The sequence below is a fragment of the Salvia splendens genome, chromosome 1 (assembly GCF_004379255.2).
Source record: "Salvia splendens isolate huo1 chromosome 1, SspV2, whole genome shotgun sequence".
NCBI lineage: Eukaryota > Viridiplantae > Streptophyta > Magnoliopsida > Lamiales > Lamiaceae > Salvia > Salvia splendens.
Window position 1 is genome coordinate 39,333,922 of NC_056032.1, and position 135,088 is coordinate 39,469,009.

General features: G+C 35.8%; 13 protein-coding genes, 1 long non-coding RNA gene and 1 pseudogene across 20 annotated transcripts; 9 read left to right on the forward strand and 6 right to left on the reverse strand.

The window, feature by feature from the left end:
- Positions 1–9,557: 9,557 nt before the first annotated feature.
- Positions 9,558–15,420, forward strand: LOC121750416 (transcription factor MYB3R-5-like). 2 transcript variants are annotated; one of them, XM_042144954.1, is made up of 9 exons: positions 9,558–9,699; positions 10,052–10,203; positions 10,923–10,974; positions 11,165–11,222; positions 11,464–11,558; positions 11,663–11,766; positions 12,497–12,625; positions 13,442–14,404; positions 15,085–15,420. In XM_042144954.1, the coding sequence occupies exons 2-9, from the start codon at positions 10,058–10,060 to the stop codon at positions 15,107–15,109; spliced, it is 1,572 nt and encodes a 523-aa protein (XP_042000888.1). In that variant the 5' UTR covers positions 9,558–9,699; positions 10,052–10,057; the 3' UTR covers positions 15,110–15,420. The 2 variants fall into 2 exon arrangements, with proteins under 2 accessions (XP_042000888.1, XP_042000896.1); XM_042144962.1 differs by having other exon boundaries at positions 9,558–9,694.
- A 1,178-nt stretch (positions 15,421–16,598) lies between these two features.
- Positions 16,599–30,426, reverse strand: LOC121750145 (E3 ubiquitin-protein ligase PRT6-like). Of its 2 annotated transcripts, none has more exons than XM_042144628.1 (20): positions 30,084–30,426; positions 28,519–29,568; positions 26,544–27,198; positions 26,002–26,461; positions 25,769–25,905; positions 24,721–24,908; positions 23,936–24,646; positions 23,286–23,486; positions 22,459–23,138; positions 20,963–21,014; positions 20,257–20,887; positions 19,445–19,653; positions 18,832–19,367; positions 18,639–18,743; positions 18,423–18,489; positions 18,231–18,308; positions 17,772–17,840; positions 17,285–17,396; positions 17,094–17,214; positions 16,599–16,835 (listed from the first exon to the last, which is right to left on the reverse strand). In XM_042144628.1, exons 1-18 carry the CDS (start codon positions 30,141–30,143, stop codon positions 17,322–17,324), a joined length of 5,964 nt encoding a protein of 1,987 aa, XP_042000562.1. In that variant the 5' UTR covers positions 30,144–30,426; the 3' UTR covers positions 16,599–16,835; positions 17,094–17,214; positions 17,285–17,321. The 2 variants fall into 2 exon arrangements, with proteins under 2 accessions (XP_042000562.1, XP_042000555.1); XM_042144621.1 differs by having other exon boundaries at positions 24,721–24,964; positions 25,765–25,905.
- Positions 30,427–32,082: 1,656 nt separating this feature from the next.
- On the forward strand, positions 32,083–34,005 carry LOC121787415 (protein FAR1-RELATED SEQUENCE 5-like). Its single transcript, XM_042186162.1, has 3 exons — positions 32,083–32,456; positions 32,720–33,194; positions 33,244–34,005. Exons 1-3 carry the CDS (start codon positions 32,083–32,085, stop codon positions 34,003–34,005), a joined length of 1,611 nt encoding a protein of 536 aa, XP_042042096.1.
- Positions 34,006–38,341: 4,336 nt separating this feature from the next.
- LOC121750739 (transcription factor AS1-like) lies at positions 38,342–42,424 on the reverse strand. The gene is made up of 2 exons (XM_042145343.1): positions 41,633–42,424; positions 38,342–39,690 (listed from the first exon to the last, which is right to left on the reverse strand). Exon 2 carries the CDS (start codon positions 39,642–39,644, stop codon positions 38,595–38,597), a length of 1,050 nt encoding a protein of 349 aa, XP_042001277.1. The 5' UTR covers positions 39,645–39,690; positions 41,633–42,424; the 3' UTR covers positions 38,342–38,594.
- A 17,840-nt stretch (positions 42,425–60,264) lies between these two features.
- LOC121750544 (receptor-like cytoplasmic kinase 176) lies at positions 60,265–63,061 on the forward strand. Its single transcript, XM_042145102.1, has 6 exons — positions 60,265–60,705; positions 61,164–61,498; positions 61,705–61,840; positions 61,955–62,097; positions 62,185–62,308; positions 62,394–63,061. Exons 1-6 carry the CDS (start codon positions 60,648–60,650, stop codon positions 62,837–62,839), a joined length of 1,242 nt encoding a protein of 413 aa, XP_042001036.1. The 5' UTR covers positions 60,265–60,647; the 3' UTR covers positions 62,840–63,061.
- A 2,371-nt stretch (positions 63,062–65,432) lies between these two features.
- On the reverse strand, positions 65,433–67,543 carry LOC121750819 (expansin-A6-like). Of its 2 annotated transcripts, XM_042145445.1 has the most exons (3): positions 67,316–67,540; positions 66,919–67,243; positions 65,433–65,981 (listed from the first exon to the last, which is right to left on the reverse strand). In XM_042145445.1, the coding sequence occupies exons 1-3, from the start codon at positions 67,470–67,472 to the stop codon at positions 65,672–65,674; spliced, it is 792 nt and encodes a 263-aa protein (XP_042001379.1). In that variant the 5' UTR covers positions 67,473–67,540; the 3' UTR covers positions 65,433–65,671. The 2 variants fall into 2 exon arrangements, with proteins under 2 accessions (XP_042001379.1, XP_042001372.1); XM_042145438.1 differs by having other exon boundaries at positions 66,919–67,543.
- Positions 67,544–72,394: 4,851 nt separating this feature from the next.
- Positions 72,395–72,976, forward strand: LOC121787501. The gene has a single exon (XM_042186279.1). The coding sequence runs from the start codon at positions 72,395–72,397 to the stop codon at positions 72,974–72,976; it is 582 nt and encodes a 193-aa protein (XP_042042213.1).
- Positions 72,977–73,030: 54 nt separating this feature from the next.
- On the forward strand, positions 73,031–75,220 carry LOC121787582. The gene is made up of 5 exons (XM_042186394.1): positions 73,031–73,517; positions 73,581–73,600; positions 73,840–74,031; positions 74,148–74,395; positions 74,611–75,220. The coding sequence occupies exons 1-5, from the start codon at positions 73,031–73,033 to the stop codon at positions 75,218–75,220; spliced, it is 1,557 nt and encodes a 518-aa protein (XP_042042328.1).
- Positions 75,221–75,654: 434 nt separating this feature from the next.
- Positions 75,655–76,722, forward strand: LOC121787666 (uncharacterized mitochondrial protein AtMg00810-like). Its single transcript, XM_042186508.1, has one exon. The coding sequence runs from the start codon at positions 75,655–75,657 to the stop codon at positions 76,720–76,722; it is 1,068 nt and encodes a 355-aa protein (XP_042042442.1).
- An 8,774-nt stretch (positions 76,723–85,496) lies between these two features.
- LOC121750638 (RHOMBOID-like protein 1) lies at positions 85,497–88,437 on the reverse strand. Its single transcript, XM_042145214.1, has 6 exons — positions 87,910–88,437; positions 87,524–87,687; positions 86,472–86,635; positions 86,121–86,380; positions 85,916–86,042; positions 85,497–85,824 (listed from the first exon to the last, which is right to left on the reverse strand). The coding sequence occupies exons 1-6, from the start codon at positions 88,221–88,223 to the stop codon at positions 85,702–85,704; spliced, it is 1,152 nt and encodes a 383-aa protein (XP_042001148.1). The 5' UTR covers positions 88,224–88,437; the 3' UTR covers positions 85,497–85,701.
- Positions 88,438–91,913: 3,476 nt separating this feature from the next.
- On the forward strand, positions 91,914–96,519 carry LOC121750508 (oxysterol-binding protein-related protein 3A-like). Its single transcript, XM_042145058.1, has 10 exons — positions 91,914–92,263; positions 92,609–92,702; positions 92,905–93,021; positions 93,116–93,188; positions 93,273–93,391; positions 93,506–93,627; positions 93,883–94,059; positions 94,178–94,322; positions 94,433–94,611; positions 96,091–96,519. Exons 1-10 carry the CDS (start codon positions 92,163–92,165, stop codon positions 96,317–96,319), a joined length of 1,356 nt encoding a protein of 451 aa, XP_042000992.1. The 5' UTR covers positions 91,914–92,162; the 3' UTR covers positions 96,320–96,519.
- A 2,842-nt stretch (positions 96,520–99,361) lies between these two features.
- Positions 99,362–102,745, forward strand: LOC121750234 (scarecrow-like protein 9). 3 transcript variants are annotated; one of them, XR_006039836.1, is made up of 3 exons: positions 99,362–99,581; positions 99,928–102,285; positions 102,386–102,745. XR_006039836.1 is itself a non-coding variant. In XM_042144734.1 (2 exons), exon 1 carries the CDS (start codon positions 99,945–99,947, stop codon positions 102,222–102,224), a length of 2,280 nt encoding a protein of 759 aa, XP_042000668.1. In that variant the 5' UTR covers positions 99,362–99,944; the 3' UTR covers positions 102,225–102,230; positions 102,386–102,745. The 3 variants fall into 3 exon arrangements, 1 of the variants encoding a protein (XP_042000668.1); XR_006039837.1 differs by having other exon boundaries at positions 99,362–102,291; XM_042144734.1 differs by having other exon boundaries at positions 99,362–102,230.
- Positions 102,746–103,486: 741 nt separating this feature from the next.
- On the reverse strand, positions 103,487–105,493 carry LOC121751173 (annotated as a pseudogene).
- Positions 105,494–106,525: 1,032 nt separating this feature from the next.
- Positions 106,526–107,047, forward strand: LOC121751235. The gene is made up of 3 exons (XR_006040033.1): positions 106,526–106,577; positions 106,795–106,860; positions 106,950–107,047. It is a non-coding gene; the product is annotated as an uncharacterized LOC121751235 (long non-coding RNA).
- A 2,866-nt stretch (positions 107,048–109,913) lies between these two features.
- Positions 109,914–112,089, reverse strand: LOC121750773. Of its 2 annotated transcripts, none has more exons than XM_042145389.1 (9): positions 111,948–112,089; positions 111,582–111,648; positions 111,433–111,498; positions 111,237–111,334; positions 111,116–111,153; positions 110,901–110,988; positions 110,491–110,808; positions 110,327–110,392; positions 109,914–110,222 (listed from the first exon to the last, which is right to left on the reverse strand). In XM_042145389.1, the coding sequence occupies exons 2-9, from the start codon at positions 111,640–111,642 to the stop codon at positions 110,073–110,075; spliced, it is 885 nt and encodes a 294-aa protein (XP_042001323.1). In that variant the 5' UTR covers positions 111,643–111,648; positions 111,948–112,089; the 3' UTR covers positions 109,914–110,072. The 2 variants fall into 2 exon arrangements, with proteins under 2 accessions (XP_042001323.1, XP_042001315.1); XM_042145381.1 differs by lacking the exon at positions 111,948–112,089 and adding an exon at positions 111,736–111,815.
- Between the last annotated feature and the right edge of the window lie 22,999 nt (positions 112,090–135,088).

Consider the following 135,088-nt stretch of genomic DNA (forward strand, 5'->3'; position numbering starts at 1 on the left):
TTAAGATTTTTAACTATCCCAAGGATGTAGTATACATTTAAATTATAAAAGTACTACAGGATCAGCACGCAAATTACTCCATTAAAATTGATATGCGTGTGAAGAGTGTGTTGTGCCGACCTTTGGTATTGACAAAATTTTGCACATGCATACGCGTGAGATATTGATTATAGGTTTTGACTTTCACCTATTGAATCAGAAATTAAATTTTATTAGTATATATTCAGTTTAAGATAGTTTGACTGTTATAATTTGACTCTAACCTATTTCTCTAATTACCGTAAATTCATCATAGTCATTGCATTAAATTTCAATTCAAACTTCTAATTTATGGGGTGTATGTATCATTGAATCTCTCTATGTAAATCGTTACGAAATACGAATAATATAATCCAGTATTCCAGTTGATCTTTTTCAAATAGATTTTTAGAATAAATGTGGAAAAGCCATTTCACAAAAATACTCGGATTTTCGATTTTCAATGAGTTATTTCAAATTGTTCAAATATTATACATTTGACTTATTTTTTTAATGAATATGGAAATTAAGACAAATACTTCAAGGCCAATGGGATACATCATGCTCCATATGTTTCATTAAAAATGAAATGTTTTCCTTTTTGGATTGTTCCATTATTCCATTAAAAATGAAACGTTTTCCTTTTTGGATTGTTCTATTAAAAATAAAACATTTCATAAAATGAAAATAACATTATCACTAATTTTTATCCCTCTTACTTTATTCTCTCATCATTAACTTACAAAATAATAGTAATATTACATAAAATCTCATGTCGAAAAGCAAATGTTTCATTTATAATAGGACGAATGGAGTAATATATAGTTGGAAATCGAACAATGAGTTACTTTTGTTATTTTTGTTTATTTCTGTGATGTTCGTGCATTGTGTGGTGATAATTATCCTTGATTTGAGAATTTTGTTGAATGGCCATTAATTTTAGAATATAAACTATAATCAATCATGTATTTAGTAGTAAATGATCGTCATCAATTAAAAAAGAAATATAACTATTGGAACTTCTAGATGGGCAGATCAATTTCAACGCCTCGTATTTTCTTTATGCAAGCCAAATTAGAGTAAACTCCACGAAATAATATTTGATTAGTAACTAGAATAATCATTTTAATTTGGGTGAAATATGGGTCATACTAATTCAAAATAATACTATAAAATGTTTGTAATTCCTCCGTCCCAAGTGAGATGTTTTTGGGCATAAGAATTAGAAAATAGTGTTTAGTAAATTATATAGAAAAAAAATGTAATGAAGAGCAAATAAAATAAAAGACAAAATAAATTGTGAGTGATTAAAAAAATTATTTTTAACCGGATCGGAGATAACATAATCTTTTACCTTAATTATAACACCTCCAAAGATAATATAGCTCAATTATTATAAATAAAAAATAATTCCTTATATGCTACATCGAATAAGTTCTTTAGAAAGCTACACCCAACGAGTTAATTCCATCATACATTGTGCTTTTTATGTCGATTTTTAGGACTATAACTCTTTTCACGTTTAATATCTATGCTTAAACTAATAAAGATCGACCCGTTGGAAAATAAAATAGTTAGTCATTGGTTGATTAGACCAAATATTGGCACATTGTACTATTAATTACTCCCTCCGTCCAGCAATAGGAGTCCCGTTTTTCCGTTTTGGGGCGTCCAGGAATAGGAGTCCCGGTTCACTTACCATATTTAGAAAAATTAATTATCCTCCCCCAATTCTCAATTACACTCTCCAACTCTCTCAATTACACTGCCGTTTACTCCATCCTCTTCCTATGTGGAAACCTTAATCCACGCCGCTTTGACGAAGATTCACCGCCGCCACCGTCGCGATCTACCCCGGCGTCACGAAGATCGTCGTGAGGGGAGACGGCGTCGTCGATGTCTCCGGGACGGAATTCGAGCTCGGTCTGTGGCGGTTCCGCCTGCCGCCATCCACGCGCCCCGAGCTCGTGCCCGCCGCCTACGAGGACAGCGAGCTGGTGGTGACCGTGCCGAAGGGGGGGGACGAGGAAGACGGCGGCGGGGATTTGGGGAATCGGAGTAGCTTGTTCTTGTACACTAACCTAATTTTCCCCCTGTTTCTCTTAGCTCTAATTTCAATTTCAAAGAAAACGTGATTCACTTATTTGGTGTTCGTGATTCAGACTCACTTATTTGGTGTTCGTGATTCGGATTTGGTGTTCGTGATTCACTTATGTAATGGAAGGCATTTTTTTATGTTGAGTGTTCTTATTAAATCCAGTTTCCCATTAAATGTGTCCATTTTTTTGGCAGCCTAAAATTAAATTCATGATGCATAAAATTAAATTCATGTTGCACCCCTTGATATGAAAACGTGCTACATTGTTGTAGGCAAAAAAGAAGGCAGCTGGTTGTATGCAAGCTAAAAAAAGGGTTTAAAACAATTAAGGTGGGTCTCAAATTCCACTATCACACACCATTTATTACACACTCCAAAACTTTCTTAAAACCCGTGCCCTGGAGAAATGGGACTCCTATTGCTGGACGAAGGGAGTATAATTTAACATTGACTTTGGATATATCAGTTTGCCCAATTGCACCAGAAAATAGTTATAGCCTGCCAAACTATTTCAACAGCTGTAGTTACCAAATTTTCTTTTCGATTATTTTAAAATAAATTAGATAGGATGTTGAAAGATCATATATTCCTGGAGCACGACTAGTTCAGATATCAAATCTCGCCAATATGAATAATCAACAAATTTGGGTTGATTTTTTATTGACATGGTGCAACGGATCTAATTAGGGTTTGAAAATAAAAATTCAGTGGTTCACATGTGTTTAACTATTTCTAATTGCAAACCTTTTGTAATTGTGATTAACCGGATATACCCGGACCACTAAATTTTTAACCTTAATTTAGCTAGAATCTGAAAATAACCCTACCTCAAATCCGTTTTAGAAAATAATTTAGCCCCATTCAATTTCAATATACTCCCTCGTCCCATAAAAATATGTGCATTTTCCATTTTCGTGCGTCCCACAAAAATATGTGCTTTCCATTTTTGGAAAGTTATATCAATTTAATAATTTAGATTCCATTATCATTCTCTACTTTATCATACCATTCTCATCTTCTCTCTTATTTTACCAATTTTATTTTAATTCCCGTGTCATACTCATTGCCCTTATTTTTATGGGACGGAGGTAGTATGACGATAGAGCATCCGCAACAGGCTTGGGGGAGCACAATTGAACACCAGTAACTTGGGCTTTTTTTGTACGCCCCATTGGGCCTTGAAATAATTATTGTTCTGCACAGAAAAGCGTTTTCTGGTAATTAGCAAACTGTACTAATCTCACAATAATTATAACAATCCTCAATTATGGGAAATTGTACTAAAAATGTATGTCAGATTTTTATTTCTAATAATTTTTGTTAGGCAAAATAGACAGAAATTAAAATGAAGCAAAATTAAAGTAGAGTGCAAGTGTATAGTGTATTTGATGTGGTATAAAAAATGATTAAATTTTTTAAAACATGCGTCAATCCATCCCACTCTCTCTAGCCACAGAGAATAACACGGATATCCCACCATCACCATCACCATCTCCTCATCGCACCAACGATGTTTCAACTACGAACCTCTTGATGCGCATTTCATGAATTTCTTCCTTCTTGGTAATACAAACAAGAATCTGAAGATTGTTCAAATAATAATGGGAATATTTGATGATGAAAAGAGTAGAATGTTCAAAATAGGGAGGAATTTGGAGAAAAAAGAATCACACATTGCCTTGAAACATCATGGCCCTGGATGCATGTGGGGTATTCTTCACACTTTGCAACAAAATCGATGGGACAAAGTCGTCAAAAGAATCCCTCATGCTCGTCTCGTTTATGGAAAGCTCTCCAATGGCCATGGTACTACTAAATGATAGAAATCCATACGTAGAATCATACAGTGGTTTCAGTTCTCTAGTTATAATTTATTTATTTTTAGTTTCAATTGCTAACAATACATACATTCTCATCCATCCATCCATTCATATTTGCAGGCAAAGCTTCTTCAAGTGTTGAAGAAGAAGCCGAGCAAGACATCGTCGAGCCCTCTGTCCAAAAATCTAGAGTGAGTACGTTAAGACAAAACATGATAAGAACGCACATTTTAGGTCTGACACGTTTGAATTGTCTCAGGCTAAGCGCGAGGCCGACCACAAAACCCCCTCCATGAAGGCAAGAATAAAAAAAGCCTTGACAGAGGAGGTCTGCAAGAGGAAAGGCCGCCACCGAAGGAGCACGTCCTATCCCGTCCGAAAACCGCCCGACGAGAACCTCCTCTTCCACCATAAGGGGAAGTCTCTCGACTGCGTGGAGGCGCCTTCTGCTTCAACCTCGCACCACATGAGGCTGAACTACTTGAAACAGAATGAGGTTGATCAGTTTGGAGATCACCCTGTTAGAGATCATACCCTTGTTCATGGCAACTTGATTTATGCAATCGAGCCAACCAGAGGCGATGTTCTTCAAGAATCCAAGCTGTTTATGGATGCGTTGAATCTTCTCAATCTGAGAGAGGAGATGTTCTTGAATATCATGAAAGATCCAAGTATATCTATGGCTAATCAGCTGCATTGTCGTCGTTCACCTAATTTGAGATATGGATTGAATAAGTCCATCTCGTTTGCTCATTCGGGTGCGAGAGATTTCGATGATTTGGAAGGCTGTGCTGCTAGGAGGAGTCATGGTTCTGCTGTTGCGTCTGTGGAAAAAAGTAGAGAGGATATTAAGCAAGAGAACGAGGCGTGTGAGGTTTTGGACAATGCTGCTTCGCCTGCAGCAGCAGCAGCCACCATTTTGAGGAAGAAGAGCGACGAGAACAGAGCTGGGCTGATGCGTTTCAAGAATATCCGGGAGAAGATCAGGTATTTCATCCGGGATAGGAAGAAGGAGAAGAATCGGATCATGATGGACGCGTTGCACCATAAGGTGCCTTATGGGACTAGTCCCTCGAAGAAGCTGGCTGAGGATGGTGTCCAGGTCGGGAGGTCGGATTTTGGCAAAGGCTCTTCAAAGGACTACAAGAGGGAAACGTCGTTTGACAATTCGTTGGATAGGTATAATCAGTTGCTGGAGATTAGCTCCGGAAAAGAGGGTAAAAGAAATGAATCGAAGTTGAGTGGTGTTGGGAGGAAGCCTCCCACTCTGGGGAGGATTCTCTCGCTTCCTGATATCAGGTTTAACGAGGAGAGGGCGTTGGAGCGTGTGGATGGTGAAGATGAAGGTGTCACTGGACATAGGGATCAAGAAGAAGAGAATGATGCAGGTGATGAGAAGGCGAGGGAGAGGAGGTCATCTCACGATTTTAGAGACGAGTCTGAGACGATGGCATCAGAAGTTGAGCAACAAGAGCATGAAGCATCACCCTTAGATGGTTAGTAGCTTTCATTTCATTAATATTTGAATAACACTCCAAAGATGATAGTGCATGATTTGGTGATGTGACTTTGTTGAATGTTTTGTAGATGCAAGATCCTCCAAAAGGCAAAGTAGTGTTGAGCTATCACATGATGATGAACTAATCGAGGTTGATGTGGAAGAAGGGGAAGTAGACGTATACGATAGGTGTATGTCAGCACAAGACGCGGTTGGCATAGTTCACGTGCAGGGGGATGAGAAGAACAATGCGGAGTTCAACTACGTGAGGGGGGTGCTTGAGCTATCCGGGTTCACGAGGAACGAGAGCACGCTGGGGAAGTGGCGGTCAGGGGAGGACCCTCTCACCCCCTCAGTGTTTGAGGAAGTGAGCGATCCATGTTGTGCACCGGATCAAGAAGACGGGATATCCAACCAGATCCTCTTGTTTGATCTCATCAACCAGGTCTTGCTAGGGATTCATGAAAGATCTTTCTGCTATTGGCCCACGCGTCTTACTACCCGCTCGAGTATGCATCACTTGCCTAAGGGATCGCGCGTTTTGGAGCAAGTTTGGGCTGAGATAAGATGGCTGCTTAGCTCCGTGCCTCAGTCTGATACGGATATGGATGATGCTGTGAGCCGGGACTTGGCTCGGAACGACGCTTGGATGAATCTACAATTGGATGCAGAGTGTGTAGGACTTGAGCTTGAGGAAATCATATTTGATGATCTTGTTGATGAGATTTTTGAACCTTTATTTTTTTGTAGCTATTTGTTTGAGTAGTTTGATTATTATATATAGTGTAAAGATGAATGATATATAAGTGGTGGGACCGCGGAAGATGAATTGCGTGGATAAAGTTATATGGAAGATAACTGAACCGGATGAACCAGTTAGTAAATGTCGTTGCCACTTGATTAAAGCATTCATGCTCTCGCTAGCCAACCAAAGTAATTTATAACTCTCAATTTTGCACTACTTTAACAGTAAAGCGGCAAGTTCGGGGTCGATCCCACAGAGAAACCAGTGTATCAAGTGTGTGAGTAGTGAACAGGGATCGGCTGCTGCCACGCTTTTAATTTTGGGAGTTTTTAACTACTGGTTTTACCTTAGGCAGAAAGTAAACTATCTACTGGATCAAGGTACTGCTAACTACTGGATCAAGTAAGTGACATACTGGAATAAAACTGACTACCTAGGCATGCGGCGAAAACACAAACACTTTGCTATTCAATATGATTAAACACTTGATCAAAGTCTAAAGCGGAATTAAACTAGAACAGTGAGCAAGCGAACGGAAACAAAACAACTTCAAATTTATATCCAGAACTCAGAACAGTGTTGCAAGCATGCAGAATACATAAAGATTGATTCTTTAACTACAGAACAACTCAAAATCAAACTATACTAACAACTTCGGGAAATAAGAAAACAAGTAAAGCCGAGAAACTCTCGGATGGAAATTCGAGACAACGCCGAACAGATATCGAGTACTCTGTTGCGCTCCCTCTCTCTAGCTAACCATTTCTCTAACTTATCTGGAGAACTAAACTAAAATGTAAACTAAACTAAAAAGGAAAATTGCTGAAGACGGAAGAAGATGGTAAAAAGAAAAGAAGCAAATCCCCTGATTGTGGTGGCACATCCTCCATTTATAGGCACTTCACACAACCTCCAGCTAGATAACGATCTTGGCAGAGGATATTCGCTCACGTGAGCGAGCGACTCATCGATTGCTACGTTCCTTCCTTCTAGAATAATGTCGCTTTACAATAACAGATTGATGACTCAGCTCCATCCTTGCGTCTCATGTACCAGCACGTGTTCCTCTTCTAGAACGTCGTCCTTGCTAACAGAATGATGACCACCGTCTAGCTCATTAGCCTCACGTGTCCTCCTTCTAGAAACCAGTGGTCCCCGCCTAGCTGCTTGATCACTCTCATTTGATCAGTTCACCCGATTTTTGGTCTTTTTCCGCCTTTTGTGCTAACTTGATCAACTTGGCCTTGTTGCCTTGGTCAAGCAACATTCTTGTACATTTAACACTTCTTTCGCGCGATAACTGACCAAGTATAGTACGTTTTACTCTCTAAACCGATGCATGAAATATGTCTTATCAATAAGCACTTGATCAGGTGATCAATGATGCATAATTTTTTTTATTTTTCGTCATGGTTTTATGTTTATTCTTGAACTAGGTGATACTCATACTCATACTCATACTCATACTCATACTCATACTCATACTCATACTCATACTCATATTCATACTGTAGGTGAAACATAGAGCGAATTATATAAATAAGTTTCCGAATAGGTTACACGTTTACAATCTCTAGAAAAAAAATATCAATAAAGTCTTTCGACTTTGCATTTTTTTTCATTTTTTCACTTCAAAACTTTTGCCGTCAATATTTTGATGCACATTTTATGTTCCTTTATTTTCTCTTTCCTTATTACTTCTTGTATTACTTTAGACTTGTAATATGTTATACTCCTACTTTATTCTTATTCAATTTAACTCACTAAATACTTGATCTTTAATCTCTATTCTAAAGGAACACCTCAACTATAGTGAGGCAGAAGGAGTATCTTGTTTACATGCGTATTAATGCAAAGTACATATCAATGTAGGTTTTCTGAAATAGGTAAAACATTTTCTTCTAGCAATTTTAATTCTCTAGAATGTAACTGATTTCTCTCATGTTCTTTCATCATAAATAAATATAGATAAATAAAATTTTACAGACAAAATGATATATATTTTAAAACAGTGATTATAGATCCTATGATGCAACAATTTTTTCATAATAACTACTCCATTTGTTTGAGAATAAATGTTTCATATTGGATATGCGTGAGTTTTTGAAATTGTTTAATTTTGTAAAGGATAAAAAAATTAATAGAATATAAGTTCTATTTTTTATATTAAACTTATAATAAAATGAAATGATAATATTTAATGGCAAAATGGTGAAAAATGAAGAGGGAACATCATTTTTGGTCCTCGAACTTTGCCAAAGTATCATTTTAGGTCCGTGAACTTTGAAAATATCATTTTAGGTCTGTGAACTTTGAATTAGTATCATTTGAGGTACTTTTTACTATTTTCAAGTTTTTTGGACGAAAATACCCTCAATACCTTAAAGTGTATATATTTTTAATAAATTTATCATATACTCATAATTTTTTATAAATATCTTTACAATATATTTTTGATAAATTTTCTAAATATAATTTGACCTTAAATATTATCACTTAATTTTGTGACATGCAAGTAAAATTGCTTCTTCAATTTTTTATATTAATTTTTTTAAAAAAATTGAATAAAGAACTTTCTTTAATAATAAAAAATTGAATAAAGATCTTTTTATAAATATCTTTATAATATATTTTTGACAAATTTTCTAAATATAATTTGACCTTAAATATTATTACTTAATTTTGTGACATACAAGTAAAATTGCTTCTCAAATTTTTTATATTATATTTTTAAAAAAATTGAATAAAGAACTTTCTTTAATAATAAAAAATTGAATAAAGATCTTTTTATAAATATCTTTACAATATATTTTTGACAAATTTTCTAAATATAATTTGACCTTCAATATTATCATTTAATTTTGTGACATGCAAGAAAAGATTTTTATTCAATTTTTTATTATTAAAGAAAATTTATTTATTCAATTTTAAAAAAAAATTAATATAAAAATTGAAGAAGTAAGTTTACATGCATGTCACAAAATTAAGTGATAATATTTAAGGTCAAATTATATTTAGAAAATTTGTCAAAAATATATTGTAAAGATATTTATAAAAAATTATGAGTATATGATAAATTTATTAAAAATATATACACTTTAAGGTATTGAGGGTATTTTCGTCCAAAAAAACTTGGAAATAGTAAAAAGTACCTCAAATAATATTAACTCAAAGTTCACGGACCTAAAATGATATTTTCAAAGTTCACAGACCTAAAATAATACTTTGACAAAGTTCGTGGACCAAAAATGATGTTCCCTAAAAAATGAAATATGAGATATTCCATTAAAGTTTATAAAATTAAATTACAAATAGTGGAGTAATATATGGATGGATAAATTGGACACGGCATCTCGCAGGTATTCGTTATATACAAATCATTATATATTTATTTGTTTTCTCTCTCCAATTTCAACGGGCAAGGTTTTCGAAGCTGGGGGATTTTCTCTCTTTCAATTCAGAGATTTTTTAGTTTTCTTAGGGCTTGGGAATCCGAGGAGCTACTTTCCCAATTGGTAAGGTTAGGCGATGCAATTTTTATTTCGAGGTGATAGAATTCTGAGTTTTTGTGAATTTGTGGTGTTCTTTTTGTGTTGCTTGCTGTTTGATCAATATTACTGCGTTTTACGTATTCAACTGCTGTGATCAATCGAATATTTGTGTGAGGTTTGGAATTTCTTCGAGCGGCGTTCATGGCTCGGAGTCTTGTGGTGTCAATTACCATTCGTTTCAGAGATCTGGACTTAGTTTAGTATTCGAGCTAAAGATTTTATTTTTCTTTAATTTGACTGGAGTTGTACAATTTGTTTGGAAGTTTATTCGATTGGTTGAATTAAGGAAGCTTAGGAATGTGGACTTGTGATAATGTATAGGGACTAATGTCAGAGGTAAAATTTGGTGATATTTGCCTTGAGAACAAGGAATCTACTGTTGCTTCAAGCTCCTCTGTTTCGGAGAACAGTAGCAGCGCCGCACTAAAGTCTCCTGGGGCAACTAGTCCGAGAAGTGTTTCTCCAGCTCATAGGTATTGCATTCTTTCATTTTTGGATGAGTGCATGTGATATTTATGGTTCAAGTATATTTAATTTTCATGTCTGGCTTAGTGTTATCTGAATCATATTTTGGATTGATTTTCTTGCATTGTTATGCTCCTTCTTTTGTGAATTAAAATACTGACGTTTTTCTGTTTCCCAATATAAATACATGAATAAAAGATGTTTCTATTGATGATGCATGTTTTTGATTGATTTTGTATGGTTGTTAGATACTGAATTATAATGAATTTGTTTCTTTTTCAGCGCATTTGTGTGAATATTCTTCTGTTGTCTTATAAGAAACTAGAAAGATGTGAACTTCATTAATTATTTTCTGGTTCTACCCATGCACATCACGTATTCTAGTATGGTGGTGCCTTTTAAATTAAATCTAGCATTATCATGCCAATTTGGTTGCTTGTCCCGTTAAAAGGAGCAGCAGCAATTCATAATTTCGAACATTCTTTTTTCTTTGAGAGAATAACATAAGATGCTATTCTTAACTGGTATGACATCTTGTCGGTGTATATAATATGTACCTATTTCACTAGCTCTCACCAATCTGTTTTAAAATATAATTTTTGGACCTCACCTCTACTCTGGAACAAAGAACTGGACAAACTTCTGCATTTATTGCCAATGGAATAAAGAGTACTTTTTTCTTTAAATATGATAATCTTACATTTGATACCATTTTTGGGTTTTACAGAAGAACTACCGGTCCAATTAGAAGAGCGAAAGGAGGTTGGACTCCAGAGGAGGTAAGAACTATTCCAAATGAATGTATGTATCTTGTGCTGGAATAAATAACTTCATTTCTGGTTTTTGACCTTAATGTTGCATGACGACAACTGGAATTCAAGTGGTTGATAAGAAATGCAACTGCCCAAGTAATTCTGTTATTCTTCAGGCAATATTTACTGCACATTAAATTAAATAATTTTGCTTCAGGATGATACACTACGAAAAGCTGTGTCAGCTTTCAGAGGGAAGTCTTGGAAGAAAATAGGTATCTATTAAGATTCTCTCTTTTATTAACTTCTCTTTTCGACGGACCTATTAAATTTGCTACTCGATTGGATTATTAATGCTTTGGTGTTTTAATGCCATTAAAATAAGGCCTTTCGTAGTATGATTTGAGAACTCCATTATTTACATATACAATGTTACTTTACCATGTCTCTTTTCCTGCATTCTATCAAATCTTTCTCAACTTATGTGGTCTCACTAAACCATTGATATGGACACAGCTGAGTTTTTTCCACATAGATCAGAAGTGCAGTGCCTTCATCGATGGCAAAAGGTTCTGAATCCAGAACTTGTGAAAGGTCCCTGGACACAAGAGGTTGGCTGCTATAATCCTCCATCTCATCTGAATTTCCCAATTGCTAGATTCATTATAGCATCATGGTGTTCCTGATTTCAACTTCTAATGACCTGACTTTGTAGGAGGATGAGAAAATCACAAAGCTAGTGGCCAAATATGGACCTACAAAATGGTCAGTCATAGCAAAGTCATTGCCAGGTCGAATTGGAAAGCAGTGCCGTGAGAGGTAATATCAATAATGGACCTAACAATTCATAATCCCTCCGTCCCATAAAAATAGTCTTCTTTTTCCATTTTGGGCCATCCCACAAAAATAGTCATCTTCCATTTTTGGCAAGTTTTTCTCTCTTATGAGGTGGGTCCCATTCTCCACTAACAACACTCCAATCTCTTTTTCTTTCTACCTCTCTCTTATTTTACCAATTTTGTATTAAAACCCGTGCCATACCCAAAGTCCCTATTTTTATGGGCCGGAGGGAGTATCTTCCTATTGACTGTCGGTAGATATGTCATATGTGGCAGAAAGACTGACTCTTGATGTTTAACTTGACAGGTAGCATGCATGTCTTAGAAAATATCGTGGTAGAAAGTAACACATGTTAATTTTCCCTAGATCGACCGATGATTCTTCATAAAATCTTCAATAGAATGATTCACTGTTTCACCATACTTCTATTTTTTCTGTAATAATGCATGTCTTGATTAAGAATCCCAACTAAATATGAAGGTTTCATTTTGCTTTCTTGAAGGTTGTCTTCCTGGCTTTACGTCAGGAACACCATATCAACAGAGAAGTGTATAGTTTGTGTGATGCTACCAGTTTTGTGTTCATAACTTAATATAATATGTGCTGATTAAATTCCTCTTAAGAGTAGTGTATTTGTAGTCACATTTTCACATTATATGTTATCTGAGCTTTGAAAATTATCTTCCTTGTCTATTTGGAAAATGTTCAGGTGGCACAACCATTTGAATCCAGATATTAAGAAGGATGCTTGGACTTTGGACGAGGAGCTTACTCTGCTTAATGCTCATCGCATCAATGGGAATAAATGGGCTGAATTAGCTAAGCTTCTGCCTGGAAGGTACCGTTCTTTTGCTAACTTATTTTACTCTGAAGAGTGAAGATGAGAAAATAAGGAATATTATTGTAAAGGAAAATTGATGTTTGCTCTTCATCTGGCAACTTACACATCAAAATGAAATTCTGGTTGCCTTTTCATCCGATATCTGTAGTCTATCCAGTAAAAACTAATGAAATAAAAGTGACACTTCTGTCTTCTGTATATTTTAAAAGGACAAATAAGACTGACACTTTTGTGGACTAAAGTCAGGAAGTTGAAAAAAAATTGGGATACTGGTGCAGGTGTGAAGTGTACATGTTATATTGCAACTGCTAAGAGTTTCAACTTTGTTTTATGTGAGACTTCTTATGCGACTTTCTTAGCTGCACAGATATGGAGATTATTCTCATGAAAGATGCTGATAAGTCACAGATGAAAGTAATTTTTAATGCTTGCAATTGCAAATGAGGCTAGAGAATTAAATACTGAATTACTATATAGTAAGCCTGCAAATTGCTGAAATGGCTCTGTTTGAGCTGGGCTATGATTTGTTTATTGTGCCATCAAACTTATGAGTCCTTTGGACAATACCAAATTACCAACAGAACTTTTTCTCCCCCTCTCTCCTGAACTGCACAATCTTGTGGCAGTGTTCCATATTAGGTATATTATTGTGTAAAATTGTGTATAATTTGGAAGGCAAAGTGCCAGCCAAAAAAAGGAAATAAAACAAAGAAGAAAAGGGCGGTAGTACCAACAATGGGGAGCGATGATCCTTAATGATTGCTGCGCAGCACATACTTTGCTGATATTTTAATTGAGTTATTATCTGTGCAGAACCGACAATGCAATCAAGAATCACTGGAATAGCTCACTGAAGAAAAAGCTGGAGTTCTATTTGGCTACAGGGAGCCTCCCTCCAGTATCTAAAAATGTTCTTCTAAATGGTGCTAGGGATATCAGTAGGACAACTTTAGTGAGGTCGCCTGTTTTGGCTTCGGGTGATACTATTGAATCATGTAAAGTTAAAGATGGGAAGGATAAGCTAGATGCTATTCTCGCTGATCATGATGTTGCTGCCTATCGGCAGCGTGAGTCTACGAATCCTGAGGGCACAAAGTGTCTGGCAGTGACTACCCATTCAAATGCAGAATCTGAGTTTGAGAGACATAGATTCTGTGGGGAAGTTGATCAATACCGAATTATCGGAGCAGCAGTGCATTGTGATACTCCAATTTATGAGACATTATATTATGAGCCACCAGTAATAGAAAGCCATGGTCAGCTAGATTCAAATCTTTGTAATACTTTCTTGATGCAACCGGAAGCAGATGTCACGGCATTGTCGCCCACACCTTCCATTACTCCACCAAGTGTAAATAGTAGAAGCTTGTATACTCAAACCCCCGAGTCTATACTGAGAATTGCTGCAAAAAGCTTTCCAATCACTCCATCAATACTAAGAAAGAGAAAGTCTGAGCTGCAACAGCCTAAGGAAACAGTTATATCTAATACTGATCATGACCAGACAAATAGTTCTGAGAATACGGGGCTGCAGAACAACAGCTTATGTGAAAATCCTACTTGCGATAATGAAGATGGGTTAAGCAGCAATCAGTCATTTAATTCATCTCCTCCATATCGATTACGATTTAAAAGAACTTCAGTTCTTAAATCTGTCGAGAAGCAGCTCGACTTCACTACTGTCATGGAGCAAGATTGCCGTGACAATAACTTGAAAGATGGAGAGGTTAAGAAAGTTCCACCTGTAACAAAGTTTGTCTACACGCGTCAAAAGAGGTAATGATTTGTAAGAATTTAACTTTAGTGCTTCGAAATATAATGTTCCTATTCCCTTATCTGTAGTATTCTTATTTTTCAAGTTTCTTCATTTATGTTTCTTATGTCCTCAAGCTCTTAGGCATTAGGTTGCATCACCTATATGAGGTTTTCATTTTATTATATGGCCTAATATATTATCAGAAGTACCATGGTTCTTGTCAAGTTTCTTCATCAACTGCTGGAAATAAATAACACTCAACTTTGAGATGTTGCAATTACAACACACTTCATTCTATTTTGCAAACCATCCATAACTTTTCAGAAAACTGTGTTTGGTGTGTCGTGTACTGCTAAACATTGTCTTTTCATTTGTGAAATGGTGGGGATGTTGTAATTGCTATGTTTTAAATGTGTTAAAAATGTAAGTTCAGGTAAAGTTTTTGTTGTGTCTGGTAAGTAACCCTAAATATTGACTTGGTGCACCTACTAGGAGGTTTTTACATACATCGTTAATGTAAAAATTAAGCTTTCAAGCGAAACAAGTGAAAAAGTTTCTACATGATGACCTGCGCTTTTCTTCCTCTTGCATCAGGCCTTGTAAAGATTTCTTATTGTTGTTTCTTGACTTACATTTTCTGCATCTGTGCTGTTTTGCCTGATCTGATTAGCCACTCTCGTCTTTTTTTTTTGTTGGTCAGACATGCCGATAGAACTGGATCATAGTCGCTGTTAACGGAAGGAACCAGAGACTTCTAGATGCACAATTGCAAGCTAAAGCGCAGTTGTTCTCAGGTTTGGATGTGGGCCTATCATGGATACAAGTTCTGCAAAGATGGATATCCTTTTTCTCCATTTAATGATTATATTTAAGATAAAATATTTCTTCTCAATCATCCAGATTCAAACTCTAATTGACTTTGTATAGGAACTCTCCTCTTAGATAGATTCTGTATTATAGTTTTTCTTGATATAGAATAAGTCTTTGGTTTACGGAAATTTTGAGAATATAATGCATTTACTTGATATAGACTAAAGTGTTCTTACTTAGGGAAATTTGTGATATTTTATTAGCAGAGTTATAGTAGTGCTTGAGGATAACCCTGAAATTAAGGATTTTGCATGCTACTATCTTATGCAATTCATCGCTTCTATCTATTAAAGAACTAAGAGTCAGAAGGAGAAAACTTCTTTCAAAAAATTGTAAAACAATAATTTTAGTTAATTGATTTGAATTTTGATTCGTCTCAATACTTCTGTTTGAATTGGATCATTCATCAAAATAATGAGTTATCCTGATTTCCAATAAGTGCATTTAAAATTTTTAAGAGGTAAATATATGAAACCTTAAATGCTGTTTTCCAATTTGGAATTCAATTGTATGCATGCATTTATCATAGAAATAAATACAAATGTAATGATATTTTTTATTGGGTTCATTGTCTATAAAATCATGAATTTTGATCAAATACTGGTTTATTTCATACTGTACTACTTATTGATAACTCTAAAATTATACACATGTGCATAAATTTAACTTCTAATTTGCCTCTGAAAAGGTTATAATGAGATAAATGCAAAATTTTTAAAACTTTTTGATTTATTATTCGAATTTTGAAAAATGTGGGACAAACCAAAACTTGACCAAACTTTATAACTTTTTTAAGCAATTAATCCTTTTTTTATCTCAACCTGTGTAATTTGATTATTGAGGACACTTGTATAAAAAATCAGAAGGAACATTTTAAATGTTAGTATAGTACTATTAATTATAATTAATTAAGTACCTAAATCGAAGATGAATTTGGTAACAAGAAGATTGATTAGAGTAATATGCAATTAATTAAAAATCATCCAATTTTTGTGCTTGAAATGAAAGATGCCCGTTACATCGATTAATCCACCAACAGTTACTGGATTGCCAACGAAAATTAATTAAAGCAAAAGCATGAATTTAAGAAGGGCACCATCGACGACGAAAGTAGACAATAATCCGACCATGGACATCGAGGAAGATGACCATAGACGACAGTGGAAGCTGACACCCTCTGGCCAACGACATCAAGAATCTAGTTCCAAAGATAAAAATCAAAATCAACCCAAAATATATCATTTTCAAATTATTGTAAATTAGCCCATAATAAGAGTAGGAGTAGTAGTAGTAGTAGTAGTAGTAATAAGATTTTTTTTTGGTTTAAAGACTCAAACAAGTGGATGGCAGAAGATTCGTACATTCAAATAAAGACATCCATATACAATTTACATAAAAAAAAAACCATCTTCGTCCCAAAATCCACAGAGAAAGTAGAGAAATTCCTGTACATGAGACATTATATATTCGTATATATCTCTCTACTGATCAGGAGGAAATCGACGTTCACCAGAACACCACAGCCAGTAACGCATTCCAGTTGGAAGATAACCACATGTAAATAGTATCACGATATATAACCTGTGGGAAAACAGGACGCATCAGACAACTAGTAACCACATAATGCCAACACCACCACCTCAACGAAGAGCACGACAAACAGCATGCATTTGTTGTGTTATTTATTTTCTTAAACGAGCAAAGAGTCTGCGTTGCACAATTACATGGATAATCACAAGAAACTGCTCAACAAAGGTTAATCTTTCCGTTGAACAGATGCAAGGATTTCCATCATTTTAAAGGATGTTTTCATAATCCGACAATTTCAAACAAGCTTACCTCTATATCAAGTCTGTACAGTTGAGTATCAAAGGCTGCCACTGATTTCCTGATCTTGTATTGAAACTTGAATCATGAAATTTAGATAATTTCCGATTCAAGAATCTGAATGCTATACTACCTGCAATATTCAGTAATATTTAGGATCAACACTACATTTCCAGCTAAGAGGGAATATAACAAAAGCTGACCTCATCAGAAGAATATCAGGTTATTCACATCCACGGCCTAAAACATGAAAAAGGAACCGATTGTTGTTTGTCGAAGCACCTTTGAGCTTCGATCAAGCCCATGAGAAGCCACCTTAAATAGCAGAATCATGTTACACGATTAATAACAAAAGCAATAAAGACTTCATTTAAAGAAAACACAACACTATCACTGACGGAAGAGGGTGACTCTAAGCACATCAATGGTTCTTGGCTATCTTCTGGACAAAGACTAGAAAATTTCAGTCTACAAGTTTTGCCTTTACAAAATAATTTACTAGATGAACAGCATATTGAATTTGTAGGTTAAATCCTTCTGAGCTAAATCTGGAGGTTACATAAAATTACAATTCGTAGAGAAACATCAACCCACCACCCAAAATAACAAAGCTCAACATCACCATATTTCTCAATAATTATAATACTGACATGAGATACGAACGAGTCAAAGAACAAATTGCCAGTATACCATATGTGTTAAAGCTGCATATCGTTCTTGGCTTAGAAACAGTGGTTTCCCCCGATGCATTTCAACATCCTGCAAGACGGATGAAATTAACAAATCCATATTGGCTATACGAAGCATAACCACCCTCGCACAGTAAAAAATACGTTGCCAGGTGAAAGTGGTTCTTGCTCTTAGCTGGCGTGATAATTTACATAAAACAAATAAATTTAAACCGAGTGTTTATTCAAATCATTAACTAAATCATGAATAAGAACCATAACTTCCCTTCAGCTTAGTTCAGTAGTATCAAATTAAAGTAACGCAGTATCACTCAAATAAATATTCAATGATATAGTCCATCATTCGGTACAGGAACCATTAAAGCACAAGCACATAGGACAAATGGAGTCAGAATGTTGAACTTATGGGCTTAGCGAGTCCATCAACCCAAATCAGAGTCCCACACTTCAATATATTTACCTCTTCACCAAATGCATCCAAGTAAGGAGAAGGCCAAGGCGCCTGGCGTGCAGATCTCTGAAGCAATATTGTGGTCCTCTGAAATAAATATTTCAAACATTAGTACCCTGAGGATACTAAAGTACAACCAAATAAGAGATGAAAAGGCATATTAGCAGCATGGGATAACAAGTTTAAAAAAATAGTACATACTCTAATTAGAAGGAAGACTCCGATGCCTGCACCGCAATCCAATGCATGTGTCTTACAAGTGCTTGCTCTTTAAAAAATAAATGCAAACATGAGTAAAAGGGTAAAAAACAAATAAAGATGCACATCAATGAACAAAACCTCTCCCCATACACATGCACCCTAAAGACCAAAATAAGGTATAACGTACACAATGCAATTGCAAACTTGAATAAGTACCTGCAGCAAGTTTTCCAGTTTGGAGAGCATAATGTACCACAAAGTAAGCACAGTGCAGGCTCCTCCATCAAAACTCCACATGCAGGGCAACACTTCCTAAAATACCTGTTATAACCAGTCAGCCCAGGTGATTTTACCAAAAAAACTGGGGAAACAAATGCAACAAAGAAAGAATAATAAGTAATAGCTCAACCTTTGCAACAGATCATGGTACACATGAGGCAAAAGCATCAGCTTAAATGGGACTGCTGGAGTACATCTCAAAGCCTGAGAAGATTTATGAGCTTCAAACACTTCGCAGAAATGGCCCACCCATCTGGAAGCTGTTGATCTTGATACTTCATCATTGATGATGATGTCCAAGGTGGGAATATCGAACATCTTCTCCAGTTCCCCAACCTCCAGAAGCTCTTCCATCACATTGGTTACATACTCCATGTCATCAAGTGTACATGGAGATCTATCCCAGGCATGGGCCTCATCACCAAATGGCATCATGCTAGAGGAGTTTATTAATTTCCAAAGCAGGGCACATCTTCGCAAGTAAGGAAATGTCAAAATGCGAATCGAATCATAGATATTATGTGAAGAATCAGCAAGGTTGGACTTGAAAAACTTCATAGCTTCTTGATGCTTCCCAATCAATCGGTGTATGTCGGACATTAAATTATCAGAGACCTCCACTTCAGTTTGAATGCTTTTCTGTGTGCTATAGCATGCAAGTATAGCCTATCACACGAGGTGGTTAAAAAGTCATGCACTGCAGCAAGTATATGCCTATTAAATCCAAAGAATAATCTTGATACCTGGGTTATGGAAACAACATAGAAAACATGTACAAGGGACAAATAAGATTCCTTGCAAGATAACATCGGCCATGGAAGACAGAATAGTGTCCACATAAATGATGAAAAGGCATCATGAGCAATAATAGGTTCATGTGCTTGTCTCCATAGTTGAATATCGGGATACTCAGCTTCCAATTCAGCATTTTCCAAGATATAAAGCATAGTATCTGCATGTCATATGGGATAATAAGATACTACAGAAGCCCAAATTAACACCAAATTACTTACAAGTGCACGGACACAAAAAACCAGCTATCCAATCATGCATACCACACACATATTGGGTTTGGGTCCAGAAAATCTTCATCTGGTTATGATAATCTATATATTATAATATGGAGATCATACACATACAATCACTAAAGAAAGACGAAAGCACCCTTTAGCTTTGGAATATATGTCCATCAACCGCAAGTAATTAGAAGCATTTGATAAGGGAGAAGAAGTAGATGCACCCAGACCATCCTACCAAATCATATTCATATTGGTAACTATTCAAGCAACAGAAATATTATTTGCTTCTACATATCACAATTACATCTTATACAACAGAATTTCAAAACACCCGAAAGTGCTACTCCCCAAAATTTATTATTTGCTTTGCAACATCAAGTAAATGTATCTAATATGTAGCGTATATAAGAATCCCCAAAATTACACAATAATCCAGTGAGTAGATACTGGTCAAAACTGCACTTAGAACATCAATAAAAATGTCTTCCCATCTTGGTATCTGAAGAATAAAAGCAATCAACAGACAGACTCATTACCTCCATGCTGGGTAGGAAAACTGGACAATCCATTTGGATTAGTACCAGGCATTAGGGACTTAGCAAACAGCTGGATGCCTTGAAATCTTAGTAAGACAGCCTGAGGAGTTGTCTTTGTGCTTTGAGTAACATCTAACAGCAAGGATAAAATAAAACCACTGGAAGACTGGAGCTCCTTGTATAAAGAACCAATGCTGTAATTTGGACTCAATGAATTCTTTCTAGATCGAGCTGCAATTTCAGCTGAGATAAGGGAGTACTTCAGCGTGTCCCATATAATCAATGGATGACTTACCCTACCAGTCTCTAAAATCTTAGCTTGTTTAGGATAATACATCGCACATAACAAACGAATGATAGGTTCAAGATTTGGCTTTATCGTTAACTTTCGTGTTGGTACAATTTTTAGACTCTCCTGATCTCCAGCAATATTTGCAGCTGTTTGTAAGAGTGATAAAGCATCTTGGAGGCGAAGAGAATGGCCGGTGGCGGAGAAATTTAAATGGCTACTCACACCTGTAAAATTAATGGTTGAACCAGCAGACGGCTGAGGTATCCTTGTTTTATCTCCTGGCAAAACTGGCAGTACAGAATTAGCAAGTCCCCGACACACCGGACAAAGGAACTCTCCCTGCCAAAACATGAGAACATTACCAAAACCATCTTATTGTCAACAGCCAAAGTTCAGAAAATAGAAAAACTCTACCTGTTCTGGATCCACAATGTGGCCCCCTTCAAATACAATTCTTCTATTGAATCTGTAAAACATGGACAGGAAATTACACTCCTATTAAAGGCAAGTATATATGCCAATAGAGGTACCAAATGAAAGATCAATCACTAAGACTTATGAGTAATACTTATAAGCTTAAACACACTGGGCAGAAGAGTGACTGCTTTTCTAAAACAACATTTCTGGTAAGCACTGAAATCCAAGATGCCCATCCAAAGCATATAAATAGATTTCACAGGAATCTGAGACCAGCAGAGGTGCACCTTAATTATGATTACTATTACATCATACTTTCATTCTTCTCATTTGATAAAGAAGTGTTATAAGAAAAACATCAATCAAGAAGGAAATAAATGAACTATCCCTTCGATGAGTCACGAGAGGAGCGAATCAGAAAAGGTTAATGATTGTTAGGATAATATCCCAAGGAATGTATCTGGGGGGGGGGGGATCTTAAGGGACTAGTTGATCTAGAAAGTAAAAAATTGGAATACCAAGCAACCAGATAGAATAAATAAGAATGCAACCATCATACAATGAATTACAGAAATGGAGAAGGGGACCTGATTGAACAGCTGGAAAAAACTTTTCAGAGAAAAACAAATTCGAAGGGCCAAGAAAAATGGTAGCAGGTTTTTGCTGTTACCAAACATTTACAAAGTGGCACTTTCTAAGAAGATATTCAAGACCCAGGACGAAGTTGAAGAGCCGGGCTATTGGTGTTCAAGCAGCAATTCACTATCAGAATGAGAGCATGAAACAAGATTAGAGACCTATTACATTGCAATATAATGTTAACCTTTAACTACAACCAAGAGGCATTATGAAAATGTAATAAACCAACTCTGGTAAACAGGCAAATATTTTTGTCACCCCAGTGATGGAGATTAGAACATTTGCATGAGAGAGATGCTCATCGACCTCAAGTTATGTACAAGAATTAAAGAAGTTTCTACATCTCCATGGACTGTACGTTTAAGGTTCCCATGATGTGAAAAGTAGCAAATCACATCCAAAATTATTGTCAGAGAAAGACATGACAACCAGGTGTAGTTCAATAGCAAATCAAGATTCTAATCATAACAAGTCAAGCTTATGCAATTGAGACAAGCTATAATTGTTCATAATGCAGGTTTTTTTCCTTATGTGTTATTGAAAATCATTTGTATTGTTGTATCAGGTACTTCCTGTCACATACAAATAATCCAGAATATGATAAGAGGTGATTTACTAGTACTACCGTGAAATTTGCGCTTCCATATACATAAAACACTAAGAGCTATGATTCAGTCTTCATCCCAATGGTTTGGATGAAAAAATTTGAGCAAATAACAGGCTTTTAACATGCCTAATTCATCAATTTCTTCAAGTTAATACTCTCAGCGATCTGTCAATGACTCAATAATAAAGGCAAAAAGTGTGTTTCAACGCTGAAAAGAGGGGAAGAAGTGGGGATCATATAGGTCTACCTCTCCCTTAGTGATGATAAATAGCGATCCAGACATACTTTATGCACAGCATGTCCACATGAAGAAACATAAATTCCATCAGCATCAGTCGGCCTAAAGTTATCATATCCGGGATGCAGTACACCAGATTTCAATTTCATCCAATCGCTGCAAGAGCCGTTCTGTGAAGCCAAAGGGTTATCCTGTGGCTCTTTCGACAAACCAGCCATGTATTTACCAAACAGAAGAGATTCGGAACAGCCGCTTCTTTTGCTACTGCTTCCAGTGGTTGAACAATTTTCAGCATCTTTGCGAGAATCGGAACCATTTGTACTGGATTGGAACCTTCTTATTGACAGATACATATCCTGTTCCAATGTCCCAAAAGATGATGTTTTGCTCTCCCTTGTGTCCTTCAAAACAGAAGGTAGTTGAATATTCTTAATGGTAGGGAATTGTGCTTTGACATACTCCGTAAAAGCATTCACTTCCTGCGGTTGTCCAGTAGAAGCAAAATCATTTAGAGCACTCTGAACCATATTTTTGAACTGAGACAACGAGACCTCTGAGCTATCAGGGACACTGCTTTGTGATAAAATATTGATCGGGGTCTTATCATCCAAGACAAGCTCTTTACCAGACCGGCTAACTCGATCCCATAAAGGAGGGCCATGTTCAACCAAACTCAATAGCCTGGATTTCTTCATTCCAAAGTAATATAGAGTCAGAATGACATCAAGCTAGATTTATTTAATGCTTATTAGCTTAAGGTTAGATGGTGTGCACTGAAACCATAAGAATCAATTAGAATCTCCATGACAAAAATAAAACCAGATACATTCACTTACTTGGAGAAGAACCAAGTATGATACTGGATTCTTAGACTTAGGATCATGGCACAGGGAGCAGGTTACTTGAGCGGACTCCTGGGTGTCATTACTAACTTCAGAATCACATACTTCTTGCTCGGGGTTGGCATCTTCCATCTCATCATCTTTGCTGGAATTAAAGCTCTCCAGAAACTTGGATTGCTGGGCTCTCATCTTTTCCTGTACCGGTTTTAGATATGATGAGCATCAGAAAGTGCATATTCTCCTACTTTACATAAAAGCATTAAAAGCAAACACAAAGAATTGTAATAAAAAATCATTGTAGGACTTTCGTAACTAGAAACAATGTCATTCAGAAAAACTCCATCTCAACATTATTCAAGTTACAACCAACCAAACAATAAGCACCAACAAAGCAGCCATCAGATATTAGAGACAGTTACTGCAAAGATGAAAGAGACACACAAGTTGGAGCAAATAATCTTTAAACATAAATATCCCAAGTGCACTTATGCATCAACTGAGATAACAACGAATGGCTGGGTGTTTTCATATACCAAAAGACTCCATAAAAGTGCACAGCAGTCCATATTACCCAATAAGTATAGTACTAGTATTAAATTAGCTGACTCAAGTAATACATCAAAAACATAAATAAAATGTCTTACCAATATAGCAGTTTGTCTCTCACGAGACTTTGCTTTGCGTTTTTCACAATCTGATAAATCCATGTCGCTAGCATTATCATTCGAAATAGATTTTGAAAATTTATTAGCTAATTGTGGTGCAAGTTTCTGCAATTTGGTCATGCATGCTGGTTCAAGTGCCACAAAGGCCTTGATTAAACCCATAACTACAGATGACAGATTAAAATCCCCAGCTTCCATGAAGTTTTGTGCATTTTCTTTCTCATGCGTCCGCATCAAAATGACAAGGATTGACAACAAGCTCTGATCACCATACTTGCTGGTAGGTATTTCTTCACTGGCAAATGCCAAAACTGGAATGATGTCACCCACATAACAAAATGGGTCACCCAATTCTTTCTGCAATCGACAGACATCCAGTGCAAGGGCCAACAAATGCAATGCAGTTAATAGGACACCATCCAGAGCACGCGGGGTAGCAAGCTTGTCAGAGAAAACACCATAAAACAGAACTGCACGGACAATTTGGAGAAGTGTCTTACAGGTAGCTATTTTAGCTATGCCCCTGAGAGGAGGATAAATTTTTGTCCATCTAGGAAGTTGGGCGGACATCGCCGAAACATTACAAAACAACAAGTATCTCTCTTCTGCTGCTTGTTGATCTCTCAAGTTCCAGCGAGGATGATATAAATCAAGGTCCTTCCAGTATGACGATCTTAGTTTATACATGCCCTGAAATTACTAAAAGTCAGCACAACTGCATTACACTTTACACCAATGACAGACATGATACTTCAATCTCGTACCTGTGTCATGCCAGATGGGTGAGAATATTCGGCAACTCTATCCAACACTTCTTGAAATTCGTCAGCTTCTGAAAGATCTCGAGGAAGAGACTTCACAAGCTGACTTCGAGTAGCATCTCCAATAGCAAGCTTGTATACCAACTCTCTTTGTAAGCACTCGGCAGTTGTCAGCCCACAAAATCTTCGCTCTTTCACAATTTGTATCAGAAGAGTGAGCATTTCAGTAACTAGGGTCGGTTCATGCCTGAAAATTAAATTGCAAATCTATTTCCATGATTGAAACCCATGATGAGGGCCACAGATAGAAAATAATGGAATATACAAGCATGAATTATCTAGAATTGTGCGAGCCTACAAGGGGGCAAGGATAGCAAATAGTGGAATGTACAAGTATGAAATTATCAGAAACTGGGTAAACCACTGAGCAAACGTTAATCAATATCATCTGGAAACACCACTGCTTAAATACATTTTTCATTCTCCAAATAATGTTAAGGCAGATGCAACTACTTGTTAATATATGCTTTTATAATGTCATAACCTGATCACTATGAAGAAGGTAATACAGGAATGTTGTGTGAAATAGGGTGTCTCCCAATAGTTTTGGACATCAACGCCTAGTATCTTGTGTATGGAAACACGAGCTCTTCGCTAATTGACTAGTTCAAGCTGTATACTCGCACATAAAATATATCTTCAGAGTTCAGACCATTCTAAAACAGACATTTCATGCAACAGTGTCCACTTATTAAGTAGGAAAAAAAATCATAGGTTCATAATAGCTTTGCTTTGTAGCATAAATTGTTGTTTGCAGTGCTCTACCACATCTTAAGCAGGCATAATCCCCAAATATGTGCCTAGGAATATTAGTAAAACGAAGATAAGGTGAGAAGCATGTTTCTTTGTTTTGTACAAAACAATAGTAGATGAAACATTAGATGCAGCACATACACAAACTTGTTGCAGGGTTAATAGAAGATGATAGGAGATCGTTTCTCAATCAAAAATTGTACAAAAGAACAAGTTCAAGAAGAAACTACATACTCACTAGACTGATCAGTATTAAGAGTGATATAGTTTGATAGCCCAAAACGTTCAAGGATTCTTTGGACAAAAAGATCTGGTGGAGCTAAAGCAGCACAACACTGTAGCAAGAAGAGATCAGGTTCTTGGCCTTGCTCCGACCTGCATCAGGAAACCAAAGGGATTAAGCAATTCCCAGATTATGAAAAAGCAAAGAGAATTATTATCAGTAATACCACCAGTCGTGGCAATACATACCAGCGGACTGCACGGTACCACTCACTAAATAATAAGGGAGCATCCCCATTACTGCGCCACATTCCAGCATGAACCTGTGCACAGAACACCCTTATTCGCAGGGGATGCTCCATGACAAAGGAAGAAAACCCATAAGGGTGGGATCCATCCAGAATCTGGCAAAGGAAATCACCATGTCTGACAAATGAGTGATCTGCAGAAACAGAATCAGTACTCAGGACGCGCAACGATCCTTCACCGAAACTTTCTTTAAGTGCCCTCCGCAAAAGCATTGACAGGAGTCGGTGCAGCGGAATGTGTACAGATATTTCCTGTGATCCAACATCATATGTGATGTCAGGCCAATCTGATAAACTCAGAACTCGCAATCCTTCTGGTTCGGAAGAACTCTCTCCTTCGATGATGTTATCATCAGTACCACAATTCCTTAGTTGTCCCACAGGCTGGCTACTGTCAAACCCTACACCAAGATTCAAGCCACCATGAGATGGTGAAAACATATTATTTTCTAAGAGCCTCATTTAAATTGGTAGGATAACTACCTGATGAAGTGGATGATTTAAATATGTGTCTGCCTCTTCTAAACCTCGAGAGAGTTCTTTTTAAAGCCAAAAAGTTATTGCCAGAGCCATCACTTGTCTTCAGAGACAATGCATTGAGAGGACCCAATGTGTTGTCGAGTCCCAGCCAACTCTCAAGAGATCTCAAGCACTCATATACTAACCACAAAGCAGATGATGGGACAGGAAAACTATCAATAGCCTTGACCTCATGGCCAACTGCACCCTTTACTGTAGTACTACTGACGGAGCTTTCTTGAGATAGCCTTCCTACTTTGGCATGTCTCAGGCTGTCTTGGTCTTCATGATGTTGTTTATACATGCTGATAAATGTTTTATTATCATCGTTAACACTGACTGAGAAGGCCCCAGCCACTTGAAGAGAAAGAATGCTAGATATGGAATGACATAAAGCAAAAGGCAAATGAACATTCTCGTTTTCATCTTCTACGTGACTGCCCGTCTCTCTCTTTTGAGTGTTCATGCCTTGTACGGAAGCCAAGAGTCTCATCCAAACTCTAACCAGATCTCGTCTGCGTTGGCATAGATAATTGGGTACAACAGAATGGCTCATGACAAATCTAATATCTTCAACCACGCGAATAGTAGTTTCATATAGGTGTGCCCACTTATTAACCTGCAAAACAGCTACATTTAAACTTTTCCCAGTCTTAATGAACTCAAGAGTATCAGGACAAAGATTCAATAATACTACCATCTGCATACTTTAATAGCAACAGAAACTAGACCACAGATTGAGCCATGCCATTAATTTAGTCATTTCATTCAGCTAGTGTGAAAACATAGGCTGGGTAACCATTAGTATTTCTCCATAATCAAAATAGTTTATACCTGTCTAGGACTTATAATTTTTAAGTTTCGCTCAACATCTGTTCACCAAACATTTCAACTTGGTTAAAGATATGCGGTTAGATTATAGAAGACTTGACCTAACAAATTCAGCCAGGAGCAATTGTGAATTAATAGAAACTTACTAATCCATGTGTTTCCATCACCTAATGGTGATGCAAACAGAGGACTAACAAAATATTCATCTTTTCATTGTGACAAGATAATTTTCCAAATTAAAAGGAAACAGGATTTTCAATTCCCATACTATATAATTTAAACATAGTCATAAAAGGTCAGATGCTTCATCTGAACCTGAGGTAAAAAGAATATAAGTGAAGGCTCTACCAACACAAGTATGCGGATGGTAGAATCCTTGATGTGCCATTTAAATATACAACCCTCTGCATACTCTGAAACCTAACAAGCTTATTGATGTGCAATTTATAACAAAACCGTAACTATTTAAGCTCATGCACAAACAGGCTCAACTTCATCTGAAACGAAAGCACAATAAGAAACTATAATAAAAAGAACAAGAAAATAACTATTAATTTGCCACTGTACTTTTTCCACGGGAATAACCAACCATGGTCGCTATGAGATATAGTATGGGAAAATAAAATGAGTGATAAGAGAACAGCATATTTCCCAAGTTAAAATGTCGTAAATCACTTCACATACTAAAATAATGAAGCAGATGGAGCAAAGACCATTGCAACAATTTAGAACACAATAACTATCTGCGACATGACACATGAGGGTATTCAATCAAAAATCCAAGGTGAAGACCATCAACATCTCCAGAAATGCTTCAAATAGCATGTAACCCCCGAAAGCCATACTTATTGCAATCTATTAGGTCATACTTCATTGTACGTTAGATTTCTTGATTATCACCAGAGATGTGAAGCATCAATCATTTGATACGTATGTTTAGATTATCATCATTCTACATCTCCCAGGTATTTTGTCATATTTCACATATTTTCAATATGATAAGCAATCAATGTAGCAGACATCGGAAAACGTGCTGAGAAAAAAACTTGCTTAGTTCTTATAACTTTATCCATACAGTTCAGAAAAATATAAGCACAAGACAGCATACCAGCAGTTTTCCATCTTCATCAGAGCAATGAGTGAATATACTTCCCAAACATTGCAACAGCATACCTAGCAGATTCATTTCCTCTACAAGACGTGGGGTAAGAGTTGGTACAGTCAAAATTTGGACGGAGAATGTCGACAAAAGTGGATACTTTTTCAAAGCAGTGTCAGTGCCCTCATTTATGGCTGCAGTTACGATACATGGGTAATATAGTACAAAAACTTTAGAAAATTCATATTTAAATATTGGTTCCCCTAACATTTTGAGAAGTAGCTCTTGGAGCTTCGCAACCACATTAGCGTTCATGAACCTCTCAGACCTCAGCAGAACATCCAATAAACCTGCTGAATAATATACTCTCTGAGAAATAAAACTTAGCAAACTTTCACTGTGTTTACAGAAATCCAAAAGCATCCCCACCACACTGGAGGTCAGCTCCTCCGCACACTTTTCAGCAGCATGACCAACCACTCTAGGACCCTGTTCGGAGACATTTCTTGCAGAAAGTAATTTTTCTTTCCAGTAAATAAGTAAAGAATCCAGGACAGGCCCCAACGATTCTGCAACATGCTTGGGGAGTGGTTGAATCTGCTCAGCACCTTTGTGTTTTGAACAAAATCCTTCACGTTTCCATGCAGTAATGTCCCCACAATCACAGCACCCCCCACCAGTATATATGACAGAGTAGTCGTGGTCCTTGTGATTTCCATTCTCAAAACAAGGAACACAAATCGCACAAGTAGGGTCATGCTCACATGTCCGGCAGCGATATGCAATATCATTATTCCCCCAAACAGCCCCACAAACACCTCGCTCATTATCACTCATTTTCTCCAGCTGCTCCAGTGCCACTTGCGGCTCATCCTCAAACATCAACCACTGCAACCAAACCTCACTCTCGTGAAATGTATCAGTATCCACCTCCTCTTCAGCTGGTAATATAGCGGAAACCAACTGTCCAACAAGGGATCTGTTACTCCTTGCAAACTCAACAATGCCTCGAGGTCCTAGGTTCAGTTTATCCCTAGGAATATCCAGCCGCGAAAGCCTCTGGAATAAAGAATGAAGAATTCATATATACAATGAGGGATTCACGTGGAGCTCTACAGATTTCAGAGCAACAAGGAGCATCCCTAAAAATAACTAAACAGTAATTTTTCAAAATAAATACTAGTAACAATTTAGACTGTAACTAGATCATGCAAAAAACCATTCATCCTAAATAACAATTTATTCCAAATTCGAGCCTCACTTCAGCACAAACAGAAAACACCAAAGTGTATAAATTTTCACAAGTAACACAATCCCTCAGATGGAAAATTCAATATTAGAATTCATCACCAAGAGCTAGGGTTCTCCCTAAAAAACTTCACGTTCCGGAATAATTCTCGTATTCTAATCATATTCAAGTACTACAAGATAACTAAAAATTCTCTCTAATATAAAACACCAAACCCTTAATGACACCAATTACAGTTCAGCTGGCGCAAAGACTCCAATCACTAAAACGATCTTCACAATACACCAAGCGCGATGAATTTGTCAACAGCAGGCGAAGTACCAACCTGAATAAGGAGATCAGAGTGCGTCACAACGGCGGATTCCGGCGGCGAATCAGTCGCCATTTGAAACAGCTTCCTAACCCGATCGATGCAAGAACAGTTGTTAAATCTGCAGGTATCACTCTCCAGGACTGAAGCTCAGCCTCACTCCAGACGCCCAAACACATATAAAGAGGTGCCAGAAAGTGCATCAATTTTGCGATTCGCAACGAATAATCTAAAAACCCTATGCGAGAATTCGATGATCTTCCAGATTTTGGAGTGTGTGTTTGTAGATGGCTGGGTTTGCACGTGTCGCTGCTTGAGTTGTAAAGGGAAATGACGGTGTAGCGTATACCTCACTGGAATCGTGTGCGTATTTTACATTTGTAGATAGGGTTATTAGTAGTTTTTATTATGGTAAGTAGAGTATTATTTCATATTACAAATAATCTTTTACTGATTTTGTAGTCCTTTATGCGATTCAAATGCAAACAGAAAATATTCAATTTTATTTATTTCTATACATTTGTTTGGATTGGAATTGTGGTTGATTTTCAAAAAAAATATTATGTCAAATATGAGGGATTTTGGTAATTATATATATATATATATATATATAGAAGTGATCAATGTCGAACCAATTTTAAACACCGAACTAGAGATTAAATTAGGGCCCTTCATTTTTTTGATCTTGTGGTTAGGATTAAATTGCAATTAACTTAATATTTTATTCAATAAACACTTGCTGAGGGGTATTTTAGGAAATCAATTCTTAACCTACATAACGTGATTCTCTTTATCTTAATCTCTTTGAATTTTCACGCAATTTTCTTCAATTCTCTCGCAATTCATGATCTGCTCTGCGTCGATCTTCTTCAATCTGCCATCCACGATCTGCGTGGATCTTCTTCATTCCACGTTCAATTCAATTTCCCAATATTCACGTTCAATTCACGCTGCAGTGTTTCATTCGTTTCGGGCTCATCAAAAGCTGTTGGACCTTAATTCACAAATTTTGCTTCAATTTCTCAATATTCCGACTCTCATGGAGAATATCGATAGATTGGGATCTACTTTAACAAATTCTGCGGTTGAAGACGGATTAGGATCTACATCAACAGGATCTACATCGATCAATGATGGATCGATTATGAATGATCTTAGAAATCCAGGAGGCTCTCTTTTTGATACGGATTCAGAGCCAGAATCAAATAATACCGCAGTTGAAGGTTGATGACTTTTTCTAATTGAGCAATGTGTTATATTCGATTTTTTTCATGTTTGTAGTGTAAAAAGATCAATAATGAAGTAAATGTCGAAAAAATGAGCTTAAAACTACGTTGGAAAGTTGATCGATGTGCTTAAAAATAATGAAGTAAAACAGATTTTTTTCATGTTTGTAGTGTATATGCGATCTGTACTCATAGTGAACTAAATTTTATTTATCCTGAAGTAATAACAAGTTAAAATGAACTTCTGTTCTTGGTGAATATTAAATGCTGATATTATTGCAGTGTATATGCGATCTGTACTTATAATGAACTAAATTGTTGTTACTATGAAGTAATAAATAGTAAAACTGAACTTCTGTTCTTGTTTGAATGAATATGTTTTGTTTTGTTTAAATTTTCCACTAACAGTAGTTTGTATGTTTTATAACAGTGTCATACTTACCTGATTGTCCATCCCAGCTAAAGCCTTATATTGGACAGATTTTTCTTAGACTTGATGATGCTACTGAGTTCTATAATAAGTATGCACGACATGTTGGGTTTGACACTCGTAAACATGGATCAAAAAAGAAGGGGGATCATGTCACATGGTTGTATGTTGTGTGCAGTAGAGAAGGTCAGAGGAAAATGAAAATGCAAGGGCATAAGTCAAAACGTAGACGTTCTTCTAGGAAGTGTTTTTGCAAGGCTAAAATTGCTTTTAAGTTTTGTAAAGGAATTGGTTATGTTGTCAATCAATTTGATGAAATAATAATCATGATATGGTGGAGTTACGCCATAAGCGATTCATGAGGCTGAATCGCAACATTGACCTATTACATCAGAAATTTATACTAGATTGTGCAAGTGCAAACATAGGCCCTACACTGACTTTTAAGTTACTGAATGAGGTTCTTGGTGGGCTGGATTATGTTGGTTGCACGGTTGTAGAAATTAGAAACTATAGGCGCGACTTGAGAGCATATACTAGTGGGGCAGGTGCACAAATGGTACTTAATGAGATGAGCCGGAAGAAAGAGAATTGTCCAGCATTCACCTATGATTTGGAGGTGAACTCTAAGGATATGCTCACTCGTCTTTTCTGGTGTGACCCCATTGCTAAGAAGAATTTCCATCTCTACGGTGATATAGTATCGTTTGACACAACCTATTCAACTAATAGGTACGAATAATATGTTGTTTATAATGATATGATTATTGATGTGATCAACTTGCATGTGCATGAAACATTTACTGAATTAATGTAATAACTCGACAGAATGTACTAGTCATAGTTAATAATGAATTAATAGTCCCCTGGAATGATGTGAGTGCAGAAGTATTTAGAAGTCTTACTAGGAGAGTAAAACTCTTTATGTCTGAAGTATTATACCTTACATAATGAACTATTTATAACATCCTTTTTGATAAATTGATGTAATACAGGTACTGCATGATATCTGCACCGTTCACAGGAAAAGACAACCATGGGAGACCTATAGCATTTGGTGCAGGCTTATTATCTAAAGAAAATGCTAATTCCTTCACATGGTTGTTTGAACGTTTTGTCAAATGTATGGGTTCTGCACCAAAATTGATCATTACTGGTCAGGATTTGGGAATGAAGGTTGCTGTGGAAAGAGTCCTTGTTGATACAAGACATCGATGGTGCATGTGGCACATCATGTTCAAGGTTGTGGAAAAGTTACCAAAGAATCTACTTGGCAATGAAGACTTGAAAAAGGAGTTAAACAATTGTGTGTGGTCTGAGTTGATAGAGCCTGAAGAATTTGATGAAGAATGGAATAAAGTAATGGAAAAATATGGGCTTAAGGACAATGAGTGGTTTTCCTCGATGTTAAACCTCACGGAAATTTTGGGTATGTATCCTTCTTTGGAAACATATTTTCTATACGCTGAAGTATTTCTGTCATTATTCTAAAGTATATTTGTTAACTAATGAACTGCAGGTGCCTGCATTCTTTAGGGATTTTCCAATGAATTCACTAATAAAGACCACATCAATATCTAAATCTCAAAACATATTCTTCAAGAGGTACTCCAAGTCTCGTTCTAATCTTGTTGAATTTCTTATGAATTACAACAATGCATTGGATGGCCAAAGGAGCAACAACAATAGGCTAGAATACTTGGATTTTAACACAATTCCAACTTTGAAAACAAATTCAGCCCTCGAGAAGCATACTTCGACAATATATAGTGATAGTGGTTTCAAACTAATTCAAAGTGAGATTGAGGAAGCAGTTGACAATGTCACTATGGTGACAGTGTCAAACATTGGTGAGAATGAGATTTATGTAGTCAACGAAAAGTTCTCGAAGAACTGGACTGTGTCATACTCCACATCTTTTGATTCATATGCATGTAGTTGTAAGATGATTGGGAGGATTGGGCTTGTATGCAGTCACATTTTTTGGGTCTTGAGAAACAAAAAAGTGAAATTAATCCCTAATGAGTTACATGGAGAACGCTGGTTGAAGTCTAAATTTGTCAAGGATGTGGATTGTAGGTTTGATGATGATATTGAAACATTTATTGTTGTGGATGAGACGAAGCAGGAGATAGGGATATGCATGGAGATTTTTATGATATTGCACGGCTTATTGAATGAGATGGTGATAAAATTCGAGCATATAGACAAATTATGGCTGAAGGGAGAAAAGAAGTACTTGGTGAGGGAAATGTGTTGTCAATTAGTGAAAAGAGATTAATGATTGAGAATTTTTATGGATCACATGTCCCTAGTCAAATAGATGTCCATCCGCCAGATGTCGTCAAAACCAAAGGTTGTGGTCGACGTCTTTCTCGGCTTGAGAAGGAAATGAGAGAGATGTCCAAGCCTGGTCGGAAATGTGGAAAATGCGGCGAGGTTGGTCGGCATGATTCAAGAAATTGTGATAAGATACAGGAGGAGAATAACAAGAAAAAGAGAAGAAACCAATGTTGAAGCTGGTTGTTTTATTACTTCATTCGGATATTTCTGTCCTTCATTTTATTACTTCTGTACTTCAGTCTTGTAGTTTCTTACTTCATTTACATTTTGAATTTGAATTTGTTAAAACTTTTTGCGAGCATAAAGAGAATAGACTGATGTGTTGTTATAATGGCTTATTTTTGCGAGCGAAATGAGAATGAAGAAAACGCGTGAATTGAATGAAGGCAAAAGAGAAACACAGTGAATTGAATGAAGGCGAAAGAGAAACGCGGTGTGTGAAATTTTGAAGGCGAAAGAGGTGCGCGAAATTTTGAAGGCGAAAGAGGTGTGCGAAATTTTTACCCTAAATGGATTTTTACCCTAAATGGATTTTGACCAAAATACCCCTTGATTGAAGTAAATTGTCTACCTAATGAAGGAGTGAAATTAATAAAGCATGATCTAATCTCAGCCATTAGAAATTAGATCTAAGGGATTAAATTTGGTCTCTAGTTCGGTCTTTAAGAGTGGATTTGTGAATAATGAGACTCTCTCTCTCTCTCTCTCTCTCTCTCTCTCTCTCTCTATATATATATATATATATATATATATATATATATATATATATATATATATATTGGAAATTGGTTGCCAAGATTAAATCTCACTTGATGTTAACTCGATGTGTAAAAATATGTCAATCGGGTGTACTGATGACAACTTGATGTGTAAAAATGTCAATCGAGAGTATTAACGGTAACTGGATTTTATTATTTATAACCACTATTTTCCCTATTTTAAAAAAAAATCTCAAACTTTGAACTCATATAGTAGTAATTATCTTAAATTAAATTATTTTTTCACAGACATATAGTATCAAATTAAAAATAATTATATAAGGATTCTAACGAGATTCTAATTATGTATATTTGGATGACAATATCTATTTGAACTTTCTTATATTTCGATAATTAGTATCAACATGGTTATAATAAAATGTCAATCTACATTGAATTCGATTAGATTGACATTTTATTATAACTAAGTTGATAGACACAAATTTTGAATGTCGATTAGACTGACATTTTACTATAGATAGGTTGATAAACACAAATTTTGCGAATCTTATGTAGGAGTATTTTTTAGGTCTAGATTTGACTTGTTAGGAAAGAAACTTAAAAAAAAGATCAAAATGGTTGAAGCTAAAATCTGAACTCAACGGAGGATCTTAGCGGTCAGTTGACCCCAAGTTAGCGGTTACATAAGGTCCAACAACCCACTGTCAAAAGCGGGCCAGCCACGAGAATTCCCGAGAGTAGTCAGCTACCCGCGGAAATGAAGTCAACATCCCGTTGAGTTCATGAGGCATAGGCCTGTCAAATCGGATACGCGTGGATACCCGATCTGAAAATTTCGGGTACTCGATCCCGAATTTCTTAAAATCTAATACTCGATACTCGATCCCCGATCCGAATTTGATTTCGGGTATCCAGTCCCGATTTTAATTTTGATTTTGATTTTGATTTTTATTTTAAATTAACTACAATCATTGAACATGTTTAGTGATTAAATAATTATTTCAGCCAATAATTTCCCCGACTCAATTGAATATGTAACAGTTGATTTATTCCTCCCCAATAATGATCTGGCTGGATTGGTAAGATTTTACGTATTTAATATATGCAAATGGAGTACTATTATTAAACTATAGTAAGTACCAAATACACCATATTTTGTTTTAAAAAAATAGTAGAACTTAAATTCACCGTAAATTACAATTAATTGAAATACTAAAAACATATAAATGGCCTACACATTAATCTAATTATCATATTTAGCAAATGCAAGCACTAGCAAACTGGTTAAGGGTATATAATCTCATAATAAATAGTACATAATTTATTAATTTAAAAAAAGATCGGATAATTCGGGAATACTCGATCGGGTATTGGGCAACCCGATATCCAAAAATCCAATATTCTCAATACCCGATCCCGATCTGAAACCCAATTTTTTCGGGTTTGAATATCGGGTATCCGATACCTGATATTGATTTTGACAAGCCTAAATTGAGGCGGATGTGTGCAGCCCTAATTCGAGCCAATATTTTCCTTCAAGGGCTTCAATTTCTACCAAATCAGTGAATAAGCCCCCAAAGATATAATGCATCAATGAATAGGTCCAGAATTCAAATTCAATTCCTCATCATTTTTCATCCATCATTCACTTGGAGATGAGATCAAGGCAATAGAGCACGGGAAGCTTCAGAATCGATTTTTGGGTTTTATTTGGTTGTTATTTCAAGTGTAAATCATTTAACATGATTGTTGCTACTTTATCTATGAGTAGCTAAATTGTACTCCCTCCGTCCCATCATCAACGAGATGCTTCTTTTAAGCTCTCGTTTAGAAAAATGATACTCCATTCGTCCCAAGGTAGGTGGGGTATTTCTTTTGAGCACAAGATTTAGGAAATTGATTGGTTAAAGGTTCAAGTGGAAAGAAAAAAGTAATAGATGGAATAAAGTAAAAGAAATGAAGATAGAGTAAAGTAAGAGAGAGAATAAAGTTTTTACCAAAAAAGAAAATGACTCAATTACCTTTGGCCAAACAAAAAAAGAAATACGACTCAACTACCTTGAGACGGATGAAATATTTAATAGTTAAGGTAAAGAGAGATAATAATGCAGAGAAAAGTTTAGTACACAGTTTGTAATTTTATTCCCCGTAATTCAATATCCCAGTACTGATCATTGGCGATACTATCTCTACAGCGTATACTTGCAGTTATTTATAGTGTTAAATAGACCATCAATCACCACTACCCAAAACATCATGATATTAGGTGATGAAAAACTCGCACCTATTGACAAGTCAAAATAGTGCAAGACTATTAATTCCTCAAATATCAATAAAGCATCAATAAATACTCTTTGATGTTAGGCCAAAAGAAGAATGTTCATGCCCCCCTCGAAAACTATGTAAAGATCAAGAGTAAGTGCAACATAAACGCAAAAAAATGTGACAGATGGAGACAGATGACCAAGCTACAAAAGATTATGGGGCTAAGAACAATAAAAGTTACAACAGCTAGAGGTGAGCGTTTGGGTTTCGGTTCGATTTTTGCCCAAACCGAACCGAAACCGAAAAACCGAATTTAGTAGAAAATCCAACTCGAACCAAAACAAAAAAAAAACTTAAACCTAAACACCGAAAACGAACTAAACCAAAAAACCGAAAAAGTATAAAATTTTTTTTTGGAGTTAATATAGGGCGTTTATATACTAAAGAAACATATTCCCTCCGTCCCATTCAAGATGACCACCTTTCCTTTTTTGTTCGTCCCAATCAAGATGACCACTTTCCAATTTTGGAAATAACCTCCTCTCTCCCCTCTCCTCATTTAAATATTCAACTGCCTTTTTCCTGTTTACTTTATTCCACCTAACAATACTTCCTAAAATCTCATGCCACTCAAGAATATGTCCATCTTGAGTGGGACGAAGGGAGTACTTGTTTATTAAATATATCTATGTGTGTACAAATTCATATGCATGTATATCATATCATTTTGAATGAAAATTATTGAAGCACCTATAGAAATGTATAAAATCTAGTTATAAATTAAAGATTCACTTATTTCGATTTAATCGGTCGTTTCTCAGTTATTTATAAATAAAAGATTCAGTTATTTAGGTTTAACCGGTCGGTTCTTGGTTATCTATAAATTAAAGATTCAATTATTTCGGTTTAACCAATCAGTTCTCGGTTATAACCGAGAACCAACCACATTAGATTCTTAAGAATCCGACCGAATCGAAACCGGTAAATATAAGTTATCGGTTAACCGATAACCAGCGGGTTCCAGGTCGGTTGCTTTATGTGGTGATATCAGCAAAATTAAATCATTGCCACCACATTTCTAAACCTATAATTACTAATAATGTCTTATGTTTAAATTAGAAGATCAATTTCACCCTATGACCCTTTATCAGTGCATGCACAAATTTGGCATATGCTTGTCGTATTAAATTAGCACAATTTATGCATGAAGCACTAAGATACGAGCTATCATCTCTAAGGGGACTAATTAGCATAATGTACAATATTTTGGTTTGCAACGAAATTCCAACATACTGTAAAAACAATACTCTACATTAGTGATGGATGCTCGAGATACATCATAACATGACTCTAAACATCACACAATTCCCAACATTAGAGATAGAGAAACATAACAATACCTCAACCAAGTTAACCAAAGCCAATACAAAGGCAGTTCAAATATCCTATGCAGTTCTTCAGTTTTTTTAAAACTTAATAAACAAAGTTATTGAATTCTTCCCAGAAATGGTATCTCTAGTATATGTAGTATCCGAGTACACTTTCATCTGGCGTTCGGGGCATCGGACGAGGCGACTGAGCGGCACCCAATCTGCTCTACGAACTTGGTGAGGCGGAGGTGCTTCGCAGCCCACTGCTCTGCCAGCTTCTGCTCCTTCATCTCCGCCTCTCGTCTCAAACCGGCAATCTGCTCTCTGTACTCGGCCTCAATGCGCTCAATCGTCGCCTTCTGCTCTTCCCGTAGAGCATTCACCTTGGCTTCGATGTCTTCATTCTTCTCCCTTTTCCGGCTGGCCTTCTCTGCCTCGAGCTGCAACTCAACCCTCTTCAGCCTCCAAGCAGCCTCTTTCCTATGCGCAGACCATGCCCTGTGGCCTTCCTCGAGCTCCCGGCAGCATTCAATGAGGTCCGGGACAGGCCCGTTGGTGTCCCCGGCAAGGGAACCAATCCCCCCAAAGGGTAGCAGCCCGTGAGAGGTGTTACTATCATTTGTCTGCAGCCATGGGATTGTTGATGGTGGCGGGGGCGTTGGTGGCACGGTCAAGGGCGAGAGTGTGAGAGTGACCGATGGAGATGAGGCGCTGGAGCTAGCCAGCCATGGGGGCAAGGACGAGGGCTGTTCCGTGTGTTGGAGGAATCCACCACCGCCATTGGGAGTAGGCGGCATTGTGACTGGATTCACAAGCTTCTCCGCAAAGGTCTCCAAGAGGTGGTCGTATTTCGAATCTTGGATGGGATCGGGCACCTTGTTGTTCTCCTTGTGCTCACGCTGCTGCTTGTCCTTAAAAACCTCCCACCACTTACCGAGCCGCTTGGCAGTGCGGCCAGGGACCTCAGCAGCGATCTTCTTCCATTTGTTACCGTGCTTCGCCTGCAGGTGAATGACGAGAGCCTGCTCCTCTTGCGTAAGGGAGCCCTTCTTGATGCCAGGCTTGAGATAGTTCTTCCACCTCTCGAGACAAGATTTGGCGTCCCGGTTGAGGGGCTGGTTCATGCGCTCAGAAACAAGGTGCCACTCTCTCGGCCCGTATTGCTTCACGTATGCGCGCAGCAAAGCATCCTCTTCACCTCGCCACCGCTGTCTTTCCTTCATCTCCCAGCACAAACTCTGCCCATGACCTCCAACTCTTCATAATTATCTGTTCAATCCAATCCACACAAAAACAACTTCAAACAAGCATTTAGACATTCATACCAATTCAGGTAAACTACTACTGCATTTGCATCATAAGAAATGGATTCAATAAACCATTTAACACACAATCATGATGTATCTTGGGCTCAAACGAGAATTTAAAACATCACGGTCTCTCGAAAGTACTAGGTCAATCTTGAAGCTGCTGTCCTCAAAGTCGTTCAATCAATCAATTATAATGCAGAACACAATTTCTTGAAACCATCAGGTGAATCTTGAATAAGGTTGTTCCCCAATGTAATTCAATCAAACAGAAGGAATTACTAAACCATTAACACACAAATAACGCTCTATCTTGGCCACAGATAAGGATTCAAACTCTGATGTATGACAGAGCCTCTAAACAACTAAGCATGCTAATTATTGATTCTACCAACTGGTCCAATCTTGATGCAAAGTGTTCCTTAATGTAATTCAATCAAACAGATGGAGTCACTAAACCATTTGACACACAAATCATGCTCTATCTCAGCCTCAGCCAGGATTTGAACAAAATTTAATGTGGCCTCAATTAAATAACTAAACATACTATATCTTGAAACTAGTAGTCCAATCTTGAAGCTAAGTGTTCCTACGTGTCATTCACTCAAATCTATGGAATCCCGAAACCATTCAACATTCTCTATCTTAGCCTCAGATTCAAACTAAATGTAACACGTGGCTTTAATCAAATAAACCAGCCACACAATTTCTTCAACTCTATTTGGCCCAATCTCGAAGCAGATGTTCCTCGTACAATCAAATGAATGGAATCACTGAACCATTTATGACATGAACATGAATTTGCTACAAAGATGCTCCATCTTGGTGTCACAACACATTTTTAAACTAAGATGTAAAACGTGATAGATCACTGTGATGAATCTTGAAAACTATATGGCAAGCTTAAAGCGGATAAAACACAACATAAGTGAAAAATAAGAAAAAGACACTCAAATTGCATTATCACATAAATATCAAAAGACTCTTTCGACTACAGCACTTTCTTCAAACAGATTTTGTCCGATTCAGATATATGAATGTTGCAATTGAGATTTTCTTTCCAGCTAGACTGGAATAAGAAATCTAGGTGAACCATCAAGATTAAACTTTCCGAACCATAGGATAGTTTAGGAATGATCAAGAAAAATTATGAATATCAAGGAAGAGTAGTGATATAGAGCGATCACTACTTAAATGCATAACTAAAGAACACGAATTTAGTTCACTATAAGAGCGATTTAGTTCAACGATTTAGTTCACAACACGATTTTGAAAACACGGAATGAACCAAAACACCATTATAGTGAACTAAATACTTCACTATAAATTATAGGGCAGTGAACTAAATTCGTGTTCTCTAGTTATTCATTTAAGATTAGTTATACTTTAATCATCTCCCTGTCAAGGTATATCTACAGTTATAATGCTATAAAATATTTATACATTTTCAGATTTTCTTCATCTAATTAAACTCTAGCAGAAATAAGACAACTTAGAAATGAAGAAAATTAGTCTAAAAACAAGGAAAACATTATTAATAGCTCAAAAAGGAAATGTAGAAATCTTGTGATATTATACATTAATATAAATAAGACATGACTTCCACATGCTAAATATTCAATTAATATTCTCTTAATCTTCAATCTTCTGCCTATAAAATTCAACATTATCACTCCTGCTTATATAAGTTGCCATCTATATGAGTTAAAGAAAAGAAAAACAAAACAAATGGGGGTATGATGAGTTACAGGTTCAGACCATCAAAATTTACTCAAAAAATTCAATTCTTTACCCAGCATCCCAAGAAATTACTTTGCATGAGCACACATCATGCAAAAAAACACACATTCACAAAAAGAAAAAGAAAAAAGAAACAAACCCTTGAAGCAAAATTCAGAGCTTACACTGGTGTTCAAGAAAACCTGGTTTCTCCACAGCCCATTTCTTGATTTTAACCACACAGAAAAATCCAATCTTCAGTACAAGAAAGAAAGATCAAGAGAGACAGCGAGAGATAAAGAGACCCTTTTCCCCTCACGAACAATGGAGAGATCTGGGAAAGCAAAATCAGTAGCAAGAAAAAACAAACGAGATTCACGCGAGAGTGAGAGATATATATAAATTGAAACCAAGTTGGCTCTTTTCCTTTACAAAAGATGTGATCCTGACGTAGTTATGTCTTGAGCTAAAATGGCTACAGATATAACAAAGAGACACACAATTATAAGCTTAGCACACTACACTACTCCCTATTCTTTTTTTGTTCTCATACAATAAAATTCAATCACTAAATTATAAAATTAAAAAAAAGGTTACACCTTTCTCAGAGTAAAAGAGAAGAGGAGAGAGAAGAAGGGGTCAACGAGAAAGAGAGAGATTGAGAGAGTGCAATAATGGGAAATTCTCCCCAGCGTACAATAGCCTAGGTCTTTGCAACTATCATCATCAAGGTAGGGGGTGGGGTGGGGTAGAAGGGGGGTGAAATTTCACTGCTCTCACATTAAAAATTTTCTCACTCTTCCACTTTTTCCCATTTTCTGCAAAACCTGCCCCCTTCAACGTGACTAGACTTGTAGACGTTGAGTGTCACCGTATTCATACAATTTTGTTTAATAGATGGGTGCATTGAATTTTGTTAATCATGATCAAATTGGAGATTTTGAAGAAATTGGAAAGCAATTAAGAATGGAATTTATGATTAGTAGTACAAGAGAAGAATAAAAATGAAGAAGAAGTGTCATCGGCGGTGGGGGGTGTTGTGTCCGGGTTCACGACGAAACTGATAAAGACAGGACCTTGCTGTCCCAACCCCTCCTCTCTTTCTCAGTATTGTCAGTGATACGTTACGTCTGTTTTTCCCCTCTCCCCTTTTTTCTTTCTTTTTCTTTTTCTTTTTCTTTTTCTTTTTTAAGGGCATCGCCTATAGACCTGCCCTATAATTTTAATTGTTATTTTATATATTTTTTTTATTATCTATGTTTGTAAATATATCAATTAGCAAGAATAAATATAAAAATCACCACAAATAAAGGCAAATCCTATTGTTAGTATTTATTTTTGATATTTTATGCTTGTAAATATGGAAAATCGTCTGAATTCATTATTGAATTTAGAGAGAAATTGAGATAGGGAAGAAAGCGGAGTGAAAGGTATGAAATGAAGTAAAAAAAATTGATGAAATATATAGAAGAAAAAAAAATTAAAAGTGAAAATGTGTGCATTGTTCGCACTATCCTCTTTACCCCCGCAATGGGCCGAAGGATGCAAAAAGTGGTTCATCGTCTGCGGACTATGCATTGGGTGCGGAGGAAAGAAATAGCATAGGGCATAGAGCTAATTCCTCTAAATTCTCAATTTCACATACGTGTATCCATACCTTGCCACGTCACCACTATCATTTTTTACTAAGAGGGGAAGTTATTGTTTTTGATTAAAAAGAGACACTAACTATTTGGAGCCTGAATATGACATAAAATCAAGTTTATCGAAACTTGATCTCAATACAAAATCCAGACCAAATCCTGACCATGAGATTTAACAATCCAATGGTCAATAATTAAACAAAAACAAGAAGGGTCATTGTAAAGCAGTTTTAGGTCATATTATAAACTTTGGGTTTGAGGTCATGTTAAGATCATTTCATGTCATCCTTACTATAATGACGTAAAAATAAGCTTACAATGACCTAAAAATGACTTTTGTATGCTTGGTTCTGCATTTTTGTATTAAGAATGGTTTTGCATGGATCAAAATCCTATATATATATATATATATATATATATATATATATCAATATATCGGGTCTCTTTCTTTGACATAGGTCGGCTGATTGAGTTGAACCGACCAAACGGTCTCTACTCCTATTTATTAGCACTAAAAATACCTGCAAGTTTATAGGGTAGATCTAGTATAGCTAAAGGTCAGTACCGGGATATCGAACACTGGGAATAAGATTCAACTGGCTATCATATATTAAGCGTCATATACTATTTAAAGACATGGATGCTTTTTTGGTTTGATTTTATTAAACTAGTCTGAAAAATAAATAAACAATTAAAAAGAAAGCATATAAACAATATGATAGTGGAAGACGAAAGAAGCACGTATTCGAACTATTGTGATCCAGCGGAATTTATTCAAGATCGACTTGGACAAAGTAGTCGTGAAAATGAAGATGGAGATGCGAATAATGATTTCATATATTCTACGAATATGATTGCGAGTCTAGCTTCTTACATGAAAAATAAAGCCCAACTTCAAAACAGAAGCTCGCAAAGCTCTGCTAAACGATTTGATTGAGCATATATGGGCAAAATTAAGCAATTCCAATTGAATGTCTAGTTTTCAACTTATGTATGAGCACCAATTATGTATTTTCAATTTCGTATTTCAATGATTGTAATTTATGTTTTTTATTTGTTTGTTTTTATAATTTTTAGTTTGTCATTTATTACATTTTTCTATAAATTTACAATAATAAGTATTTCATGTAATAATAATAGTATTAAAAACAATATAAAAATAAATATATAATAGTGTGGTTGGGTGGTCATTGATAAACCATGAAAATATGTGTGGTTGGGTTGGATGAATATTAATGATGTGGAAGATGATGTGGAAGAGATAGAAATGAATTAAATATTGAAAAAGTGGATAGTTGGGTTGGGTTGGGTGGTTGCTGATAAACATGGTCTAAGAGCATCCACAATTGGGCGTTCTATGCTCCGCCACATCAGCATTTTATCCTCCTACCCATTCACCTGCAGTGGGATGCCCTATAGGCCGCCCTATAGTCTGCCCTAAGCGTTTTATTCATTGAGGTCTGTCTAGATAGAACCTCATTGTAGCCCATCGGTAATCCTCGAACGTGAGGCGGGGTCACCGTGCTGGAGCTAGATCCAGCTTCATCATCGCCTCAATCAGTGACTCTTCCACCTTCGTATTCGACTATCATGTTATGCAAGATGATGCACGCATACATGTCATCGGCGATGACTTCCTTGTACTAGAAACGCGCCGGACCTTTCACTATTGCCCACCGCGCTTGGAGCACACCAAAGGCCCTCTCCACATCCTTCAGCGCAGCCTCCTGCTTTTGCGCAAATAAAACTCTCTTGTCACCCATTGGACATCTGATCGTCTTCACAAAAATAGGCGATCTTGGGTATATGCCATCGGCCAGGTAGTACCCCTTATGATATTGGCGTCCGTTGGCACTAAACTCGATGGCCGGACCGTTGCCATTGCATTGCTCGGTGAAGAGGTTGGATGAGTTGAGAACGTTGATGTCGTTGTTCGACCCCGCTACACTGAAGTAAGCATGCCAGATCCAGAGCCGATGGTCAGCGATGGCTTCGAGGATCATCGTCGGGTGGCTGCCCTTGTATCCACTAGTAAATTGGCCTCTCCACGCCGTCGGGCAATTCTTCCACTCCTAGTGCATACAATCGATGCTCCCTAACATTCCAGGAAAGTCGTGCGTCGTCTCGTGCTTCTTCATCAGGGTCAGGCAATCCACAGCAGTCGGCTTTCGCAAATATGTGTTGCTATAAGCTTCCACAAATCTCCTACAAAAATTCTTCAGGCACTAGCAGCCAATTGTCTCCCCGATGTGAAGGTGCTTGTCGAACATGTCCGCCGTGGTGCCGTAGGCCAACTGCCGGAGTGTAACCGCGCACTTCTGCAACGGCGTAAGTCCGGGTCTGCCGATGCCATCTTCCTGATACTGGAAGTATTCATCACGTTCCTCCAACGTTTGGACAATGTTGAGAAAAAGATCTCGCCGCATTCTGAAACAGCGGTGAAAAACCATTGGGCCCCACCGTGGTTGCTCGGCAAAATAGTCTGCGAACAGACGTTGGTGAGCTACGTCGTGCTCGCGGCGGACAAACGTCCGACGTCGAGTCGGCCTCGGGATCTGCTCCGCCTGGACCTGCTCCGCCGCTTCACGCCCGCGCTCCATTTCGGCCAAGCATTCCACCGCAGCCGCATGAACGCAATCGAATAAGGCCCGATTCAAGGTTCGAGTAATGCCCTCTGGGGTACTCCAGTCATCGCTGTGTCTCATTTTTTAGTGAGAAAGATTGGGAGAGAAATATTGGTGTGTGGGGAAAGTGAGGGATGAAAGAGAAAATTTGGTGTGGAAAATGGAATGAGAAATGAGGTTTAAATAAATAAGAAATTCGAAAAACAAATAAAAATAAATAAATAAAGGAAAATGCGTTGCATCATCCGCAGTATCGTCCGCGTGACCCGTAGTGGGGCGGACGATACCGCGGACGATGTGTGTTCCGACGCCATCGTCCGCAGACGATGTATAGGGCGCGGACGATGCATCAGGCATCGTTCGCATGGCTATAGTGGCGGATGATAGCCCGCCCGATGTATCGGGCGGACTATCGTCCGCCCCACTGTGGATGCTCTAATAGCAATCAAGGTTGAGATTATAAAAGGATTAAGGTTTAGACGTCTACCTTTTTCTTTTTTATTTATATAATTACTAGACGTCCATTTTCCACATTTGAAAATAAATTTCTCTCTCTTTTCTCCTCAAATAAATATTCAATCACATTTTCCACTCCATTTTATTATAATCCACTACTTTATTTAAAATCGCGTGTCACTAAAAAATATAGGCATTTTAAATGGGAAGGAGGGAGTACTACCTCCGTCCATAAAAAAATACTCCGTACTTCCTTCGTCCCACTACAAATGATGGATTTCTTTTAGATACGAGATTTAAGAAAATGATATACTCTCTTCGTCCCAACTAAGTGAGTCAAAACTTTTGTGTTGAAAAGTATGAGAGATGAATAATGTAGAAAAGATAAAGAGAGAGTAAAATATGTGATGAAATAAAGTAAGAGTGATTTGGTGTTTTATTTTTTGTCAACAAAGGAAATGACTTAACATAGTTGAGACATTTTAAAAAAAAATACGACTCAACTTAATTGAAAGAGAGAGTGTATATTAAATTAAAGTAGAGAGAGTAAAGTATGAGAGGTGAAAAAATAATACTAAGAGAGATAAAGAGATACATCATAAATTAAGAAATATAGAGTTGAAGTTTTGTTTTTAGCTAAAAAGAAAATTGATCACTTGTGGAGGGATAATTCAAAATTGAAAGTTGATTACTTATGGTGGAACAGAAGAAGTATAAAATTGTAAATTAAACGTATTAAATACGTAAGTGATAAAGTAAGAATGAGATAAAATATGAAAAAAATTAGTTTTAATAAATTGTGAGTTCATATTATAAGTAGTGTTTAGATTTTTTTTTAAAATTGATCTAATTTTTATGGACGATGTAAAATGAAAAAATTAGTACAGGTAGGTAGTACTTTGAAGTAAAACCGTTGAATTAAAGATAGCAAAATGAAATAGTGAGTGATTGTATTCATTAATGCTTCAATCAAAACAGATAAACATAAATAGAATGCCATTGAAATAAAGATAGAAAAATGAAATAATGAGAGATTGTATTCATAAATGCATTACAAAACAAATAGAAATAACTACAATGTCAATTTGACTAATAGTCATATTTAATCTTATTATTGTTGAATCTTCTTTAATAGATAAGCATTATTTTGACTTATTTTATATCGTATCTCACTTATTTTTACTCTTTTAACAATTTATTCTCATCAAGAATTTTATTATTGCATGGCTTTTCAATCACCATATCATCACTTCCCCTATATCGCCAACAAAGAAGATATACTTAGTGTGTTTTGCATGCAAGAGAAGTATTGATATCTCAAAGTCTTCGCCAACATTAAACACTATCTCTCACAAAGAGCACACCAATCTCTGGACGGGCATAGCAAGGATTCAACTTGAGAAGGGGTAAAAATATGTTATTGTAATTTATAGGAAAAAGATATTGTACTATTTGAAATGGAACATTTAGTGTTATTGAGTATCAGGGACGGAACTAGAAAAATAAATTAGCCGGTGCTGAAAATATATATATAATAATATTATTAAAATAAAAATATTATTAAAAAAATTAATTTATATAAATATAATTTGATTTATTTTTTTATTTAATTTTAAAAATCAAATCGAACTAAAAAATAAAAATTTATGTGTCTTTTAAAATAAAACCTAAATTCTATATATTCCTTAAATTTAGGCACTTTTGATTTTAGGAAAAAAAATCATTTTTAATGAGGTAAGAGTATTATTATTAAATAAAATTTAAATTACTTTTTCTTTCTCGCTCTTATTTTATCAATATATTTGCGCATTAGAATTCATGCGCTTTTAAAAATTCTTATTTTTAAGGGATAGAGAGAGAAAAAAATAACTTAAATGATACATTAGAATCAAAATAAATCAATAAACAGAAGTATTAGAATCAAAACTAATTTAGTTGTTGTAATTTAGTTATTTATCTTTAAATTTGATTTTATTTCTTTAATAAAATTAAAAGTAACTTAAATCATAAAATCTATATAATTGATGATTAGATCGATGGAGATTGTGTGCAAACTAATTAGAGTGTTGTATTTGAATTTTATATATGAAATATTAAGGTGAGGAGATTGAAATTATAGTGTGTGCAAAATTTATACTCCTTTAAGAATTAGTAAAATTTTGATAATATGGTGACAACTTTCCACCCTTGCTTAAAAATTAAAAATAAAATGGGAAGTAAAAAAGTAAATTAAAAGAAGAGAGCAAAATTGATGAAAAAGAAATTCTCATTGGCTGCTTGGCATGCCGCATGTGGGTTTAATTATTTAAACTTGAACTTATTTTATTATAGTACTATTACAATTCAATGAAAATTTGTTAAATAAATACAATAAAGGTTAAGACCCAGTAGAATAATAGTTGAAGCCCATTTACTATCATCTTCTCCCACAAATTTTCTGGGCGGCGCAAAACTCAACCGTGAATAGTTTGGATTCGGTGCCGGAGTGCACGGGCGCCGACGCAGAGGGTGACCAGTGGTAGGAGGCTTCTGGGACCGGCCAAGCCCCCGCTTGAGCGGTGGCTTGGCCACTGGTGTCTCCGTCCATGTATGTAATTGAAAATCTATACATAGATGCATCTTAGTCAGTATTCCACTTGAGGAGGGGCAAAAATATACTCAATTATAGAAAAATTATATATTTGAGATGGGGCGTTTAATGTAGTTGATATATATTGAAAATCTAAATATAGATATATAATGGGTGAAGAAGGGTGGTGGGAGGTATTATGCTCATGTTATTATGCACATGTCACCTCTCTTATTTTTAATTATTTTTTTGTTGTGTATATTTATATATTATAATTAAATTCATGTGTATGACTGAAAAATATGAATTTTATTATAATTCATATAGCGGATTGATGCAAATTAGCATGGAATAAACTATGTAGTAAGCATTTGTTTTTTACAACTTAGGTTTGCACATTTGCCGAAAACTACAGGTATATTCATTACTCCGTTTTGCACTAAAAATATTACTAGCTAGTACTTTTAAGTTTTAACACGAAAAAAAAATACATGAGTCACGTTAGTTGCACGAATAAATATCACTTTTATTTATTTTATTTGTTGTTTTTAGAATTGGATTATCTGTTGGATTGAATCCGGGACCATTTTCATTTTCCACAAATTAAATACTCCCATCTTGAAAAGACTACTCATAGAAACATATTTATTTTTATATAAGGTTAGTTATAGCATCATCTTTATACTTTCCTTTTATTTCTTTTTCATTTCCCTATAGTCTTTTATTGGCACTCAATCTCTCTCCAGACAAAAAAATGCATCAAAGATTTAATATGAGTTTAAGGCCATCCACAACGCTGTCTCTATACCGTCTCTTAAACCGTCTCTTAACTACTATTTGAGCACTATTTGAGGGCCCCACTGTCCTTTTTTCCTCCATCTCTTAACTAAGAGACGGAGGCTGCAACGCTCCGTCTCTTAACCGTCTCTATACCGTCTCTTAATTACTATTCATTCAATTTAATTTATAATTTTTTTTAAAACCCAATTCAATTTAAACAAACACACTTTATTAAAATTAAAACAAAATTAAAAAACACACAAAATAAAAAAACACACAAAATAAAAAAACACACAAAATAAAAAAACACACAAAATAAAAAAAATTAATCGGAAGGGCTAATCATCCTCCGGAGGCGGTCGAGGTTGAGGGGGAGTCGGAAGGCCAAGTTGTGCTGCCATATGCACAATTCCGTTCCACCAGGCCGCGTATTGGGAGTGCGAGAAGCGGGAAGTGTCCGCCATTGTGGCGGTCATGTACGCCACCATAAGTGTGTCCGAGCCTCCTCGCGAGCCCGATCCTGAGGCCGGCTGGCTTGATTCGCCTCGGCCCTTCCTTGCTCTAGCCGCTTTCGCCGCCTTCGTCCCTTGCGGCCGACGGCGCGTACTCGCGGATCCTCCTGCATCGCCGACCGTACCCGCAAACTCCTGGGATTCAGCATCATGTTGGCTGATGCCTTCAGCAGTGTCACCACCAGACGCACCAGCACTAGACGAGTATTGGCCACTCGCCGTATGCTTCGTGCGCTTCGAGTTTGAGCCCGAGCTGGAGCGGAAACCGCCGGCCCATCGTTCCTCGTCCTTGACGGCGCGCCAAACATCAACAAATCTGAATTGATGTCCCTCGTCCTGGTAGTAGGCGCGCAAAGCGGACGTCAAAATGTCGGTGGCCGTGGCGCCGCTTTGGTAGCGCGCCTCTTCCGCCGAGTAGATGCCGCAGAATTTTTTGACCTGTCGGTCGACTCGGTCAAAGTGACAGCGGATCATTTTAACTGTGCGCTTGCGGGAGTGGTTCGGCTTTATTTGGTGGTAGACCTTGACAACCTTTTCCCAGAAACACTTCCGGGTTTGTTGATTCCCGACGATGGGATCGTACGAGACCGTGATCCAGGCGTTGTACACCGCCATCGTTTCGAGGTTGTTGTACGGATGTCGGCCAAGATCCTCTTCCTCTTCTTCCTCCTCGTCCTCGCCCGTCTGGGGTTGTACACTGCCTCGGCCACCTCCACCGCCTCGGCCACCTCCACCGCCTCGGCCTACTCCCGGCGTGGGATCAACTGGAAAATCCTCCCGGATCTGGGATAATCCCTGCGAAAACCGCGGGACGTTGGGACGAACATATGCATCAAGGTCAAAATTGGGTGGTTGGTACCCCCCCGGCGTCGCCGAACCCTGGGTCCCCGGCGTTGACGAACCTCCACCGCCCAATGTGTTGATCATGTTCTCCCAATCGCCGAATGAGTTGAGATCCCACCCGCCGGAGCCGGAGCCGCCATAGTTGCCCTCGCCGTCGCCGGACATCTTGAGTTGGGTTATGAAAATTTCAGCGAAAATTTGAGAGAAAATTTAGATGATATGAAGAATAGATGTGTAGTTGTGTGTAAATGAGGATGGGTTTAGGAGTATTTATAGAGTAAAAAATTTAATAAAAAACAAAAAAAATATAAAAAAAAACAAAAAAACGGTAATAATACCGTTACAAAATTTTTTTTTTATTATTTAAATTCGATTTTTTTTTAAAAAAAAATATTTATTGCGTCAGCACGTGACGACGCCCACTCGCGGGCCGGCGAGTGGGCGTCACGCACGACGCCGGGCTGCGCCACGTCGCCGAGGCGCGTGGCGAGCCAGCTCGTCTCCTGGCTCGGCGAGACGAGTCGCGCGACGAGACGCGCGACGAGACGGGACGAGATGGAGGCTGCAACGCGTCTCGCCGGGGTCTCGTCTCGCTGAGACGAGACGCGAGACGCCGGCGAGTCCCGTTGTGGATGGTCTAAAACTCGTAAACAAAGATGGTGACCTTGCCAAACCTGAAAAAAATAATGTGGTTGTCGACTTGTCGTTTGATTTTCACCCTAGTGCGGTTTATAATTTTGATACTACTCGTAGTCTCGTTTTTCTATTTTGGTCCATCCATGAATAAAAGTCTCTGTTCATTCTTACCATAAATGGCAGTATCAGGATCCTACTTTTCACTAACTTATTCCACTCACATTTAATTTAAAACTAATATATATAAATGAGTCTCTTATTATACTAATTTTTCTCCATCCACTTTTCTTAATATTTCTTAAAATCTGTGCCACCCATAAATAAGACTCAATGTCTAAAATTTTAAATTTTAATTTTAAAAAAAATAATAAAATGAAATGATTAATTTGTTTTTTATTGACTGTGTATGGATGGAAAAGGGTATTGTTGATGTAGACATGTCAAATGTATTGTAAAATTTAGGGAGATCCTAATCTGATACTCCTCCCTAACTCTGGCCCACCACCCACCTCTCTCTGTCTCACTTTCTCTCTCCTCACTACAAATCAACTGTGCATTTCCCAGAAAGCTCCTACTACTATTCTACCTATACTATTCAACCTTATTTACAATAGATTAATAGGAAATCATTCTTAGGCTGTGCTATATTCAGAATAATTTGATTGAGTCCTATAACTTTATTTTTACATAATTCACATATGGACAGCTTTCACTTCTAATAAATTTTTATGTTTGTATTCCCTTTTTCCCGTTACATAATTATGAATTGACAAAACAAGAATGTAAGGGTCGTACCAATTACAAAACAACACAACGTAGATTTAAACTTATATACTACTCCTACTATAAAAGAAAAAAAAAGCGATTAGAATTAATTTTACACTCTAGAATGAGATATGTGGTGTGATATTGGAAGATCAAAGAAGATTTTATTCTCCAAACTTTGAAAAATTAAAAAACAAAAGTGTACTTCAAAAGTGGACAAATCAAACACAGCTTCATAAAGTAGTGGACAATGTAAATCGCTCAGACTGCAGATTTTATAGGGATCTGTGACAGGGAATTCTGAGGTTTTAACCAAACCAACCCTATCACCAACCAAAGAAAAAGAAAAAAAAAGAAGAAGAAACAGCATTGGCTTAGAGCATAACAATAGCGCCTAGCGCACCGATTAGTCGAGCGCCGGCGCTAGGAGGTGCGCTAGGCAATCTATTGCAACCGCCTAGCGGTTTCCGAATTAAAAAACGCCTAGCGCTCGGCGGGTCTCAAGCTCAAACTCCCCCGGTCCCCGTGGGAAGTGGATGGAGTCAGATGCCACCATACTACAACATGTACCAGTGGCAGCAGATGATGTCCGGGATGCCAACCGGGGGGAGTCCAGCGGGGGGTTTCAGGCGATGCCGGGGTGGGCACCCAGTGCCCAGATGATGCCGGGGTAGGCACCCGGGATGCAGATGATGCCCGGGGGGTACAGGCGACGCAGGGGACGCCGGGGGACGTCTATCGCCCTAGTTTCGATTTTTCGACTGGTTCGTCGCACACATCGACCCCAACGGAGGCGCAGCCGTTGCCCCAATTTGACACTTTCTCCTTCGATGAATTTGGGTTAGATCTTCTCGGTGTTCCGGATGCTCCCGTTCAAACGGGGGGCGCAGGGCGGGGTCGTGGCGCCCCAAAGAAGAAAAACAAGGGGAAGAGGGTCGGCGAGTCCTCGCAGCCGGGTGAGGACGACAACTCGGTACGGAGGAGGTGGACGGACGCGGAGAACGTCGCGCTGGACAAGGCGTGGGTGAGTGTTTGCGTCGATCCTCTCGTTTCGAACAACCAGAGGATCGTCAACTTGTGGGGCAAGATAGCAGCAGCTAGGGATGTCAATGTAACCCGAACCCGCGGGCCGGCCCGAATAACCCGATAAAAATACAGGGTTAGGGTTGTAATTTCGCAGCCCGAATTTAAAATCGGGCCATTCGGGCTGACCCATTCGGGTTGTCGGGTTAGGCGGGCTGACCCGTTCGGGTTACGGGTTGGCCCGTCGGGTTGAAGGCTTCTGCACAGCGAACAGTTTTTGTAACGGTCATAACTTTCTCTACAAAGCTCCGATTGAGGCGTGCAATATATCCACGCGAAGCTCTTTCGAAGACGAAGAGAATGATATGTATTAGAGGTTTATCAGACTTCAAAATCGCGAGAAACATTGACTCAAACAAGGATGCTGCACATCCACATATTTTGTGTACATTTTCTAATCAATTTTCTATCATTTATCAACAAACATATAAACATACCAAAATATAGAAATATAATCAAAATCATCCAAAACAACCCTCTAAAACCATGCAAAATCCAAATACGTCAACCGACTATATAAGATCACGAAAAAAATCATCATGTGGTTCATGGATTCATAAATACTCGTATATAAAAGCTTTCTTTTAGTATATTTCCAATATAATAGTGCAAAGTGTTTTGACGCCGCTTCGTCATTGAATTATGCGTACTTTGATGATTCTTAAAACAAAGAGAAATTATTATTTGACTTATTTACAGCTGAAATAAATTAAATTTGACCAATCATAATTCAAGAAAACTTAGAGTTACTCCAATTAGCTAACATCTTGATAATTCACTCTTTAACAATTCAAAATATTTTTGTTACATCTACGATGCACCTCTCACGTTATGAAAAATTTATTTAATTTTCTACGAATTGATTTATGTTTTAAATACATAAACATACTATTTATAGATATTTTGTAAATAATTATGTAATGAATAAGTTATTTAAATTTAAATAACTTAATCTTTTTTAAAAATATTAAAGAAAATTAAAAATATGTATTTCATTGTTGAATGACTAATTAAAAATATGTATATAATTAAAGAAAATTTAAAATACGTATTATTTTTTGAAAATATTAAAAGAATTAAAAATACGCATTGGCCCGAATAACCCGGTGGGTTAGCCCGAAACCCGAAGGGTTAGGGTTAGGGTCGAACTTTTATAACTCGAAAAAATCATAACCCGAATAGCCCGTACCCGAATGGCTCGATAACCCGAACGGGTTGGCCCGAACCCGAACGGGTTGGCCCGATTGACATCCCTAGCAGCAGCCTACAAGAGGTTTTGCCCGGAGGGGAGGCGATGCACCGGGGAGGATTGCTGGAAGGGGTGGGACCGAATCAGGGCTGCGGTCTCCCGATTTTCGGGCTTGTACACCAACGCCCTCCGCATGATGAGCAGTGGCAAACGGAGGAAGACTGCAGGAGGACAGCGGAGAAAGCTTTCCCCCTGAAGGGGGTGTATAACGACTTCACCTATTGGAACTGCTATCTTGTGCTGAACGACTCCGAGAAGTTCCTAGTAGGTGTCGACGCTGGCTGGCTGAAGAAGCAACGACTGAACTATACCGGTGATTTCAGCGGCAACAGCGGTGATTCCCACGACCTCCCCGAGACGGCCCAGGAGGTCCCGACCCCTCGTTCGTTCGCTCGTCGAACTCGCCCGGTTGGGCACAGGCGGGCTCAACGGGAGGCGATGGGGGGTCGCCGGGGGTTCCCAGGAGGTCCAGTCGGCATCCCTCTTGGCCAATCCACAACGGATCTCAAATTCTTCGCGCGTCAACAAACGCGCGCTCAGATGGTCAAGACAATGGCCGAATGGCGGGCGGCGGTTGACCCCGTGGAGAAGAGTTTGCTTCAAACATTGCTCCTGAGCATGCAGGAGGATTTGGAGGTGACACGGAGGGAAGCCGCCGGGAGTAGAGCCGGCGGCGGCGACAGAGGCGGAGGCGATGGTGGTGACGGAGGAGGAGGCGATGGTGCCGACAACGACGGAGGAGACGACGACGGAGCAGAGGAGTGAATTATTGTACTTTTTTGTTACTTATTGTAATTTTTTAAATTATTATACTTTTTAAAATTTTAATAGTATTATTAATGTTTCCCGTATATGTCTCGTAAATTAAATTCCGTATATTGTGTGATTGTTAATTATTTCATTTTTATATAATTGTTATTAGTGATGTTGCTATTGATGTGGATGGACTATTTATGATGTGGCTAGGCTATTGCTGAGCTATTTATGATGTGACAGGTGGATTTTTAATATTGATGATGTGACAGGAGGAGTTTGTGGCTAGGCTATGACTGGGCTATTTCTATTGTGGATGCTCTTATAATTGCACATAAATTATATGGAGTACTATGTCAAAATATCTTTTTACCTGTGATTTGTTTATTTTTGTGTGGTTTAGTAGTACTAGTAGATTATTAGATTGTTTCATGGTTATTGGACATTGACAAAGTTTTTGAAGCATGTGTTTTTTAATGGACTATTATAAATAATTAAGTGAAATCTATTCATATGTTGGACATGATTTGTTTAACAAGCTACTACTATTATAGTATATGCATACATTGGTTGGTTGCATCTTTGTAAAATCAAACGTAAGTTATAAGATGAATAAAAGAAAAGACCAAACTGCATTTCAGAAAAGGTAATCTGTCAAACTTTGGCCAAATTTCTGATTTTGCGCTCCAACTTCAAAATTTGCATGTAAATTATCAAATTATTGATTTATTCTAATTTCGCAACGAAACTATTTATTTGTTTGCAACTAATCAAAATTTAGTGATAATATAATTTGAGGACTTACCTACATGATAATATTAGACATCAATCAAAACAAAAATATCATTTATACTAGTAATAGATCAAATAATTTCATTTGTTGAATTAAAGTATATATTAAGCTAAGTTAGTGCTAAAACTTTATTAGTTACAAAATTAGAAAAGTCAATAGTTAAATAGGAATAATGTATAGATAGATTTTAAAGCTGATCTATAAAGCCAGAATTTAAGAAAATTTAAGAATTTACAACAAATATCGTTTAGAAATTCCAACTACATTCATTTGAACTGAGCCTTGAAGATCAACTTTGAAGGTGTCTAAAGGCCCATTTATGACACAAAAATAAGGCCCAGCTCAATTACGAAGCCCAACATTGGCGCGGACTTTTTTGGTTATTCCATGGTTAAGATATTTGTTTTATTCAAGTTTGGCTCACTGCTTGTACAATTATTTTATTAGGCAGAAGCTCAACATTTTTTATGATATAAGTATGAGTTATTTGGATATAATCAGAAATTCATAAGTAATTAAGTATATTCCCTCTAGAGAGAGTTAGAGAGATTCGTATTTTACAACAAAATTAGGAACGGACCTAATTTTGCTATTCAAGGGTCATTGGTTGGTTGCCATTTGACATCCAAATACTGATCTTCGTATTAAAGATGACATCCAAATACTCTTCTAAGATTACCATTTGTCTTTGTCTCCTAAAGAGTTTCGCGTAAGTACTTTGCACACCTTAATCAGAGACCGTACGACAGAGTTATGATCGTTTTATAGAAACTGTGCAAAGTAGTGTTAAACCAGCAAGTCAATCACACCCAACGACTTGCTGACTTAGACATGACTCCGGAACAGTCCCATCATATCGTTGGGTTTGAACCCAGCGGGTCGCTGGCAAGTCCAGACGCGTTTTTGAAGATATTTTCATCTTTTTTGTACTATTTTGAGCATTTAGTATAAATATCCCCTAGGGTTTCTCACAATGCAGCTTTTGACTCATTTTGAATATCAACATTGAGCACCCTTTTTCATCTTTGAGTTTTATCAAAACCGTTGAGGTTGCATTGTTCTTTTGCCGTGACTAAGTTCGATGTTAGGTATGCTTGCTAGTTTTTGGGCTGCTGGTTTTGTGGATTCATTCGATTTTTGTTTTAGTGATAGTAGTTTTTTGATTATCTTCATTATTTTGGAAAAGATTCGAGGCTTGTCATTTGATTTTTATTTTAGTGAAAGTAGTTTTTGGATTGTCTTCATTATTTTGGAAAAGATTCGAGGTTCGAATCATTAATTTAACTCATAACACATTTATTAAATTTATTAAAGATTTGCAACAACAAGTCGTAGACATTGTATTTTGGAGAAGATTCGAGATCCCAATCATTAATATAACTCATAACACATTCATTCGAGGTCTCAATCATTAATCTAACACATTTATCTTTTCCTTCGTTATTTCTACCATTTTAATTATTTAATTCTTGTCGGATTAATTGAATAATTGCAAGAAGAAGTCTCGCACATTATATTTTTCTTGAATCAACAAAAATCATATTTATATAGCAATTTACATTGCATAAATTGGGCCATACAAACATAAATAATCCGTAGGGTCTATAAAGGTATAGAATAATTTGTCGATCATGAAAGTCCAATAACTCGTATTAATGTTAGTATTATAAAGTTGGTTTTGTTCTAGATGTTTGTTTGAGGTGGAATGACGTGGCAAATTGTCTTTTCTTTGATAGTTTTATTAAACAAAGTTGAGGGGAATATATTACTCCTATATATATATATGCTCTTACCCATTTTAAATAAATTTCGTTGATTTAAATTCTCATCTAGTACGAATCTTTTCGTATTAATATATGCTATTTCTGTGCAGTCACATGCCAAGTACTATTATGAAAGTTGCTCATCAAATGCTAAAAATTTATTTGGACATCACGTTCCTAGGTTATATAGACTTGGAGGTTGTGAATCAATAAATTAAGTAGCTCATTAACTATTTGAAATTTTAACAATAATTATTGTTCTTGCTCATTAGTGACACTAACTTATTAGCTAAAGCGACTAAATCTGAGCTTCATAGCATTTAGCTTATTAACTCATTAAGTAAATTAGCTCAATAATACAAAAAGTTAAATAACTAGATGAGTAACAATAATAGTAGTAATAATTAATAGTTGAACTTTATTAAGTATTTAATTGATTTTATTTATTATAGAAAATAATAAATATATTTCGTTATTGAGAATAAAATAGTTACATTGTCAAAAGAAACAAACTGATAGTATTATTTTAAACATAAATCAAAATTTAGAGATCTGTTTTGAGTTTAATGAAGCTGGTAATTAACCTTAGAAGTATTTTGTAAATAATGTAACCTTTGTAGATGAATTTATCAATAAAACACGATAAATATTCTCAATCAAATTCAAAATAATCGGACAAAACCAATTTTCTTTTAACACGATAAATGCAGATATATAATATAAGAAAAATTTAATAATCGAACGAATTGGATTCTAACAAGTTATAATTAAAAACTAATATGATAATCAGAAAATAGATGGACAATTTTGAGTTAGCATTGAAGAACTGATGTTCCAAGAATTGTGTAAATATAGATTTTTCAACCATCATCCGAAATGGAGTAAATAAATTAATCACGTCCAATATCTATAATTTATGTGGACACATTTATATGTGTGCAACGTATACACATAAAATAAAATAATAAAAACATGTGAAAATGAATTGGGTGGATGTTATGATTTTTTATTTTTTGTTTTTTTAAAAAAATTATTCAAATCCCTGTCTGAAAGCGAGCCATCTTTTTTCTTATAATATGAAAGCCTTATTTTTTATTGCATTAAATCCTTTACGCATAAGCAAAATCATTTACTTCAGTACATAAATTACCCAATTTATACACACGTTTAACTCAAGGAGTATAAATTATATACCATGTAAAGGGGAAAAAATTCAATCATTTTATCTTAGAAGACATTTCATTATATACCATGTAAAGGGAAAAAAATTCAATCATTTTATCTTAGAAGACATTTCAAATTGACTAGAAACTTAGACAGCACAAGAAAAGTAAAAACCAGCACTTACACAACTTGAAAGGAGAAATTATTTCTTAATTAAAGTGGCCAAGATTAATTTTTATTTATTCATTATAAAATATGTACTTTAAACCCCGCTTCTAATTTATTTTGTCATATAAAAATGGCCCCCAAATCACGATCATTGTGTTCCAATTGATTTGAAATCATGAAAATACAAGTTTTTCAAGAACAGATGCTTAATCAAATGAAATATGTCATAAACATCACGTGCTATATAATTTGCCTATCAATGGTTGTTAAAGGTCAATTTGCATCCACAAATGTCATGCGAAATCAAGCAAGTTTAAGGTATATCTGTTGGGGTTTACAAATATAATCACACCATATGCAATTATGAGTATCTTTTTTCCCTTGGCAAGGACAAAATCATACTAGTAATTATTACTACTAATTTTGTACTCGATAAAAAGATATTCATAAAATTTGAATTGTTGCCATTTTAATCCAAACCTTGTTCACTTTACCTTCTAAAATCATCTCAATAGCCACGTGTTACTTTTGTCTCCTTGTAGCTTAATTTAATGCGAATCTGAACTGATTATTAAATTTAATACAAATTATTTTATCATATAGTATTAGTAATATACTACTATAATATACTCCCAAATTGCAACACTATCATACAACGGTACAAACCTAAGACTATATTGAAGAATTCCATATAATAAGTCAGGTCTCACAAAAATCGAACATTATTCAATACATATATAACTTTGAAGACTTGACTTATGACGCATTTTGGCAAAATATCCCGACATTGGATTTCTGACTAGGTATATTCATAGCCATCGAAATTATTCCAAAAAAATGAATTATATAACGATAATTTGTTTTGATATATTCAACGGCCAAAATAGTTTAACAGAACACACTAATTAATTGAAGCATAATAAAGTTAAATTGTTATGGAATGCGTGAGAAGATTACATTGAATCGAGATTAAAAGAGTCAAGACAAGATTCCAGTCAATTTTGCAAGCCATAAAAAATGTCCAAAAATGGCGTCTTCTTTATATGAAGCCACGAGCTTCGAAACTACACAGGAAAAGTCTAAGTCACCCCTTTCTTTACAAAGATTGCATCTTTTTGCTACCCATCCTTCATTTATACATCCCCTTCACCTAGAGAGAGAGAGAGAGAGAGGTGGGGGACTAAATAAGCTACAATCTTGAGAGATTATTATTGGTATTAGATCTGCTGCTGGTGAATGAGCTTTGCTTCCTCTCTCACTGGAAACAGAGCTGAGCTGCTTTGTGGGTTTCTCCTTTTTGTGCTTATTGTGAATAAGAAAGTTAAAAATCGAATCTTGAATTAGGGTTTTGAGCTTGTTGGGCTATCTCAGTCAAGCTCGTATTTATCGAGGGATTTCGATGGGGATTTGCATGAGCAGCCAGATTAAGGCTGAAACTTCATTTCAGAGTGGTACAGGTACATTCAGGCACATCCTTTTTACCTTCCCTCTTTTAATAATCAAATCGAAATGATGCAATCATAATTCTTTACTAGTAAATGATGATTAGTAGATTATTCAATTTTGAAGCTCCCTTGTTCTAAAGCTGAAAGCCATATTCACCTTCACTGCATTTGGGATTTCATCAGAAGCTCAGTTTGTAGGCAAATTTATATTCGAGAAAGAAATAGAAGATTATACTCCATATATGGCTATTTCGGAGAAATCGAGAACACAGGGGCAGTCACTTTTTTTGCTATTGTATAGATGGAAATGAGTAAATTCAGCTTGTTTTACATATATATGGCTTATTTCGTTCTAAAAGATCTGATTGTGGAGTTCCTCGAAAGGATATGGGAAGAATTAGGTTGATGTTTTGAGTTTTTGCGATAATATCCTTGAATACTCTTAACATTTTGGCTGTGCTTGGCTGCAGATGGAGGTCTCACTTCCTCTAAAATGGTTAGTGGGGATGGGACCGACTTAAGTAATTTAAGCGCCAAAACTTCTTCAACCTCCGTGCCTCCAACTCCTCGGAGTGAGGATGAAATATTGCAATCCGCGAACATGAAAAGCTTCACACTCGCTGACCTTAAGGCAGCCACAAGAAATTTCCGCCCTGACAGTGTGATTGGGGAAGGTGGATTCGGTTCTGTTTTCAAGGGGTGGATCGACGAGCATACGTTTGCAGCAGCTAAGGCTGGCTCTGGTATAGTAATAGCTGTTAAGCGACTAAACCAAGAGGGGTGGCAAGGACACACAGAATGGTTGGTATGTACACATTTAAGCCTTATTTTCGTATAAGGAAGCAATATTGTTGTTTGAACTTTATTGTGCTTGTGTTTAGAGATTCTTGAAATTCAGGGAATTCTGCAAATGTCATTTGCGTTTCTTGTAAATGTACTTACGAGGATTGTTCGTGTCGTTTTGAGCATTAACTTTTATCTTTTCATTTATGTGTGCTCTGACGTTTGCAGGCTGAGATAAACTATTTAGGACAGTTGCGCCATCCTAATCTCGTGAAATTGATCGGTTACTGCTTGGAGGACGACCACAGACTTTTGGTCTATGAGTTCATGCCAAAGGGTAGTATGGAGAATCACCTATTCAGGAGTGAGTGCACCATTACCGAGCAGTGATAGCCCTACATCAGTTTTCTACTTTTATTTATCTCTTATGTTCACGTAAATCTACTGATCTATCAGTTTCGTGTTGATGTTGATCTAGGAGGTTCTTATTTCCAGCCACTATCGTGGAGCCTGAGAATGAAGATTGCTCTTGATGCTGCAAGGGGGCTTGCCTTTCTTCATAGCGACGAAGTGAAAGTGATATATCGGGACTTCAAGACTTCAAATATCCTGCTTGATTCAGTACGTGGTCTCACGACAGTTTTTATACTCGTTTCTTGGTGAATTTGAGTCGATTAATTGGTTATTGATACTATTTTCTTATCACAGAACTACAACGCTAAACTTTCTGATTTCGGGCTGGCCCGGGACGGGCCAACCGATGATAAGAGTCATGTCTCCACCCGAGTTATGGGAACTTATGGATATGCTGCTCCAGAGTATCTATCCACAGGTAGGGGGATGTCGAAATTGTTTCTCTTTTCATCAATGTATTACTCTAACATAAGCTAAAGAACCGATTCCTGTTTGTGGAAAAGGTCATTTAACGGCCAAGAGCGACATATACAGCTTCGGAGTTGTTCTCCTCGAGATTCTATCGGGGAAGAAAGCAATAGACAAGACTCGTCCATCGGGGGAACACAACCTGGTCGAGTGGGCAAAGCCTTACCTCACAAACAAACGTCGAGTCCTTCATGTCCTGGATGCTCGTCTCGAAGGCCAGTACTCGTTGGGCCAGGCTACAAAAGCGGCCCAACTCGCTCTTCAGTGCCTAGCCATTGAAGCCAGGGCGAGGCCGAATATGGATGAGGTTGTGACGGCTCTGGAGCAGCTCCAGGACTCGAAGGACGCCTCGAAACACGACCGGAAACACCACCAATTGAAGATACGTTCGCAGACAAACAGTGAACCTAAAACGTGCAAGAGCAGTGCTCAAGAAACACGTAAGGCGACCGCCTATCCGAGGCCATCGGCCTTTGTATGAGGCATCAGCCCTGGGCTGTTTCTACTCGATGGAGTTTGTTTTAGACTGTACAGTGGTGTGTTATAGATTTTGTGGTGCATGTGTTTGTATTGTATTTGAGTTCTATGATCAGTTTTCATGGAATCTTGAAATTGTTGTTGTAATCTTTGGCGATGTAAGAACTGAATTTTTGATTGGATGGAAAAAGAAAAAGGAGTGAAATGTGTTGCTCATTTTTTAAAAGAATGTTGTTTTGTAGAATGGGAGTACACATTAGTATTAGCCTAGAAAATTGATGAGGTATAAATTCTTAATCTAGAGTTAAGATTCACAATTCTAAGATTACGGACTTACGGTGGTCATAGGGTTTAAGGATTGATTAATAATTTAATTCGGAATATAATACATTCATTATTTAGTACTCCATTAGTAGTATTTTTAAATAAAGGGGGCTATACAGAGTAAAATGAGTGTTATGACTAGCAATCTATCACAACCCCTTTTAAAATGTTAGAGATCCTGTGTTAGTTTATTCAAAAATCTCCCACAACTTTTTATTACTACAATAGTAGCCAGGGGAAGAGATATATACTCCTTATACAAAGTACCTTTATCTTAATGAAAATAATAATTTTCTTTGATTAAGTAAATGCACAACAGTTAATATTTTAAAGAGAAAACATGAAAATTGATTGATCCATCCAACATTATGTATTCAAACAAAATTGCTCAGTACTTTATGAAGTAATAACATATTCTCAGAGATATTGAAGGCGTACGTCAACAAATACAGCAGCTTTGAATTGTGTGGGCAGTGTGATATGGTTGAGCCTGCATTTTTGTGCTATTATATAGTAATAATATTAATGATTTATTAGAATATTAAAATGAAAACTTGAATTAATGATTTATATCAAATTTAGGGTCGCACGTAATGTAACAAACATGTCATCCGCAACGTTGTCTCTTATCCGTCTTTTAGGTCATCCGCAACGATGTCTCTTATTCGTCTCTTAAACGTCTCATTTCTTAACTATTCATGGGTCCCACTATACTTTTCATCCCATCCCTTAACTAAGAGACAACACCTACAACCCTCCATCTCTTAACCGTCTATTAACCATCTCATCCCTTAACTATTCATTCAAATTTTTTTTTTATTTCTATTTCCAACAAATTCAATTAATAAAAACACACTTCATTAAATAAAATTACAACTTAAAATTCTAAAATTTTTTAAAAAAACATAATTAAAAATCCTAAAAGTCCGGGATCGTCTTTGGGGCGGCGCGGCTTCCTCCGCCTCCCTACGTCGATCTTCTCCAAGCGATTCTTCCATTATTTGATGCATTTGCTCAAATAGATCCATGAATGGATTAAATTTGGGAGAAGAATAAAAGAGATGATTTGAGATGAAAATTGGAGAGGAAAGAGAAATGATTTGAGAAGAATAGATGCGTGTTTGTGTGTGTGAAAGAGGATTATTTATTAGAATAAAAAAGAAAAAAATAAATTTTTTAAAATGACCGTTGAACGGTCATATTACCGTTTTTATTTATTTTTATTAAATTCGAATTAAAAATAATAATTTATTGCTTCAGCGTGACGAAGCCCACTCGCCGACCGGCGAGTGGGCTTCGTCACGCGTGGCGCCAGCGCGCGCCACGTCGCGCGGCTCGCCATCCGTCTCGGTGGGACGGGCGTCTCGGCGGGATGGTGACGAGACGGGACGCTGCAACATGTCCCGCGTCCGTCTCGTCTCGGAGGGACGAGATAAGAGACACCCGCGAGACGCATTGCGGGTGCTCTTAACCGTCTCATCTCTTAACTATTCATGGGCCCCACTGTACTTTTCACTCCATCACTTAACTAAGAGACAACACATGCAACCCTCCATCTCTTAACTGTCTCTTAACCATCTCATCCCTTAACTATTTATTCAATTTCATTTTTTTTATTTCTAACAAATTCAATTAATAAAAACACACTTCATTAAATAAAATAAAATTACAACTTAAAATCCTAAAAAAATACATAATTAAATTCCTAAAAAATAAATAAAAAGACATAATTTAAAAAATACATAATTTAAAACTCAAAGAAGCAGAAGAAAGAGTTGTAAGTCCGGGATCGCCTTTCTGGCGGCGCGGCTTCCTCCGCCTCCCTATGTCGATCTTTTTCTAGCGATTCTTCAATTATTCGACGCATTTGCTCAAATGGATCCATGAATGGATTAAATTTGGGAAAAGAATAAAAGAGATATTTGAGATGAAAATTGGAGAGGAAAGAGAGATGATTTGAGAAGAATAGATGTGTGTTTATGTGTGTAATGATAATGAAAGAGTAGTATTTATAGAATAAAAAAAGAAAAAAAATAAAAAAATAACCGTTGGAAGGTCATATTACCGTTTTTTAATTTTTTTTATTAAAATCAATTTTTTTTGTAAATAATTTATTGCGTCAACGTGACGACGCCCACTCGCGGGCCGGAGAGTGGGCATCACGCCTAGATAGGATGCTGAAACGCGTCTCTTAACCGTCTCGTCTCGAAGAGACGGTTAAGAGATGCGTTGCGGATGCTCTTATTAATTTTCCAAACACCTTACAACAATAAAGAAAAATAAAAAAATTATAAAAAAAGAAACATTTTTTCTTCTTAACAATATTGTACTACTACATTATAAATTTATAATCAGAAGCTGCGGGCTACATCTATTTTTCCCTGCAGCCGCTTCAGCCTCCACACACTTTACTTCATTTATAATTTCTTCTAGGGGAAAAGCGAAAAATAGATAAAGACGGAGGACCCCGTTGCAAATTCCAGGAATACCCAACCATTATTTTTGGTGGTTTTCAGACTCTGTAATTCTTTCCAGAGAAGGTCTGGCCGAACTGCCAATTGGCGGGCGCCACGTCGAGAGAGGTGGAGGAGCGTCGGTCGCTGCCGAAAACTCTGAAGGAGAGGGCCTGGCCCACAAGGTTGGCGCTGGATTGCCAGTTTTGCCCCCAGTTACGGCTCATGGCTAGCCACTGCGTGTTCTTTCCCTTGATGCTCACGCGCACGATATCCCCTGCACCCGCGACGTTGGTGACCAGAACCAGGTTGAAGTAACGGAAGCCGTTGATTGTGAATCTGATCCCTCCTTGCTTCCTGCATGGTATACTGCAAAACAATAAACAAATTATTAAATAGTGGAGTAATTGAGAAATTATTAAAATTGATGGGAGACATAACGGAAATTGAATGAACAATAACCTCCCCTAAAAAAGGTAGGTACAACCGTACAATGATGCAATGACGAATTTGTACGAGTTAGTTGGAAAGTTGTTGTTGCGGGTGTATAACTTAAAAGGGTATTTTAGTAATTTAGTTATAGAGATGCCGTCCGACACAGCAAATTTCATACACTAGCAAAACTGAGAATCGTCACGGACATGGTGGCATTGTTGCATGTATGCTTACTAGAGGGGCAAAATGGTCCATTCGCGTCACCGGAAAGCAGAATAATGAAGCAGTAAAAAGTGGGTGGCAGGTATTCTGTTTGTTGAAACTTAGAAGTAATTACGTACCACCGACTAGTTTAAAGCCCAAAACATTTTTTACTACCAAATTAATTATAATTCGAAGCTCATGGAAAAATAAAATATAGTAGTATAACAAAATCTAATTCTACATTTTTGGGTCAATACTAGAAATCATTAGATTTAGCTGTGTGAATATCACACGACCAAACTATGAAAAAACTTGTTACAATGACAATTATTCACAAAAGCAATACGAAATCACATATGTAACTAAACTAAATCATTTAAAGAAACCACTATCAAGGTGTAAAGTTTCTGAGTCCAACCAATTATAATTAAAAGAAATAATGTTTTTGAAATGGTAATTAACTATGCCTACCACATGTCAATATGTCCACACAACTAAATTTTTATGTAGGATTATATAGTTTGCAACTAGAAAACGACATTTCTAATTTAGTAAATAACACTATAATAGCGACCGTTACCAATGTAATTCTAAATTTCGTAACATATTAACGTGCAACAACATGTATCTATAGTAAATAGTAGAAAAGTAGGCAATTAGATTATACCGGCGGAAGTTGACGGGTACGATGCCGGCGCGGTACTGAGCAATCTTGAGGAACATAGGCATGGCGAGATCGAAGTGGGTGCGGGGCGGGTTACACCACCCACCGTTATCATTGGGCAGGGCAAAGTTTGGCGGGCAGAAATTGGTTGCCGTTATGAGGATGGACGGGCTGCCCGGGTTACACCACTTGGCGTCCTGCGCCGCGTCGCACTTGATCTCGAAGCACGCCCCGCAGCTCAACCCGTTGTTGAAAAGCGCCGTGCTCAGCGCCGCCGTGTTCACGTCGTACCCCTGGCTGTACAGGTTCCCGTACCCGCACGCGCCGCCTGCAACATAACAAAATTTGATGGAAACAAAAATTAAAATAGAAATGAAATGAATGGAATGTGCGTAGGTACCCATGGTGCCGGAGGCGTCGCTGCCGCCGTAGAAGGTGGCGTGGGCGGGTTGCCAGGGGGTGCCGGTGTAGACGCCGGGGATCCTAGCTTGGGCAGAGGTGAGGAAGCAGAGGATGGTGGCAATGCAGAGGAGAAGATTCGTTGTTGTTGCTGCCATTTTTGAGTTCGAGAGGTGCTCAAATGCAGACTATTGAGAGAGAGAGAGAGAGAGGGTTTGGAGGGTTTTGGGGAAGGAGAGGGGCTACTTATGGTGGAAGGAAGAAGGGTAGGGGCTGTAATTTTTTCACCTTCATAAATGCCGCCTCCTTTTTTTAAATCTTTTTATTAAATCATCGAAATTGCAAAATTACAGATTCTACGGCGTTTCGGTGATTTAAATTTTTTTGTTTAAATTCAAGTACTAATATTTTTGTTGGATATTCGTTTATTAATTGGAATCGGGTCAATTTTGTTTATCACTGAATTCGGTCATGTGAGGGCAAATAATATCCCACATTGGAGAATTAACAAAAGTTGCAAACATATAAATGGACTACCCCAACTCCATTAATATGAGGCATTTTGGGGTACCCTAAGAGTAAAACCGTGAGAGCTTTGCCCAAAGGGGACAATATCATACTAATATGGAGTTCGGGTATACGCCACCGATACCCAATAGGTCAATTTTGATTAATGGAGGTGGGATTTTATTCGAATTCCGGTATGTCCTCGTTAAATAGAGTGTAGTTATTGTTAAAAGGTTTGATTAGACTCATAAGTTTCTGAAATGAATGATAAAATGGCAACTCCTAATATTTGACTGACATTGAATTCGCGCAAACATATGGATTTGCTACATCAATGTGCCTATAAACTTATCATTGATATATGGACTAGTGTACAAAATGCGCACAAAATCTACCACTAATCCATCTCTACATTATATATGATTTACTCTCTCCCCGTCCTATTGAAGATGACTCACTTTCTTTTTTGGTTTGTCTCAATCAAGATGACTCATTACTAAAAATGGAAACACCTTTTTATTCTTTCTCTATTACTTTACTCTCTTCACTTAAAATACAAAATAAAGTTGTATAAATTCTCGTGCCGCCTAAAAAAAGAGTCAATCTTCCTTGGGACGGAGGGAGTACTTTTTTTAGACACAATTTAGAAAAAAGTACTCCATAATGGGTTAACCGGAGCAAAATATTGTAGGAAAGAGATAAATAGAGAGTGAAATGAGAATAAAGTAAGTATTAGAGATAAAAGTAAAAATGAATAAATATTTTTATTTTTGTTAAAAATGAATAGGACCGACTTATAATAAGACATTCAGAAAATAAATATGACTCACGCATCCCCTTGTCGTATTCGATCCTAACTACGTAAGAAAATGTGATATGAAGTTGTTATTTATGTGACAAATAACGAATGTATAGCACGAGATTAATGACTTAAATATAATTAGAAGCGATAACACAATATTTACCATCCCCAAATGGTCCTGGTCTATCAAATATTCTACATATTCTATGATAAGATCATAATTTTAACTTGAAAAATTACATACTTCCGCTACTTTAAACTCGATGTGGCGTAGAAGAACAATTTTAACCAATAAACCCACCATGATTCAATTAAAAAACTTTTATTTTGGTAGTCGATTTTTTGTGTGTAGACAACTAAGAGCATTAATAACAATGATTTCTAAATTTATTAAATCTAACTAACCCAAATTAAATTCCAAAAACAAAGAACGCGCAAGGTAATAAATATTGCAAAACATTAAATTTCGATAAAAAAAATGGGCCCATCTCATTAATAATAAATTCACAATTTTTTTACAAATAAAATTGGTTCACCTGAGTATTAGATTAATCGGATTAGGCACCACTACATTTACTCTCCACCAAATCACAACTGTTTGCTGCCTTTGCGAAAAAAGGAAAGCCATTAATACACCGGCTTACTTCACATTTCCTCTGCCCTTTCTTAGGGGAAACAATATTGAAATTGTAGTAGTATAATAATAATAATAATAATAATAGTAATATGTTCCTCACGATAATACTTACAGTTATAGGTTTTTATAATGTCATTGAAAAAATATTAATTCATCTAATATATGTTCCACCCCGACCCTTCAAACTAATATTCCTTTTAATATTTATTATTATCCATGCACACTGCAAGCCTGCACGTATGTGATAATGCCGTTAAATAATAGAATTTGGTATGACGAAATATTGTACGTAAAACAAAACGCAATAATGAAATCCAACTGATTTCATAAACCGTGAATACTATATATAATCGTGTGTCGCAAATAAAACGAAAATAGCGTCACATCAACTGCATTGCAGAAAATCATGTGCACTCAAATGCCTAGGGATTATTTTATTTTTTATAATGTATGGTATATAAATAAAAAAAATGGAGTTCAATTTGGTAATTTAATTGGAAGCTCCAACTATATTATAAGCCCACTCCACATGCGAACTTCACCGACGATATAATCAATTGATATTTACTATTTTGCCCTTCCCCCTCCGCGTTTTTGCTCGTCGTTTCTCATTCTCAAATTGCCCATGTGCTGCTTTTATTTACTACTACTACTACTGGTCAATTTGGTAATTAAATATTGTTAATCGTTTTAGTGTCATTATATCATTTAACCTCGAAATACGAAAGAAAGGCCAACTTATTGAATAGTAATTGCTATAAAAAAATTTAGCAATTTTAATTTTGGACAAATCGTATAGATCATTACAATCACAGTGGCTATATCGATTTGTAGCAAAATATGCCTGTTTGAAACTAATTATAGGATTGAAAGTTAATGTGACGATGTTTCTTCCACGCAAGCGTTCAAATACATGTGAAGATTTCAGTCGCCCATATTTATGGTTTTTCTATATTACTACAAATGAACATATTAATATGTTATTACTGCAATAATACTTAAAGTAAGTCGCAAATCAAAAAATTGGGCGCTAGTTGATTACTTGATTATATGTATTTATTACTAAATTATAAGCATTAGGAAAATTTATCGAGTTGTTCGATTTAATGACCATTAATTTGTGGAAATCAAATTTTTATATAATTTATTTATATATACATTATGCCTCTCAATTTTAAAACGGAAAAGATCGATTTTTATTTAAAGCGGTCTATTATTAATAACGTAATTTCTTAGCTAATTTGTCCCTCCTATATATTGTGTGAGGAACTATATTATTGAATTGGTCATGGCTCATTAATATATTTGCATCGAAATATTGGATGAAAGCTAATTTCGAAACTAAAGCGATGTAGTATTAACAAATTTTTTACACTTTTATATAATTTTATCAATTTATGTAGTGTTAGATATACACTGGAAGGCCAATCGCCATAAACTTCCTTTGCCGAGTGATCCGTTTTATAGCGATGTATTATATGATTTGATTTTAACATAAATTATTATAGTTATCACTACATGGAGTATAGTTTTGGACCTACAATGTTATCTCTAATTAAGTATAGACAAAAAGAGAGAATATGGTTTATTTGGAGGCATAATTTCCACTATAATCAATTTGCCCATGGTTGTACTCAACCATCAAAATCCAATTACACCCAGTTATATTAGGAGTAATGAAGAGACATTAATGTGGTACACTCTAATGGCCACACATTTTTTCTACAATTCAAATTTAAAGTTGACAAATAGTCAAATAATTATTTTAATTCTTTTTTTAAGGAGAACTTATTTTAATTATAATACCTCAAGATTATTATTGACTACATTAATTATCACTTAAAAATAGAATTCGATTAATTAATTCAATTTCTCTATAACTTCAAAGATGTGAATAATATAACAAACCATGCTTTGATTTTTACATAATTTGAAATATCAATAGAAAATTTTAAGATGATAGAATGATACTAAACGTAAAAAATATGCTTAGTATGGACTAAACAAAAACGATGGTTAGATATAGTATTCACATAAAGTTTATAATGCAACATTTTATACTATAGATAGACATAAAATGAAGTTAGATTGGTGAAATAAAAATGGTGGTGATACCGTTGGGGATGGTGGAAGAGCATTTAAAATAAGCAAAAAAAAAGATGATATTGGCAAGATTTGATGACTCATTCTATTTAAATTTACATAATTCATTGGCCATGCTAACACATGTGAACTGCCCACCAAATTTGCTCCAACCCCTATCCTTCCCTCCACGTTTACACATGTGGATGTGGATGTGAATGTGTATGTCATCCCCTATTCTAAATTGTTCTCTTTCAATTCAATCTCATTTTGTAATAATCCATTTATAATCTCATACATTAAATACATGATGACACGTTATACTATATTTTAGTATGAAAACTATCTTTTGCTATTTTTGGTTAAAATTATCTTTTGATACACGAAGGCTTCATTTCATATCAATGCTATTTTTGGTTAAAAGTATCGATTTACATTTTTATTAATTTACTCATTTACATTTTTGGTCAAATTCATGGAGATCGAGAGCATTATTATAGTTTTGCTTGTAGTTTAAACATGCTATTTTTTGTGTGACAAAATACAAAAATTACTTATTAAATCCCAAACTAATCGATTTTATGGTCAATGAATGCAAGTGTGCGACTTGAGTTACTATCAACTAATGATTATTACATGCAGGAGTCAGAATTTTCAAATTATTGAGAATGTGAAAGTTGGAGAATGAAAAATACATTAAGAAGCTTTCCATGCACAAAAACAGAAGTGAAGAGCTGAAGAAGCATGCCCTTGCATAAGATAAAGTGGACGTGGAATCTGACCGTTGTGATCATTTGAATGCTGACTCAACGTCTAGTCAGCATCTAGTCAGCTTAGAAGCGGTTAGGAAGTTTATTAGAAGTTAGTTATCCCATAAAATATATCTTCTTTGTAGTATAAATAGCTAGCTTGAGCTCTTTTGTAATTTGATTGAGTTTTATGAATAAAGTTCTTTTTCTCTCAATTCTTATTATCAAAATGGATAGTGTGATTCATGTTTTGTAAATTTGCAAATTCGCTTCCGCTTATCATCATCTTCTTAGTTTTCTATAATGGCTCGGAATCCTCGTGGTGCTAATGCGGCTCCAATTCCTCCAATGGAGGATAGCTCGAGCCCGTATTACCTCTATCCAAGTGATAACCCGAGCTTTCAACTAGTTCCTCACGTTCTAACCGGCTCCAATTACATCAATTGGAGTAGATCTATCACCACGACACTTTTGGCGAAGAATAAGCTCGCCTTCATCAATGGCACTCTTCTTCGGCCGACTGAAGATGATCTATTGTTTCCAGCATGGCTTAGATGCAACAGTATGGTTGTGTCATGGCTCAGGAATTCAATTTCAGCTCAGATCTGCTCGAGCATCATGTATATTGATAATGCGCACGAGATCTGGTCCGATCTACGTGATCGCTTCTCTCAACTGGACACAGCCAGAGCTTATCAACTGCGGCAGAAGATCATGTCACTCACGCAGGGGAATGATGATGTTAACACCTACTTCACTAATCTGAGGATACTATGGGATGAATATAGGCATTCTCAGCCTATTGCTTGGTGCGTTTGTGGCACTTGTCGATGCAATAGGGCATCTAAATGGAACAACTATCAAGAAGAAGAATGCAGCATGTAATTTTTGATCGGCCTCAACTCCAGTTTTTCACAGATCCGGTCGAGTATATTGTCTATGATTCCAATACCTTCTTTATCCAAGGTGTTCTCTCTTGTTTTGCAGGAGGAAAAACAACGCACAATTGATGGCAATACATCTTACGCATCAGTTGTCACTCCTTCAATGAGTGAGCAATTATACTCTGCGAATGCCACTCAGTCTTATAACAGGAGCAGGATATGCTCTCATTGTGGTAAAACCAACCATACGGTGGATAAATGTTTTGTTCTACATGGATTTCCACCGAGTTTTGGCAAGGGAAAAGGAAAGTTTAATGCTAAGGATGGCAATTTCTCCAAATCTGTCAACTATGTGGAGAACAACTTCGATGAATGTGATAAAAGTACTGTCTCCACCGGTGTTGCAGTGCCATCTCCTGAGCAATGCCAGCAACTCATTCATCTCTTGCAAACTCAACTTGCTACTGTCGCTGCCACTCCCTCTCCATTATCTTCAGCTTCACCAAATAATCCTCCATCCACAAACTGTGCCTCATTCACAGGTACTATCTCATTCACTCATTTTGTTGCTTCTGTAACTACATCAAATCCTCATTGGTTGCTAGATACTGGTGCAACTCACCATGTTTGTTGTGATTTATCCATGTTTAACACCTATTCATCCACTAAAAAAGTTCTGTGCACCTGCCTAATGGTGCAACTGCTCCAGTCACACATATTGGTTCCATCATCTTAAACTCATCTATAACTCTCTCATCAGTTCTTTGTGTTCCCAGCTTTACTTTTAATCTCATCTCCATCAGTTCTCTAACTTTCTCACTTCAATGCACTGTTGTCTTCACCCGTAATTCTTTTAAAATTCAGGGAGCTTCTCAGGCAACTGTGATTGGGAGGGGTAGCCGAATAGGAAACCTATACACTCTAGAGACTTCTGATCATGAAAAGCATCAAGGTTCTTCTGTTTCTTCATCTGTTGTTCCTTCATCTGTTCCTTCAATATCTTCAGCTTCTACTTCTCCTGTAATGCCTTGTGCAAATGTTGTCACTGGAATTGATGTATGTCATAAAAGTTGGGACATTTGTCCTTTGATAAACTGAAATTCTTGTCTGATGTCCTACGTTTCACACATAAATCTATTTCATTGTGTGAAATTTGTCCCCTTGCAAAGCAGAAACACGTATCTTTTGAAAGATCAGATAGCATAGCTGCTGATTGCTTTGATCTTGTGCACTGTGATACTTGGGGACCTTTCAACACTTCCACCAATCAAGGTTTCAAGTATTTCCTTACCTTAGTTGATGATTGCTCTAGATTTGTTTGGACTTTTTTGATGCAGAACAAATCTGATGCTAAGGCAATATTACCTCAATTCTTCAATACAGTTCTTACTCAATTTGGGAAGAAAATTAAAGCCATTCGGTGTGATAATGCACCTGAATTCCATATCCCTTCTCTTTATTCTTCCTTTGGCACCATCATACAACACTCATGTGTTGAAACTCCTCAACAAAATGCCAGAGTTGAAAGAAAACACCAACACTTATTAAATGTTGCTAGAAGTCTGCTTTTCCAGTCTTTCTTGCCTATCCAATTCTGGGGGATTGTATACTCAGTGCCTCATATCTCATAAATAGGATCCCTTCTTCTGTTTTACCAAACAATTCAACTCCCTTTGAGATCCTATTCCAGAAAACACCATCTTACTCGCACTTAAGGGTGATAGGGTGTTTGTGCTATGCCTCAACTCTTCAGAGAGGCAGAGATGAGTTCTCCCCTAGAGCAACAAAGTGCATATTGCTCGGTTATCCTTCTGACTTCAAGGGATATAAGCTTTTGAACTTGATGAATATGGAAGAGTTCATTACAAGAGATGTAGTTTTTCATGAGGATGTTTTTCCTCTATCTCACTTGGCTCCATCTCATTTTCCCGAATTCTCAGAAGCTTCAGAAGCAGCTCCAGAAATAATTCCACAAATTCCCCATCTATCTGATAATATTCCATCAGCTAATAATAACCCATCATCATCCTTTCCTGTTCCAGAGAATAACACTTCTAGTTCTACAACTTCTAGAACTGGAAGATCAATAAAACCTCCATCACACTTGACTGATTTCATCTGTAATTCTGTCAGCTCCACTTCTCCATATCTAATTTCTGCTTACTTCACTCTATCTAAGCTTTCTCCTGAGTATCTCAAATACATTATCATCATGTCTTCCATCTATGAGCCCACAATACCCTGAGTGGCAGCAGCTGCATTTGCTAGAACTGAGACCTGGATTGTCACTTTCCTACCACTTGGGAAGATACCAATTGATTGCAAATGGGTATATAAAGTTAAGTATAATCCTGATGCAACAGTTGAACGATATAAAGCAAGGCTTGTAGCCAAAGGTTTCACTCAGTTAGAAGATGTAGATTTTCTACACCTTTTCTCCTGTGGCTAAACTCACCACAGTTAAGTTCTTGCTAGCCCTTGCTGCAATCAATGGGTGGTCACTTTCTCATCTAGATATTAATAATGCTTTCCTCTATGGAGATCTAGAAGAGGATATATACATGACACTTCCACCAGGTTATTAAGTTGATTGGCAGACTGTTGAAGGGGCAACATCACAATCAACGCTTGTTTCAAGTTAAAGTAGTCTCTTTATGGCTTAAAACAAGCATCTAGGCAATGATATTTGAAGCTTTCAGAAGTCTTGAAAGAATTCGGTCTGCAACAGTCTACATCAGACCATTCATTTTTTTCAAGAATGATCAAGCTGGTTTCTTTGGAATTGTTGTGTACGTTGATGATATCTTAGTGGCCACTTCTAATCCTGAGATGACAGAAGACTTCAAGAGCTTTCTATCACAACATTTTAAATTCAAAGATCTAGGAGTCCCTAAGTACTTTCTTAGAGTTGAAATAGCAAGAAACAAGAAAGGAATTTTGATCTCTCAGAGAAAGTATGTGATGGATTTGCTGAGAGACACTGGGATGCTAGGATGCAAGCCTTCAGCAGTGCCCATGGATCCATTAAAGAAGTTAAGAATGGACTCAGGAAAGCCCATGGAAGATGCTTCAAAATATAGGAGACTCATTGGCAGGCTGCTATACTTGTGCATTACTAGGCCAAATGTGACCTTTGTTGTCCATAAATTGAGTCAATATGTATCCAATCCCACTGATGAACATTGGGAGGTTGCAGAGAAGGTTCTGAGATACTTAAAGGGAACTTCGGGCCATGGATTATTCTACTCAAGTAACTGCAAAATCAGCCTTAGTATCTTCTCTGATGCAGATTGGGCTTCATGCCAAGATACAAGGAAATCGATGACATGGTATTGTCTATATCTTGGAAGCTCTTTGATATCTTGGAAGGCCAAGAAACAGAACACCATTTCTAGATCATCAGCTGAAGCTGAGTATAGAGCAATGGCACAAGCTACATGTGAGGTGGTATGGTCCATAGCTCTACTTGCTGATTTTGGAATCAAAGTTGAGAAGGTTGTACCTCTATACTGTGACAATCAATCAGCCATATACATATGCTCCAATCCGGTATTCCATGAAAGAACAAAGCATATTGAAATCGATTGTCATACTGTGAGGGAAGGGTTCTTGGAAGGAGTTGTCAAGCCCCTACACATCAGAAATAATTTGCAAGTTACTGATATCTTCACTAAGGCTTTAGGACCAATGGCTTTTCATTCTATACTTAACAAGATGAATTTTGAGAGCCTCTACAATCCATCTTGAAGGGGCATGTGAAAGTTGGAGAATGAAAAATACATGAAGAAGCTTTCCATGCACAAAGACAGAAGTGAAGAGCTGAAGAAGCATGCCTTTGCATGAGATAAAGTGGACGTGGAATCTGACCGTTGTGATCATCTGAATGCTGACTCATCGTCTAGTCAGCTTTTAGTCGGCTTAGAAGCGGTTAGGAAGTTTGTTAGAAGTTAGTTATCCCATCAAAAATATCTTCTTTGTAGTATAAATAGCTAGCTTGAGCTCTTTTGTAATTTGATTGAAATTTATGAATAAAGTTCTTTTTCTCTCGATTCTTATTATCAAAATGAATCGTGTGATTCATGTTTTGTAAATTTCACATATAATAATTATAAAGATAAAGTGATAAGTAAGCAAGAAATTAATAAAACAAAATGATGTATACACAATATTTTATTGTTTACGGCTTTGAACATTCGAGAGTACGTTATCTAGTGATCAAATCACAAGCTAATATGCAATTATATTGCTAATGTTAGTTACTTCATACACAATGCATGTATGTATATTGTACGTATTACTACTAATTTATAGGACAAATGAGTATATTTTCACTTGCTTAATAAAAAGTAACGAGGACCAAAGATTTTCTAGTAAACATATTGAATAAAAAAAGTGTAGCCCTAGCTCCATCAAATGATAAAAATAATACTACAACTTTGGGATATCCTAAAATAACAATCTATCTTACTATCTTAGTATATAATGGATTAGTGATTATCCTATATTGTTTTTAAAAATAAAAAAAATTATTATTGAAAATTGAATAATGGAGTACTAATTTTCTTCATTCCTTTGGAACAAATTTGATTAGATGGAGGCTGTACTTTGATTCCCAATGTCTCCGTACCACTTCATTAGCAAAAAAACTGTATTTTAACAACTATTTTAAATTAGTGGCCGGTGATATAGTATTATTTTTGTAATTAATACACTATTTTACAATTACTTGAAGTTGACTTTAGTCAGTATTCACCTTAATTATTATGTGCTCGTTATCATTCACTACAAAATACAGAATGCGGATCATGGGCCATCGATTCGAAGTATCCCCAATCAAAAATAATGTCAAGTACAAGCCTCTCCATTTTTTTTTGTTTTTAGTTCAATATTCATGGTGCTGGTACGATACCTGTTTACAGAGTGTACTACAAACATAATTCATAGACAATTAAGTTTTTATATTCTAATCATTGACGAATTTTAATATCGTAGATAGTCCCTAAGACATATCATATTACATTATCTCATTATCTATTTCTCTCTGAATATCAATATTCATTGTTTTTATTTCATTCTCTCTTCACCGTTGATCTTACTCTTTCTCTCCCTGCGTCTCATCTACAATATCCATTTTTTGAACATAGGGGCTCAATGTTATTTTTCAATAATCACTATAAGTTGTCACAAGGGGCATATTAAATAGTCATATTTCAAACAAGTAGAGTGTCACTATTGTAATTCTTAACTTTGTGATTTATTTGATCGGTCAAAATTGAATGAAATCTGTTTGTATATATATTTTCTCTTCATGTTAAATCTTGTATAGGTACCAGGTGGCTTCGACCAGTCCATGTCGTCGCCCCGTTTGATTAATTCTTACGAATAGCTGTATAGTACTCCCTCCGTCCCACTGAAGACGATAAACTTTTTTTTGTCTCGATCAAGATGACTCATTACTAAAAATGGAAACACATTTATCTCTACTTTATTCATTCTTTCTTACTTTACTCTCTTCACTTCACACACGAAATAAAGTTGCATAAATTCGGGTGACGCCCAAGGAAGGGGTCATCTTCCTTGGGACGGAGGGAGTAATATCATTTAGTTCAATGCTTTAAAGAATAGTTAATTAATATACGTTTTTTTATTGAATAAATGGCTCAAACCACCAACGACGGAGAGAAAAAAATGTTTCAACACACCTAACCAAAAACAGACAATAAGATCACCAAACAAGAACGAACAGCAAGCCAAAAAACAAAGACACAAAAGAAACGAACAATAAAATCATGACCAACACACCTCCCGCCAACAAAGAATGCAACAAAGAGGAAAAAGCAACACCACTGCCAAAAGCCTAGAACTATCCCAACCGTAATTAGCAAAAGAGAGCAAAAGAGGCGAGATGAAGTTCACCTTTGTAACATTGTTTCAAGATTAATACGTTGATTGAATCTCATTTATTCAAGATGAAAATCAAAAGAACACTACAAACCCAAAATGTTAGGATTAATTTCTTATGGAAGAATTCAGGGAAGAAAATAAAAACTCAAACTTTATTAATTAATTTGTTGCTAATGAATCCTGAATTTAGTACGACAAATGTTAATAGTGCGAAATTCAAGCACTTATTTTATAGAGACCGCGAATTTGCAAATAATCATTCGGAAATTATTTACGTAATTTCACTACTCTTTTATAAATAAATATATGTAGTTGGCTAGCATGCACTAAAAGCCAACATTCTAAATAAATAGTACTCCTAGTATATAAATAGGAGTATATAAAAGGTGTATGTATTTTCGAACAAATATAATTCGTGTGCGATTTTGCAATTAGTTTATACAAATACGACTCAATAATATTCAGCCTTAATAATTAACCGACATATATACACTTGATTTGAATTCATCATTTCCAAATTCTTTCATGAAATCGCAAATCTTCAAGTAATTTTATTCAGCACATTGTGTGTCTGGGGAAAATACGACAGGTTAGTGTGGGCACAATAGTGAGACCTCGCGTCACCTATTTTAGTACTATCACTAAATTTGCAAAAATAATTGCAGAAACATTTATCCATAGCTAACATTCATCTATATACTTTGAGCTTGGCCAGGACTAAATTTGCAACACGTGATCTTGCATCTTTATAACTACTAATATGCATTTAATACCTGCGTAAATAATGTTTTGATCTCGTATTTTGTTAGAGAGCGCCCGCCCTTCGTACGTGTAATTATGAGACATGGCATGCGATTTTCTTATGCTAAAGGCCATTCACAATGGAGCCGTCCTAGACACTGCTCCATTGCAACGCGAAGCACGAAGATGTGGCCAGCCGTTCTACCCGGCCCCCATGTGGTGTGAAGTCGCGCAACAGCCACTACTATTTTGATTTTATTTGTTTATATATTAATATTAAATTATTTTTAATATTCTAATTTTATATCTAAATACACTCATTTCTTATTCATTTTTACACCCGTTTTATTATAAGGGTGATGCTAAACAGTCATAATGTGGGCAACCACACAGGGATAAATTAGTAAATTTTGTATGTCAATTAATAGATAAAATATTAATTATAGTTAGTGGATAAGTTGAAATTACTTATATAGCCTTTTCTTTATTTTCTATTTTAGAACTCCCTCCATTTTAGTTTGTCAAAGAGAGAGAACGGGTATATAACTTTTGAACTCAAACCAACATTAATTACTACCCAATTTAATTGCAAAACATTGAAAATTGAATCAAAATAGACAACGCCTTTATCTTGATTCGCATAAAGGAAATTGAGTCTTACAATTTAATTTAGGTACTAAATTTAGGATCTTAATTATTATCAAGAATTTTAAAAAAATGATTAAATTTAACAGTTTGATTGATACTTATATTCAATTGAATCATCCGAGATTTCAATTGTTCTTATATTAAACTGAATCATAATTGAACAGTTTAATTGAATTTTAATTAGATCCAAACGAGTATTTATGCTTTCAGTTAATCTTATATTCATTTGAACAATTTAATTTGATTTAACAATCCAGTCAAACTTGTATTCATTTTAAATTCAATTGATTTTAGATCCAATCGAATGATTGGGAATATTTTGATAGTTGATTCAGTTTAACTACTCAAATGAATATTGGTTTCAACAGTAATAATTAAATTTAATTAAATAAATAAGTTGATTAGTTACTAGATTCGGTTTGACAATTAAGTTGAATTTTATATCTATTAAATAATTCAGTTATATCTATATTCATTTTATATTCAAATTATCATAGATCCAACCGAAGGATTCTGATATTTAATTTGAATTGAACTATTTATTGAATATTGGACTCAATTAAACAACGAGTGTAATTAAATTCAATATAACTAAAATTTAATTGAACAATTAAGTTGAATTTATATTCAATTTAACAATTCAATTTAGTTTAGATTATTCTTAGTTCAATTAATCTGAAATCCACTTAATATATTGAGATATAATGGTTATGATTTAACTCATATACATTCAAATGGATATAATCATATGATATTCATTTGAGCCTTGAGTTTACTTTTAAATTTAGTACTATAAATAAAATTCAAAATCTAAGTTGGAAATTATGATTAATTAAACAATTCAATTTAACACTGTTCAAATGTTATCTAAGAAATACAATGACATGTCAATTAAACAATTCAACTTAACCACGCGCAAGTTACCAGTAATAACAATTACATCTTAATAATCTATCTAATTTATGATATTAGACTTAAGCACATTAAAAAGTTATTCAAACAAACATCATTAGGATTTGTTATTACTTATTAGGAACGAACCCCTCTTAATTTGCATACCAATAAGAATTTAAGATATTATTCGATTAACTATCTCTAATCTTATTTTCAGTTTTGACTCAACAAATTTAATACTGTAAAGTAAAATATAACATTTCAGTTTATAATTTAATACTTCATCCGTCTAAAGATAATTGAGTCGTTTTTTTTTCATTTGTTTAAAATGATGTTAAAGTGAAGATACAATAAAGTAGGTGAGAGAATAATACGTAGATGAATATTATCTACGTTATTTTCTTTCTTACTTTACCATTTCTTCACTTTAACTATTTATTTAGTAGTAGTATTTTTTCAAATCGAGAGCAAAAAAGAAACGACTGAACTATATTGGAACGAAATGAGTAATATATTTTAATTTAGAAGCTTTAACTGCTCTAAAAGTTAAATTAATACTATAATATTATATAAATTTTAAAAAAACTTAGATTCATTTATATTTTATCATAATATAGTTCAGAATATATACATTTAATAGCTTAGAATTTAAAATTACTAGGTATTATGTCATACACGAATTTTTCAAACAAATATGAAATCATTACATGAACTCTTCGAATATAATATATACGTCATTTCTATCCCAATAAAGTTTAAAAATATTAAAATGTATCCTGCTCAACATTTAATTGCTATATTTGATGTGCAACTCAATTCTTACAAGAGGCGCGAACTCTATAACAAGAAAATGAATGAGAGGGAAAAGATGAAAGTATATTAAAATTAGAGGGAAGAAAAGTTAGAGGCGGCAATTTGCTCAAAATAATAGCTAAGGGTATAAAAGTAAACTGAAATTGGCAGTGAACCGGATAGTGGAAATAAACCGGTTTTTCTCTATTAACCTAATTTATGGCCAGCCATAATGTGGCCACATAGCTTTTCCCTTATTATAAGTCCAAAAAAATAAGATTGTCGAGATTTTTAATGGAATAACTGAGTTCCTACTTATTTTAGGGTTAATGAGAGAGGGAAGGGATCACCACATAGAGTGATTGCGGCGCCCTATAGAATGACTCAAAAATTAGGGGACGGATGCTACCAACTCTGTTATAAATTGTCAGAAAATTATGTCTGCGTAATTGGCTCCCTATTATTTTAATTCATGGTGTATGATTGAATAGCAAATTGAATGGCTCCATATGCGAATCTACTTTGCTTTAATAAATATTTAGGGCTTTTTATTGAATTATTGTCCCGATTTGTATATATATAGTAGTGACTTCATGTCCCAAAATTATAAAATTTATAAATATAATTTGTAGTACTACTACTATTTATTTGTTTTATACATTTAATTATCCGCATTAAATTTAGCGGCCAACTGAATCATAGTTCTTGATGTTTTTTTTTTTACTTTAAAACTTTAAATTTAATACATTTATCAGTAGAAAAAAAGGAAGATTATAATTTTGAAAGAGACAAAAGAAGAATCTATGAGAACAAATCCCTTTTGTGAGACTGGCGGAATAATTGCAGCTGTTTTGTAATCTTTCAACAAAGGAAACAAGTTACAAAATTTAAAAGAAGATATACACAAAAATATCCATTTGATAAAAGTTGAAGCTCAACAAGGTAAAAACTTGATACGAATAGAACAAGTTCATGGACAATAATTGATTGAAAATTCGATATAATGCTACAAGTATAATCTAATAACTAAAAGAAATTATTAATGAGACCTAATTTAAGAGACAGATATATTTTGAGACAGCATAAAAATATCTTAGAAAGATGTATTGAGTTCAAACTCTCCTTAGCAGGGATGGATCTATATTAGCTTCACAAGGAGCAAATGCCTCACCTCAAAAAAAATCATTTATATTATTTTGATAATTAATTTTTAATTTTTTTTGAAATCTCCCCTATATGCCCCTTCTCTAATCCTTAAAAGTTAAAATATCTTTCTATATATTTTTGCCCCGTCTGTATAGAATTCCTGGCTCGTCCCTGCTCCTTAGTGAGAGATCTTGGGTTCAAATCTTGTATTCGTGTGATATTGCATGTATACATTTCGGTGTAAAGACGCATAAAATGAAAGAAATAGTATAATGTAATTTCAATCTAGGCTATATTATATAGCCGTTCCGTCGTAGGTATAAATGTATAATAGCAGTTGTTTTTATTAACTACACAAGTGTGTGTTTTTGTTGCATTCTCTATAATTGGTAGAGCAAATTAATTGCAACTGGGATTTCTGAATTCAACGTCTACTTGCATATTTCAAATTAAATTTGTTGCGACCACAACATGTCTCATTGTCGAAATTCAATACTCTCCACTACTTAATGCCATTAGGTTTAACTAGTATCACTAGTATTTTAAAACTAATTTTTATGCTCTAGAAATTGCTAACCTTAATTATGATATAGAAGTTCTGATGGAAATCATTTTTTTGCATTGGGTTTAACATATATAGATCGAAAGTAAAAGGATATTCTATATATCTTATATGAGCACTATTCTCTTTAATTTGCATTGTCCGTAGTTTTTTATTCATTTGATAAATTCTACTAATACCTTATAAATTACTCTTGACATCATTAATTTATAAGAAGAAATATAAAAATCCAAGCTATATTTATTATGTTATTCATTTTTGGAAGTCATAGATAAAATGAATTTATGTAACTCGTACAATTTGTGACATCAATAATTTAATTGTAATACATTAAAAATTTGTGACAACACTACTTTTTTATTAGTGGCAAAAGAAGGTATATTCAAAATTTTCCAGTAATACAAAAATGATGTGGTATGAAAAAAAAATTTCCATTTACTTTACAAAAATATAGCCTAAGACCAAATAACATTGTATAGCACTAGCGGATACATCTATTGGTGTATGGGCTGAAATCCCCTAGCACATATATTTTGTACAAAATCATATGTTGTCCTTAGACCATCCACAATGCCGCCCAGCCGACCGCCCAGCCGAGCGCCGGCGCTGGGCGGTTCGCTGGGCGGTGTATTGCAGTCGCGCAGCGGGCGATTGGAGAGAGAAACCGCGCAGCGCTGGGCGGTGCGCTGGGCGATCCGCTCGGCGCTATTGCAGCGCCCTGATCGCCCAGCGCACAGCCTAGCGCGAAAATTAATTTTTTTTTTCCGAAACACTATATATACGCGCTTTGCTCGTCATTTTCATTCGCACCACTTGTTTTAACGAGTACTCTCTCTATCTTTATTTCTGTACAAGAGCAACAACGCGAAATGAGTAACGCTGGTGGTGGTAGTTCGACTCCAAAAGGATTTAATTGAAGAGTTATGGGCGCGGAGGATTGACCGCCGTTAGTTTTTTTTAATTATGTAATTTTTTTAATTAATGTACTTTTTAAATTTTATTAATATTAGTGAATTTTCTTGTTTTTGTGTCGTAAATTTAATTCCGTATATTGTGTGATTGTTAATTATTTCATTTTGTATATATTTGTTAATAGTGATGTGGATAGTATGTGGCTAGGCTATGGCTGGGCTATTTGCTTGTTTTGATGATGTGGCAGGAGGATTTTTAGTGCTGATGATATGGCAGTGGCTAGGCTATGGCTGGACTATTCCTATTGTGGATGGTCTTATTAAATCAATGTAGATGAAGACCATTTTGTCAGATACGGAAGCTGACACAAGAGAAGTAGAAGAAAATTTGTTGCAAGAGATTAATTTGAGAAAATAAGAAAATATCAAAGGTGAAGAATAAAAAGGAAAAGAAAAAAAATCAAAAAATTATCTTACATATTTATAGTTTTAAATTTAATTACTGATTTTAAAATATACTACTATTGACATAATTATTGTGAACAGGCTGTTGTACCGATGTTGTCACATTGATATAGATATTGATATCAAAATGTTACACGTCAGGTTTTCTTGAAGTGTGGAAGATAATCGTGCAAGCCAAAAATATGCTAGAAATCATGAAGTCTTGTTATATAATAACAAAAAATAATAAAACTTGTCAAATATCAAAATCATGTAAAAAAAGTTTAAAAATTATTTGCACATTATAGAATTCCAAACCCATCACTATCTACTACTTTGAATATTATGTTTCAAAATCTTAGTCAGCAAAACCGTAAATGGAAAATCAAAAACATAAAACAAAAATGTTATACAGAACATAAATCTCATTCATATACTGAAACTCTGGCTTTGTAGAACCAAAATCTACTCCGACAACATTCACACACAAAAGAAAAGTCACATTTCATAAAAATAAGTAAACAAATATAGAAGTTAATTTACAAAGAATTGCACGCAATGAGCCTAACGAGTAACGGCCGCTCGTTTTCGATATATTTATGCACAAAACAACAGATCCATCAAACTGTATAAACACCAGTGAACCTGAGAGATGAGACGACGGCCAATGGAGGGGCCATCCGATCACCGACAGAGCTCTGCACACAATCCTTGAATTTGACTCTGTGACGGATTGAATAGTGAATACGTACTGTTTCTTCCGTTGTTTGAGCATGTTAAGGTGTACTCGTTCCCAATCGATACCGCCTGCGGTTCAACAAAAGATTTATCAGTTACAAATGGAATAAATTTACAAGACAAGTGAGCGCCTGGAGAGCGGTGTCGGGTGGCTCCTCACCTGACACGAGATGGGTTCCGTGTTGCAGCTCCATCTTGAAGTGGGAACGCAGCTTAGGTAATGGCACCAGGAGCAGTGATCGTTTAGATCGACACCACGGAGAAGCAGCACCATCCCCACAGTGAACCTACATGGCACATGGGATAAGACTAAATAATGGGAGGTATTTATCGGAAAAATTTGGATAGAAAAGACTGATGCTTACCCAACAATGAGAAGGATCAGTGAGAGCACCCATAGCACGTACTGGTAAGTCTTAAATTTAGCACCTGATGATTGTGAAGGGTGCCCAGCAGGGCCGTATCTCCGGTTAACCCATCCAAAATGTGGGCGGATCAGAAATACGAAACCAAGAAGGAAACCCGAGAGAAACCCTCCGATATGGGCGAAGTTGTCCACGTGCGGGAGGATTCCCACGGCTAAGTTGATAGCAATGATTATCACGAGGGTGGATAAAGCGGCAAGCTGCATGATCATTTTAAGTTGTGAACGACCATGTGTCAGCGAAATATTGAGACTTGGATAAAGTTTAGTTACCGTTGGACAGAATCAGTACCTTGTTAGCGTATATGGTCCAGTTAACAATTAGCTCTGCCAACATTCCTCCCAATAAACCGAACAGAGCACCAGACGCCCCAACAGATATATTGCTTTGGATAAAGAGAGCGGATAGCACACTTCCACCCAATCCAGAGATGAGATAGAGGAGACCGACGCGCACTGTAAATATCGTTCATAACATCATGCCTTATCAAATATTAACAAATAACTAATTTTTAGAGGAAATAGGGTGCCTTGTTGCTGAAACTCGATATATATCTAAGTATCCAAGTACAGAAAACTGGCATGTGTTTCTAGAGAAGGTATGGCATGATTATGATGAAGAGAAGTCAATGGAACGAACTAGATCGCATAGGTTTAATATGGAAAGCACAAGACATCCGTAGCACATGGCTATCTTAAATAGAAGGACGGGGACATAAACTAACATGTGTAGTGAATAGGCAGAGCTCAATATGTGAAGCACAAGACATCCGTAGCACATGGTTATCTAAGATAAAAGGACGGGGTACATAAACCAACGTGTATAGTGAATAGGCCGATTTCAATATGGAAAGCACACATCCGTAGCACAAAGCTATCTAAAATTAAAGGATAGGGACATAAACCAACATGTGTAGTGAATAGGCCGAGTTCAATGGGCGAAAGCTATGTACAGCTAAAATTATACAGCATTTAATACAAGTAGATGATGATAACCAACTACAAGTAAATATTGTTGCAAGTGTTGATGATATAATTATCAATCTGTCAACCTCATCCTACAGCGACAAGTCTGCCGATCTTGATAGAGATGTGAGCAAATGCTATGGCACCCTAGAGTTGCAAAATAATCACAAGTCCTTTACTTCCTATAAGGCGATCTGGAGGAAGATCCGAAGATGCAATTCAATGATGCAATTTCTTAGACACCGTTGATGCAAATAATACATCCTCACACAAAGATGACAATAAACCCTGTCTTTTATCAAGTACACCAATGCTGCTACATTTCCTGTTTAGACAACTAAACATGAGCATTGTTATCAATTAGTGTCGTTGACTCACCAAATCCAAATTCTTGCTCGAGGCGGATGCCAATAACTATGAGGCTCAACATGTTTGCTAGTAAGTGAAAGAGCCCACCATGTAACCACATACAAGTGATGAGGCGCCACCCTTGGTGTCTATCCACAACTCTACTCACATCTAAAGCTCCCATCTTCAATAACCTAAACCACAAGATAGCCCATCAAATGTCAACCATCAATTATCAATGCGTACTTATGCAAGTCAGCCAAGTCTTATCACAGATTAGCTCCAATCCAAGTATGTAAACAATTTTCCATCATTCAATTACATAAATAAACTACTTTTCTCACCAAAAACCCTAGTAATCCAAAATTTAGCAGAAGCTAAAATTGAAGCAACAGAGTTCAGATTAAAGTGCTTACGCCGAAGACGACGGTCCAAGGAGGGGGTTTTCCTTAAATGGCTGAAAAGAAAACCTTCCGAGAAATCGAGCGACGCAGGAAAGGGAATTTTTGGGGCAATTGTTGACATACATGGAGATGACGAACATCACTATGTTTGCGACTACGAAGGTGGGGATCAGCCATGAAAACCATTTCTTGAAATGTTTCACCTCCCTGTAGGGTGAGGCGGCGGCGGCGGGAGATGGAGATTCCAGTGAGGCGGGATGGATTGTTTTGCTGCCGCTCCGCCGCGACTGGCCGAGCATTGGGGCGGTATCTGATACGGTGGCCATCGGCGAGGGCTTGCTTTTTCTTGGGTGTGGAGTTTTAGAGAGAGATGATTAGGTGAGAATGGTGGTTGAGAGAGAGGGGATTAGGTTAATTGATGAAATCGTCCATGATGAGAGAGAAAGGGGAGTGTTTGAATTTGTTCTTTTTCTATTGGAGTAACTTTTTTGCGCGGCGGCCTTCGCATGAAAAGCTGTAGCTGTTGCTTCTCATCTTCTTTCTTCTTCAACTTTAATTTTTCTTGACTTCTTCTAATTAATTGGTTGTTTTAGTTTATTAATATTAATATTAATATTTAGTTTGAATTTGATGGTTAAGCGCACACCGACATGGGTTTTGGGACACGTTTTATTTTCTTCTTATTAATCTTCTTCCGCTAAAAGAAGTTTAGGAAATTGTTAGTTTTTGCAGATTTTGTTGATGATGGTAAAGTAGCGCGTTATATGCCTCGAATACAGGAGAAAAAAAGTCCCTAATCAAAGAATAAATGACCATGAAGATTTCATTTCCAGATTACTTTCAAGTTTCAACGTTTTCTCACGAACTGCTGTTGTATGTATGAATAGATGTACCACATTTTCTCATAATTAATTTATTTACACAACTATTAAAAATGAAATACGACATTAAGTATATATATGCTAAAATAACATTTATATACAGAAAGAGGAAATAGTCCACTTTGACTCATAGTTAAACTATTTACCCAAATATTAAATTAGTATAAGATATTTAATGGTAGATATTCTTAAAGAATTAGCTCCAATAATTGTACTCATGTGTACTTATTCTCTCTTTCACATATGATATCACTTTCTTTCCTTTTCTTTTGTTAAGCATTGAAGATCCATGAGAAGCTCGTATTTCTTCTACTTCGACCATTTGATATGTTTTTATTAGCCCTAAAACTAAACTGCAAATGAATAATGTAATTATAATATTCGGTTCGTCCGCAAAATGTTATTCACTTTGTTTTTTCTATTTTCAGTAAATGGACATCACTTTCCACGAACTAATTACACTCACATACTATTAGTATAAAACTAATATATGAATATAGGATTCACATTTCACTAACCTTTTCCACTCACTTTTCTTTACATTTCTTAAAACCCACGCCGAATCAAATGTGGACAACATTTCGTCGACAAAAGGAGTATGCTAATGTTTAAAACGAGTATAGTATCTACATATACTAAAATGTTAGTTCTATTTAGATAACAAATACAGTAATTGATTAGTTTTCATATGTAAAATAAAGTAATTAAAAAAATAAAGAAATGATTAAGTTTCCCAATTTAAAGATAAAATTCTAAGGTATTGATTTTATTGACTTAATGTAATTTAACTTTATAAATTCAACATTTCAATTATTACGATTTAGACTTTACTATAACGATCACAAATACTCCCCCGTCCCCTATTAATTGGCCACTCTTGTTCCGGCGCGGGTTTTAAGAAATGTAAAGGAAAGTGAGTTGAAAATATTAGTGAAATATGCGTCTCACTTTTATATATTAGTTTTATAATAAAATATGAGTAAAATGAGTTAATGGAATGTATCACCTACTTACCATTTATGATAAAAAGTGAAAGTGAATAATTAATAAAGGACGGACGAATGACAAAATTTGACAATTAATATGGGAAGTAGGGAGTACCACTTAACCCTTGATAAAATCATCATATGCTATCGTTTTTTTTATGATTTGTGTCTAAATGTATTAATACTATTTCCATTTCAAATGTCCTACCTTATAATTTTTGTTTAAATATTCAATTTTCCTTTTAAGCGGAATTCTTTTTGGGCCTTTGTGAGATACTCCACTACATATTAAAATCAATTAGCCTTCATACGTAAAATATACTCCTACAAGAAATTAAAATATAACGATACATATATACTGTAGTTGTATAGTTATGGGTCTAAACATACTGTATGTATTGGGCCACAGGAATACAAAGAGGTTTAATGATTGTGTCCCAAACTTTATTGCACTGACACCTTTTATTATTGCACTTATAGATAAGTCCGGTATCAGCTTTGAGGCCCATAATCTAAATATATTTTATATTAATTTCTTTTCAATAGAAAAAAATTATAACCCTCATCCATAAAAAATAGATAAAAAATTATAAATAACACAAGTTTTAAAGCATAATTGATAAAATAAGAGGGAAAGAAGAAAAATATGGTGGAAGTAAACTAAAAGATTATAGGGTCCACAATTTAAAATAATGGATGATTAATATGTTATTTAAAACTTTTCTTATTTAGAATAGTCCTAAATAATAAAATTAGCTTTTTCTAGGGATGGAGTTAATACTAGAAAATACTTTCGCTTTTAAATATTATTACTAGTACAACCTTGTTACCTAGTATTTACAACTCGTTTCTAAATTTGAAGTCTATGTCAGTATCAATTTTTTCTACTTTGTAGGTCATTCCTCAACAAAATCAGTAAGTAGAATGAAATATTCACAAATATGTTTGAACAACTACTATGAGTGTTTTTTTGTTATCAAATGAAATATCCATAAATATATTTGGCTATAGCTACTTTAATTAACTAATAGTATTGACTTTCTCAAAAAATGGTACAAGTAAAAAAATTTGATCTCCGTTGCTATGTAAAATTGAAACTGGTCTATTAATCATTGCATAATCTTCAATTATTGTAAGCATGCATTATTGCTTTATGAGAAATTGGATCCTTTTTACCTTATGTGAACATTTTAGCACCGGTCTTATAATTTGCATTAGTAATACTTATTTGGTTTATTTTATATATTCTTTTATTTTAATCCTTAAAATTAGTTTAATACGTCATTAATTGATTTATTTTATAAATTACTTAAAAATCAAACTTTAATTTCTCATTTTTCTATATCTTCAAATAGATGAATAAAATATAAAAAGGAGATTTGATTTTTTTGTAATGTGTGAAGTTATAATATCAATATTAATTATAAAAATACAAAACAAAATAAATAATGATAAATATGGATTAAAAGAAATTGATACTCACATATTATGCTCATATAAAATACTATGTAACATAACATTTCTTATTACAATGTTTAACATCTTTATTACATACTAATACATTGCTGTGTAAAATAAAAATGCATTTTACGATTCTTCATTAATAATAGTACATTTATATGTATTATACACGCTATAAGAAAGCCTCTAATGATAAGTATAGACTGAATTTTACACATTATAATTTGGATATAAAAAAATTCAATTTGGTCATGAGTTTAATTAACACTCTCTTTCACCACTCAATAATGTATTTATGAAATACTACATCCGTCCCGCATTAACTGTCACATTTATTTATCTGCACTCGTTTTGTAAAAATGACAATAAATAGTTAAAGTGAAGAAATACTAAAGTAAGAGAGAGAATAATGTAAAGAAGACTTTTGTCTATCTTATTTTTCCTCTTATTTTACTATTTTTCGACTTTAACTATTTATTATCATTTTTACAAATTGAGTGCAGAAAAGTAAATGTGACAATTAATATGGGACCGAAGGTAGTAATATACTACTAGTATATATATTCACAAAGGTTTAACTTAATAAATTCACACAAAATATACTTACTAATAAAAAATAAAACTATCATCAGCCGCCTCTCCTAAAATTCTATAGATCCAAGAAATTAAAAACAGATCGGAGACTTCAAGGACTAATGCAAGTTGCCCAATTATTTTGACTGTTCTTCAACCGCCCCATTGTTCATTTTAAGCAAGCATCCCAAATTATCACATTATTTTCCCACTTTTAAACAATCCCACAATCCGCCAGCCCATCTTGAATAAAGCTGATCTGCAAGATTCCGATACCCACACCATAAAAACCCATTCTTTTTTTCTTCCTTTGGGAATAATTTCCAGCAATTCCAGACTAGTCACAGTTTGATCTGACTCCACGATGGCTTCCAACAACGATCCGAAGCAGGGATCTGGGTTTTTTGCTTCCTTTGCTTCTACAATTTCAAGCTTCGGCACAGCCATGACCAAATCCGTTAATGGGTATATCTCTAAAAGATGCAAATTTTAATCAATTTTGCTTGCTTTTATTGAGCTTGTTCTTTGATTAAGTTGCTGGGTCCTTGTTTTTTGCTTAGTTTAAGTTGGTAATTTATTGATTAGTTGATAATTATTGTCTGGGTCTGAAGTTATTGAGTCTGATTTGATGTTGTTGATTAAATGAGGTTTTTTGGAGGGTAGATCTTGAATATGCGGTGGGGCCGGGCCTATTTTATCTTGAAAAAACGATTATTTGATCACACAACTGCAGAATTTTCATTCATTGTTGATTTATAGTAGCAGTAGTATATTTTAATTAACTTCAGTTTTTTGCCCTTTGTGTCTTAGTTTGATTGGCTATGAAGGATTGCAAGTTATAAATCCTGATGGAGGAACTGAGGATGCTGAGGATGAAGCTCAAAAAGGGAGATGGAGGCAAGAGGTATTGCAAATTCCCGACGATTCTGCTTCACCTTTGTTTTCTGTATCATATTCTTTGCCTAGTAGTTCTTTGGAGTAACTATGGTTAGTTATTTGGTGTTTTTGTGAATATTTTGATTGATTGTAGTAAGGACAAATTCGATCTTAAATTGCTTCCGATTTATTGTCTTGTCTATCATCATGATTGAGGCTTCCTCGTGTAGGATCGGGATAGTTACTGGAAAATGATGCAAAACTACATCGGTTCTGATGTCACATCTATGGTTACACTCCCAGTTCTCATCTTTGAGCCCATGACAATGCTCCAGAAAGTGGCTGAGGTTTGTACCACTTAATTCTCTTTCTCGGCCTATACCTAAGTGTGGAACTTGTGAGGTGTGATAAATGTGCTGATGGGAGTGCATTTGATTGCAGTTGATGGAGTATTCATATCTGTTGGAGTTGGCTGATGAATGCGACGATCCCCACATGAGATTAGTATATGCTGGTAATTCTTATGTTCAGAAGCGAACTCATTTCTAACAATATTAGTAGCACAATAGCTGAAACCAGTAATCATACTTCCTTGCAGCTTCTTGGTTCATATCTGTGTATCCCGCCATTCAGAGGACTTGGAAGCCATTTAATCCGATTCTCGGAGAAACTTATGAATTTGTGAACCATGGTGGCATTACTTTCATCGCAGAGCAGGTAATCTTTGAACAAGTATTCAGCAATTTATCGGTGTCTTTGTCACTTGTTTGAGTCTTTGAGGTGATATTCCTTTTCATTTTTGTAGATACTGATCATTGATCTTGATAACAGGTTAGTCATCATCCTCCAATGAGTGCAGCGCATGCAGAAAACGAGCATTTTGTGTATGATATTACCTCAAAGTTGAAGACCAAATTTTTAGGGAACTCAGTTGATATCTATCCCGTTGGGAGGTAAAATTCCTCATGATGAACAAAGATACTCGTTATAGTTTGTGGATTTGCAATTGGGTGGTTCAATACTACCAATTATTCTATCATCAACTAGAGCTTTGCTCCATCTTAGCCTAAGGCAATCTTCTGAATGAATAGAAGGATCAACTTTAAAGTTCATAGCTTTCAACTGTAATCTAGCATAATATATATATAGGTCATGTTCATCAGGCTGCTAAATTTTACCAAGATTCAACTCTTCTGTATGGTTTGCAGGACAAGGCTTACCCTCAAGAAATCCGGTGTGGTGTTAGATTTGGTTCCACCACTTTCAAAGGCTAACAACATCATATTCGGACGAACATGGGTTGATTCCCCCGGCGACATGATCTTGACAAATCTCACAACAGGCGAGAAGGTGGTTCTCTATTTCCAACCTTGTGGGTGGTTTGGGTAAGATGCAATAGCCTATTTCAGTTGTGCATTCGCGTTGAAAATGTTGTCACTTGCACTAGACTATGTCTCACTTTGCTAATAATACCCATTGTATCCCACTATCCCTCGTTTCCAGTGCTGGCCGCTATGAAGTGGATGGATATGTGTATGATGCTGAGGAAGAACCTAAGTTCTTGATGACGGGAAAGTGCAATGAGTTCATGAGCTATCAGCCTTGCGACTCTGAGGGCGAGCCTACTCCTGGCACTGAGCTCAAAGAGGTAGGATCATTATTCATTAGCCCTTCACCACTTATCTTGATTGGATATTATGCAAAGCTTATACATTTTTCTGGAGAACATAAATGTTGCATTTTGTTTCGTTGGTTTAGGCATGGAGGGCTGCTGACCTTCCTAAAAACGATAAATTTCAATACACTCATTTCGCACACAAGTTGAACAGCTTTGACACTGCACCTAAGCCACTGCTCCCATCCGATTCTCGCCTGCGCCCGGATCGGTTGGCGCTTGAGCATAACGACCTTTCTAAAGCTGGTGCTGAAAAGGCTAGGTATGTTCTCCTCTCTCTCTCTCTCTCTGTCTAGTATGCCTGGACGATTACATATCTTAGATACTATCATGGGTAACTGTGCCTAAATACACACTTTACGCCCGTTCTGGTTTTAAAAGTGTTACTACAAATTATCATTCCAAATATACAAATTTCCAGTTCTGATTTTTAAAACGCTTGTTGATTTAGGGAGATTAATGGTACCGTGGCTAGCTGAAATGACAAATTAATGCCAATGTGACTAGTTGAAGTAGCGCATACATTAAGCTACATAATTTAGTACACCGGGCGTTCATTTTTGAAAGGCAATTGGCTACTGCGTGAAAATTAGAACAATTGAAGCTCATGTATTTGTAGGCACACACAATTTCTCTCTATGTTGCTGATAGACACGGGCAGACGCACGTGGACATAGGGTGGGGCTTAAGCCCTTACCCAATTTTTTTTTTTAATTTTCTACTTTCAAATTTTTCTAAATTTTGAAAAATCATGTTAAGCCCTTACCAAACAATGCTAATGAAGAACAAATTATCTTGTAACAATGGCGTTTGGCAGTGTAAGAAAGAAGATGAGTAATTTTAAAAGTGAATTAATTAATTATAAAAGTAAAAGTCAAACTTACCCCACTTTATATGTTGAACTCGTTTTTAACTTTTAAAAATAGAGAATGCATTATTTAATTTTATAAAAGTGCTATCACTTTTAAAAATGGGCACATATTTTTATTAAAATTTGAGAAGAAGGGAGTTTAAAATTTTAAGTGGGTACACGGTTTTGGGACTTTAAAAAATCAAAGGAATACATGCAGAAGTGTTTAGAGGTTTAGAGCAGAGCGGCTGCGGCAAGAGGGTTTGAGTCTTTTAGACTTTACAGAAATTAATATTCAAATTCTACATAAATTGTGAGGTAAGAAGTTTATTAAAGTTGTTAATTTTATATATCTCTTGTCTTTTTAAGATTTTGATAGAATAGTTGCAAGGTAAAAAAGTTATAACAATGGTTAGTTGCAAGCTAATATTTGTGAATTGTGATTGTCTGGTATACAGAATACAATTATGTTTAGGGTTTAGTATGTGGATGTGGGTGTTGATAGTATCTTACTGATATAAACTAATGAGAGATGAATGGATGAATGCCAGTTTAATTGTGTATATTGAGAAGGACCTGTTTTGAACTATTGATAACGGACGAATCTTATAACGTTTTCAATCAATGAGAACACTTAGGATTCAGTTGCCACAGCTTTAGATGTAAAACCACAGCTCTGACATGTTCTTTTTAGTAGATATATTTTGGACTAGTTCGTATTAAATATATATGCATTTTTACAGTTGTAATTGCGGTTTTTATATTGTATAATATATATATATATATATATATATTATATTTGATTGTGAAAAAATATATAATGAAGCTCAGCCCCTACACCCAATTTTTTCTGCGTCCGCCCCTGTTGATAGATTTGGTTGTGTTTGACAGGCTGGAGGATAGGCAACGGGCTGAGAAGCGAACAAGGGAGTCGAAGAAGGATGAGTTCAAGCCCAAGTGGTTCGAGTTGACTGACGAGAAGGCTACGACACCTTGGGGTGAGTTGGAAGTTTATCGGTACAACGGAAAGTACGAACAATATCGTGCTGGTGTGGAAAGTTCAGACAAGAGTTCACAGGAGTTTGATCCATGGCAATATCATGAAGACTCCCAAACATAAACATCCTATCATTATTTTTCCAGATTTTCATATATGCTAAATTGTTGGAATTCTTAGTCCATTTGCTTTTTTCATGCAACGTTTACTGATTTTACTTAGACGAGACGATGTATATGGACATGTCAAAAATGTTCTTTTTTCTGCTTTTGATTTCTTTCTTTGATTGAATGTATTAAGAAATGAGTTTTATGCACTGGTTAGATAGTTTGTTTGGCTGTAATTCTTTCTTACCTGCATATTTAGAGAATTTAGTTATTTGAAATTAAATTTTGGTCCGACACTAAATTATTTTTTTGGGGTTAGCATATACCTTCAAATGTTTATACCAAATCATACACAATTAGAAACACTTTTTAAATACCAGTCCTACATAAAATTCATTAACCTGGGTTTGAATTTATGGTGAAAATGGTTTTCACAATATAAAAGGAATATATTCCATTGAAAAGGTGGTTCTGGTTTCTTTATTCTAAAGAAATTTCGAAATATGAGAAGGCTCCCAAAAATACGAAAGGTCAAAATAGAAATGTGGGAATATTAGGGGAATAAGTACTTTTGTTGTTGTTGGGCACATGCTCTTAATTAGTGTGTTCATTGATAGTGGTAAGCACTCATGTTTTTAGTGATTTGTGTTGAGATGTGGATGCATGCCATGTGCTTGTTATGGTTTAATTTCATCTACATAAACTATTTTTCACACACACACAAATGTTGTACTATTTGTTGTCTATAGCCAAGCCAATAACAAAAGTTGGGGCGATGGACTTGGCTAATTTTTTCTCTTCAAAATGACTCATGTTTAAAAGCTTGTATTTCGTGGTATCTGATTCTAAAAAACACAAAATTGGGCACTTTGTACAATTAATTTAGAGGAAATGTTTCTTAGCACAAATTCATTTGTTATTTTTCACTTTTAGTTTTTTAAAGAATTAATGCAAAGTTTGATTTTTGATTAATCAACATTGAATCCAATCCATATATGCACATGTATAACCTCAATTCGTGTAATAATAGTTAGTAAGAATTGAAAAGTTTTCGGATTAAAATAGTAATGTCGATTGAATTAAAGAGTTGGTACAAAATAACCTTTTGTTTTTTGTATTTATGCATAATACAGATAACCCTTTTTTAAAGATAGTACTAGGACATATCGAATCTCCAATAATTTAGGCATTATCGCATGTTCAACTCAATTTTCGAATTGTTGTAAAATAAAGAACTCAATTTTACAATATGGAACAAGTAATGAAAACTTTCTAGTTCTTAGCGTGTGATAGTAATTGAGATTTGACACTCGTATCGTATGAATTAAAGTAAATTTATCGATGATTATCTAAATTGTTTACTAGTATAAACAATTGGACTAAGATCCAGTGTGGGAACTATAGCATTCATTAAAACTTCAACATCCGTGATCATGATCACTACACCACAAAAAAAATGTTGACTAACATTCAAACCGATCATCATAATTCATAAAATAACTTTCTTATTGTACGAGTGGCGATTCCCATGGTCACTACACCATACACAACCTAGTTCCAAACATACAACATGTTGAATTAGATGTTTAATTTTTTACGTTAAATGGCAAAAAAAAAAACTCATGAAATTTGGTTAAATTTTGATTTACTCCACAACTTTAAAAAAACCATGAAATTTGGTCATAATCTTGACATTTTTCTCAATGGTCCCACAGTTTATGATTTGGGGAAAATTATGTAAGCTTTTGGAAAATAAAAAATATCATGCGAACAAAACATTCGACTATTAAAATGATGTCATTTAATACATTTTGTCAATTATGTCTTTAATTTTCGCATATGTACGTATTACGTTGATAAATATAGAAACATAGTATGATGAAATTTTTTGCTATGAGACAATTGAGACAAAAAATAAAGTTATGACATAATTGACCATTTTTTAACGTTACGGGATAAATCAGAATTTGACCAATCTTCATAATTTTTTGGCCAGTTGCCCTTAATAAAAATAAAAGGTGCTGAAAAAGTGACAAAAATAAAAGATTTTTTTGGCAAGCAAGCATTGCCACGTGACCCATGCAGCCTTAGGTGAGACCATGAAGTGACGATGACCGCGTGACCCATGTGAAGTCACAAGCCTCCAACATGGGCCACGTGGCCATATGGGGCAACCAAGTGAGCTACGCACAAAGTAGCAAAGGTGGTGGCCAGACCCTTGCGTTTCAGGCCACAAAAAAGGGGGAATGAGAGAGGGGAGGATGAAATGGTAACGGTGGTGGCGCAAGGTGATGCTAGGGCAAAGACACCAGTGCAACGTTGAGGTGAAGGGATGAAGAAAATGACGTGAAGGAAGAGGTGGTGCATGACCGAGGAATATCGTTGGGGAGGGGAAGGGATACAATGTGTTATAAGGTTGAGACAAAAATATTACTCCATCAGTTTTCATTTTATATACCCATTTGTCATTCGGTTCATCTACAATTAGGAATCTTTGTTCACTTTTACTATAAATAATAAGTATGCTTCACATTCCACTGACTAACTTCATTCACATTTACTATAAAAGTAGTATATAAAAATGAGACTTATATTTTGTTACTTATTTTCACCCATTTTTATCTTAAAACAAGACTTTTAATCACGGACGTCATGAGTAATAAACTTAAAGAGTAATGTAAAAATGACCAGACTAATTTAAAAACATAATCTTTGCGATCAAACAATCATATGAAGTTGTTGGGCCAAGACTAGGTAAAATTTTGTTGGTTTTAGACATGCACCAAAACATACCATAGTCATGTTTGTTACCAAGATATTTATACCTAGATCCAAATAATATTCAATAATTAATTGTAATTTGTTGGTGTCTAGTTACAAAATAAAAAATATTTAGTATAGTATTTAAAAAATAATAAAAGTAGTAGACGACACATAGAAAGTGGAGAAATCTCATGTCGGCCTGTGTGCATCAATCAGATTGCTATGCAAACGTTTTTCATATCCAATAATTTTTCATGTGTTTCACATCATAATCTTGAACACGTTGACAAGCAATTCATCTTCATTTCTCCCACTTTTCTATTTCCTCCTTTATGCTTTTCATTATTTTGTGTTGCGTCAACATCTTTATACTAAGACCAGATCAGCAAAACACCATTTTCTCTTTAAAAAAAAAAACAAAAAACCATTTTCTCTTTCCAATATAATCGCACTCTCCTATGCATTCCTATGTTTCCTCCCTTTCTCATCAATCAATAGGGTTTACTTTTTCTGAGGTATGCTAAACTCTCATATTTTGCTTCTTCTTCTTCTTCTTCACACCCTCTGCTTCGCCTTTGCTGTTGTATTGTATCATATCATATCTTACACACTAATTGAGCTGCTATTGTGTGCATATTTGATTGATTTTTTGTGGGAATCACCAGTTTTAATTGTTGCTTCTTCCCTTTTGCTCAATTTGGATATTTACTTGTAGTTTTCCAGTTATCACTGCTTTTAAAGATTCATTCTTTTTGTATTGTGTGACTACCAGTATGAGCAGTTTGGGGGAATTTTATTGAATTTATGGGGCGATTTTGGGTGGTTTGAAATTTGAATTTCTAGATATTATCTTTATTCTAGTTGGTAGAAGAAGAAGAATGGATCCAAGATTTCATGGAATCTTGAAATCTTCGAGTGGAGTTGGATTAGAGAATCAATCAATTTCTGGCTATTCAAATGGGCATAGATTTGGGATTAGTTATCCAGATCAGAAATTAGTGAATGGACATAGAAATCAGGGTTCCTCATTTCAAGAACATGGCATTGGGGGTGTGCATTTGGTCCTAGACCAGCCGTTCTCGAACAGGAACGGGGAGGGGGCTGTCTCCAGCTCATTCTTAGATATTGATGATGACTGTGATTTCACGGATGCTGTCTTGAGGTACATTGATCAGATACTGATGGAGGAGGACATGGAGGAGAAGACTCACATGCTTCAGGAGTCATTGGATTTGCAGGCGAAGGAGAGGTCCTTCTACGAGGTTCTTGGGAAGAAGTACCCGCCTTCGCCACAGAAAGAACTAGGAGCCACTGGCCATGAGTGTGGAGATGATAATAATCCTAATTTTAGTTGCTTTAACTCAACAACTAGCAGTAGTGATGGAAATGGATACCTAATTGACATTGTTGATCCGAGTTGGATGATCAGCACTCGCGCGGATCATGATGTCAGTACATCTTGTCGTGCTGCTAAGTCATCCGTTTGCTCCACATTGAATAGCTCGAGCAGTTTCCTTGTAGACGGTTGGTTCTCTGACTCTCCAGTGAGCCCCCTTCAAGTACGTGATATGTACAACGAGAACCAGCTCGTGTGGAATTTCAGAAGGGGGGCTGATGAAGCTAGCAAGTTCCTTCCTGCCGGGAATAATTTGTTGGTGAGTGCCGGTGTGGACACCTTAGCCACTCAGGATGCGAGGGGAGGGGAGTTTGAGGCTAGAAGTGATGGGGAGAAGCAGTTGCCTTCTGCATCACGGGGAAAGAAGAGTCGTTCTACATCAGACATGGATTTGGAAGAAGAGAGAAGTTGTAAAGTGCTGGCTAATTATGCAGAATCGGACTCAGAACTCCCTGTGGAGGAATTTGATGATGTCTTGCTTCACACGCTGGGGGATCCCGAGAAGAAGTTTGCAGCTTTCCGAGAAGTCCTGCAGAATGCATCTTGCAAGAGGACTCAGCAGAATGGGAAGACGAAACGGCCTACTGGCGGGAGGGGCCGTGCTAAGAAACAGAACAAGAAAAAGGAAGTGATAGATTTGAGAACCCTTTTAATCACCTGTGCACAGGCTGTTGCTGCTGATGATCGTCGGAGTGCCAGCGAGGTACTCAAACAGATCAGGCAGCACGCCTCTCCTTATGGTGAAGGGAACCAGAGGCTAGCTCATTATTTTGCTGATGGTCTCGAAGCACGTCTGGCTGGAACGGGTAGCCAGATTCATAAAGCTCTCGTTAGTAAGAAAACAGTCGCATCCGATTACTTGAAAGCTTACTATACTTACCTAGCATCGTCTCCGTTTAAGAAGATCTCCAATTTTACCTCAAACAAGACAATCATGTTTGAGTCAATAAAAGCAGCACGTGTGCATGTTATTGATTTTGGGATCCTTTACGGCTTCCAGTGGCCAACATTAATCCAGCGTATATCTGACCGAGAAGGCGGTCCTCCAATGCTTCGGATAACTGGCATAGACTTCCCACAGCCTGGCTTCCGACCTGCAGAGAAGATTGAGGAGACAGGGCGTAGATTGGCCCGTTATGCCAAAAAGTTCAATGTGCCATTCGAGTACAATGCTATAGCTAAGAAGTGGGAGAACATCAAATTAGAGGAGCTCAATATCAAGGAGGGTGAATTTTTGATCGTAAACAGCATGTATCGGTCCAAGAACTTACTCGACGAGACGGTCCTGGCTGAGAGCTCAAGATCTGTGGTTCTTAACTTAATTAGAAAGATCAATCCGGACCTTTTCATACATGGGATAGTAAATGGGGCTTATAGCGCGCCATTCTTTGTCACTCGTTTCCGGGAGGTACTATTCCACTTCTCAGCTCTATTTGACATGCTGGAGACGAACGTGCCTAGGGACCAGCCGGAGAGGATGCTTATTGAGAGGGACATCTTTGGGAGCGAGGCGTTGAATGTCATTGCTTGTGAGGGCTGGGAGAGAGTTGAGAGACCCGAAACGTACAAGCAGTGGCAAGTACGTCACCTGAGGGCAGGCTTCACGCAAGTGCCTCTCGATAGGTGGATCATGGACAGGGCAATCTACAAGGTCAGGACCCATTACCACAAAGACTTTGTCATCGATGAAGATAGCCATTGGATGTTGATGGGTTGGAAAGGGCGGATCATCTACGCCATATCGTGCTGGAAGCCCGTTTGAGGGGAGGTTTGTTCTGCATCTCTTGTCTCTCGACTTTCAACATCATCGGACTTCTTCAAGGGTGCGGGTCTGAGTAAATCCTGCTGTTGTCTTTACCCTCAACCAATCATTCGTATTTCGTGTTTGTGAATTGAATATGCTATTTGCTGCATTGTTTGCAGCTCAAGAAACGAACGGAGGCAGAGGTGGAGGCGAAGGCGTCACGCAGCTTGACAAATTGGTTCCTCCATTGATTAAGGGTAACACTAGAATTTCAATACAGAAGTATTCTTAACTTGTTAATGGTGATAAGAAATCCATAATCTTGTTTGGTTGATGCTGCATTCAATCATGTGTAAAGGAACTATTTGGTAGAAGAAGGTTTTGCATTTCTTGGTCATATTTCAAATTATTTGCAAGGTCTCTCTTTATGTTCTTGAATATGATTTGATACTTAGAAGTGAACTTATGATAGCTGTTGTTTTTGGAGGACTAGTCAGTTGTTTATAAAGTTCTTCATGGATTTTATAATAATTTGAGTATTTGGTTTGTTTTATTTTAAATTGCAACACTAATAGCAATTAAAAGAGAATTCGATTTCCTATAATGAAGAAGTTGAATGGAGAGTTATAGTCGTGGAATCTAAACCAATGATGCAACGATATAATACCAAAATCATAAATTATTTTTAAGTGGATGTTTCAAATATAGATTGGCTAACCTCTCTCTTTCATAGAGTCAAAAGGCTGGATTGAGCCTCAATTATGTAGGTCCCAAACTATGCATTGCACAATTTTATACTCTAAGAATCCTGGGATTTAGACAATTCCCAAGTGACCACAATTAAATAAATTCCAGTTTCACATATAGTGGTCAACTGGTCATGCATGATTTATTCTAAACCGATATAGCACCAATCAGAAATAAACTAAACTATTTTATTCATGAGATAATCTACTGATAATCACGGTTTGAGTAATGCTAATATATTTCCAATTTCAATTTTTTATTTAATTTTAATACGTACCATTTTAAGTTGACTGGTCAAACTACCATTTTTTTTTTACTCTCTTCAATTCCACTCTCCAATCTCCCAAACAACACGATTTTTTTGTTACTAATTCAAAAATTTGGATCTTTTTCTCTTGATTGACGTGCACAAGCGGCTGAGGCCATTATGTTAAACAGCAAAGCTTAGTAGTATCCATTATCATCTAACAAATGAAACTGGGAAAAACTGAAAGTAAAATATCAAAATGAACTGGAAATTCATACTCGAGTTATTTAAATAATACTAATAAGACTAGATATCAGTTTAAGTGGAATATGTATAATATCCAGGTTATGATCATAGAAGGTTACACATAACTTACATGTGCTAGCAGCAGTGCAGAAGAATTGCTGAATATCTGGAAATAATACCTCTCATCGTGAAACCTCTTATTGCAATTGAAAAGACAAAGAAGAATTAACCGGTCATGGTGAAAAAAACGACTCTTGTATGGATACTGACGATGTTTAATCAGAAACGAGAAGTGGCTGGCGAAAATAGAGCCTTAAAATCCTTGGTTGGTGTACCGGATCCCTCAGGCTTAGAGGCGAGATCAAAAGCTTTGAATTTCGCCTCCTCAAAGCTTAGTGCCTGATAAGTTAATGTTGTCAGAAGAAGAATCAGCATATTGTGTGAGTGAACAGGATAATATTGCTACCTGAATACAGGTTTCTGCAACATCAGCCCTCGCGATTGTCTTTGTTTCTGTCTCAAGAAGTTCATCGTCTTTTCCAACCAGCAGCTCTCTTATACCGCCATCTTTATCTTGCAGACCTCCAGCCCTAGATCAACAGATTAGAGATGGAAAATTACAAGAATGCAAGATAACTATGATCTGAAAATTTGATCCATGAAATTTACAGATAAGGTGGCTTATTGACACCAAAAGTGTGAATCTTTTCAAGGTGTAGAAGGCTATAGCTGTTCAACACAACACGTCTTTTTGAGAAACACAATAGGAAACAGTTAACTAGACAATTGAAGCATAAGCACGGGCCGCACCAGCATCTATTTGGTTCTTTTGCCCAATCCAATCAACCTAGAATCAAGAAAATGAGGTCAGATACATTAGTGACTGGGAACCATTAAAAGCTAGCAGCAGTAACAACAGGCGAAAACAGAAAACCTGTTCGGGAAATGTTCCTTCTTCAAAATAGAATTCTGGCCTTCCACCCTGAGAGAAGTCGAAGCCAGGTTTTATCTTCGGCACAGCACTAGTGAGAATTATAAGAGCATCAATCCCCTGAATAGCTGGAACAATGCTATCAGCATCTCTTACATCCCCAACGTAAACATCGTCTTCACCACCGATGCTCTCCTTGCTCTCCGGTGTTCGTACCAAACCCCTTGCAGTATACTGGTCCACCCGCTCCTTTAGTTTCTTGTAAACAATTTGCCCTGCAACCAAACAACGCGTCACAGGGAATGACCAAGAAAAAATGAAATGCCGTCCATCTCACACCAAGGTGAGAAAACTAAGGCTAATTAAGTCAGTGCAGCAAGCAAAATGAAGGATGACTAAAGAAATCAAGTGTTCTAAAATCATCAACTCCAATTTTTTAACAGCAAGGCACAGACTAGGGTTTTATTTTTTCCTCTGTTTCATAATTTTGCAGGGCTAACTAATTCCATTAAGTTGATTAATGATAATTCACCTCTTTCCAACATTTTCATAATTTAAAGGGAGCAACACATTTTCGCCTCATAATTTTGAAAACCCCCATAAACCCTCACATTCATCGCAAAAGCAAACAAAACCAACAAAATTAATGAATCCTTTGAAGTGGAGTAATAAATTAGTCTACATTATATACACCATGCAAACAAACAAATTGGAAATCATGCAAATAATAATCCAACATTGAAGCGCTGAGAGAAAGTTCACGTTATACCAGTTCGACCGCCGGCACCGGTGACAAGAACGGTGCTTTTGCTTGAACTAGACATGATAATTGTGGCTCTTCGCGGCTGAGAAAATCGGAAGGCAGAGGAATTGGGGAAAGCCGCCCTAGAAATAGGGAATGTGTGGATAGGATTGAAGGTCCAGCATTTATGAGTGACGGTTGAGGTGAGTGAGACAGTTGCCATAGCTGCTACTTCTCCGGCTAAAGGCTACTAATACGGATCTTTGTCCATGCGACGGCGGCCGTCGGAGATGAATGTTTGGAGACTCAGAATTTTTGATTCAGCAAATCAGAGTAGTCTGTCGCAGCTTTGCTGATCTTCTTATCCGTTTTTTAAACTTCCATCTTATCTCAATCAACCACCAGTTTTTCACTTTCACATACAGTATCAAAAATAATAATAATAATAATAATATTAATTGTGGACGAGTTTAAAATTTCTAATACAAATTGATAAAATCAGAAAGATAAAAACAAAAAATAGTTGAAATGTTATTAGTAAAAAATAGGACTATTAATTTTGTTGGATCTCTCAAAATGAAAAAATAATAGTAGCACGATTTTCCGGTGCTCAACCATCCTTCAATTTTTGGGCTTAATTATTCATTTTCGAATTTTTGGGCCCAACTCTTTATTTATGATCTTCATTTTCAGAGCCATGTCAAAAATGTGATGGGAGTAGTATTGTTCTTCATTTTCGGCGGTTAAATTATCATTGCATTACCACCAAACTCATCCGTAATAAGTCATATAGGTAGGTCATTAATAGTGTTGATTGCTATTGATCAATTATCAATAATAATTCATCGTTATTAATTATGATTGATATTTTCCCACCAATATAAATGAAAATCCATGAATTTCTTCGTGTGTTATGATAAAATTCGATCAAATGGTATCTAACTATATTTGTGGCGCCTGTTATATCAATTGCAATTGCAATTAATCCCCAAAAATGGGATCTGATAATTTTTGTAAGCACAAAACATCCTTTGCACGTCCCCCTACTCTTAGTCAAGAAAAAGGGTATTAAAGAGAGAATTTTGGCTTTCGAAAACGAAAGTCGAAAATATCTTGGGGCCCGTTTGATAGCCTATGAAGGATAAAAGGGGCACAGTTAGTAATCAGGGAATGGAGGGCCCGTAGGCCAATATTTGTTATCTTTGACAGCCGTTTGATAGACAAGATTTAATTGACTATATTCTTTTATCATTGTTTGGTACATATTGTTAAAGATCTATTTTAGCATTGAATATATATTCTCGGTACCCAAAAACATAACTCATTTCCCATCCCTCCTTTTTTCCCTCCCTCTTTTTTTTCCCTCTCTTTTTTTCGTAGGGTAGCTGAAGCGGTGCTAAAGGTCTATTTAAACAGAAATAGGAAATTTCTTGCGTATTGGTGTTTGGAACTTGGAAGGTAACGAGCCCTTACACATTTCAACAATGATGTTCCAATTTTGTGTGTACCATTTATCTGTGCTGATCGTACGTGTGTGCCTTTGTCAATCCTTTTGTGAAGTTTTGCAATTTATTTGTGTTCTAATTTTTGTTTACAATTGTGGGTGTTGGTGAAGATGTGAAATTTTGCAATTTTTTTCAATGGTGTATAGAATGTTAACAATTTCGTTTTTTAGATAAACATAAAATGACTGATTACCGTAGTGGCAAAGCAGTTATGGAATCAGTTCTCGCTGATCGTGGTATGTCTGTGAATTCTTTTTATAGTTTTGTGTTTAGTTCCCAAATGTTACACACGGGCAAGGATACAAATTGACTCAAATCTGTAAAGGTGCAGGATGCCCTCTAATATTACGGCCACTGATGCTTCAACTGTCTCAGTACGAGTCTCCATATTACTGAAGCTAGAAATGACAAAAAAACCTTAAAAACAACTCCATTTTAAGAAGCTTCTAAGCATATTTTTGTTACAAATGTGTTAAGTGAGTAAACAAAATATCTGTTACATAACTATCAATAATATATTGCCTACTTATTTCGTTATTTCATTCAGAACCAAAACAAATTTTTACGAGGATTGCAATGGATAAGTTTGTGTGTATGCAGTGCTAGGCAGAGATCCAATGTCGCAAAAGACCCGTCACAGCAAATTCGGTCAGTTTCAACAATGAAAAGACGAATTCATGTTGGGTCAGAATCTGCATAAGAATGAGAAAAACAATGGCCTAAAATTGGTTTGCCTTGTTATTGGGTGTCGTTGCAACGGCACCCAACAAAACCCTATTCCCCAAGCTACACCGGTGTACAAATCGTCTCCCAAAGCGACGACTTGAACTGCTCACAACAAAAATCAAGAGGATAAAAGCAATATAATGAACTCCAACCTGAGATGCAACTGAGATGCACAATTGAATTTGCAGCTAGGGTTTGAGAGCAAATGAACTAAAAAATGGCGTATGTGGGAAGATTTGAGAAACCACCAAAGGGTAAGAATGAAATTTGAGTGCCTTTTCTCGGCTCAAGAATCGATGCAGATTATTTATCTAAAAAAATGTGAAGATAATAATATGTGCATTTGTGGCTCAATCTGCGGGCCTATGCGGGCCAGAGTAAAAATAACGGGCTACTATGGTGGTCCAACAAGGATATCAAATGAACGAAAATAACTAGATACTAAATAACTAGATACTAATCTATTTCTTGGCTCCTGCATGCTATCAAACGGCCCCTAAAGTTTTCAAAACACATGAATCTCATTCTACACTTTGCCAGTTTGCTGTCAAAAAATGGCTACCTATATGAAAGTCACATTTTGTTTCCTTTTTCTCATCGATACGTGTCATGAAATGTCTATATTCCCGTGAGCTCGTAACAAAATTTTAATTTTTTTAAAATATTTTTTTATCTTAGCTTTTTAATTATTATAAAATCATCTAATTTATAAATCAAATTATAGTTAGAGCTCCATTTATTCCAAACAATCTGGATAATAGTTAAGAAGAATTAAAAAATCTTAATATATTGTGATATTTGTAAAATCGTTAGGGTGTCTCCAATAGTTAAGCTCGTGGCCCTGCCCAAGCCACAAAAACTTGGTCTAGGCCATGAAACTTGGCCGGGCCACCAAAAAACTTGTCCTCCCTAATAGTGGACAAGCCCAAGTCACAAATTAATTATTTTTTTCATTTTTTGTTATTTTAATTTAACTAGAATAAAAATTATCGGACTATAATAATTATAAAAAAAATGCATAATTTAATAAAAAATTAAAAATTTATAAACAATTTTCGAAAATATTAAAAATGTGTGTGAGGTGAAAATGTGTGGAATGAGGTATTTATAAATATTTTTCGAAATTATTAAAAAAAATTCAAAATTGGGCTGAGCCGCCGTCGTGGCTCTCCCATGCCCCCCCCCCCCCCCCCCCGCGGCCTTTCGTGGCTCTCGTAATAGGGAGCCGCGGCTCCCCTATTGGTGACACTCTTAGAACCATACGCATTTATAAGTCACAGTCTCACATAAATGCTATGCGGAAGTTATCATAGTTCTCTCAGAAATATATAATTGGTTTATATTTGAACTATATGTTTATATTTATTTTTTTTATTGGGGATGGCGACTGGTGAGATTTAATCTCTAATTATCTAGTTACATGACATATGGTTACAATATTTAGTGTGCCCGAAGAGACATTTCAGCTATATTCTTCTATCTGTATATATATACGTACGGGCAATGACAATTATAAAATTTGATTAAATTTTAATTTGTTCAAAATTTATAAATATTAGCCAAAAAAATAATGAAGTATGAATTTATTAAAATCGTCCCATATTGAAATTTTCTAGTAAAATTTTAACTACTATGTTAATAAAGAAAATTAGATATAGGCGTCACCACGGATGAATCGTCAACTCATATAAAAAGCAATACGATTTGTTAATGAGCATCAATAATATATATAACACGTAGATGATCATTTTTTCATCTTAAATAATTGCAATGAAATTCAAATTTTATGTTTTTCAAGTTGATTTTTTACAGGCAAATCCAAATTGATTAAAATAAGTGATTTTTCTAATAATTTAACAATATATATAATTATGATTATGATATCAAATCAAAATGATAAAACTACGTGATTTGTCTAATAATTTAACCATGTGTATATAATTATGATTATGACATTGGATTGGGACTAATAGACCACTAGGATTATTTACTAAATATATACAATGGGAGCATGACAACACAAATGCGTGACTAGAAAAAGTAGTTTAGCATTAAGGGAACATGACAATATTTAATAAATATAATGGTTCAATGATGTATAAGTATGACCGTCCTATATCACTCTTAAAGTCACTAATGGAAATAAAATAATCTTGGCCATTTAGTTTGACTATGATTAATCCTACAAATCTTATTCATGCCAATTCCACAGTCTCCCTATTTCTAAAAGTGACAAGATATTATGGACAACACTAAGAAAAACGAATTATGTGGAATATTTATATTGTTGTGTGGCCATTGTCCTTTAGAGACAAATTTCTAATATTGAAAGATGATACTAGTAAATTCGGGCCAAAATACATTTACAAACTAACAATCATAATGATGCATGCTATTATTGAATATTTTGAGACTATCAACATTTCAACATATCAAAAGATGGATGGAGTCATTAATGTCATTTTCTAACATATGCATATTACTCCATATTTTATTTGCACACGAGCAACAATATCACAAAGCATGTAGTACTTCAAAATGTACTACATTGAGTGGTCACAAATAAAGCAAAAGGCCAACTCATTATTATTATTGCAAGAAAATTAACCAACATCTTATTAGATGATACCATTTCCAACATAGAATTTACATCATTAATGGACAAGTAGTAACATGGAACTTAGAAATTTGCAATGAAATGAAATAGTTAGGTTAAATTAAGTTATGCTATGACAGTAGTCTCCACAGCCACCCCTGAGTAGTTAGCCTCAGCTGGCTTCTCCGCTTCCCACAGCTCCGGTATCGCCTCTCGGAGATTATGAATGCTTTCTAGTGCATAATCTGCACCCTTCACTCTCTGTGATTTCCCAATCTGCATCAACAAATTTGCTCTAATTTACACTATAAACACTCCAAATTCTCACTACAATCTTGTGTTCCAACAATACCAATCTGTTAATGAGTCGAACAACTCACCAGCACGGTGTCTAGTCCAACGCGTTTCCCAGATTGAATGTTACGGACACTGTCCTCGAAAAAGAGCTGCAGATTAAGACAGTTAAAATAAGTATATATGTCTGAAATTCTGAATCAAAAATGTTAGTACTTAGCATGATGTCTCAGATATGAAACAAACTTACTGTTCTACGAGGATCGATCTTGGCAATCTCGAGAGCAATTTCTATGGCAGATTCCGAGGGCTTGCAAACTATAGGAGTCTTAGGCAATCCAGATTGCTCTGCATTAGGCTTATTGAAATGTGCAATAATGTCAAATATCTCAGTCCTTTTGGGAGCCGGTTTTGATCCCAAAAAGGCGATGTCATCCTCATCATCTGATGCAACGCTCTTGTGGACAGGATTGAGAGTCTCGAAGCAGATTATGCTCTCAAAACAGTCCTCAAGGCCTAGTCTCCTCAGCACCTTGACGGCGTGGATGTGATCACCATTGGTGAAGATCTGATCATAGTTCAACAATTGATGAATGTCAACAAAACTTCAACCAACAACATGTTCTAAAAAGTTCCAAAAAACACGAGAAATGTGCTCACAATCTTGGGGATAGGCACGCTCAGCAAAAGGCTCCTCAACACAGGATCCGGCTTCAGATTCTCATAAGGCAACCTCCCATGAACAATGCTGTGACACAACCAAATTAATCATCATCCGTTAGCTTGCCTTGATTTTTTTTTTAAAATTTCTAGTAAAGTAAAAACTAAACTAGATAGATAAAAAACTAAACTAGATAGATAGAAGTAGAACTAACCTGTGATACTCATCATAGTCGAAATCATAGCCAATTGCCTGCAAAACAGTTGTGTTATGATCCTTAGTATTTTTTCAGACAAAACTATGTCAAGACAACCTATATATGTACAAATGCTCACCCTAAGACCAGCCATTGTTGTGCCATAGTTTTTGTACAAAAGGTCACATAGTGAAGGGATTTTTCTCTCTTCAATGCCCAAGTTTTCGATCATGAATGCTGGAATGACAATTAAACATTTTTGACATTACATCAAAGGGAAAATCGAAGTACTAATCGAAGCAGAGAGAGATCATAAGCTGCATATATATATATACCTTGAATGTTTTTTAGAACTGAAGTTGCTAGGCCGGAGCTAAGAGGGTAGAGGGTGTCATCAAGATCTAAACAAGAATTAAAGAATAAAGACAGTCACATTTCATTTCATTACATAACAAAGAATAGATGAATTTGAGTTTTCAATTACCAAATAGGAGGCAGTCATATTTAGACCTCTGCACCTGCCCGCATCGATCCTCGTATGCCATCTTGATCTAGAAAAGCTAGAATATGTGAGCATTATGTTTCATAACTAAGAAAAATGCACTAAACTCAGCATGTAGATTCAGATTAATTAGTACTTGTGCAATTTCATGGCATGGTATCATAGCTCATGAGCAAAAGTTGGCATTTTTATTCTCTATATGCTAGAGCTATAGAGTTACTATTAATTATTGAAATATAAAAACATTATTAGTGTTATTTATATACATATTTCCATAAATAAGCCCATATTATATATGGATGGCATGATGGAGCACCAAAAAATTACTGAAAATGGCAAGTAAATTACCTAAAAGGAATATGGATTGAAAAATGAAGAGGAAAAATGGGATAGCAGAATGTCGAAGAGTGAAGGAAGAGGGGGAGGAGAATCGTTTGGTTATGACCTGTTTAAATAGACCAACCATTGCGTGTTTTTAGTTTAATTATTTCACTATTATTGTTTTGTTGATTTGACTGTAAATCAAATGAACACGTTTACTTAATTTTTTAGGGAATCTCAGATTTAATAATTAATGTCCGATCCGACAAAGCAGTTCTAAACACGTCTACACTTGAAATCCCATTTCTGCCCTTTATTAAGAGTAATTTCATAAAGAGAAAAGTGGAAGTTTAAATCTAAAGTATCACTATCAGCATACTTTCAAATTCCAATTCTAAACTATATTTTATGGTCATTTATAGATAAACAAAAGTTACTGTATTTAAAATGTGATGAATTACATAATTTTAAACTTATTTGAATATCTTATCTTTTACTCCAAACCATAATTTATAGTAAGAAAAAATGAATCTTGTAAATAGGAATTGCTTCCGATATTGGATAAATTAGTAGTAGTAATTATTCAGAAGTAAAGTTTTGTCCAAAGTGGACAATACAATACTATGAATTCGGATGTACCGTGTACATGATTAACCCTATAAAGTTCATTTATGCAATTAGTTAAAGTATAGTGAAAGATTAAAACTACGTACCTTTAAATTTTGCGTGAGGCTTTTATTCTTTTTGGAATTTTACTTGGAACAAGTGTCAATGTAAGAATCAAAATTAAGCTAATATTTGGGGGAGAATTAAATTAACTACTCAACGCGGTGAAAATATAGAAGAGCAAAGATCTGTGGTTGGTTGCACGTTGAAAATATGTGAATTTAGAGAATTTATTAATCTTAAGATGGGTTCCTTTCGTATTCTTGGAGGTAGACTTCAAGCTGCCGGTAAGTCTGTAACTGAGTTAGATGACATTCAAAATCCAGACTATTAATTAGTTATATATAATGGGCCATTAATAAATGTGTTAAGTTAGGGATTACTCTATTAATAATGCACTGTCACTGTATTCTTTTCCCGCTCGAGATATTTATGGGTGATCAATATATCTGTAATTCGAATAATCCAATATAACTAAACTGAAATATTACTATCTATGTCCCGTTTTAACTGTCACATTTACTTTTCCGCACTCGTTTTGTAAAAATAATACTAGTTAAGGTGGAGAAATAATAAAGTAAGAGAGACAATAATGTAAACGAGGATCATTTCATACTCAGTACCCATTTGGTGTCAATCAAAATCGGGTAATGTCCTATACCCATATCTATTTTGACACTACTATTTATCATCAAAAGTTTAAAAAAGAAACGAGATTGGTTTCCAAGAACCCTCAACTAAGTACTACTCTTTAACGATGAAAAATCAAACTTTACAGCTAATAATTTGATTTGATTTTTCAAATTTCCACCTTGCACATAATGAACCAAACTAGTGTACTTTAATTTAATTCCATTTGACACTAAAATATTAATGAGTTTAAGGGGCAAGCTGTTTTTTTATATATAAAATATAACAATTAAGAAGAAAGAGAAAAATGAAATTGTGGATCTGTTAGAATTGGCTTAATAAGGTTTTGAAAAGAATTGGTGTGGACAATACAAACATATAAATTTTGTAGTGTTGCTATACTGCTTTCCAGCTATAAAGTTCGTAGTTTCCTTAGTTACAAAGGTTAGCTCCCACCAATTCAAATGCCCTCTACCTCCCCACAAAATGAATTAAGTGAAAGGATATGGGCTAGATTAGATTAATATGGATTAAAGAATTATAGTTGGGATATAATTATAATTAGTCCATAAGCCCAACAATCATGAAACCCTAATGACTATTTGTCTATATATAATGGTTATTTATTCTCCATTGTGGGAGAAGAGAAATAGCGTAACATTAGAGAGAAAATACGTAAAGCTTTGTAGAGAATTCCTAGCTTTCTCTATAGAGCGATTGTACCGAGGAATTGTTCCTGCATCGGATCAGAATACACGTGGACCTCGATAGTAGTGGATTCAACTTGCAGGACACAATCGTAGACGAAAACAACACAACAAGTAAGATTTAGTTCCGTTGTGTATTACGTGCTCAACTTGCAATATGATTATGAATCTAGATCTGTTATTCTTGTATGCAATTTCCGCTGCGCTCATTAGATGAATACAAGAATTACTAACAGTGGTATCAAAGCCCAGGGTTCGATTCATAATTAATTTTGTTTCCTAATTAATTTGTGGATGATTTTGGAAATCAAAATTCTGAAATTGGATTTCAAAATTTCTTCACCGATTCTTCCCATCTGGAAAGCAACTGTGATTGGTTGAATTCGCCCCTTCTTCCCCAATCTCCGACGACAAAAAAAAATCTGAGCGTTTCGTCACCTTTTGTTGTCTGCTCAAATATTAATTCCAAATCTCTCCAAAACCATGGAAGAGGTTCCGTCAATATTAATTCAGATCTCTCCAAATCCACCGAAACTTTTGGTAGTTTTCTCTAAAGCAAAAAAAAAAGGGAATCTTGAAGGAAAATATTAAATAAATATTATTTGGAAATAATATATATTTAATATTGATTTGGAATTAGTATTGAATATATTAATTTAGAATTAATGTGAATTGGTAGTCAACGTTAAGTTTGTAATGAAATATTAATTGAATTAATATTTTATAATTTTAATTAATTTAGAATTAATATAATTAAATCCACATTTAATTAGTGAATAAAATTTGATTTTATTTGTTGAGCATTATTTGATATCCTATGTGATAAGCATGCTATTTGATTTATGCTTATTTATTTAACTATAGTAGTTAGAGACCGTGTTATATTATGTCTGGGTAGGCGGCGCCCAGTATGTGTAGTCCGTGTTATACTATGTCTGGGTAGGCGGCGCCCAGTATGTGTAGTCCGTGTTATACTATGTCTGGGTAGGCGGCGCCCAGTAATTGTTTGAAATTTAATATTGGATATTATATTCACAGAACTAGTATCACACTTTTCCCATAAAATATAAGTCTTGTTTTGAAACAAACGCATCGTCCATCATAATTGTTTGATGTTCCTAGCCTTTTCGACCACGAGTTTTACGCCAAAGTGTTTACTCTAAATCTACAAGGCCTAGGCTCATTCATAGATGCATGGTTGGCATCGTGTGATGGGGTTGACTTGCTTAAATTGTTTAGTGACGCCAAAGCGACCTAAATAGTTTATGGATGCATATTAATTGGATTAATAAACCAAGAATTGCAAAATAGTTGTTGCAATTGGCTTGGAGGCCTACCTTGTGATATTATTGTAGTGATCAGCCAAAGCAGGGGCTGCAATAATATAGACTTAGATCTTGGACCACTAAAATTTATATTTGATATAAATTCGTATTTTATGTTTGGGGGCATAATATATGTCAAAATTAGTGGGAGCTAATCAATACAATAAACCCTTGTTTGATTAGTGATGCGAATGTGATCTTTGCATGCTTTTCTAATTTGCTTTTCGTATTATTTTCTGTTCAGATAATATGTCAAACTTATCTTAGGAGTGTATGATGAAAACAAACAAATTGACTAGGTCAAATTTCACGGAGTGGCAGAGAGACTGCCCAAAACTCAAGGCACAAGGTGCAATGAGTGGGTGCTCGGTTATGTTTGTCATTGAGATAAATATGTCTATGAATAACTCACAATCCTGGGTATTGGATACCGCTTGTGGTTCACACATTTGTAATAATGTGCAAGGTTTAATTGACAGCAGGAAAGTGAGACCTGGGGAAGTAGACCTACGTGTTGGAAATGGAGCAAAAGTTGCTGCCGAACGCGTGGGAACTTATAGATTAGATCTTCCCTCAGGACATAGACTAGATTTACATAATTGTTATTTTGTCCCAGTTATTTCAAAGAATATTATTTCCATTCCGATGTTGGACATCGAAGGTTTTTCCTTCCATTTTGCAAACAGCAGATGCTCGTTTTCTAATAATGGATTGTTTTATGGAAATGCCTCTTTAGAGAATGGATTATATATGCTTGAATGCAAACGGGATATTCTCAATGTGCAAAATAAAAGACTTAAGCTATGTAATACGGATAATGCTACTTATCTTTGGCATTGTAGACTTGGTCATATCAATGAGAAAATGATAGCGAGATTGAAAAAGTTAGACTATCTAAATTCATTTGATTTTGAATCATATGGTGCTTGTGAATTCTGTCTCAAAGGAAAGATGACTAATAAACCACTTTCTGGGAAAGGGGTCCGTGCTAATGATGTACTAGAGTTGATCCACACAGATGTGTGCGGACCGTTTCCAACTCAAGCAAAAGGTGGTTATTCGTACTTCATTACTTTCACTGATGATTTGACAAGGTATGGATATGTGTATCTTATGAAACACAAATCTGAGGCCTTTGAGAAATTTAAAGAGTTTAAGTGTGAAGTTGAGAAACAACTTGGGAAAAGTATCAAAACTCTTCGATCAGATCGAGGAGGGGAATACTTGAGCCGAGAATTTCTTGATTACTTGAAATCGCATGGAATTCAGTCAGACTGGACACCTCCTGGTACACCACAAATGAATGGAGTATCTGAAAGGAGAAACCGAACATTATTAGAAATGGTTCGATCCATGATGAGTTTAGCTAGTCTCCCTTTATTTCTCTGGGGTCATGCTTTACTAACGGCTATTTACATTCTAAATAGGGTTCCTTCTAAATCAGTCGAGAAAACACCATATGAGTTATGGTGTGGCAAGAAAGCAAGTCTTAACCATATCCGGACCTGGGGTTGTCCAGCTTTTGTTAAGAAAATGATGACTGATAAATTGGAAACTAAAAGTGAGAAATGTTATTTTGTGGGATATCCTAAAGAAACTAAAGGGTATGATTTCTACTGTCCTGAAAATCACAAGGTGATAACATCAAGGAATGTGACGTTCCTTGAAGATAGTTATGTCTGCAAGGAACAAGGTCAAAATACAGTAGATCTTGAAGAAATTCAAGAACCACAAGTTAACAATGAGGATGAGATATTATCCACTGGATTGGACAATAACTCAGTGGGAGTTTTTGATGATCTATTGGGAGGGGAAATTACTCTTAGAGAGGACCTTAGAGAAACTCTCGAATGACCACCTCAAGACAATGAGATGCATCAAAGACAAGATGATACAATAGTTGCATCACCTCTACCTCAAGAAGATCATAGTGATATTCCTGAACATTCTCACATACAGAATGAACAACCTGAACCAGAGCAAAACCAACTCAATAGGCCTAGAAGGATTAGTCGTGCACCTGAGAGACTGAATCTAATGGTTGAGAACCAAGATGATGAAGTTGATTTAGATGACGATGAGCCTAAGACCTATACCGAGGCGGTGTCAGACACCGATCGAGAGAAGTGGCTTGAAGCCTTGATATCTGAAATGGACTCGATGTACTTCAACTTAGTCTGGGAACTAGTTGACTTGCCAGATGGGGTTTACCCCATAAGTTGCAAATGGATCTTCAAAAAGAAGAGAGATGCAGATGGCAAAGTACAAACCTACAAGGCTAGGTTAGTGGCAAAGGGTTATAGTCAACGCGAAGGCATTGACTATGAGGAAACCTTTTCGCCAGTTGCTAAGATCAAGTCCATTAGGATATTACTTGCAATTGCTGCATACTACAATTTTGACATTTGGCAAATGGATGTCAAAACCGCATTTCTCAATGGAGAATTAGAAGGTGATGTCTATATGACGCAGCCTGAAGGTTTTGTATCGAAAGAAAGGCCGAATGCAGTGTGCAAGCTAAAGAAGTCCATCTATGGACTTAAGCAAGCTTCGAGGAGTTGGAATATTTGTTTTGACAGAACAATCAAATCGTTTGGTTTCGTCAGAAGCAAAGAGGATCCATGTGTTTATAGTAAACGCGAAAATGGAAACGTCGTATACCTTATCATATATGTTGATCACATCTTGATTATGGGAAGCGATCGTTCCATGATGCAATTCGTGAAAGAATGGTTGTCTAGTTCCTTTATAATGAAGGATCTGGGTGATGCTTCCTACATCCTTGGAATTAAGATCTATCGAGATAGACCAAATAGGATGTTAGGATTATCACAATCCACTTACATAGACAAGTTGCTAAGGCGCTTCTCAATGGAGAATTCTAAGAAAGGTTTTCTTCCTATGGGACATGGCATTGTATTGTCAAAGAAAGATTGTCCTTCTAATGACAAAGAAAGAGACAACATGAAAAGGATCCCGTATACTTCGGCGATAGGATCTATTATGTATGCCATGATTTCTACTAGGCCAGATGTGGCCTATGCGCTTAGCATGACAGGCAGATTTCAGCAAAATCCCGGTGAAGAACATTGGAAAACTGTTAAGACTATTCTTAAGTACCTTAGAAGGACTAAAGAATGTTTCTTAGTCTATGGTGGACAACCAGAGTTATCAGTTACTGGGTATACTGATGCTAGTTTCCAAACAGACCATGAAGACTATAAGTCTCAGTCTGGATATGTTTTTGTCCTCAATGGTGGAGCAGTGAGTTGGAATAGTTCCAAACAAGGTACAACTGCCGATTCCACCACTGAAGCCGAGTATATTGCTGCATCTGAAGCTGCCAAAGAAGCTGTTGCTTTGTTAGAGTTCGTTAAAGAACTGGGTGTCATTCCGAGTGCCAATAGTGCAATACCTTTGTATTGTGACAACACTGGTGCTGTTGCGCAAGCAAAAGAACCTAGAGCTACGAACAGAAACAAGCATGTTCCCAGAAGATATCATCTGATCAGAGAAATAATTGAAAGAGGCGACATAAAATTAGAAAGAGTACCCACTGATGATAACTTGGCTGATCCTTTCACCAAACCGTTATGTATAGCAAAACACAACAAGCACTTTGAGAGCTTAGGTGTTATGCATGTTGGTAGATGGCTTTGAATCAGTGGGAGTTACAGTTTTATATGTCTTAGAAACATTTTGTGTTGAGACAATATTACTTGATCACATTATATGAAAATTTTATTTCCTATGGGTTTTGTGCACTTATTGGAATAATTGTTTTAAAATGTTTGCATTTATTCTAAATATTTGTTCCCTTGAATTATGACTGTCGTTAATGGTGTGAGACATTAATGATATAGTATAATTCTAAAATAGCCCTAACCAATGATCATCAAGAATGGGATATTGATGATATGTTATAGGTTAGCATGTGGTTTGCATCACATTTTTCGAGAATGTAGTTGTTCTCACAACTATGAGATATTAGATACTCGTGATGGACACATGGTATACTTTGGAGAGTATTGGTATACCCTACTATTAAACTGTTTTGTTGAGTGTCTACAGTTTATTAGTACATGAAGTATGTAATAGTCCTTGGATCTGAGGTCATTACACATTTTGTTTGTTGAGTGGTGTGCTTTGACCTTGTACAACGCTTTGCCTCCCCTCGGAGGATTAAGACACGGACTTGTGTTGGGTACATCATAAGATAAATGGAAATGGTAGTTGAGCCAAGAATGAGATTCATTCCTCGATTAGAATTTCGAGAGAACACTCAAATTCTCTATATTACTTGACCATTAAGTCATTGGCCAATGCAAAGATATATTCAATTAAAGTAATTGAATATGATCGAATGGGTCATTTAATAAAGATGCGATAAAGTGATTGAGCTATTTGGATGACACATGACAAATCTTAGGCTCAATCGGGTGGTTCGTGAATGAAAGGATGTTACTATAAACTTTGTGTAAAGGCTTGTTTACCGAATTCACGTAAACGTCCGTCATATATCGAGCTACGCTGCCAACGCAGTCTAGGAGTTTTGTGCAGACTTCGATTAGATCGTCGTCGATAATGAGGGCCTAAAGGGTCACACTATAAGTGTATTTTGATCCGCTCAAGGGTACAAAGTTGGAACTGCGTATTATATCTAATGCTAGTCCAAGTGGGAGATTGAAAGGATATGGGCTAGATTAGATTAATATGGATTAAAGAATTATAGTTGGGATACAATTATAATTAGTCCATAAGCCCAACAATCATGAAACCCTAATGACTATTTGTCTATATATAATGGTTATTTATTCTCCATTCCGGGAGAAGAGAAATAGCGTAACATTAGAGAGAAAATACGTAAAGCTTTGTAGAGAATTCCTAGCTTTCTCTATAGAGCGATTGTACCGAGGAATTGTTCCTGCATCGGATCAGAATACACGTGGACCTCGATAGTAGTGGATTCAACTTGCAGGACACAATCGTAGAAGAAAACAACACAACAAGTAAGATTTAGTTCCGTTGTGTATTACGTGCTCAACTTGCAATATGATTATGAATCTAGATCTGTTATTCTTGTATGCAATTTCCGCTGCGCTCATTAGATGAATACAAGAATTACTAACATTAAGTTCAATCAAAATGAATAATGAAGTGACTACAAATATAATCTCACTTTGTGTTATATACTTATATTTATGTTAGTTAATGTAGTATAACACTGATCATATTTGATTGTTTCTGTAAACAGTGTACAATATATATGAGGCATCCAAAAATGATAAAATATTCACTATTTTATTAGACTGAGTGATTATAAAAAAAAATCAAAAGTAATTCCAAAATTCTATAAATTATTCTCCGTTCCGACGTTGTCAATGCGGCATCCAGGAAAGCATGTACCAATAGATTTTATAGTTTGTGAAAAATAAAACTAGTACTATAAGACAATTGATTGGTTCACCAATTATTATACTTTCCCACACTGAGTGATTTCAATCGAAGCAAGTTACAGTAAAATATAGTAGTAGTTCACTTATTAATTTACAACTTGGTGGCAAAATGATTCAATCTACGTGTTTTTTTTGTGTATATATTAATATTTCTTTGACTTTTAATTAATCAACAATCTTTCTGACCAGTAGGCCTTATCCGTGACAACCTCGCAAGTTATAATCTAGTAACATAAAATTTGTGTGCTTTTTAAATATTAATGATTAAATAAATCAAGAGTTTACCACGAATTCAATTTTAGAGGCGCAAAAACTAAAACCTAAGGTCGTCCATAATGATGACCTGAAAATCAATCTCATTTTAGCTACAATACATTCAGATTCTTTCAGTTTTTCTATTTGTTAATATTTTTATTATTCTCTACTTTTATATATTCATTCAAATTTCTATTTATGCAAAATCGAAAAATAGAAGGCAAAAAAAATGTAAACATTTCCGGTCAAAAGGAAACTACCAAATCATTTCTTTTTGTAATAAACTCTTTCACCAATTTATGAGTCCAAAGCTAGTGTTACTTTTCGAATTAATATTATTTAAAAAATTGAACTTTATAAATGAAAACCGATTTCTATATAAAAATTAATTTATTATCAAAAGTTAGTTTTGTAATAAAATAGATTTTAAAAATATATGTTGTGACTGCCGTGTCGCTTCCAGTTGCGCCGTGAAACGGCCACAAAGGCGGAGCTCACAGCTGCAGGCAGGTCTAGTTTTGAGGCAACTAAGGATTTTTTTCAAGAACTGCGTGCAAATCAGCCAAGAACACAATTACTGCAAATTAGTCAAGAACTTGTGTGGTTTAGTATGGCTGCCCTAAGGAAATGTAACAATTTTAATGAAAGGACCTACAATTTGAATACACATTTACTCCCTCCGTCCCACAGCAAGAGTCACACTTTTCCATTTTAGTCTGTCCTATAATAAGAGTCACACTTCATTTTTACCATAAATGGTAAGTACGACTTACATTCTACTAACTCACTTCACTTACATTTTATTATAAAACCAATATAATAAACTGAGTCACATATTCCAGTAACTTTTTCAACCCACTATTCTTTAGTACATTTTTTAAAACATGTGCCTACAATAAGAGTGACTCATTTTTTGGGACGGAGGGAGTATATCCTAAGAAACTGCACAAATTTCCACGTGAATGTAATATAAACGTGTGAACGCATGCACCATGGCATGGTGTAGATATTTTGGAGCGTAGATAAGATAAATTAAAATTAAAATTAAAATTAAATATATGATGTTGAATGTTCATAGTGAAAATGACTAGGATATAAATTATTTTTGTTAATCATAGAGACAAGTACATCCTAATTGAAGTTTACACCATTTGTTCTGCCACGAAGCCCGAATTTTGTAGCGTGATCCCATTTATTGTAATTTTAAATAATATCCATATTCGCAGTAATTATATCAGGGTGTTATTTTAAATATATGTATCCTTATAAATAAGTAATAATTAACTAGTTGGACGTGACTATATCATCACTATTTTGGGACTGATTAGTTGATTAGCATCAATTATTGCATGAATAAAACTACTCTTTTAGTCAAAACCTTGTGATGTCTCAATTATTTGGACCTCCTTTGCTGGATGGCCCTGCTCATGACACACACACAAACTCTTTTAATATATAGATAATACATGTATAAATAATAATAGATGGTGAAGTAGTAATAGTACTATTTTGTAATTATTCAAAATTTGTCGTTTTAGTAAGCGAGATAGTTGTGTGAAAGCTACACCAACGGAGATCCTAAGTATTGTTGCATAACGCTTGCAATAACATGGGAATCTAATAAATTATTATGGGTCGTCATCACATGAAGTTTCCTAAAAAGGTCTTAAATATCGCTTAAATAAAAGATTATGAGTTGGATTATGATATGATCATGTACTCCTTTCTTTTTAATATAAATAGTGGGTAGTAAGCCTAATTGGAAGCTCGATATGAGACAATTATATTCTAGTGATTCAGTATTGGGGATAGATCCCCTACTGTGCAAAAAAAACACAGCACAAGATGCTGTGCATACGCAAGATTTTGTGAACAAAACGCAACCATCTCTTTCTCTCTCTTCTTTCAATTTTTTCATTCTTTCACTACTTTTAGTTTTTTCATTCATTCTTTGTTTTTATATTAGAAAATACTAAAAGTTATTGTAAAATTTAAAATACGCAAGATTTTGTGTAGAATACACAGCCATCTTTTTCTCTCTTTTTGTGATATTTTCATTCTTTGTTTTTCTCTATACTAAGGAGTACTTCCTCTGTCCCATAAAATATGTCACACTTTCCTTTTTAGTTTGTCTCACTAAAGATGTTACGTTTCCATATTTAGAAAAAATTACCTCTTAAAATCATATAAATATTATATTTTCTCTTTCCCCTAACGAACAAAACAAAACCTCCTAAAATCTCGTGTCATTCCACAAGTGTGACATCTTTTGTAAGACGGAAGGAGTATATAATATTGAAAAATATTGTAAAATTTGAGAGTATTAATTACAGTTACCATGAAATATAATAATTAGCTCAAAATATGCAGCCGTTAATTATTTTATACGTCTGATGATTAATTATTTTATACGTCTGATGATTTGAAGAGTTGGTGTCATTTAAAATCCTTATACAATAATTTAGTACTCATATTATTAGGTTTTATTGAATTAAATTTAATTCCAATCCTTATACTCATAATGTATTTCTTTAATAAATGGAAGACAATGACCATTGGAATTAAATTTAATTCAATAAAACCTAATAATATGAGTAGTGGTTGGACTTCTACATACATTTGGTTCAGAGCATCCACAATCGTGCTCTTGCCAGCGAGCACGGTTGTGGGCCCGTCGCCACTATTCCTGTCTGCTCTCTGGCAAGAGCACAACACCCACAGCTGTGCTCTTCCGCAAGGACGAGCACAATTCAATTTAAAATTCAATCAAACAAAAACATTTCCATAATATGAAAATTCATTAAAAAAATCGAAATAACATTACAAATTACAAATAAATTTAAAAAGACATAATTAAAATCCTAAAAATTAAATATTACATAATTAAAATCCTAAAATTAAAAAAACCACTACTCGTTGCCGAATTTCGCCCACATGTGTTTGATTAGGTCTTCTTGTAGCTGAATGTGGGTTCGGGTATCGCGCATTGTGTGCCTTGTCTCGATCCTCTGGCCAACCGTCGTATGCGTACCTCGGTGTGGGGGAGACCTCACGGTTGAGCTTTCGGCTTCATCCTGGTCGTAGAAGCTAGCCGCCCTCGGTCCTTCGTCGGCTATAATCATGTTGTGTAAGATAATACACGTGAACATGATGTCAACGATATTATTCACTTACCACAGCCGAGCCGAGACCTTCACAATGTTGAATCGGGCTTGAAGGACCCCGAAGGCTCTTTCGACGTCTTTCCGCGCGGACTCTTGACTCTGCGCAAAAAGAACCCGTCTCGGGTCGTGCGGGTTGCTGAGCGTCTTCACGAAAGTCGACCACCTTGGGTAGATACCATCGGCGAGATAGTAACCCATGTGGTATGTAGTTCCGTTGACGGTGAAGTCGATCGTCGGTGCTACACCATTCATCACATCATTGAAGAGTGGTGAAGAATAGAGCACGTTCAAGTCGTTGTTGGATCCGGCAACGCCGAAATATGCATGCCAAATCCATAGGCGGTAGTCGGCGACCGCCTCAAGGATAAGTGTTGGACCGCCGCGTTTGTGACCGCTTAAGTGTTGCCCCCTACAAGCAGTCGGACAATTCTTCCACCTCCAATGTATGCAGTCAATGCTGCCAAGCATTCCGGGAAAGCCATGGACTGATTCGTGAAGACGAAGCAACCATTGGCAATCATCGGTGGTGGGTACCCGAAGGAATTCATCACCGAAAGCTGAACGAACGCCCTCGCAAAAATTCTTTAGACAAAGGATTCCAGTGGACTCACCGACATGCAAATACTCGTCGAAGAGGTCGGCCGTTTGCCCAATAGCGAGTTGTCGGATGGCGCACGTACACTTCTGCAACGGCGTGATACTTTGCCGGCCGGCTGCATCTGGACCTGTTTGGAAGAATTCAACACGTGCGGACAATGTGTTGACAATTCGCATGAACAGGCGCTTTGACATGCGAAAACGGCGCCTGAAGTAATCTGCCGGAAACCGCGGCTGGTCGGCAAAATAGTCGGCAATGAGCCTTTCGTGAGCTCTCTCCCGGTCACGATGGATGTAGCGGCGAGTTGATCTAGTTCGTTGAGGAGGAGGAGCGGGGGTATTCGCCGCGACATATGCTTCGTAAGCGGCCCGATGTTGTTCGTAGTATTCTTGTTCTTCGCGCTCCGCTTCCGCCATAAGATGTGTGAAATCCATTTGAGGTTTTGAGTGATGGATGAATGTGTTGATAGTTTGTATGAGAATTATGAATGAGAGATGATTTGAAGTGATAAATGGATGATGAATGTGTGTATTTATAGATGATTTTAGGGGAAAAAAATAAAAAAAATTCAGAAAACGGGCAAAAAAAACGGCCATATTTTTGTGAATTGGAAATTATTTTTTTAATTTTTTTTATTATTTTTAAAAATTAAATAACGAATTTTAAATAAAAAAATAAAAAAAATTCAAAGGAAACGGCTATGCCGTTGGCCAATCGCGTGCCGCTACGTCGCCTGCTCGTTGGCACTGCGCGAGCGCAGCGGCGGCGAGCCTCGTCCTTGCCAGCGGCGCGAACGGACGCGGGGCCGGCGTCCACCGTTGTGCATGCTCTCAGATTCAAAAAGTTTCCATTGAGAACGGTTAAAAAAAATTTTATGCCATTTTATTACTCCCCCCGTCCCGCTTAAGATGACACATTTTTCTTTTTAATTTGCCCCAACTAAGATGACACATTTCCCTTTTTTGAAACTTTCTCATAGTAACTAATAATGTATTTCTTTAATAAATGGAAGACAATGACCATTGGAATTAAATTTAATTCAATAAAACCTAATAATATGAGTAGTGGTTGAACTTCTGCATACATTTGATTCAGATTCAAAAAGTTTCCATTGAGAACGGTTAAAATTTTTTATGCCATTTTATTACTCCTTCCGTCCCGCTTAAGATGACATATTTCCCTTTTTAATTTGCCCCAACTAAGATGACACATTTCCCTTTTTTAAAACCTTCTCTCTCCAATTAATACACTCAACAACTTTTTTTCACTCCTATTAAAATATCCATCTTTCTTTCTCTCTCTATTTTAATACTTTCACCCTCCTTTCATCTCTCCAATTAAACACTTTAACCAATAACTCTTAAAACTCTGTGCCGGCCAAGGAATGTGTCATCATAGCGGGACGGAGGGAGTACTACTTTAATTTATAATAAATTAGATTGGAATCACTAAGAGTCAATAGAGAAGAATATAAAAGGAATTAGAATGCCAAAAGCTACTAGATTTTCTATAAATACCAATTCTGTTAATTAAAATTGTAATGACCGTGGTGAAAAAAAAGTGCGGTGATTCTCATGTGTTGCTGCCTCAGACGTGCTATCGTCGTCATGAACTGAAGGTTTCACATCGACAGTCCAGCAAATGCGCTGTTGGAGGAAGAAAGAAAATGAACATTACTCCTGAGAAGATTGAGAAGTTACCGGAAATAACAAATGAAGCATGGAGGAGTTGCTGGAAATTGCAGGCGGTGAAATGTGGAGGAGAAGATGGATGAGGAGGAGATTATTTTTAGCTCTGTTTATTTAATTTACATTTTTGTAATTTATTTTTGTTCAATTATTTGATGTTAAGAAATTACTTATCGGGGTCTTTGGGGTTTAGTTGTTTTATGATTTTGGGTTTCTTTATCTTATTTCGCTCAATATTCAATTTTTTTAATTTGGCAATATTTATTAAATTCTATTTATAATAAATTAGTTTGGCACAATCTATCCCTATAATTATGGATTAATTAGATTAAATATCATGTTATTTGAGTGTTTAATAGATATAAATAAGTTATAATCTATCCAAACTATGGAATTCAAACATGGACGGAGTATTAGGATTTAATCTCAAAATATAAAATCGTATTCACTGAATTCATTTAAAAATTAGAAATAATTGTAGAATTACTTCGTTGAGTTAGTTGATTTTTTGGTACAATATTATTAACAAAAATTGTGTACTAATTTAAAATGATAAAATAAAAAAATAAGCATTTGTTTAACAATAAATTAATTGAAGATGTACAATGCAAAATAAAATAAATTATCTCAATACATTACATTAATCTAGCTTTTCAAAAGAATGCGTAGTTAGAAGTTTTGAATGGTGATAATATTTTAAAAATCGGACCAGATAGTGTGTGAACCGGCGAATAGAGGATTAAAAATCGGACCAGTGTAGTGTGTGAAAAATAGATGCCTCTACCATAACTTTTCACTTCCTCCTTTTTACCTGTCAAATTCAAAACCTATAAAACGTCCCCTTTAAGTATGCTAAACAGGTTCAATCTTTAGCGTTTAGGGTTAATGATTAATGGTTTAGGGTTCGAGTGTATCGAGCCATTCTAATTGATCTCAAATCTAGAAGCTAATAGGGTTTAGGGTTTAGTATTTATGGTTTAGAGTTCAGAGTTTAGTATATGGTTTAGGATTCAAATGTATCGATCGAGCCACTCTTATTGACCCAAAACTCTCTTTTATATATGTATAGATTTGCACAATTTTTTTTTAAAAAAAACATAATGTCATCATGTTTTTTTTTTTAATTAAAATTGCACTTTCTTGATATGAACATATAATCAGATTTACAGCCAAGATTCAGGTAAAAAAACATCAACTATCAGTAAGGATTATCAAGTAGGCCGACCCAGTGTAAGATATCGAATACAGATCTAAAACCCCCAAAATAGAATAAGTGATCAACAAAGTAAAATTGAACTGGGGCGGAAGGAGAATTTTATTGATATTTGGCTCATTTGTTGGTCATGATGAATATATATATTTTTTTTTTATTTTTAAAAATTAACTTCATATTTCATATATGAATGAGGAAATTACAAATAAACTCCTATAGCAATGAGGAAACTACAACTGATGTCAAGAGGACTCGAACTCGTCACCTCATACAATAATGCCTAAGCTCCTTGCCGCTAGGATAAAGACTCTGGACAAAAAGTGATTAGTATTTGATGTGTTTGTTTTCCTTTTAAAGTTAAGGGTTTATGATTTAGGTTTCAAGGTTTGGGTTTTTAGTGTATAGGGTCACTATATTGCAATGAAATGAAGCTCGACTAGGAAGTGTCTCACCAGTGCAATCTTAAATTATTGCAACGTAAACTTGCTCCTGCAGTTATAACTCAACGGTTAATTCATATTTTCACAGAATTAAAATGCTTTTTAATTTTAAGTTTGATATTTAAATGCCAACACAAATTTGTGTTGAAATTTTAATGTGATCGTATTGACATTTTTAAGAAAAGTTAGCATTTAAAAGCACTCTTGTGGCCATGTGGGGTTAATGTGATTGAAAAAGTATAATCCAAAGTAAGAGGATGTCGAATATTCTTTTGTTTATCATTTCTCAAATTTTATTTCGCATAATGAAATAAATATGAAGAAATTAAAATGACCCGTGCTTCGCACGAGCGTGATACTAGTTTGTATAAAAAGATACTACTGTTCAGAAATTTCCTATTTGATAACTTGAACGACAATAGAAATTGGAAGTGTTCAAGGAGGTCAAAGAAAGACAACCTATGGTGAGTAGAAGTGATCAAGTATGCCTTTTATGTATTATCTAGTTGCAAGATGACCTCCCACTTGTCATGTACTTCTCGATAGTTTTCTGATTTTTATGCTTTTGCTTGAATATATTGCTTTGTATTTGTCTTTGGAGTTTTCGTTTTTAAGTATTTGACATTTACAAAAGTATACTAGTATAGTCTATAAGATACAAAAATAACAAAAAAATTTATATAGTGGAAGATGGAATTATTGGTGTACATAGTGTATTGTTTAAAGTTTTGCTAGAAGGTGCAATATTTTTGGAAGCTTATGACCAATAATGCTCCATTAACTAGACATACTAAAACAAGTTGCAGTCTTAAATTTTTTAGCACTATTTTGGTTAATGTCTTTCACCATGATTGTAAAACAAAGATCTCTTAGCTTTGTAAACCCAACACATGTTTTTATCTATTGGCTTTTAAAACTTTAGCTTCACGATCAAGATTCTAAAATGTACCAATCAAAACGCAACATTTCATGGGCATGTGATTTTATAAACCATCTATCAATGTTGCTTTGGAATTATTGTTTTTATTTCTTATGTAGATTTTACAAAATGGATTGGCCATACAAAAGGTACAGATATAAAAACCATAAAATTTAAGTTAAAAGTAACACAAATTTGTATCCATGTGTCTACTTAAAGATACCCTGATGTGTTTCAATCTTGGCCGAGCTTCCTTCTTCACAAATTTTAGAAAAAAAAAGTTCCAATTTCTATGTTCTACGTCATCTCATGAAATATACGGAATTAAGTGACCTTTCAAGGTTTGAAGCCTAACTAGGAGCTCGAGAAAAGAAGACTTATTTGACAGTTTAAATTATGGATTAGAAACCGGTATACGATATTTCCTCTCACCGTCAAACAATTATTGGAAGTTTGGCAAGATATAAAAGAATGGAATGAAGGTTGATGCCACATTCAATGATAGGACCAGGTTCTTGGTTGCTCATCTTTTTTTTTTTCTCTCATTTTTTTATTGTGTGGTATGTTTGCAGTGTTCTATTGATTGCTTGATATGTAGTGGATTATTGATTTTGTGTTGATTTGTCGAAGTATTTTAGTTTTTAGCTCTATTGTCGGGAATGGTCTCAATATGTTGGTTTTAGGTGTTGCATTAAAGCTTTGTTGTACTAGTATAATGTTATAATTTGCTTGACACTTGTTGTCTTGATTTTGCTCACTGTCACAAGTTGTTTTAGGGTACACAACAACCAACAGATATATTCAACTAACAATATTGAGAATGTTAATTATAATAAGAATATTTCAAAAGGTATGTGGCAAAAGTTATTTAACTAAGAAATATGGTATTCGTGACAGTTGTCCTAAATGGGTTATAGATGTCATAAGTGAAATTTTGGAGGGTCGCATAACAAAAACTAAAGTTTGGATAGTGGTTCAGAAATAAGCACAGTTGTAAAAGAAAAAGAAAACACACATACTAACATTTAAGATGCGACATGATCGTTCGATCAATTTTGAGCTCTTGTATTTTTATGAAAATGATAGTGAATTAAAATTAGGGAATTCCTGAAAAATGAAAATGTTGACAGCCTTGATATGAATTACAGTATTTATTTTCTTGCAAAATTTTAAACAGTGTACAGCCTGTACCAGTACTATTGTACGCGCCTTTTGCTCTTTCCTTTTCAATTTTTGGCATGTTTAACATTATTTGGCCGGTCCCAAAATATTATGAGCTCTCCATCCTACAATTACAAATCTAATTATATTAGAGAATCCGCAACGTGTCTCGTTGCGGTCTCTATCTCGTCTCGGAGAGACGAGACAACATTGCATGGATGCGTCTCGGTCTCGTCCCGGAGGGACGGTTGGCACGCGCTGGTGCTAGGCGTGACGCCCACTCGCCGGCCTGCGAGTGGGCGTCGTCACGTTGACGCTATAAATCATCTTTTTTAGTGGATAATCCAAATTTTAAGTGTAATGAGACATCACCTAATAAAGAAGCTCTTAACTTAATCTAACATATTAATTAAATGCATTAATTCTAACTTAAACTATAAGAGCATCCCCATCGCTGCTCGATGGGACGAACCGCGTCCGTGCCGACGGCGCGACACACCCATATCTGCCGCTGTGCTCGTGCCGACGGCACGGCGCTGCTCGATATATCGAGCACGTCCATGCCGCTGAGCAGGGCGACGTGGCAGCATTCTATTGGCCAACGGCAATGCCATTGGCTTTTTCTATTTTTTAAAATTCGAATTTAATTTAAAAATCGTTTTAAAATTAAAAAAAAATATTTTCCCACATCCCAATAAATTATATCCGTTTTCTCTTCACTTTTACTTTATTTTTCATTTTTACCCCCAAAATTCACATTTTTCATCTATAAATACCCTCATTTCCACACAAAAAATTTCACACCACACTATACAATTCTCATCTAAATTCTCTCATCAATTCTCAATCTTTCACACTTGCAAAAAAAATGTCCGACTCCGGCGATCACCCCTCCGACTCCCGCGGATGGAACCACGAATGGTTCAACCCAACACCATTCCCTCATCTGGATACGGAATTCTTGCCTCCTCCTCAAACCCAAGGTTCTCAAATTCCGGGTGGCTACCGGCCTTATCCAGTGGATAAGCAAGATGCCACTGATGGGCGATACGGGTGGGCACCCGAACAAGGATCGGGAGGGAGCGGCTCCCAAACTCCGGAGGACAACCCCGGTGCTCCTCCTTCTCTTCCTCGTAGTGTTCCTACTCATAGTCGTGGTGGTGACCCTCACGTCCGCACCGTGTACACTCCGCCGGAGATGGAGAAGATGTTCAAAGCCTATTTGGAAATATCCGAAGATCCGGAAACCGGCACGAACCAAACTGGGGAGAGGTTTTGGTGGCGCGTCTCTCGCCGGTACAATGCCAACCGACCGGAGGGAACCATCGATCGTAACGATAGTATGATGCGCAATGCTATCTTCAGAGCCAACAAAGAAATCCAAAAGTTATAGGGGTATTACCTCTAGGAACAACGGTCGGCGGGGAGTGGCACGAGCGAGACTGACATCATCACGACCACCATGTCGACCTACCAATCCATGCATTACAAACCATTCAAGCACCTCAGCGCTTGGCAGCAGGTGCGTAGAAATTCGAAGTATATGGGAAGCTTATCATCCTCCTCCAACTCATCCAACAAACGGTCTAGGTCATTATCCCTATCCGACGAAAGCTTCGATGAGGTGGCTAGCCAGCTTGCCGGAGCTAACTTGGATAGCCCCGATGCCGCCCCGAGCAGTTCCCAACGCCGGCCGCAAGGAAGGAAGAAGGCGACGGCCAACCGCCGTCGCGCCGCGACTCCATCCGCCCCTGCTCCCGCTCCTTTGTGCCACCTCAACCCCCACCAACTCGTTGTGGACCCTTTTGGCTCAACTCAATTTGGCCGATAGGTCTCGGATGACTCCCGAGCAACTTGATTCACATTTGGCAATGATACAGGGTCTCCGAAAAATATTGGGGATAGGGTCAGATGACTAGTCTTCCACGGGGGTATTTTTAATCATGTAATTTTTAATTTGTAGGATTTTAATTATGTAATTTTTATTTTTTTAGGATTTTAAGTATGTAATTTTTATTTTTTAGGATTTAATTATGTAATTTTTATATTTTTTAAATTTGTAATAGTAGTTCGAGTATTTTTAATGTATTTTTATATTGTAGAAATGTTTTCAGTAATTGAAGTATTTAAATTAAATAATGGAATGGTGGGACCCTTGAGCATGTCCTTGCGGAAGAGTATGAATGTGGGTGTTGTGCTCTTAGGGAAGAGCATGGAGTCAAAAATTAATAAATGTGGGTCTGGGCCCACATCCAAAGAGCATGGATGAGGTTGTTTTAAATAGCGTAAGGAGTTTGTGACGAGCCGAAAAGCAAGAGTGCAAGTAACATGAGACGGAGGAGGGAGTAGTACACAGTTGATATAGAAAAAATCAAAATTTCGACAAACTAATAAATTAATGCCGATTACAGTTCAATTAAACTATAATTGTAGACTAATAAACTATACATTTGAATTAATAATTAAACTCTATATGAATTTATAAACTAGTTAAAAATGAAATATGTTTTCAGAATTAATTATCTATTATGGATTTGGGAATGTGGGGAGTGATCAATTGCTAACTCATCATTTAATTGCTAACTACAACTAATTTAAGACTATATGCAATTTGCCATGTGTAATCTTGTTTTTTATTTTTTAATATTAAAAAATAATAGCAACTATCAAATTTAGGGTTTAGAAACACAATGTCAATACAGTGTATAAAATACATCAACACAAAAATATGACAATGTCAATAAAATTTAATATTGACATTGTACATGTATTGTATTGATATATTATGTGTTGTGTATTGATATAAAGATGTTAATGAAATTTATGAAAAATTTTGAATTTTTCAAATTTTGACATCGGAACATATGCAAGTGAGATCTCGTTAGAATCCTTATGAAATTATCTTTAATTTGATATATGTTGTGCGATATAATAATTTAAATCGAGAAAGTTATATGCATTTTAAAGTTATGAAATATTTTTCAAAAGTTAGTTACAATTAATTTGTTGTAAATTAACCTTAATACCCTTATTGACGTTTTTTAAATCGTACTAACATTACGAGGCTGATGATCTATGCCATTGATTTGAATATCTAATGATTATTATTTAATTATAGTTAACAATTAACTATTTAGTTAGTAATATAGCAATTCCTTCCCTGGGTAACGTTGTATATAATTTTCAAACAATTACTAGTTTTTAAGTGATAAGATAGATTGTGAAATAGTACTATATGATTACATATATGAACAATAGAATTGACAAACAAACTAAAAATAACCACTCGATTTAAAAACGTGGAGTATATTTAATCTTCCACTTCCGTCGTCGGCATCACCTTCGAAACATTAAATGGTTATAATTAGTCCTTCTACAATAAAATTAATGTACCAAAGATTTCATATATAACGGATATGAGGCGTGATCAATTGCTAACTTTCTTAAGTTGTTAACTCATCAATGCAGTGTATTAAAAATATCAAAATGATGACATTAAAATGTCAACACATTCATATCCGTTGTATATGAAGTCTTTGGTACATTAAGTTTTGATTTTACAAACGAAATATTTTTAGTCCTTCTAGAATAAAATTAATGTACCTAAGACGAAAATTTATGATTTCCAGATGGTTTTAAAATCAACCATCTTTGGTACATTAATTTTATTCTAGAAGGACTAATTATAACAATTTTATTCTAGAAGGACTAACTCATCAATTTATGATTTAAGTTTTGATTTTACAAACGAAATATTTTCCACATGCAACTCTATATACCCGATCCTTTATTATTTTTAGTACCCAATATTTTCCAGATGGTTGATTTTGAATTTTAACTAATCGAAATTATTTTCTACCAAAATACAAATTACGCATGGCATTGATTTAGTGATGGATCCACGAACTAAACATTGTGGAATTGGGCGTAATAATAAATATAACATTAAATAATTATTTTTTTATTGTACATGAACTTTTCAAAAGTAGAAAATATACTATGAAATTATAGCTCAATAAATACAAGAAAAATATAAGTAGATAATCATGATTAATTTCTATGAAAATAGTATCGAATATACATAATAGAAATAAATCACAATACTAATTTAAGTTGTGTTTCAATAAATTAAACCCCAATATTATTTATTAATTGTGTCTCAATAAAGTGAACCCCCAAACCAAATTGTTTTCTATTATTAATTTATGGCGAACAAATTCAAGAAAATAATAGTAGAAAAGTTGAATAAAAGGGTACAATTAAGAAATACTCCCTCCGTCCCGGATAATTTATCTCACTTTGACCGAGCACGGGTTTTAAGAAATGTAATGAAAAGTGAGTTGAAAAAGTTAGTGGAATGTGGGTCCTACTTTTATATAATAGTTTTATAATAAAATGTGAGTAGGAATGAATTAGTGGAATATGTGGTCCACTACAAAAAATGATAAAAGTGAAATGTGACAAATTATGTAGGACAGATCGAAATGGAAAAATGAGACAAATTATCCGGGACGGAGGGAGTATTGTTTTCCGGCTAAACTTTAAATGTTACTCCAAGTTGTAAATTAGGCTTTTTTTGAGTTATTCTGCACTGTTGAATCCATATTTTATGACACCTTCAATGTGCTTGTTGTTTATATACCGTACTATGTTTTTGGCCACTAATGCAGTTATCTCTTTAACATAGATGGGGATTGCTTAGTTGTTTGGTGTGCTATATAATTTGACTTATTCCGAGGATAATTTGATAGTAGATTAAGTAGGAGATTATAGTAAGTGAATCTTAATCCCGTACTAATAGGGTGTCATTAATGATTATCAGTATTAGCTCCCACCATTTTACAATTTACACATCCCTTTGGCTCATTGTTTTTTCTTGTTTCAGTTCGCAATTTTACTGCACTTTCTATTTTCAACTTCATTTTTTAATTTCTGTTAATTTAATC

Excerpts from the sequence above, each read along its gene's own strand:
- LOC121750416 (XM_042144954.1), top strand. The coding sequence starts at position 10,058 with ATGTCAGAGGTAAAATTTGGTGATATTTGCCTTGAGAACAAGGAATCT. Across the intron at positions 10,204-10,922 it reads AGTGTTTCTCCAGCTCATAG|AAGAACTACCGGTCCAATTA; the intron begins GTATTGCATTCT and ends TGGGTTTTACAG. Across the intron at positions 12,626-13,441 it reads GCTAAGCTTCTGCCTGGAAG|AACCGACAATGCAATCAAGA; the intron begins GTACCGTTCTTT and ends TTATCTGTGCAG.
- LOC121750145 (XM_042144621.1), bottom strand. The coding sequence starts at position 30,143 with ATGGCGACTGATTCGCCGCCGGAATCCGCCGTTGTGACGCACTCTGAT. Across the intron at positions 27,199-28,518 it reads ATGAAGATGGAAAACTGCTG|GTTAATAAGTGGGCACACCT; the intron begins GTATGCTGTCTT and ends GCTGTTTTGCAG. Across the intron at positions 18,490-18,638 it reads AACTGGAAAACTTGCTGCAG|AGCAAGCACTTGTAAGACAC; the intron begins GTACTTATTCAA and ends TATTTTTTAAAG.
- LOC121787415 (XM_042186162.1), top strand. The coding sequence starts at position 32,083 with ATGAGGCTGAATCGCAACATTGACCTATTACATCAGAAATTTATACTA. Across the intron at positions 32,457-32,719 it reads ACAACCTATTCAACTAATAG|GTACTGCATGATATCTGCAC; the intron begins GTACGAATAATA and ends GATGTAATACAG. Across the intron at positions 33,195-33,243 it reads CATATTTTCTATACGCTGAA|GTGCCTGCATTCTTTAGGGA; the intron begins GTATTTCTGTCA and ends AATGAACTGCAG.
- LOC121750739 (XM_042145343.1), bottom strand. The coding sequence starts at position 39,644 with ATGAAGGAAAGACAGCGGTGGCGAGGTGAAGAGGATGCTTTGCTGCGC.
- LOC121750544 (XM_042145102.1), top strand. The coding sequence starts at position 60,648 with ATGGGGATTTGCATGAGCAGCCAGATTAAGGCTGAAACTTCATTTCAG. Across the intron at positions 61,499-61,704 it reads AAGGACACACAGAATGGTTG|GCTGAGATAAACTATTTAGG; the intron begins GTATGTACACAT and ends TGACGTTTGCAG. Across the intron at positions 62,098-62,184 it reads CAAATATCCTGCTTGATTCA|AACTACAACGCTAAACTTTC; the intron begins GTACGTGGTCTC and ends TTCTTATCACAG.
- LOC121750819 (XM_042145438.1), bottom strand. The coding sequence starts at position 67,472 with ATGGCAGCAACAACAACGAATCTTCTCCTCTGCATTGCCACCATCCTC. Across the intron at positions 65,982-66,918 it reads GTACCCGTCAACTTCCGCCG|TATACCATGCAGGAAGCAAG; the intron begins GTATAATCTAAT and ends ATTGTTTTGCAG.
- LOC121787501 (XM_042186279.1), top strand. The coding sequence starts at position 72,395 with ATGGCTCGGAATCCTCGTGGTGCTAATGCGGCTCCAATTCCTCCAATG.
- LOC121787582 (XM_042186394.1), top strand. The coding sequence starts at position 73,031 with ATGATTCCAATACCTTCTTTATCCAAGGTGTTCTCTCTTGTTTTGCAG. Across the intron at positions 73,518-73,580 it reads AAACTGTGCCTCATTCACAG|ATACTGGTGCAACTCACCAT; the intron begins GTACTATCTCAT and ends ATTGGTTGCTAG. Across the intron at positions 73,601-73,839 it reads ATACTGGTGCAACTCACCAT|GGAGCTTCTCAGGCAACTGT; the intron begins GTTTGTTGTGAT and ends TTTAAAATTCAG.
- LOC121787666 (XM_042186508.1), top strand. The coding sequence starts at position 75,655 with ATGATATTTGAAGCTTTCAGAAGTCTTGAAAGAATTCGGTCTGCAACA.
- LOC121750638 (XM_042145214.1), bottom strand. The coding sequence starts at position 88,223 with ATGGCCACCGTATCAGATACCGCCCCAATGCTCGGCCAGTCGCGGCGG. Across the intron at positions 86,636-87,523 it reads CGAGCAAGAATTTGGATTTG|TGCGCGTCGGTCTCCTCTAT; the intron begins GTGAGTCAACGA and ends CGATATTTACAG. Across the intron at positions 85,825-85,915 it reads CGGAACCCATCTCGTGTCAG|GCGGTATCGATTGGGAACGA; the intron begins GTGAGGAGCCAC and ends GTTGAACCGCAG.
- LOC121750508 (XM_042145058.1), top strand. The coding sequence starts at position 92,163 with ATGGCTTCCAACAACGATCCGAAGCAGGGATCTGGGTTTTTTGCTTCC. Across the intron at positions 92,703-92,904 it reads AAGGGAGATGGAGGCAAGAG|GATCGGGATAGTTACTGGAA; the intron begins GTATTGCAAATT and ends TTCCTCGTGTAG. Across the intron at positions 93,628-93,882 it reads GATATCTATCCCGTTGGGAG|GACAAGGCTTACCCTCAAGA; the intron begins GTAAAATTCCTC and ends TATGGTTTGCAG.
- LOC121750234 (XM_042144734.1), top strand. The coding sequence starts at position 99,945 with ATGGATCCAAGATTTCATGGAATCTTGAAATCTTCGAGTGGAGTTGGA.
- LOC121750773 (XM_042145381.1), bottom strand. The coding sequence starts at position 111,762 with ATGATACCATGCCATGAAATTGCACAA. Across the intron at positions 111,649-111,735 it reads CATGCCATGAAATTGCACAA|ATCAAGATGGCATACGAGGA; the intron begins GTACTAATTAAT and ends TAGCTTTTCTAG. Across the intron at positions 111,499-111,581 it reads ATATGACTGCCTCCTATTTG|ATCTTGATGACACCCTCTAC; the intron begins GTAATTGAAAAC and ends ATTCTTGTTTAG.